Here is a 144179-nt window from a genome sequence, read left to right on the forward strand (position 1 = left end):
CTTGGAAAGATGGAGAAGAAGGGGAAACCACGACCTTCTCGGCCAGAATGGCGCTATTAATATCGCCTGAGGCCTCTCTGCAAGGATCTTCCGAAGGACTCTCACAATGAGAGGGACCGGAGGAAAGATGTACACGAACAGGTGTCTCCAACTGAAGGAAAAAGCGTCCAGCCGAGTGGGTTCCTCCCACCTGTTCAGAGAGCAAAACCTTGGCAGCTTTTTGTTCCTTCTGGACGCCATCAGGTCCCATGCTGGCAGACCCCATTTGGCCACTATTTGCTGGAATATGTCTTGATTCAGCTCCCATTCTGCCGGTTTGATCATCCTCCGACTCAAGCGATCCGCTTGAATATTGCAGCAGCCTTTGATATGCATGGCTCTCAATTCTAAAAGGTGGGACTCTGCCCAGGAGAAGATCTGCTTGCACAAGCCTAGGAGAACCGCATTCCTCGTCCCTCCTTGCTTGTTCAGATAAAATACCGCCGGGAGGTTGTCTGACCGCACAAGCACTGGTCTTCCCTTTGTCTCTGCTGCAAACTGGTGGAGAGCCAAGTGGACCGCTTTCAGCTCCCTGAAATTTGAAGATTGCTTCTTCATCTGTGGGGACCAGAGGCCTTGAACCCATCTGTCTTGGAGGTGTGCTCCCCAGCCTTGGCCAGATGCGTCTGTTGTGATTATGACCGGAGACATGAACTGGAAACTCTTCCCAGAGGAAAGATTCTTGGTCTGCAGCCACCAGTTTAGACTCTGAATTGTTGAAGGCTTCAATCTTACTTTTGCTTTCAGACTGTGGTGGGTGTGATGCCACGTCTGGAGCATATCCTGCTGTAAGTCCCTGGTATGGATCATGGCCCAGGGGACGGCATCCGCTGTCGCTGTCATATGTCCCAGCGTCTTCATGACTCTGCGCACTGAAGGACGATGTAAGGATAATAGGGTTCTTATCTCTCTCTTTAAAGTCCCAACCTTTACAGCTGGCAGGAAAAGTGTCATGCTGCGTGTGTCTATCCTGAATCCTAGGAAAGACTTGGAGGTAGTAGGAATGACTTCTGACTTCTTCCAATTTATTAGGAATCCTAGGGATTGAAGCAGTTTTATCGCTTTCTGGAGATGAATCTGCAGAAGGTGTTCGGATTGGGCGGCCAGAAGCCAGTCGTCCAGGTAAGGAAAGACTTGAATATTCTGGAGACGAAGAGTCACCGCTACTATAACTGCAATCTTGGTAAAGATTCTTGGTGAAGAGCAGAGGCCAAAAGGAAGAGCCTTGAACTGGAAGTGGAAGATACCTTCTCCCCTCCGCATAGCCAGTCTTAGAAACTTTCTGGACGACTCTTTTATGGGGATGTGTAGATACGCGTCCCTTAAATCTAAGGATACCATGTACTGATCCCTTGTGAGTACTGCTGTTATTGATCTTATAGTTTCCATTTTGAAATGAACTTTCTTCAGGTACTGATTTAAGTAACGCAGATCTATGATAAGACGGCTTCTTCCGTCTGACTTGGGTACATGGAATACTCTGGAGTATACCCCCTTTCCCCTCTGGTGGTAAGGAACGGATTCCAGTGCGCCTTTTTTTACAAATTCTTCCAGTAAACGAACTAGTAGAGGATCTCTTCCCCTGTTTGTCAGAAATCTGTCCCTTGGGAAGTGGTCGAACTCCAGTTCGTAACCTTCTCTGACGATCTGGAGACCCCAATTGTCTGAGGTAATCCGCAGCCATTCTGGATAGTAGTTTGACAGGCGGCCTCCCACTTCCTGACCTGTGGCGTCAGAACTCCATGTTTGGTTGCTTGGAGTCGTCTGGCTTTTTTCCTGGCTTTTCAGGAGCTGGTCTGAATCTACGGTCAGATCTTCCCCTGGTTGAGCGTCCTCTAAAACTTGACCTCCTATACTCCTGTCCTCTATAGGGACGAAAAAACTTCCGTTTGTCTCTACGTCTGGTCTGAGGAAAATTCAAAGTCTTCTCCTCCATATTAGCTTCCAGAAGCTTATCCAGCTGAGAGCCAAAAAGTCTTCCGGGCTCAAACGGCAAGGAGCAGAGATTACTTTTAGACGAAGGATCACCGGACCATAGCTTCAACCAGAAGGCTCTTCTAACGGAGTTTGATAGAGCCATATTTTTCGCCGTCAACCTCAACGTATCCAGAGGAAAATCACAAAGGAACTCCGCCGCCATTTTCAAAGATGGTAGCTGTTGAAGCAATTCCTCCCTTGGTACTCCATCCTCTATATCCCTACCCAGCTGGCTTAGCCATACCCTGAGAGCCCGAGCTACAGGGACTGTAGCCATAGCAGCCTTGCTTAGGGAGGCCAGGTAGGTGTGCAGTCTCTTTAAGAGCCCATCCGCCTTCTTCTCCATAGGCTCCTTGAGCAAGGAGGAGTCATCAGTAGGAAACAGAGATCTTTTAGCTAAACGGGTAACCGCCGGGTCTACTCTTGCTGGGACTTCCCAGCTGGTGGATTCAGCAGGATCTGTTTTGTACGCTGCTCTAAATCTGGATCCCAGATTTATCTTTCCCACTGGCTGTTCCCATTCTTTGCGCATAATGGAGCTCAAGACAGGGTGACTAGGAAACACAGAGGCTTTTTTCTTAGGAAAATAAAAAAGATTTTCTTCCTCTCGCTCTGATGTCTTTTCTTTTTTAGACTCCATGCTCCTCTTTACTTCCTTAATCAATTGGTTAACGTTACTTTTATTAAACAGAAAGTTATCCTCCAGAATCGGTGGCTCGGACTCAGAGTCTGAAGAGACTTCACCTTCAGAGCGTGAAGACTGCTCAGAAGACGACTCAGAAGATAACTGATCTCTCCTGTTACTCTTCTTCCTAGTTTTAGCAAGAAATTTCTTAAATAGAGACATCATTTTCCTGGTTTCTGCATCAGAAGCCTCATCTGAATGAGAACAACTCTTACATATATTGGTGGAGCAATTAGGAGGTAACGGCTGAATACAAGATATGCACAATGCTTGTTTGGATTTGCGTTTCTTAGCAGATCTAGATGGGGAGACCTTAGGAGGATTCCCACTACACTGCTCACAGCGATCCTCTGGATATTCATCAGGCAGAGGCTGATCACATGAATGGCACAACCTGTGCCTGCTCTTCCTGGACCTCTTCCCTGTTCTGCTTGAGGAGCTGGACATCTGTAACACATAATACAGGAACCAGTAAACAAGGGAAGCTTATAGGAGGATTTGCCTGACACAGGACAGGCAGGAATTACCTTTACAATACCAGAGCTCTGCTGCCAGGCACATGCGGCAGCGAGCACTACAGGCAGCTAGTTTAAATACTCACAGCTGTATCAGGTAGGCGGAGGCATGCAGGATGACGTCAGACGCCCAGCGCCTGCGTTCCACCAGGCGCTACTTGCGCTCCACAGAACCGGAAGACCGGAACCGGAATACTGCTGCCGCCGAAGGAGGCACACGGGGTGACGTCAGACGCCCAGTGCCTGCGTTCCACCAAGCGCTTCTTGCGCTCCACAAACCGGAAGTTCGGCTGACGAGGAGGAGGCATGTGAAAAGACGTCAGACGCCCCGCGTCTGACAGAAAAATACACCCGGTAGTTGGTGCGGTAAGCGCTGCCTCCAATGCAGAAAGCGCGTCCTGGAAAAACACAGGAGCAAACGCTAGGGGCCAGGAAACATACATGGCCAAAAAGAAAGAAAAGAAAAAGAAAAAGGTCAATCAGGCTACCTGATCCAGGTAACCAGCCGCTAGGTGGGCTTACTGAAGGACAATAAAAAAACACAAGGATGCATTCTGGTTGCCGCCCTATATTAGGGAGCTAATTAATTAATTAATTATTCTGATTTATCTAGGTGGGCGGTCCTACAATCTGAAGGGAATGGTATTAACCCGTGATGTGCTGCCGGAGTACGAAAAGGGAAATATATAATTCTCCTCTGTAGATCCAGTATATATATATAATTCTCCTCTGTAGTTCCAGTATATATATAATTCTCCTCTGTAGATCCAGTATATATATAATTCTCCTCTATAGATCCAGTATATATATATAATTCTCCTCTGTAGTTCCAGTATATATATAATTCTCTCCTGTAGATCCAGTATATATATAATTATCCTCTGTAGATCCAGTATATATAATTCTCCTCTGTAGATCCAGTATATATATATAATTCTCCTCTGTAGATCCAGTATATATATAATTCTCCTCTGTAGATCCAGTATATATATATATATAATTCTCCCCTGTAGATCCAGTATATATATATAATTCTCTCCTGTAGATCCAGTATATATATAATTCTCTCCTGTAGATCCAGTATATATATAATTCTCCTCTGTAGATCCAGTATATATATAATTCTCCTCTGTAGATCCAGTATATATAGATAATTCTCCTCTGTAGATCCAGTATATATATAATTCTCCCCTGTAGATCCAGTATATATATAATTCTCTCCTGTAGATCCAGTATATATATAATTCTCCTCTGTAGATCCAGTATATATATAATTCTCCCCTGTAGATCCAGTATATATAGATAATTCTCCTCTGTAGATCCAGTATATATATAATTCTCCCCTGTAGATCCAGTATATATATAATTCTCCCCTGTAGATCCAGTATATATATAATTCTCCTCTGTAGATCCAGTATATATATAATTCTCCTCTGTAGTTCCAGTATATATATAATTCTCTCCTGTAGATCCAGTATATATATATAATTCTCCTCTGTAGATCCAGTATATATATAATTTTCTCCTGTAGTTCCAGTATATATATAATTCTCCTCTGTAGATCCAGTATATATATAATTCTCCTCTGTAGATCCAGTATATATATAATTCTCCCCTGTAGATCCAGTATATATATAATTCTCCCCTGTAGATCCAGTATATATATATATAATTCTCCTCTGTAGATCCAGTATATATATAATTCTTCCCTGTAGATCCAGTATATATATAATTCTCCCCTGTAGATCCAGTATATATATATATATATATAATTCTCCTCTGTAGATCCAGTATATATATAATTCTCCCCTGTAGATCCAGTATATATATAATTCTCCCCTGTAGATCTAGTGTATATATATATATATATATATATATATATAATTCTCCTCTGTAGATCCAGTATATATATAATTCTCCTCTGTAGATCCAGTATATATATATAATTCTCCTCTGTAGATCCAGTATATATATAATTATCTCCTGTAGATCTAGTATATATATAATTCTCCCCTGTAGTTCCAGTATATATATAATTCTCCCCTGTAGTTCCAGTATATATATAATTCTCCTCTGTAGATCCAGTATATATATAATTCTCCCCTGTAGATCCAGTATATATATAATTCTCCTCTGTAGATCCAGTATATATATAATTCTCCTCTGTAGATCCAGTATATATAATTCTCCTCTGTAGTTCCAGTATATATATAATTCTCTCCTGTAGATCTAGTATATATATAATTCTCCTCTGTAGATCCAGTATATATATATAATTCTCTCCTGTAGATCCAGTATATATATAATTCTCCTCTGTAGATCCAGTATATATATAATTCTCCTCTGTAGATCCAGTATATATATAATTCTCTCCTGTAGATCCAGTATATATATAATTCCCCCCTATAGATCCAGTATATATATATATATATATATATATAATTCTCCTCTGTAGATCCAGTATATATATAATTCTCCTCTGTAGATCCAGTATATATATAATTCTCCCCTGTAGATCCAGTATATATATAATTCTCCTCTGTAGATCCAGTATATATATAATTCTCCCCTGTAGATCCAGTATATATATAATTCTCCTCTGTAGATCCAGTATGTATATAATTCTCCCCTGTAGATCCAGTATATATATATAATTCTCCTCTGTAGATCCAGTATATATATAATTCTCCTCTGTAGATCCAGTATATATATAATTCTCCCCTGTAGATCCAGTATATATATAATTCTCCCCTGTAGATCCAGTATATATATAATTCTCCTCTGTAGATCCAGTATATATATAATTCTCCTCTGTAGTTCCAGTATATATATAATTCTCTCCTGTAGATCCAGTATATATATATAATTCTCCTCTGTAGATCCAGTATATATATAATTCTCTCCTGTAGTTCCAGTATATATATAATTCTCCTCTGTAGTTCCAGTATATATATAATTCTCCCCTGTAGATCTAGTATATATATATATATATATATATATATATAATTCTCCTCTGTAGATCCAGTATATATATAATTCTCCCCTGTAGATCCAGTATATATATAATTCTCCCCTGTAGATCCAGTATATATATATATAATTCTCCTCTGTAGATCCAGTATATATATAATTCTTCCCTGTAGATCCAGTATATATATAATTCTCCCCTGTAGATCCAGTATATATATAATTCTCCCCTGTAGATCCAGTATATATATAATTCTCCTCTGTAGATCCAGTATATATATAATTCTCCTCTGTAGATCCAGTATATATATAATTCTCCTCTGTAGATCCAGTATATATATAATTCTCCCCTGTAGATCCAGTATATATCTAACACCAGACTGACCCTGTACCGTATACAGGGAGTGCAGAATTATTAGGCAAGTTGTATTTTTGAGGATTAATTTTATTATTGAACAACAACCATGTTCTCAATGAACCCAAAAAACTCATTAATATCAAAGCTGAATATTTTTGGAAGTAGTTTTTAGTTTGTTTTTAGTTTTAGCTATTTTAGGGGGATATCTGTGTGTGCAGGTGACTATTACTGTGCATAATTATTAGGCAACTTAACAAAAAACAAATATATACCCATTTCAATTGTTTATTTTTACCAGTGAAACCAATATAACATCTCAACATTCACAAATATACATTTCTGACATTCAAAAACAAAACAAAACAAATCAGTGACCAATATAGCCACCTTTCTTTGCAAGGACACTCAAAAGCCTGCCATCCATGGATTCTGTCAGTGTTTTTATCTGTTCACCATCAACATTGCGTGCAGCAGCAACCACAGCCTCCCAGACACTGTTCAGAGAGGTGTACTGTTTTCCCTCCTTGTAAATCTCACATTTGATGATGGACCACAGGTTCTCAATGGGGTTCAGATCAGGTGAACAAGGAGGCCATGTCATTAGATTTTCTTCTTTTATACCCTTTCTTGCCAGCCACGCTGTGGAGTACTTGGACACGTGTGATGGAGCATTGTCCTGCATGAAAATCATGTTTTTCTTGAAGGATGCAGACTTCTTCCTGTACCACTGCTTGAAGAAGGTGTCTTCCAGAAACTGGCAGTAGGACTGGGAGTTGAGCTTGACTCCATCCTCAACCCGAAAAGGCCCCACAAGCTCACCTTTGATGATACCAGCCCAAACCAGTACTCCACCTCCACCTTGCTGGCGTCTGAGTCGGACTGGAGCTCTCTGCCCTTTACCAATCCACCCACGGGCCCATCCATCTGGCCCATCAAGACTCACTCTCATTTCATCAGTCCATAAAACCTTAGAAAAATCAGTCTTGAGATATTTCTTGCCCCAGTCTTGACGTTTCAGCTTGTGTGTCTTGTTCAGTGGTGGTCGTCTTTCAGCCTTTCTTACCTTGGCCATGTCTCTGAGTATTGCACACCTTGTGTTTTTGGGCACTCCAGTGATGTTGCAGCTCTGAAATATGGCCAAACTGGTGGCAAGTGGCATCTTGGCAGCTGCACGCTTGACTTTTCTCAGTTCATGGGCAGTTATTTTGCGCCTTGGTTTTTCCACACGCTTCTTGCGACCCTGTTGACTATTTTGAATGAAACGCTTGATTGTTCGATGATCACGCTTCAGAAGCTTTGCAATTTTAAGAGTGCTGCATCCCTCTGCAAGATATCTCACTATTTTTGACTTTTCTGAGCCTGTCAAGTCCTTCTTTTGACCCATTTTGCCAAAGGAAAGGAAGTTGCCTAATAATTATGCACACCTGATATAGGGTGTTGATGTCATTAGACCACACCCCTTCTCATTACAGAGATGCACATCACCTAATATGCTTAATTGGTAGTAGGCTTTCGAGCCTATACAGCTTGGAGTAAGACAACATGCATAAAGAGGATGATGTGGTCAAAATACTCATTTGCCTAATAATTCTGCACGCAGTGTATATAATTCTCCCCTGTAGTTCCAGTATATATATATAATTCTCCCCTGTAGATCCAGTATATATATAATTCTCCTCTGTAGATCCAGTATATATATATAATTCTCCTCTGTAGATCCAGTATATATATAATTCTCCCCTGTAGATCCAGTATATATATAATTCTCCCCTGTAGATCCAGTATATATATAATTCTCCCCTGTAGATCCAGTATATATATATAATTCTCCCCTGTAGATCCAGTATATATATATAATTCTCTCCTGTAGATCCAGTATATATATAATTCTCCTCTGTAGATCCAGTATATATATAATTCTCCTCTGTAGATCCAGTATATATATAATTCTCCCCTGTAGTTCCAGTATATATATAATTCTCCTCTGTAGATCCAGTATATATATAATTCTCCTCTGTAGATCCAGTATATATATATAATTCTCCCCTGTAGATCCAGTATATATATAATTCTCTCATGTAGATCCAGTATATATATAATTATCCTCTGTAGATCCAGTATATATATAATTCTCCTCTGTAGATCCAGTATATATATATAATTCTCCTCTGTAGATCCAGTATATATATAATTCTCCTCTGTAGATCCAGTATATATATATAATTCTCCCCTGTAGATCCAGTATATATATATAATTCTCTCCTGTAGATCCAGTATATATATAATTCTCTCCTGTAGATCCAGTATATATATAATTCTCCTCTGTAGATCCAGTATATATATAATTCTCCTCTGTAGATCCAGTATATATAGATAATTCTCCTCTGTAGATCCAGTATATATATAATTCTCCCCTGTAGATCCAGTATATATATAATTCTCCCCTGTAGATCCAGTATATATATAATTCTCCTCTGTAGATCCAGTATATATATAATTCTCCCCTGTAGATCCAGTATATATATATAATTCTCTCCTGTAGATCCAGTATATATATAATTCTCTCCTGTAGATCCAGTAAATATATAATTCTCCTCTGTAGATCCAGTATATATATAATTCTCCCCTGTAGATCCAGTATATATATAATTCTCCTCTGTAGATCCAGTATATATATAATTCTCCTCTGTAGATCCAGTATATATATATAATTCTCCTCTGTAGATCCAGTATATATATAATTCTCTCCTGTAGATCCAGTATATATATAATTCTCCTCTGTAGATCCAGTATATATATAATTCTCCCCTGTAGTTCCAGTATATATATAATTCTCTCCTGTAGATCCAGTATATATATAATTCTCCCCTGTAGATCCAGTATATATATATAATTCTCCCCTGTAGATCCAGTATATATATATAATTCTCCCCTGTAGATCCAGTATATATATAATTCTCCTCTGTAGATCCAGTATATACACTGCTCAAAAAAATAAAGGGAACACAAAAAGAACACATCCTAGATCTGAATTAACTAAATATTCTTCTGAAATACTTTGTTCTTTACATAGTTGAATGTGCTGACAACAAAATCACACAAAAATAAAAAAATGGAAATCAAATTTTTCAACCCATGGAGGTCTGGATTTGGAGTCACACTCAAAATTAAAGTGGAAAAACACACTACAGGCTGATCCAACTTTGATGTAATGTCCTTAAAACAAGTCAAAATGAGGCTCAGTAGTGTGTGTGGCCTCCACGTGCCTGTATGACCTCCCTACAACGCCTGTGCATGCTCCTGATGAGGTGGCGGACGGTCTCCTGAGGGATCTCCTCCCAGACCTGGACTAAAGCATCTGCCAACTCCTGGACAGTCTGTGGTGCAACGTGACGTTGGTGGATAGAGCGAGACATGATGTCCCAGATGTGCTCAATTGGATTCAGGTCTGGGGAACGGGCGGGCCAGTCCATAGCATCAATGCCTTCATCTTGCAGGAACTGCTGACACACTCCAGCCACATGAGGTCTAGCATTGTCTTGCATTAGGAGGAACCCAGGGCCAACCGCACCAGCATATAGTCTCACAAGGGGTCTGAGGATCTCATCTCGGTACCTAATGGCAGTCAGGCTACCTCTGGCGAGCACATGGAGGGCTGTGCGGCCCTCCAAAGAAATGCCACCCCACACCATTACTGACCCAATGCCAAACCGGTCATGCTGGAGGATGTTGCAGGCAGCAGAACGTTCTCCACGGCGTCTCAAGACTCTGTCACGTCTGTCACATGTGCTCAGTGTGAACCTGCTTTCATCTGTGAAGAGCACAGGGCGCCAGTGGCGAATTTGTCAATCTTGGTGTTCTCTGGCAAATGCCAAACGTCCTGCACGGTGTTGGGCTGTAAGCACAGCCCCCACCTGTGGACGTTGGGCCCTCATATCACCCACATGGAGTCTGTTTCTGACCGTTTGAGCAGACACATGCACATTTGTGGCCTGCTGGAGGTCATTTTGCAGGGCTCTGGCAGTGCTCCTCCTGTTCCTCCTTGCACAAAGGCGGAGGTAGCGGTCCTGCTGCTGCGTTGTTGCCCTCCTACGGCCTCCTCCACGTCTCCTGATGTACTGGCCTGTCTCCTGGTAGCGCCTCCATGCTCTGGACACTACACTGACAGACACAGCAAACCTTCTTGCCACAGCTCGCATTGATGTGCCATCCTGGATAAGCTGCACTACCTGAGCCACTTGAGTGGGTTGTAGACTCCGTCTCATGCTACCACTAGAGTTAAAGCACCGCCAGCATTCAAAAGTGACCAAAACATCAGCCAGGAAGCATAGGAACTGAGAATTGGTCTGTGGTCACCACCTGCAGAACCACTCCTTTATTGGGGGTGTCTTGCTAATTGCCTATAATTTCCACCTGTTGTCTATCCCATTTGCACAACAGCATGTGAAATTGATTGTCACTCAGTGTTGCTTCCTAAGTGGACAGTTTGATTTCACAGAAGTGTGATTGACTTGGAGTTACATTGTGTTGTTAAAGTGTTCCCTTTATTTTTTTGAGCAGTGTATATATAATTCTCCTCTGTAGATCCAGTATATATATAATTCTCCCCTGTAGATCCAGTATATATATAATTCTCCCCTGTAGATCCAGTATATATATAATTCTCCCCTGTAGATCCAGTATATATATATAATTCTCCCCTGTAGATCCAGTATATATATATAATTCTCTCCTGTAGATCCAGTATATATATAATTCTCCTCTGTAGATCCAGTATATATATAATTCTCCTCTGTAGATCCAGTATATATATAATTCTCCCCTGTAGTTCCAGTATATATATAATTCTCCTCTGTAGATCCAGTATATATATATATAATTCTCCCCTGTAGATCCAGTATATATATAATTCTCTCCTGTAGATCCAGTATATATATAATTATCCTCTGTAGATCCAGTATATATAATTCTCCTCTGTAGATCCAGTATATATATATAATTCTCCTCTGTAGATCCAGTATATATATAATTCTCCTCTGTAGATCCAGTATATATATATAATTCTCCCCTGTAGATCCAGTATATATATATAATTCTCTCCTGTAGATCCAGTATATATATAATTCTCTCCTGTAGATCCAGTATATATATAATTCTCCTCTGTAGATCCAGTATATATATAATTCTCCTCTGTAGATCCAGTATATATAGATAATTCTCCTCTGTAGATCCAGTATATATATAATTCTCCCCTGTAGATCCAGTATATATATAATTCTCCCCTGTAGATCCAGTATATATATAATTCTCCTCTGTAGATCCAGTATATATATAATTCTCCCCTGTAGATCCAGTATATATATATAATTCTCTCCTGTAGATCCAGTATATATATAATTCTCTCCTGTAGATCCAGTATATATATAATTCTCCTCTGTAGATCCAGTATATATATAATTCTCCCCTGTAGATCCAGTATATATATAATTCTCCTCTGTAGATCCAGTATATATATAATTCTCCTCTGTAGATCCAGTATATATATATAATTCTCCTCTGTAGATCCAGTATATATATAATTCTCTCCTGTAGTTCCAGTATATATATAATTCTCCACTGTAGATCCAGTATATATATAATTCTCTCCTGTAGATCCAGTATATATATATATATAATTCTCCTCTGTAGATCCAGTATATATATATAATTCTCCCCTGTAGTTCCAGTATATATATATAATTCTCCTCTGTAGATCCAGTATATATATAATTCTCTCCTGTAGTTCCAGTATATATATAATTCTCCACTGTAGATCCAGTATATATATAATTCTCTCCTGTAGATCCAGTATATATATATATATAATTCTCCTCTGTAGATCCAGTATATATATATAATTCTCCCCTGTAGTTCCAGTATATATATATAATTCTCTCCTGTAGATCCAGTATATATATATATATAATTCTCCTCTGTAGATCCAGTATATATATATAATTCTCTCCTGTAGTTCCAGTATATATATAATTCTCCCCTGTAGTTCCAGTATATATATAATTCTCCCCTGTAGTTCCAGTATATATATATATAATTCTCCCCTGTAGATCCAGTATATATATAATTCTCCCCTGTAGATCCAGTATATATATAATTCTCCCCCGTAGATCCAGTATATATATAATTCTCCCCTGTAGATCCAGTATATATATAATTCTCTCCTGTAGTTCCAGTATATATATAATTCTCCTCTGTAGATCCAGTATATATATAATTCTCCCCTGTAGATCCAGTATATATATAATTCTCCCCTGTAGATCCAGTATATATATAATTCTCCCCTGTAGTTCCAGTATATATATAATTCTCCTCTGTAGATCCAGTATATATATAATTCTCCCCTGTAGATCCAGTATATATATAATTCTCCCCTGTAGATCCAGTATATATATAATTCTCCCCTGTAGTTCCAGTATATATATAATTCTCCCCTGTAGATCCAGTATATATATAATTCTCTCCTGTAGTTCCAGTATATATATAATTCTCCCCTGTAGATCCAGTATATATATAATTCTCCCCTGTAGATCCAGTATATATATAATTCTCCCCTGTAGTTCCAGTATATATATAATTCTCCTCTGTAGTTCCAGTATATATATAATTCTCTCCTGTAGATCCAGTATATATATAATTCTCCCCTGTAGATCCAGTATATATATAATTCTCCCCTGTAGATCCAGTATATATATAATTCTCCCCTGTAGATCCAGTATATATATAATTCTCCCCTGTAGTTCCAGTATATATATAATTCTCCCCTGTAGATCCAGTATATATATAATTCTCTCCTGTAGTTCCAGTATATATATAATTCTCCCCTGTAGATCCAGTATATATATAATTCTCCCCTGTAGATCCAGTATATATATAATTCTCCTCTGTAGTTCCAGTATATATATAATTCTCTCCTGTAGATCCAGTATATATATAATTCTCCCCTGTAGATCCAGTATATATATAATTCACCTCTGTAGTTCCAGTATATATATAATTCTCCTCTGTAGTTCCAGTATATATATAATTCTCCCCTGTAGTTCCAGTATATATATAATTCTCCCCTGTAGATCCAGTATATATATAATTCTCCCCTGTAGTTCCAGTATATATATATATATAATTCTCCTCTGTAGATCCAGTATATATATATAATTCTCCCCTGTAGTTCCAGTATATATATATAATTCTCCTCTGTAGATCCAGTATATATATAATTCTCTCCTGTAGTTCCAGTATATATATAATTCTCCCCTGTAGTTCCAGTATATATATATAATTCTCCTCTGTAGATCCAGTATATATATAATTCTCCCCTGTAGATCCAGTATATATATAATTCTCCCCTGTAGATCCAGTATATATATAATTCTCCTCTGTAGATCCAATATATATATAATTCTCCCCTGTAGTTCCAGTATATATATATATAATTCTCCCCTGTAGATCCAGTATATATATAATTCTCCCCTGTAGTTCCAGTATATATATAATTCTCTCCTGTAGTTCCAGTATATATATAATTCTCCTCTGTAGATCCAGTATATATATAATTCTCCTCTGTAGTTCCAGTATATATATAATTCTCCCCTGTAGTTCCAGTATATATATATATAATTCTCCCCTGTAGATCCAGTATATATATAATTCTCCTCTGTAGTTCCAGTATATATATAATTCTCCCCTGTAGTTCCAGTATATATATAATTCTCTCCTGTAGTTCCAGTATATATATAATTCTCCCCTGTAGATCCAGTATATATATAATTCTCTCCTGTAGATCCAGTATATATATAATTCTCCTATGTAGATCCTGTATATATATAATTCTCCTCTGTAGATCCAGTATATATATATAATTCTCCTCTGTAGATCCAGTATATATATAATTCTCCCCTGTAGATCCAGTATATATATATAATTCTCCTCTGTAGATCCAGTATATATATAATTCTCCTCTGTAGATCCAGTATATATATAATTCTCCCCTGTAGATCCAGTATATATATAATTCACTCTTGTAGATCCAGTATATATATAATTCTCTCCTGTAGATCCAGTATATATAATTCTCCCCTGTAGATCCAGTATATATATAATTCACTCTTGTAGATCCAGTATATATATAATTCTCCTATGTAGATCCAGTATATATATAATTCTCCTCTGTAGATCCAGTATATATATAAATATCCTCTGTAGATCCAGTATATATATATAATTCTCCTCTGTAGTTCCAGTATATATATAATTCTCCTCTGTAGATCCAGTATATATATATAATTCTCCTCTGTAGATCCAGTATATATATATATAATTCTCCTCTGTAGTTCCAGTATATATATAATTCTCCTCTGTAGATCCAGTATATATATATAATTCTCCTCTGTAGATACAGTATATATATAATTCTCTCCTGTAGATCCAGTATATATATAATTCTCCTCTGTAGATCCAGTATATATATAATTCTCCCCTGTAGATCCAGTATATATATAATTCTCCCCTGTAGATCCAGTATATATATATATAATTCTCCTCTGTAGTTCCAGTATATATATAATTCTCCTCTGTAGATCCAGTATATATATATAATTCTCCTCTGTAGTTCCAGTATATATATAATTCTCCTCTGTAGATCCAGTATATATATAATTCTCCCCTGTAGTTCCAGTATATATATAATTCTCCCCTGTAGTTCCAGTATATATATAATTCTCCTCTGTAGATCCAGTATATATATAATTCTCCTCTGTAGATCCAGTATATATATAATTCTCCCCTGTAGTTCCAGTATATATATAATTCTCCTCTGTAGATCCAGTATATATATAATTCTCCTCTGTAGATCCAGTATATATATAATTCTCCTCTGTAGTTCCAGTATATATATAATTCTCCTCTGTAGATCCAGTATATATATAATTCTCTCCTGTAGATCCAGTATATATATAATTCTCCCCAGTAGATCCAGTATATATATAATTCTCCTCTGTAGATCCAGTATATATATAATTCTCCCCTGTAGTTCCAGTATATATATAATTCTCCTCTGTAGATCCAGTATATATATAATTCTCCTCTGTAGATCCAGTATATATATATAATTCTCCTCTGTAGATCCAGTATATATATAATTCTCCCCTATAGATCCAGTATATATAATTCTCCCCTGTAGATCCAGTATATATATAATTCTCCCCTGTAGATCCAGTATATATATAATTCTCCCCTGTAGATCCAGTATATATATAATTCTCCTCTGTAGATCCAGTATATATATAATTCTCCCCTGTAGATCCAGTATATATATATAATTCTCTCCTGTAGATCCAGTATATATATAATTCTCTCCTGTAGATCCAGTATATATATAATTCTCCTCTGTAGATCCAGTATATATATAATTCTCCCCTGTAGATCCAGTATATATATAATTCTCCTCTGTAGATCCAGTATATATATAATTCTCCTCTGTAGATCCAGTATATATATATAATTCTCCTCTGTAGATCCAGTATATATATAATTCTCTCCTGTAGATCCAGTATATATATAATTCTCCTCTGTAGATCCAGTATATATATAATTCTCCTCTGTAGATCCAGTATATATATAATTCTCCTCTGTAGTTCCAGTATATATATAATTCTCCACTGTAGATCCAGTATATATATAATTCTCTCCTGTAGATCCAGTATATATATATATATAATTCTCCTCTGTAGATCCAGTATATATAATTCTCCTCTGTAGTTCCAGTATATATATAATTCTCTCCTGTAGATCTAGTGTATATATAATTCTCCTCTGTAGATCCAGTATATATATATAATTCTCCTCTGTAGATCCAGTATATATATAATTCTCCTCTGTAGATCCAGTATATATATATAATTCTCCCCTGTAGATCCAGTATATATATATAATTCTCTCCTGTAGATCCAGTATATATATAATTCTCTCCTGTAGATCCAGTATATATATAATTCTCCTCTGTAGATCCAGTATATATATAATTCTCCTCTGTAGATCCAGTATATATAGATAATTCTCCTCTGTAGATCCAGTATATATATAATTCTCCCCTGTAGATCCAGTATATATATAATTCTCCCCTGTAGATCCAGTATATATATAATTCTCCTCTGTAGATCCAGTATATATATAATTCTCCCCTGTAGATCCAGTATATATATATAATTCTCTCCTGTAGATCCAGTATATATATAATTCTCTCCTGTAGATCCAGTATATATATAATTCTCCTCTGTAGATCCAGTATATATATAATTCTCCCCTGTAGATCCAGTATATATATAATTCTCCTCTGTAGATCCAGTATATATATAATTCTCCTCTGTAGATCCAGTATATATATATAATTCTCCTCTGTAGATCCAGTATATATATAATTCTCTCCTGTAGTTCCAGTATATATATAATTCTCCACTGTAGATCCAGTATATATATAATTCTCTCCTGTAGATCCAGTATATATATATATATAATTCTCCTCTGTAGATCCAGTATATATATATAATTCTCCCCTGTAGTTCCAGTATATATATATAATTCTCCTCTGTAGATCCAGTATATATATAATTCTCTCCTGTAGTTCCAGTATATATATAATTCTCCACTGTAGATCCAGTATATATATAATTCTCTCCTGTAGATCCAGTATATATATATATATAATTCTCCTCTGTAGATCCAGTATATATATATAATTCTCCCCTGTAGTTCCAGTATATATATATAATTCTCTCCTGTAGATCCAGTATATATATATATATAATTCTCCTCTGTAGATCCAGTATATATATATAATTCTCTCCTGTAGTTCCAGTATATATATAATTCTCCCCTGTAGTTCCAGTATATATATAATTCTCCCCTGTAGTTCCAGTATATATATATATAATTCTCCCCTGTAGATCCAGTATATATATAATTCTCCCCTGTAGATCCAGTATATATATAATTCTCCCCCGTAGATCCAGTATATATATAATTCTCCCCTGTAGATCCAGTATATATATAATTCTCTCCTGTAGTTCCAGTATATATATAATTCTCCTCTGTAGATCCAGTATATATATAATTCTCCCCTGTAGATCCAGTATATATATAATTCTCCCCTGTAGATCCAGTATATATATAATTCTCCCCTGTAGTTCCAGTATATATATAATTCTCCTCTGTAGATCCAGTATATATATAATTCTCCCCTGTAGATCCAGTATATATATAATTCTCCCCTGTAGATCCAGTATATATATAATTCTCCCCTGTAGTTCCAGTATATATATAATTCTCCCCTGTAGATCCAGTATATATATAATTCTCTCCTGTAGTTCCAGTATATATATAATTCTCCCCTGTAGATCCAGTATATATATAATTCTCCCCTGTAGATCCAGTATATATATAATTCTCCCCTGTAGTTCCAGTATATATATAATTCTCCTCTGTAGTTCCAGTATATATATAATTCTCTCCTGTAGATCCAGTATATATATAATTCTCCCCTGTAGATCCAGTATATATATAATTCTCCCCTGTAGATCCAGTATATATATAATTCTCCCCTGTAGATCCAGTATATATATAATTCTCCCCTGTAGTTCCAGTATATATATAATTCTCCCCTGTAGATCCAGTATATATATAATTCTCTCCTGTAGTTCCAGTATATATATAATTCTCCCCTGTAGATCCAGTATATATATAATTCTCCCCTGTAGATCCAGTATATATATAATTCTCCTCTGTAGTTCCAGTATATATATAATTCTCTCCTGTAGATCCAGTATATATATAATTCTCCCCTGTAGATCCAGTATATATATAATTCACCTCTGTAGTTCCAGTATATATATAATTCTCCTCTGTAGTTCCAGTATATATATAATTCTCCCCTGTAGTTCCAGTATATATATAATTCTCCCCTGTAGATCCAGTATATATATAATTCTCCCCTGTAGTTCCAGTATATATATATATATAATTCTCCTCTGTAGATCCAGTATATATATATAATTCTCCCCTGTAGTTCCAGTATATATATATAATTCTCCTCTGTAGATCCAGTATATATATAATTCTCTCCTGTAGTTCCAGTATATATATAATTCTCCCCTGTAGTTCCAGTATATATATATAATTCTCCTCTGTAGATCCAGTATATATATAATTCTCCCCTGTAGATCCAGTATATATATAATTCTCCCCTGTAGATCCAGTATATATATAATTCTCCTCTGTAGATCCAATATATATATAATTCTCCCCTGTAGTTCCAGTATATATATATATAATTCTCCCCTGTAGATCCAGTATATATATAATTCTCCCCTGTAGTTCCAGTATATATATAATTCTCTCCTGTAGTTCCAGTATATATATAATTCTCCTCTGTAGATCCAGTATATATATAATTCTCCTCTGTAGTTCCAGTATATATATAATTCTCCCCTGTAGTTCCAGTATATATATATATAATTCTCCCCTGTAGATCCAGTATATATATAATTCTCCTCTGTAGTTCCAGTATATATATAATTCTCCCCTGTAGTTCCAGTATATATATAATTCTCTCCTGTAGTTCCAGTATATATATAATTCTCCCCTGTAGATCCAGTATATATATAATTCTCTCCTGTAGATCCAGTATATATATAATTCTCCTATGTAGATCCTGTATATATATAATTCTCCTCTGTAGATCCAGTATATATATATAATTCTCCTCTGTAGATCCAGTATATATATAATTCTCCCCTGTAGATCCAGTATATATATATAATTCTCCTCTGTAGATCCAGTATATATATAATTCTCCTCTGTAGATCCAGTATATATATAATTCTCCCCTGTAGATCCAGTATATATATAATTCACTCTTGTAGATCCAGTATATATATAATTCTCTCCTGTAGATCCAGTATATATATAATTCTCCCCTGTAGATCCAGTATATATATAATTCACTCTTGTAGATCCAGTATATATATAATTCTCCTATGTAGATCCAGTATATATATAATTCTCCTCTGTAGATCCAGTATATATATAAATATCCTCTGTAGATCCAGTATATATATATAATTCTCCTCTGTAGTTCCAGTATATATATAATTCTCCTCTGTAGATCCAGTATATATATATAATTCTCCTCTGTAGATCCAGTATATATATATATAATTCTCCTCTGTAGTTCCAGTATATATATAATTCTCCTCTGTAGATCCAGTATATATATATAATTCTCCTCTGTAGATACAGTATATATATAATTCTCTCCTGTAGATCCAGTATATATATAATTCTCCTCTGTAGATCCAGTATATATATAATTCTCCCCTGTAGATCCAGTATATATATAATTCTCCCCTGTAGATCCAGTATATATATATATAATTCTCCTCTGTAGTTCCAGTATATATATAATTCTCCTCTGTAGATCCAGTATATATATATAATTCTCCTCTGTAGTTCCAGTATATATATAATTCTCCTCTGTAGATCCAGTATATATATAAATCTCCCCTGTAGTTCCAGTATATATATAATTCTCCCCTGTAGTTCCAGTATATATATAATTCTCCTCTGTAGATCCAGTATATATATAATTCTCCTCTGTAGATCCAGTATATATATAATTCTCCCCTGTAGTTCCAGTATATATATAATTCTCCTCTGTAGATCCAGTATATATATAATTCTCCTCTGTAGATCCAGTATATATATAATTCTCCTCTGTAGTTCCAGTATATATATAATTCTCCTCTGTAGATCCAGTATATATATAATTCTCTCCTGTAGATCCAGTATATATATAATTCTCCCCAGTAGATCCAGTATATATATAATTCTCCTCTGTAGATCCAGTATATATATAATTCTCCCCTGTAGTTCCAGTATATATATAATTCTCCTCTGTAGATCCAGTATATATATAATTCTCCTCTGTAGATCCAGTATATATATATAATTCTCCTCTGTAGATCCAGTATATATATAATTCTCCCCTATAGATCCAGTATATATAATTCTCCCCTGTAGATCCAGTATATATATAATTCTCCCCTGTAGATCCAGTATATATATAATTCTCCCCTGTAGATCCAGTATATATATAATTCTCCTCTGTAGATCCAGTATATATATAATTCTCCCCTGTAGATCCAGTATATATATATAATTCTCTCCTGTAGATCCAGTATATATATAATTCTCTCCTGTAGATCCAGTATATATATAATTCTCCTCTGTAGATCCAGTATATATATAATTCTCCCCTGTAGATCCAGTATATATATAATTCTCCTCTGTAGATCCAGTATATATATAATTCTCCTCTGTAGATCCAGTATATATATATAATTCTCCTCTGTAGATCCAGTATATATATAATTCTCTCCTGTAGATCCAGTATATATATAATTCTCCTCTGTAGATCCAGTATATATATAATTCTCCTCTGTAGATCCAGTATATATATAATTCTCCTCTGTAGTTCCAGTATATATATAATTCTCCACTGTAGATCCAGTATATATATAATTCTCTCCTGTAGATCCAGTATATATATATATATAATTCTCCTCTGTAGATCCAGTATATATATATAATTCTCCCCTGTAGTTCCAGTATATATATATAATTCTCCTCTGTAGATCCAGTATATATATAATTCTCTCCTGTAGTTCCAGTATATATATAATTCTCCCCTGTAGTTCCAGTATATATATAATTCTCCCCTGTAGTTCCAGTATATATATATATAATTCTCCCCTGTAGATCCAGTATATATATAATTCTCCCCTGTAGATCCAGTATATATATAATTCTCCCCCGTAGATCCAGTATATATATAATTCTCCCCTGTAGATCCAGTATATATATAATTCTCTCCTGTAGTTCCAGTATATATATAATTCTCCTCTGTAGATCCAGTATATATATAATTCTCCCCTGTAGATCCAGTATATATATAATTCTCCCCTGTAGATCCAGTATATATATAATTCTCCCCTGTAGTTCCAGTATATATATAATTCTCCTCTGTAGATCCAGTATATATATAATTCTCCCCTGTAGATCCAGTATATATATAATTCTCCCCTGTAGATCCAGTATATATATAATTCTCCCCTGTAGTTCCAGTATATATATAATTCTCCCCTGTAGATCCAGTATATATATAATTCTCTCCTGTAGTTCCAGTATATATATAATTCTCCCCTGTAGATCCAGTATATATATAATTCTCCCCTGTAGATCCAGTATATATATAATTCTCCCCTGTAGTTCCAGTATATATATAATTCTCCTCTGTAGTTCCAGTATATATATAATTCTCTCCTGTAGATCCAGTATATATATAATTCTCCCCTGTAGATCCAGTATATATATAATTCACCTCTGTAGTTCCAGTATATATATAATTCTCCTCTGTAGTTCCAGTATATATATAATTCTCCCCTGTAGTTCCAGTATATATATAATTCTCCCCTGTAGATCCAGTATATATATAATTCTCCCCTGTAGTTCCAGTATATATATATATATAATTCTCCTCTGTAGATCCAGTATATATATATAATTCTCCCCTGTAGTTCCAGTATATATATATAATTCTCCTCTGTAGATCCAGTATATATATAATTCTCTCCTGTAGTTCCAGTATATATATAATTCTCCCCTGTAGTTCCAGTATATATATATAATTCTCCTCTGTAGATCCAGTATATATATAATTCTCCCCTGTAGATCCAGTATATATATAATTCTCCCCTGTAGATCCAGTATATATATAATTCTCCTCTGTAGATCCAATATATATATAATTCTCCCCTGTAGTTCCAGTATATATATATATAATTCTCCCCTGTAGATCCAGTATATATATAATTCTCCCCTGTAGTTCCAGTATATATATAATTCTCTCCTGTAGTTCCAGTATATATATAATTCTCCTCTGTAGATCCAGTATATATATAATTCTCCTCTGTAGTTCCAGTATATATATAATTCTCCCCTGTAGTTCCAGTATATATATATATAATTCTCCCCTGTAGATCCAGTATATATATAATTCTCCTCTGTAGTTCCAGTATATATATAATTCTCCCCTGTAGTTCCAGTATATATATAATTCTCTCCTGTAGTTCCAGTATATATATAATTCTCCCCTGTAGATCCAGTATATATATAATTCTCTCCTGTAGATCCAGTATATATATAATTCTCCTATGTAGATCCAGTATATATATAATTCTCCTCTGTAGATCCAGTATATATATATAATTCTCCTCTGTAGATCCAGTATATATATAATTCTCCCCTGTAGATCCAGTATATATATATAATTCTCCTCTGTAGATCCAGTATATATATAATTCTCCTCTGTAGATCCAGTATATATATAATTCTCCCCTGTAGATCCAGTATATATATAATTCACTCTTGTAGATCCAGTATATATATAATTCTCTCCTGTAGATCCAGTATATATATAATTCTCCCCTGTAGATCCAGTATATATATAATTCACTCTTGTAGATCCAGTATATATATAATTCTCCTATGTAGATCCAGTATATATATAATTCTCCTCTGTAGATCCAGTATATATATAATTCTCCTCTGTAGATCCAGTATATATATATAATTCTCCTCTGTAGATCCAGTATATATATAATTCTCCCCTGTAGATCCAGTATATATATATAATTCTCCTCTGTAGATCCAGTATATATATAATTCTCCTCTGTAGATCCAGTATATATATAATTCTCCCCTGTAGTTCCAGTATATATATAATTCACTCTTGTAGATCCAGTATATATATAATTCTCCTCTGTAGATCCAGTATATATATAATTCTCCCCAGTAGTTCCAGTATATATATATAATTCTCCCCTGTAGTTCCAGTATATATATAATTCTCCCCTGTAGATCCAGTATATATATAATTCTCCCCTGTAGATCCAGTATATATATAATTCTCCCCAGTAGTTCCAGTATATATATATAATTCTCCTCTGTAGATCCAGTATATATATATAATTCTCCTCTGTAGTTCCAGTATATATATAATTCTCCTCTGTAGATCCAGTATATATATAATTCTCTCCTGTAGATCCAGTATATATATATAATTCTCCCCAGTAGTTCCAGTATATATATAATTCTCCCCTGTAGATCCAGTATATATATAATTCTCTCCTGTAGATCCAGTATATATATAATTCTCCCCTGTAGATCCAGTATATATATAATTCTCCTCTGTAGATCCAGTATATATATAATTCTCCTCTGTAGTTACAGTATATATATAATTCTCCCCTGTAGATCCAGTATATATATAATTCTCCTCTGTAGATCCAGTATATATATAATTCTCCTCTGTAGATCCAGTATATATATAATTCTCCCCTGTAGATCCAGTATATATATATAATTCTCCTCTGTAGATCCAGTATATATATAATTCTCCTCTGTAGATCCAGTATATATATAATTCTCCCCTGTAGTTCCAGTATATATATAATTCACTCTTGTAGATCCAGTATATATATATAATTCTCCTCTGTAGATCCAGTATATATATAATTCTCCCCAGTAGTTCCAGTATATATATATAATTCTCCCCTGTAGTTCCAGTATATATATAATTCTCCCCTGTAGATCCAGTATATATATAATTCTCCCCTGTAGATCCAGTATATATATAATTCTCCCCAGTAGTTCCAGTATATATATATAATTCTCCTCTGTAGATCCAGTATATATATATAATTCTCCTCTGTAGTTCCAGTATATATATAATTCTCCTCTGTAGATCCAGTATATATATAATTCTCTCCTGTAGATCCAGTATATATATATAATTCTCCCCAGTAGTTCCAGTATATATATAATTCTCCCCTGTAGATCCAGTATATATATAATTCTCTCCTGTAGATCCAGTATATATATATATAATTCTCCTCTGTAGATCCAGTATATATATAATTCTCCTCTGTAGTTACAGTATATATATAATTCTCCCCTGTAGATCCAGTATATATATAATTCTCCTCTGTAGATCCAGTATATATATAATTCTCCCCTGTAGATCCAGTATATATATAATTCTCCCCTGTAGATCCAGTATATATATATAATTCTCCTCTGTAGTTCCAGTATATATATAATTCTCCCCAGTAGTTCCAGTATATATATATAATTCTCCTCTGTAGATCCAGTATATATATAATTCTCCCCTGTAGTTCCAGTATATATATAATTCTCCTCTGTAGTTCCAGTATATATATAATTCTCCTCTGTAGATCCAGTATATATATAATTCTCTCCTGTAGATCCAGTATATATATATAATTCTCCCCTGTAGTTCCAGTATATATATAATTCTCCTCTGTAGATCCAGTATATATATAATTCTCCCCTGTAGTTCCAGTATATATATAATTCTCCTCTGTAGATCCAGTATATATATAATTCTCCTCTGTAGATCCAGTATATATATAATTCTCCTCTGTAGTTCCAGTATATATATAATTCTCCTCTGTAGATCCAGTATATATATAATTCTCTCCTGTAGATCCAGTATATATATAATTCTCCCCAGTAGATCCAGTATATATATAATTCTCCTCTGTAGATCCAGTATATATATAATTCTCCCCTGTAGTTCCAGTATATATATAATTCTCCTCTGTAGATCCAGTATATATATAATTCTCCTCTGTAGATCCAGTATATATATATAATTCTCCTCTGTAGATCCAGTATATATATAATTCTCCCCTATAGATCCAGTATATATAATTCTCCCCTGTAGATCCAGTATATATATAATTCTCCTCTGTAGTTCCAGTATATATATAATTCTCTCCTGTAGATCCAGTATATATATAATTCTCTCCTGTAGTTCCAGTATATATATAATTCTCTCCTGTAGATCCATTATATATATAATTCTCCCCAGTAGTTCCAGTATATATATAATTCTCCTCTGTAGTTCCAGTATATATATAATTCTCCTCTGTAGATCCAGTATATATATAATTCTCCTCTGTAGATCCAGTATATATATAATTCTCCTCTGTAGTTCCAGTATATATATAATTCTCCCCTGTAGATCCAGTATATATATAATTCTCCTCTGTAGTTCCAGTATATATATATTTCTCCTCTGTAGATCCAGTATATATATATAATTCTCTCCTGTAGATCCAGTATATATATATAATTCTCCCCTGTAGATCCAGTATATATATATATAATTCTCCCCTATAGATCCAGTATATATATATATAATTCTCCTCTGTAGATCCAGTATATATATAATTCTCCTCTGTAGATCCAGTATATATATAATTCTCCTCTGTAGATCCAGTATATATATATAATTCTCCCCTGTAGATCCAGTATATATATAATTCTCTCCTGTAGATCCAGTATATATATAATTCTCCTCTGTAGTTCCAGTATATATATAATTCTCCCCTGTAGATCCAGTATATATATAATTCTCCTCTGTAGATCCAGTATATATATAATTCTCCTCTGTAGATCCAGTATATATATAATTCTCCTCTGTAGATCCAGTATATATATATAATTCTCCCCTGTAGATCCAGTATATATATAATTCTCTCCTGTAGATCCAGTATATATATAATTCTCCTCTGTAGTTCCAGTATATATATAATTCTCCCCTATAGATCCAGTATATATATAATTCTCCCCTGTAGATCCAGTATATATATAATTCTCCTCTGTAGTTCCAGTATATATATAATTCTCCCCTGTAGATCCAGTATATATATAATTCTCCTCTGTAGTTCCAGTATATATATAATTCTCTCCTGTAGATCCAGTATATATATAATTCTCTCCTGTAGATCCAGTATATATATAATTCTCCCCTGTAGTTCCAGTATATATATAATTCTCTCCTGTAGATCCAGTATATATATAATTCTCCCCTGTAGATCCAGTATATATATAATTCTCCCCTGTAGTTCCAGTATATATATAATTCTCCCCTGTAGATCCAGTATATATATATATATATATAATTCTCCCCTGTAGATCCAGTATATATATAATTCTCCTCTGTAGATCCAGTATATATATATAATTCTCCTCTGTAGATCCAGTATATATATAATTCTCCCCTATAGATCCAGTATATATAATTCTCCCCTGTAGATCCAGTATATATAATTCTCCCCTGTAGATCCAGTATATATAATTCTCCTCTGTAGATCCAGTATATATATAATTCTCCTCTGTAGTTCCAGTATATATATAATTCTCTCCTGTAGATCCAGTATATATATAATTCTCTCCTGTAGATCCAGTATATATATAATTCTCCCCTGTAGTTCCAGTATATATATAATTCTCTCCTGTAGATCCAGTATATATATAATTCTCCCCAGTAGTTCCAGTATATATATAATTCTCTCCTGTAGATCCAGTATATATATAATTCTCCCCTATAGATCCAGTATATATAATTCTCCCCTGTAGATCCAGTATATATAATTCTCCTCTGTAGATCCAGTATATATATAATTCTCCTCTGTAGTTCCAGTATATATATAATTCTCTCCTGTAGATCCAGTATATATATAATTCACCCCTGTAGATCCAGTATATATATATAATTCTCCCCTGTAGATCCAGTATATATATAATTCTCCTCTGTAGTTCCAGTATATATATAATTCTCCTCTGTAGATCCAGTATATATATAATTCTCTCCTGTAGATCCAGTATATATATAATTCTTCCCTGTAGTTCCAGTATATATATAATTCTCTCCTGTAGATCCAGTATATATATAATTCTCCCCAGTAGTTCCAGTATATATATAATTCTCTCCTGTAGATCCAGTATATATATAATTCTCCCCTGTAGTTCCAGTATATATATAATTCTCTCCTGTAGATCCAGTATATATATAATTCTCCCCAGTAGTTCCAGTATATATATAATTCTCCTCTGTAGATCCAGTATATATATAATTCTCCCCTGTAGATCCAGTATATATATAATTATCCCCTGTAGTTCCAGTATATATATAATTCTCCCCAGTAGTTCCAGTATATATATAATTCTCCTCTGTAGTTCCAGTATATATATAATTCTCCTCTGTAGTTCCAGTATATATATAATTCTCCTCTGTAGATCCAGTATATATATAATTCTCCTCTGTAGTTCCAGTATATATATAATTCTCCCCTGTAGTTCCAGTATATATATAATTCTCCCCTGTAGATCCAGTATATATATATAATTCTCCTCTGTAGATCCAGTATATATATAATTCTCCTCTGTAGTTCCAGTATATATATAATTCTCCCCTGTAGATCCAGTATATATATAATTCTCCTCTGTAGTTCCAGTATATATATAATTCTCCCCTGTAGTTCCAGTATATATATAATTCTCCCCTGTAGATCCAGTATATATATATAATTCTCCCCTGTAGATCCAGTATATATATAATTCTCCTCTGTAGATCCAGTATATATATAATTCTCCTCTGTAGATCCAGTATATATATATAATTCTCCCCTGTAGATCCAGTATATATATATAATTCTCCCCTGTAGATCCAGTATATATATATAATTCTCTCCTGTAGATCCAGTATATATATAATTCTCCCCTATAGATCCAGTATATATATAATTCTCCTCTGTAGATCCAGTATATATATAATTCTCCTCTGTAGATCCAGTATATATATATAATTCTCCCTTGTAGATCCAGTATATATATAATTCTCCCCTGTAGATCCAGTATATATATATAATTCTCCTCTGTAGATCCAGTATATATATAATTCTCCCCTGTAGATCCAGTATATATATATAATTCTCCTCTGTAGATCCAGTATATATATAATTCTCTCCTGTAGATCCAGTATATATATAATTCTCCCCTATAGATCCAGTATATATATAATTCTCCTCTGTAGATCCAGTATATATATAATTCTCCTCTGTAGATCCAGTATATATATAATTCTCCTCTGTAGATCCAGTATATATATATAATTCTCCCCTGTAGATCCAGTATATATATAATTCTCCCCTGTAGATCCAGTATATATATATAATTCTCCTCTGTAGATCCAGTATATATATAATTCTCCCCTGTAGATCCAGTATATATATATAATTCTCCTCTGTAGATCCAGTATATATATAATTCTCCCCTGTAGATCCAGTATATATATATAATTCTCCTCTGTAGATCCAGTATATATATAATTCTCCCCTATAGATCCAGTATATATATAATTCTCCTCTGTAGATCCAGTATATATATAATTCTCCTCTGTAGATCCAGTATATATATAATTCTCCTCTGTAGATCCAGTATATATATAATTCTCCCCTGTAGTTCCAGTATATATATAATTCTCCCCTGTAGTTCCAGTATATATATAATTCTCCCCTGTAGTTCCAGTATATATATAATTCTCCTCTGTAGTTCCAGTATATATATATAATTCTCCTCTGTAGATCCAGTATATATATATATAATTCTCCTCTGTAGATCCAGTATATATATAATTCTCCTCTGTAGATCCAGTATATATATAATTCTCCCCTGTAGTTCCAGTATATATATAATTCTCCCCTGTAGTTCCAGTATATATATAATTCTCCCCTGTAGTTCCAGTATATATATAATTCTCCTCTGTAGTTCCAGTATATATATATAATTCTCCTCTGTAGATCCAGTATATATATATATAATTCTCCTCTGTAGTTCCAGTATATATATAATTCTCCCCTGTAGTTCCAGTATATATATAATTCTCCCCTGTAGTTCCAGTATATATATAATTCTCCTCTGTAGATCCAGTATATATATATAATTCTCCCCTGTAGATCCAGTATATATATATAATTCTCCTCTGTAGTTCCAGTATATATATAATTCTCCTCTGTAGATCCAGTATATATATATAATTCTCCTCTGTAGATACAGTATATTCTCTCCTGTAGATCCAGTATATATATATATAATTCTCCTCTGTAGTTCCAGTATATATATATAATTCTCCTCTGTAGTTCCAGTATATATATAATTCTCCTCTGTAGATCCAGTATATATATAATTCTCCCCTGTAGATCCAGTATATATATAATTCTCCTCTGTAGATCCAGTATATATATAATTCTCCCCTGTAGATCCAGTATATATATAATTCTCCTCTGTAGATACAGTATATATATAATTCTCTCCTGTAGATCCAGTATATATATAATTCTCCTCTGTAGATCCAGTATATATATAATTCTCCCCTGTAGATCCAGTATATATATAATTCTCCCCTGTAGATCCAGTATATATATAATACTCTCCTGACTCGGGTCTTGTATGATGAGATGATCCGCGGAGGCGCTCCCTGCGCAGTTGGTTGCGGTGACGTCACTGCTACGTGCGCGCCCCCCATTCCTGGGTAGCAGGCCACATCAGGAGTGGGAAGGTAACGCTCACTGTATCGGCCCAGATTCAGAGGACATCATAGCAGGGGGTATAAGAGAGGACTACAACTCCCAGCATGTACAGCCCGTTATTATGTGATATTAAAGGACATTTACAGGCAGGGCCGACTCCAGCCTCTGGGCGGCCGTCGCTACTGCTGCCGGCCGCGCTGCCTGGAGGACGGAGGGAGTAGTGAGCACTGCACTGACTTACGTGCTCACTCCCTGCTCCGCCTCCTGGCTCGGCCGCTCCGCTGCTCTGGTCTCTGCTGTCTGCTCAGTCGGCGCTTACTGGCTGCGTACAGCGCGCACTTTCACCTGACGCGCTGTACGCAGTAAGGTCACATGTGCGCCCTCTGGAGACCAGGAGCAGCGCGGGCAGCAGCACAGCACTGTGTCACGACCCAGCCCAGGCCCCAGCAGGGATAGAGCGTGAGAGTCTGCCCTGAAGTGAAGTAAGATAGTTCTTAAATAAAGATAATATTCTTTCCCGTCTAATCTGAGGTCTGATGGGATTCTGGATGGGGCAGCTCAGCCTCTGTTGGTGGTGGACCTTGTCCCAGCCCTGTTTACAGGAGGAGGCAGAGGAGGAGAGGACTACAACTCCCAAGGTTCCTCACGCTCACCACTGCTGAGCTCCGCCCCCTGCTCACGTGATAATGACATCTTCAAAGGTCCTTTACCACCACAACACTAAACTGCTGAGCTCCGTCCCCTCCGTCACTGATCACATGACAATGACGTCATCACAGGTCCTGCAGCTCTTGCCTGTAGCAGACACTTTGCAGGTCCTGGTCACTGGCGCTGTTATCAGTACACAGGATACACACATATATATGACTGTGGCCCCCGGACTCCTCCCTCCGGCTCCAGTGTCAGGTAAGTACACAGGATACACACATATATATGACTGTGGCCCCCGGACTCCTCCCCCCGTCAGGTAAGTTCACAGGATACACACATATATATGACTGTGGCCCCCGGACTCCTCCCTCCGGCTCCAGTGTCAGGTAAGTACACAGGATACACACATATATATGACTGTGGCCCCCGGACTCCTCCCCCCGGCTCCAGTGTCAGGTAAGTACACAGGATACACACATATATATGACTGTGGCCCCCGGACTCCTCCCCCCTGCTCCAGTGTCAGGTAAGTACACAGGATACACACATATATATGACTGTGGCCCCCGGACTCCTCCCTCCGGCTCCAGTGTCAGGTAAGTACACAGGATACACACATATATATGACTGGGGCCCCCGGACTCCTCCCCCCGGCTCCAGTGTCAGGTAAGTACACAGGATACACACATATATATGACTGTGGCCCCCGGACTCCTCCCTCCGGCTCCAGTGTCAGGTAAGTACACAGGATACACACATATATATGACTGTGGCCCCCGGACTCCTCCCTCCGGCTCCAGTGTCAGGTAAGTACACAGGATACACACATATATATGACTGTGGCCCCCGGACTCCTCCCCCCGGCTCCAGTGTCAGGTAATTACACAGGATACACACATATATATGACTGTGGCCCCCGGACTCCTCCCCCCGGCTCCAGTGTCAGGTAATTACACAGGATACACACATATATATGACTGTGGCCCCCGGACTCCTCCCTCCGGCTCCAGTGTCAGGTAAGTACACAGGATACACACATATATATGACTGTGGCCCCCGGACTCCTCCCCCCGGCTCCAGTGTCAGGTAATTACACAGGATACACACATATATATGACTGTGGCCCCCGGACTCCTCCCCCCTGCTCCAGTGTCAGGTAAGTACACAGGATACACACATATATATGACTGTGGCCCCCGGACTCCTCCCTCCGGCTCCAGTGTCAGGTAAGTACACAGGATACACACATATATATGACTGTGGCCCCCGGACTCCTCCCCCCGGCTCCAGTGTCAGGTAAGTACACAGGATACACACATATATATGACTGTGGCCCCCGGACTCCTCCCTCCGGCTCCAGTGTCAGGTAAGTACACAGGATACACACATATATATGACTGTGGCCCCCGGACTCCTCCCCCCGTCAGGTAAGTACACAGGATACACACATATATATGACTGTGGCCCCCGGACTCCTCCCCCCGGCTCCAGTGTCAGGTAAGTACACAGGATACACACATATATATGACTGTGGTCCCCGGACTCCTCCCCCCGGCTCCAGTGTCAGGTAAGTACACAGGATACACACATATATATGACTGTGGCCTCCGGACTCCTCCCTCCGGCTCCAGTGTCAGGTAAGTACACAGGATACACACATATATATGACTGTGGCCCCCGGACTCCTCCGTCCGGCCCCAGTGTCAGGTAAGTACACAGGATACACACATATATATGACTGTGGCCCCCGGACTCCTCCCCCCGGCTCCAGTGTCAGGTAAGTACACAGGATACACACATATATATGACTGTGGCCCCCGGACTCCTCCCTCCGGCTCCAGTGTCAGGTAAGTACACAGGATACACACATATATATGACTGTGGCCCCCGGACTCCTCCCCCCGTCAGGTAAGTTCACAGGATACACACATATATATGACTGTGGCCCCCGGACTCCTCCCTCCGGCTCCAGTGTCAGGTAAGTACACAGGATACACACATATATATGACTGTGGCCCCCGGACTCCTCCCCCCGGCTCCAGTGTCAGGTAAGTACACAGGATACACACATATATATGACTGTGGCCCCCGGACTCCTCCCCCCTGCTCCAGTGTCAGGTAAGTACACAGGATACACACATATATATGACTGTGGCCCCCGGACTCCTCCCTCCGGCTCCAGTGTCAGGTAAGTACACAGGATACACACATATATATGACTGGGGCCCCCGGACTCCTCCCCCCGGCTCCAGTGTCAGGTAAGTACACAGGATACACACATATATATGACTGTGGCCCCCGGACTCCTCCCCCCGGCTCCAGTGTCAGGTAATTACACAGGATACACACATATATATGACTGTGGCCCCCGGACTCCTCCCCCCTGCTCCAGTGTCAGGTAAGTACACAGGATACACACATATATATGACTGTGGCCCCCGGACTCCTCCCTCCGGCTCCAGTGTCAGGTAAGTACACAGGATACACACATATATATGACTGTGGCCCCCGGACTCCTCCCCCCGGCTCCAGTGTCAGGTAAGTACACAGGATACACACATATATATGACTGTGGCCCCCGGACTCCTCCCCCCGGCTCCAGTGTCAGGTAAGTACACAGGATACACACATATATATGACTGTGGCCCCCGGACTCCTCCCTCCGGCTCCAGTGTCAGGTAAGTACACAGGATACACACATATATATGACTGTGGCCCCCGGACTCCTCCCCCCGTCAGGTAAGTACACAGGATACACACATATATATGACTGTGGCCCCCGGACTCCTCCCCCCGGCTCCAGTGTCAGGTAAGTACACAGGATACACACATATATATGACTGTGGTCCCCGGACTCCTCCCCCCGGCTCCAGTGTCAGGTAAGTACACAGGATACACACATATATATGACTGTGGCCTCCGGACTCCTCCCTCCGGCTCCAGTGTCAGGTAAGTACACAGGATACACACATATATATGACTGTGGCCCCCGGACTCCTCCGTCCGGCCCCAGTGTCAGGTAAGTACACAGGATACACACATATATATGACTGTGGCCCCCGGACTCCTCCCCCCGGCTCCAGTGTCAGGTAAGGCCTCTTTCACACTTGCGTTGTCCGGATCCGGCGTGTACTCCACTTGCCGGAATTACACTCCGGATCCGGAAAAACGCAAGTGTACTGAAAGCATTTGAAGACGGAACCGTCTTCCAAATGCTTTCAGTGTTACTATGGCACCCAGGACGCTATTAAAGTCCTGGTTGCCATAGTAGGAGCGGGGAGCGGGGGAGCGGTATACTTACAGTCCGTTAAGCTCCCGGGGCGCTCCAGAATGACGTCAGAGCGCCCCATGCGCATGGATGACGTGATCCATGCGATCACGTGATCCATGCGCTTGGGGCGCCCTGACGTCACTCTGGAGCGCCCGGGGAGCCGCACGGACGGTAAGTACACTGCTCCCCCGCTCCCCGCTACACTTTACCATGGCTGTCAGGACTTTAGCGTCCCGGCAGCCATGGTAACCACTCTGAAAAAGCTAAATGTCGGCTCCGGCAATGCGCCGAAACGACGTTTAGCTTAAGGCCGGATCCGGATCAATGCCTTCCAATGGGCATTAATTCCGGATCCGGCCTTGCGGCAAGTGTTCCGGATTTTTGGCCGGAGCAAAAAGCGCAGCATGCTGCGGTATTTTCTCCGGCCAACAAACGTTCCGTACCGGAACTGAAGACATCCTGATGCATCCTGAACGGATTTCTCTCCATTCAGAATGCATTAGGATAAAACTGATCAGGATTCTTCCGGCATAGAGCCCCGACGACGGAACTCTATGCCGGAAGACAAGAACGCAGGTGTGAAAGGGCCCTAAGTACACAGGATACACACATATATATGACTGTGGCCCCCGGACTCCTCCCCCCGTCAGGTAAGTACACAGGATACACACATATATATGACTGTGGCCCCCGGACTCCTCCCCCCGTCAGGTAAGTACACAGGATACACACATATATATGACTGTGGCCCCCGGACTCCTCCCCCCGCCTCCAGTGTCAGGTAAGTACACAGGATACACACATATATATGACTGTGGCCCCCGGACTCCTCCCCCCGCCTCCAGTGTCAGGTAAGTACACAGGATACACACATATATATGACTGTGGCCCCCGGACTCCTCCCTCCGGCTCCAGTGTCAGGTAAGTACACAGGATACACACATATATATGACTGTGGCCCCCGGACTCCTCCCTCCGGCTCCAGTGTCAGGTAACTACACAGGATACACACATATATCTGACTGTGGCCCCCGGACTCCTCCCTCCGGCTCCAGTGTCAGGTAAGTACACAGGATACACACATATATATGACTGTGGCCCCCGGACTCCTCCCTCCGGCTCCAGTGTCAGGTAAGTACACAGGATACACACATATATATGACTGTGGCCCCCGGACTCCTCCCTCCGGCTCCAGTGTCAGGTAAGTACACAGGATACACACATATATATGACTGTGGCCCCGGACTCCTCCCCTCCTCCCCCCGGCTCCAGTGTCAGGTAAGTACACAGGATACACACATATATATGACTGTGGCCCCCGGACTCCTCCCTCCGGCTCCAGTGTCAGGTAAGTACACAGGATACACACATATATATGACTGTGGCCCCCGGACTACAGTGTCAGGTAAGTACACAGGATACACACATATATATGACTGTGGCCCCCGGACTCCTCCCCCCGGCTCCAGTGTCAGGTAAGTACACAGGATACACACATATATATGACTGTGGCCCCCGGACTCCTCCCTCCGGCTCCAGTGTCAGGTAAGTACACAGGATACACACATATATATGACTGTGGCCCCCGGACTCCTCCCTCCGGCTCCAGTGTCAGGTAAGTACACAGGATACACACATATATATGACTGTGGCCCCCGGCCTCCTCCCTCCGGCTCCAGTGTCAGGTAAGTACACAGGATACACACATATATATGACTGTGGCCCCCGGACTCCTCCCTCCGGCTCCAGTGTCAGGTAAGTACACAGGATACACACATATATATGACTGTGGCCCCGGACTCCTCCCCCCGGCTCCAGTGTCAGGTAAGTACACAGGATACACACATATATATGACTGTGACCCCCGGACTCCTCCCCCCGGCTCCAGTGTCAGGTAAGTACACAGGATACACACATATATATGACTGTGGCCCCCGGACTCCTCCCTCTGGCTCCAGTGTCAGGTCTTACTGTCCTTAGATGGAAACTCTCCCCGATGTATCAGACGCTTCCACCAGTTTTCTCTTCGAGGTTCTCCTGACGTTTAGGTCTGTCAGATGTGGGGGCCCCGATCCTCGGCTGCTCCCACAGTGGGGGCCCCGATCCTCGGCTGCTCCCACAGTGGGGGCCCCGATCCTCGGCTGCTCCGGGCGGAGAGTGAGCAGAGCGGTTTCCCTACTGCTGATCTAATAAGAATGACGCTGCGGGAAAAAGTCTAAGTTTTGGTGAAGGACGGGCCCTACTTCTGACTGGAGGCTGACGGCTAGCGGAGAGTGGAGAGCCGCATGGTATCTCTCATCTCACGTGTGCAGAGCTCTCTCCAGGGCCAGGTGGGACCTCATCTCTCAGACATGAACGTCCATGTTAGGAATTCCTTTATTCCATGTGGTGGAGGCTCAGAAAGTGCGGTTGTGGAGGCCACTAATGATCTTGTCTCCGGATGATTCCAGAATCTTACCTCATAAAGGCGCCTGCAATATTCGAAGACTAGAGCTCCCTGTACTCATCTTCTCCTGAAAGACCCACCAAGAATGGGGAAGAACCAGAAGGAGATCTCCAGAAGAATATTAGACCTCACCTTGGAGATCATTTGCCTTTTGAGCGGAGAGGTAAAACCTTCTAGATTTCTATCATCTTTATTGTGTTGTTCAACAAGTGACCGAGTCCAGAGTCCTGTATGGCGGCTCCCAGGCCTTCCAACATTTATATCAGTTATGTATCATGGACACATAGAAAACAGCAGATATAAAGGTCTCCGTCGTGTCCTCCCTTTCTCCTCTTCTCTCATGTAACATATATAAAGGTCTCCGTCGTGTCCTCCCTTTCTCCTCTTCTCTCATGTAACATATATAAAGGTCTCCGTCGTGTCCTCCCTTTCTCTTCTTCTCTCATGTAACATATATAAAGATCTCCGTCGTGTCCTCCCTTTCTCTTCTTCTCTCATGTAACATATATAAAGGTCTCCGTCCTGTCCTCCCTTTCTCCTCTTCTCTCATGTAACATATATAAAGGTCTCCGTCCTGTCCTCCCTTTCTCCTCTTCTCTCATGTAACATATATAAAGGTCTCCGTCGTGTCCTCCCTTTCTCTTCTTCTCTCATGTAACATATATAAAGGTCTCCGTCGTGTCCTCCCTTTCTCCTCTTCTCTCATGTAACATATATAAAGGTCTCCGTCATGTCCTCCCTTTTCTTCTCAGATGTAACATATATAAAGGTCTCCGTCGTGTCCTCCCTTTCTCTTCTTCTCTCATGTAACATATATAAAGGTCTCCGTCCTGTCCTACCTTTCTCCTCTTCTCTCATGTAACATATATAAAGGTCTCCGTTGTGTCCTCCCTTTCTCTTCTTCTCTCATGTAACATATATAAAGGTCTCCATCTTGTCCTCCCTTTCTCTTCTTCTCTCATGTAACATATATATAATGGTCTCCGTCGTGTCCTCCCTTTCTCTTCTCTCATGTAACATATATAAAGGTCTCCATCTTGTCCTCCCTTTCTCTTCTTCTCTCATGTAACATATATAAAGGTCTCCGTCGTGTCCTCCCTTTCTCTTCTTCTCTCATGTAACATGTATAAAGGTCTCCGTCGTGTCCTCCCTTTCTCTTCTTCTCTCATGTAACATATATAAAGGTCTCCGTCGTGTCCTCCCTTTCTCTTCTTCTCTCATGTAACATATATAAAGGTCTCCGTCGTGTCCTCCCTTTCTCTTCTTCTCTCATGTAACATATATAAAGGTCTCCGTCGTGTCCTCCCCTTCTCTTCTCTCATGTAACATATATAAAGGTCTCCGTCGTGTCCTCCCTTTCTCTTCTTCTCTCATGTAACATATATAAAGGTCTCTGTCCTGTCCTCCCTTTCTCTTCTTCTCTCATGTAACATATATAAAGGTCTCCGTCGTGTCCTCCCTTTCTCTTCTTCTCTCATGTAACATATATAAAGGTCTCCGTCCTGTCCTCCCTTTCTCTTCTTCTCTAATGTAACATATATAAAGGTCTCCGTTGTGTCCTCCCTTTCTCTTCTTCTCTCATGTAACATATATAAAGGTCTCCGTCGTGTCCTCCCTTTCTCTTCTTCTCTCATGTAACAAATATAAAGGTCTCTGTCATGTCCTCCCTTTTCTTCTCACATGTAACATATATAAAGGTCTCTGTCGTGTCCTCCCTTTCTCTTCTTCTCTCATGTAACATATATAAAGGTCTCCGTCGTGTCCTCCCTTTCTCCTCTTCTCTCATGTAACATATATAAAGGTCTCCGTCGTGTTCTCCCTTTCTCTTCTTCTCTCATGTAACATATATAAAGGTCTCCGTCGTGTCCTCCCTTTCTCTTCTTCTCTCATGTAACATATATAAAGGTCTCCGTCGTGTCCTCCCTTTCTCCTCTTCTCTCATGTAACATATATAAAGGTCTCCGTCGTGTTCTCCCTTTCTCTTCTTCTCTCATGTAACATATATAAAGGTCTCCGTCGTGTCCTCCCTTTCTCCTCTTCTCTCATGTAACATATATAAAGGTCTCCGTCCTGTCCTCCCTTTCTCCTCTTCTCTCATGTAACATATATAAAGGTCTCCGTCCTGTTCTCCCTTTCTCTTCTTCTCTCATGTAACATATATAAAGGTCTCCGTCCTGTCCTCCCTTTCTCTTCTTCTCTCATGTAGCATATATAATGGTCTCCGTAGTGTCCTCCCTTTCTCCTCTTCTCTCATGTGACATATATAAAGGTCTCCGTCGTGTCCTCCCTTTCTCTTCTCTCATGTAACATATATAAAGGTCTCCGTCGTGTCCTCCCTTTCTCCTCTTCTCTTATGTAACATATATAAAGGTCTCCGTCGTGTCCTCCCTTTCTCTTCTCTCATGTAACATATATAAAGGTCTCCGTCGTGTCCTCCCTTTCTCTTCTTCTGTCATGTAACATATATAAAGGTCTCCGTCCTGTCCTCCCTTTCTCTTCTTCTCTCATGTAACATATATAAAGGTCTCCGTCGTGTCCTCCCTTTCTCTTCTTCTCTCATGTAACATATATAAAGGTCTCCGTCGTGTCCTCCCTTTCTCTTCTTCTGTCATGTAACATATATAAAGGTCTCCGTCGTGTCCTCCCTTTCTCTTCTTCTCTGATGTGACATATATAAAGGTCTCCGTCGTGTCCTCCCTTTCTCTTCTCTCATGTAACATATATAAAGGTCTCCGTCGTGTCCTCCCTTTCTCTTCTTCTCTCATGTAACATATATAAAGGTCTCCGTCGTGTCCTCCCCTTCTCTTCTCTCATGTAACATATATAAAGGTCTCCGTCGTGTCCTCCCTTTCTCTTCTTCTCTCATGTAACATATATAAAGGTCTCTGTCCTGTCCTCCCTTTCTCTTCTTCTCTCATGTAACATATATAAAGGTCTCCGTCGTGTCCTCCCTTTCTCTTCTTCTCTCATGTAACATATATAAAGGTCTCCGTCCTGTCCTCCCTTTCTCTTCTTCTCTCATGTAACATATATAAAGGTCTCCGTCGTGTCCTCTCTTCTTCTCTCATGTAACATATATAAAGGTCTCCGTCGTGTCCTCCCTTTCTCTTCTTCTCTCATGTAACATATATAAAGGTCTCCGTCCTGTCCTCCCTTTCTCTTCTTCTCTAATGTAACATATATAAAGGTCTCCGTCGTGTCCTCCCTTTCTCTTCTTCTCTCATGTAACATATATAAAGGTCTCCGTCGTGTCCTCCCTTTCTCTTCTCCCATGTAACATATATAAAGGTCTCTGTCGTGTCCTCCCTTTCTCTTCTTCTCTCATGTAACATATATAAAGGTCTCCGTCGTGTCCTCCCTTCTCCTCTTCTCTCATGTAACATATATAAAGGTCTCCATCCTGTCCTCCCTTTCTCCTCTTCCCTCATGTGACATATATAAAGGTCTCCGTCGTGTCCTCCCTTTCTCTTCTCTCATGTGACATATATAAAGGTCTCCGTCGTGTCCTCCCTTTCTCCTCTTCTCTTATGTAACATATATAAAGGTCTCCGTCGTGTCCTCCCTTTCTCTTCTCTCATGTAACATATACAGTCATGTGAAAAAATTAGGACACCCTTTGAAAGCATGTGGTTTTTTGTAACATTTTTAATAAATGGTTATTTCATCTCCGTTTCAACAATACAGAGAGATTAAAGTAATCCGACTAAACAAAGAAAACTGAAGAAAAGTCTTTTCAAGATCTTCTGTAAATGTCATTCTACAAAAATGCCTATTCTAACTGAGGAAAAAGATAGGACACCCTTGCCCCTAATAGCGAGTGTTACCTCCTTTGGCTGAAATAACTGCAGTGAGACGGTTCTTGTAGCCATCTACCAGTCTTCGACATCGGTCTGAGGAAATTTTACCCCACTCCTCAATGCAGAACTTTTTCAGCTGTGAGATGTTTGAGGGGTTTCTTGCACGTACAGCCCTTTTCAAGTCACCCCACAGCATCTCAATGGGATTCAAATCTGGACTTTGACTTGGCCATTCCAGGACTCTCCATTTCTTCTTTTTCAGCCAATCTTTGGTTGATTTACTAGTATGTTTTGGGTCATTGTCATGTTGCATGGTCCAGTTCCGCTTCAGCTTTAATTTTCTAACTGATGGTCTCACATGTTCTTCAAGCACCTTCTGATACACAGTAGAATTCATCGTGGATTCGATGATGGTGAGCTGACCAGGTCCTGCTGCAGCAAAGCAGCCCCAAACCATGACACTTCCACCTCCATGCTTCACAGTTGGTATGAGGTTCTTTTCTTGGAATGCTGTGTTTGGTTTACGCCAAACATGTCCTCTGCTGTTGTGTCCAAATAATTCAATTTTGGACTCATCTGTCCAAAGAACATTATTCCAGAAGTCCTGGTCTTTGTCAACTTTATCGCTGGCAAATGTCAGTCTGGCCTCGATGTTTCTCTTGGAAAGCAAAGGTTTCCTCCTTGCACACCTCCCATGCAAGTTAAACTTGTACAGTCTCTTTCTGATTGTAGAGGCATGTACTTCTACATCAACAGTAGCCAGAGCCTGCTGTAGTTCTCGAGATGACACTTTAGGGTTTTTGGATACCTCTTTTAGCATCTTGCGGTCTGCTCTTGGGGTGAACTTGCTGGGACGACCAGTCCTGGGCATGTTGGCAGTTGTTTTGAAAGCCCTCCACTTGTAGACTATCTTCCGGACAGTGGAATGGCTGATTTCATAATCTTTTGAGATCTTTTTAAATCCCTTCCCAGACTCATAGGCTGCTACAATCTTTTTTCTGAAGTCCTCTGACAGCTCTTTTGCTCTCACCATGGTGCTCACTCTCACTTCAACAGTCAGGAGCACACCAAACTAAATGTCTGAGGTTTAAATAGGGCAAGCCTCATTCAACATGCAGAGTAACGATCTACTAATTATGTGCACCTGGTGTGATATACCTGTGTGAGATCTGAGCCAATTTAAGAGGGAATACATGTGAGGGTGTCCTATCTTTTTCCTCAGTTAGAATAGGCATTTTTGTAGAATGACATTTACAGAAGATCTTGAAAAGACTTTTCTTCAGTTTTCTTTGTTTAGTTGGATTACTTTAATCTCTCTGTATTGTTGAAACGGAGATGAAATAACCATTTATTAAAAATGTTACAAAAAACCACATGCTTTCAAAGGGTGTCCTAATTTTTTCACATGACTGTATAAAGGTCTCCGTCGTGTCCTCCCTTTCTCTTCTTCTGTCATGTAACATATATAAAGGTCTCCGTCCTGTCCTCCCTTTCTCTTCTTCTCTCATGTAACATATATAAAGGTCTCCGTCGTGTCCTCCCTTTCTCTTCTTCTCTCATGTAACATATATAAAGGTCTCCGTCGTGTCCTCCCTTTCTCTTCTTCTGTCATGTAACATATATAAAGGTCTCCGTCCTGTCCTCCCTTTCCCCTCTTCTCTCATGTAACATATATAAAGGTCTCCGTCGTGTCCTCCCTTTCTCTTCTTCTCTCATGTAACATATATAAAGGTCTCCGTCGTGTCCTCCCTTTCTCTTCTCTCATGTAACATATATAAAGGTCTCCGTCGTGTCCTCCCTTTCTCTTCTTCTCTCATGTAACCTATATAAAGGTCTCCGTCGTGTCCTCCCTTTCTCTTCTTCTCTCATGTAACATATATAAAGGTCTCCGTCGTGTCCTCCCTTTCTCTTCTTTCATGTGTCGGGGATGTAAAGCAAATGCTTTATATAAAAAGAAAACTAATGGATTAAAAGAAAAATTATTCAAATGATATTGATCCGTGAGGTGGACATAAAGACACCTCAAAAAGAGTTTGATCGAGAACCTAATTATGCTGTGCAATCAGTATAAACAGGGTACAAGCGTCTATGCAAAAATGTAAATGATTTAAAATGCAATCAAAGATTAATCAATGTAAAGCTAATAATGCCCAATGAAATGCAGTACCCAACAGAACACATATTTTACCAACACAAGAATATCATGTAATACTGCTTTAAATTATGAGAGATTTATCAATCAATTAGGGTTGAGCGATACCGAACTGTAAAGCTCGGGTTCGTACCGAACTTTAGAGGTTTATTTTTGTACCCGAACCTGAACAGTTTGGTAAAAGTTCGGGTTCAAGATCGGTGTTCGGCGCTTTCTTGGCACTTCTTGAAAGCTTGCAGAGCAGCCAATCAACAAGCGTTTAACTGTGTGCCCTTAGAGGCCATCACAGCCATGCCTACTAATGGCAGGGCTGTGATTGGCTGGAGCTGCATGTGACCCGGCCTCTATATAAGCTGGAGTCACGTAGCGCCGCCCGTCACTCTGCTCGGATTAGTGTAGGGAGAGGACACTGCTGCTGTGAGGGAGAGAATAGGAAAGACTCTGATATCTGCATTTGGTGTGTAGTCAGCGATCTACAGGGTTTTTTTGTTTTGGGGGTTCAATGCTATGCACTGCATATGTGCCAGGGACAATCATTCAATCCTGTTCTTGTAGTTCGGTGGCCGACATATACCCATTTTTAAAGTGCACCTGCACTGCATATGTGCCAGGGGAAGGGAAAATAATACCGTCTGTGAGTTCAGGGACCCAGGGGGCGACATATCCCCATTTTTTTCTTGTGAAGTACCCCTGTGCTGCATTTCTGAGTGAAATATTATCAGTTAAATCCATCTGTTCCATTGTGTGTGAGAATAAAACCTTTTTTTTTGGCAATAAAGTACCTTTGCTGCCTGCACTGCATAGCAGACCGGGGAATACGTTTAAAAAACTCGTCTGTTCCATTGTTGGGTGACATTAACCCATTTTTCCCGTCCAAAACCCCCTGCTCTGCCTAGGTGACAGGGATCTAAATTTCTAAAATTCGTCTCTGTTCCATTGTTGGGTGACATAATTTAGTAAAAACGTCTGTTACTTCGGTGGGTGACCGCATTAAATGAGGAGAGCGTCCAAATAAGGCACGTGGCCCAGGTCGTGGTGCTGCTGGTGGAGCTCCTGTTGCAGGGAGAGGACGTGGTTGATCTGTGCCAGCTACACGCACAAGTGAAACCCCTTCCTCAGGTGCGAGTAGGCGACAGAACCTGCAGCGGTATTGGGTTGGCCCTAATGCGGCTCTACTATTGGTGAGGCCTGAACAAGTACAGGCGATAGTAGATTGGGTGGCTGACAGTGGATCCATTTCCTTCACATTGTCTCCCACCCAGTCTCCTGCTGAAAGACCACAGTTGGCACCTGCAGCCGATGTCCATCAGTCTTTCACCTCGCCCCCTTGCACATCAGCCAAGCAGTCTGAGCCCCAAGTCATGCAGCAGTCTCTTCTGATTTTTGATGACTCTGCTAGCAGGGTTTCCCAGGGCCGTCCACCTAGCCCTGCCCCAGAAGTGGAAGAGATTGAGTGCACCGATGGCCAACCACTTATCTTTCAGGATGAGTACATGGGAGGACCATCGCAGCACGTCTCGGATGATGACGAAACATAGGTGCCAACTGCTGGGGCTTTCTGCAGTGTCCAGACCGACAAGGAAGGCAGGGGTGAAGACTGGGTGGAAGATGATGTGGAGGACGATGAGGTCCTCGACCCCACATGGAATCAAGGTCATGCGAGTGACCTATGTAGTTCGGAGGAAGAGGCGGTGGTCGCACAGAGCCACCAGCACAGCAGAAGAGGGAGCAGGGTGCAAAAGCGGAGCGGCCGTCCTCTAGACAGTACGCCTGCTACTGCCCACCGCAGCAAGGGACCGAGCACACCAAAGCCAGCTCCAAGGAGTTCCCTGACGTGGCAGTTCTTCAGACAATGTGCTGACGAGAAGACACGAGTGGTTTGCACGCTGTGCAATCAGAGCCTGAAGCGAGGCATAAACGTTCTCAACCTGATCACAACCTGCATGACCAGGCATCTAAGTGCAAAGCATGAGCTGCAGTGGAGAAGACACCTCAAAAACCAAGAAAGGTCTCTGACTCCTCCTGCTTCCTCTTCTGCTGCAGTCGTGGCCTCTTCATCCACCTCTGGAGCTACAGTGCCACCTGCCACCCCGCAGAGGATCTGCAGGCAACACCACCACCTGGGTCACCAAGCATCTCCACAATGTCCCACGGAAGCGTTCAGCTCTCCATATCCCAAACGCTGGAGAGGAAGAGGAAGTACCCCCTACCCACCCGCCATCCCTGGCCCTGAATGCCAGCATTTCTAAATTACTGGCCTTTGAAATGCTGTCATTCCGTCTGGTGGAGACGGAGAGTTATAAAGGCCTTATGGCGGTGGCTGTCCCACAGTACGTCGTGCCCAGCCGCCACTACTTTTCCAGGAGAGACATCCCTTCCCTGCACAACCAAGTGGGGGACAAAATCAGGTGTGCACTGCGCAACGCCATCTGTGGCAAGGTGCACCTGACTACGGATACGTGGACCAGTAAGCACGGTCAGGGCCGTTATATCTCCATAACAGCACACTGGGTAAATGCAGTGGCGGCTGGGCCTGAGGCGGATAGCAGTTTGGCGCATGTCCTTCCACCACCGAGGATCGCAGGGCGCTTCAGTTTGCCTCCTGTTGCTTCCTCCTCCTACTCCGCTTCCTCATCCTCTACCGGCTCCTCATCCGGTCAGCGTAACCCCTTCACCACCAACTTCAGCACAGCCAGGGGGAAACGACAGCAGGCAGTTTTATAACGTATCTGTTTGGGGGACAAACCCCACACCGCGCAGGAGCTGTGGACGGGCCTTGAACAACAGACTGATGAGTGGTTGGTGCCAGTCAGCCTCAAGCCCGGCCTGGTGGTGTGCGATAATGGGCGAAATCTCGTAGCAACTCTGGGACTAGACGGTTTGACGCACATCTCTTGCCTGGCGCATGCGCTGAATTTAGTGGTGCAGAGATTCCTTAAAAATGAACCCGATATGTCAGAGCTGCTGCATAAAGTGCGGGCCGTCTGTGCGCGCTTCCGGCGTTCTCACCCTGCTGCTCGCCTGTCAGCGCTGCAGCGTAACTTCGGCCTTCCTGCTCACCGCCTCATATGCGACGTGCCCACCAGGTGGAACTCCACCTTGCACATGCTGGACAGACTGTGCGAGCAGCAGCAGGCCATAGTGGAGTTTCAGCTGCAGCACGCACGGGTCAGTCGCTCTGCAGAACAGCAACACTTCACCACCAATGACTGGGCCTCCATGCGAGACCTGTGTTCCTCGTTGCGCTGTTTCGAGTACTCCACCAACATGGCCAGTGCCGATAACGCTGTTCTCAGCGTTACTATCCCACTTCTATGCCTCCTTGAAAAAACGCTGCAGGCGATGATGGAAGAGGAGGTGGTACAGGAGGAGGAGGAGGAGGGATCATTTCCACGGTTTCCGGACAGTCATTCCCAAGTGGCTCCGAGGGTGGGTTCCTGCACCCACAAACCCAAGGTACACAATTGTCCAGCCAGGGCACAGTTCTGGAGGATGAGGAGGTGGAGGATGAGGATGATGAGGTGGAGGAGGAACCGTGTTCACAGCAGGGTGGCACCCAGACCAGCTCATGGCGATCACTGGTGCGTGGCTGGGTGGATACAGAGGACAGCTTGTCGTTGCCTCTGGGCAGCCTGGCACACATGAGCGATTACAGGGTCCACTCACCTGCAGGCTCACAACTCATGCTGCCTTGCTTTGAAGTAGTAGCCGTAGTTGTTTATCAGGCTCTCTCTCCGAAATCGAACAATGATTCCCTGTTACTGGTGATCACCATGGTAGGCGCATAAAAGAACAGTTGCTCGGGAAGATATGCAAATGGATGGTGGACTTCACAGGGACGTGCGATCAGGCAGAAGTTCTCTAGAGTCAACAAAGCGGCAGCAGGGCCTCTCCTGTATAACGTTTCCTCATCCAAAATGACCCAGTGACATTCCCTGTAATTTTTTATTACTCATTCCAATAACAGGGCATCTTAAGAGTCCTGTATTGTTCTTTATCGTCACTACCTCCCCGAGTCGGGAGTGGGTAATTGCCGCGCGCCTGTTGCCTTTCTTAGATTTTTCTGCTTTAATAACTTGTCCCACAATCTCCACCCAATCAGATTTCAGCCATTGACCTCCCTTGGATGTGGTCTCCCTCTCCGGCCTGGAACCCTGGACCCCCGTTACCCGTGATCACCAAGGTAGGCGCAGAAAAGAACATTGAAAGTTGATAGGGAAGATATCCAATTGGATGGTGGACGTCACGGGGATATGCGACATGGTGGAGCAGTAAGTGTGCATACGCCGACACGTATTGACTGATGGGTCTGCCGACTTCAACTTCTGGGTCTCCAAATTGGGCACATGGCCTGAGCTTGCCCTTTACCCCTTGGAGGTGCTGGCCTGCCCGGCGGCCAGCGTTTTGTCTGAACGTGTATTCAGCACGGCTGGAGGCGTCATCACAGACAAGCGCAGCCGCCTGTCCACCGCCAACGTGGACAAGCTTACGTCCATTAAAATGAACCAGGCCTGGATCCCACAGGACTTGTCCGTACCTTGTGCAGAATAGACATGTATACCGGCCTCACCCAGCCATTGTTGTACTGCATGGCACTTTCTCTTTGTTTTATTTTTTATATTTCCCAAATTTAAACAAAAATAAAATAAAAAAACAAAACCAAAAACCATTGTAGGCTACCTCCTCCTCCTCCACCGCCGCTTCCACCTGCTCCGCCACATCCACCGCCTCCTCAACCTCCTACTCCATGTGGACCTCATCCTCCTAGATCAAGATTATTTTATATTTTTACGTATTTTATGTTATTTGTAGTCATTTCCCTATCCACAGTTGTTTGCAGCGCACTTGCCATGCTCTTAACCACACTTTGCTGACATTTGCAGCCCTCTAGCCCTTTCCATTACTTTTTTAGAGCCATTTTAGTGCTCCAAAGTTCAGGTCCCCTTCGACTTCAATGTGGTTCGGGGTCAAGTTTCGGTCCCGAACTCGAACTTTTTTGCGAAGTTCGGCCGATCTCGAACTTCCAGGTGTCCGCTCAACTCTAGAATCAATTGATTATGCACAGAAATTCAATCAGGAAAATGACAGATACGAGCCCCTGCTCTGCTAACTGTCCAATCTCGGATAAAGGTAGTATTGCAATAAAACGTTATAATTTATCAGCTTGATATCAAACTAGGGAATATAAAGATTGCCAACAGAGAAGCTCTCTTGTTATCCATATCAGATCTTGTATTCAGTTATCCATATCAGATCTTGTATTCCTAACGTGCCGCAAGTCTATTAGATCTTCTCAGGCCTCTCACAGGGCAGGCCGTGACTGAACCCCCCCTTCTGCGGGTGACCTCCGGGCTCCCAGGACCAACCTTATCCGGGTGTGCCCTGTGAAAGGCCTTCACAAGGCGACTAGCATTGACATCGGTAGCCGGAACCCACATTCTTTCCTCAGTACCTTATCCCCTCCAATGTACAAGGTACTGAAGGGAGCCACGAAGAACACGCAAGTTGAGTATTCTGGAGATCTGAAACTACAGATTACCATCTACCAAGACAGGGGGAGGCGGCAAATGAGATGGTTCAGCAGGTTCCACATACTTCTTCAACAAAGGCCTGTGAAACATTATGGATCTTCCGGGCCTGCGGAAATTCCAGATGAAACGCAGCCGGATTAACAATGGCCGAGATTTTGTAAGGACCAATAAATCTTGGGCCCAACTTCCAACAGGGTACTTTCAACTTAATGATCTTAGTAGACAACCACACCAAATCACCCACACAAAGGTCCGGACTAGGCATACGTCTCTTGTCAGCCATCTGTTTATATCTTTCGCCCATCTTTTTCAAATTAATTTGAATCTTCCGCCAGATAGAAGACAACGAAGAAGAGAATCTCTCCTCTTCAGGTATACCAGAAGATTCAGTCCCAGAAAAAGTACCAAACTGAGATTGAAAACCATATGCGGCAAAAAATAGTGGCTTATCAGTGGACTCCTGTCTACGGTTATTCAAGGCAAACTCGGCCAAGGACAAAAACGAAGACTACTATTCCTGATTCTCTGAGACAAAACGCCTCAAATAAGTCTCCAGATTGTGGTTAGTGCGCTCAGTTTGTCCATTCAATATTAAATCGAATATAGCGGGCACCTGCTAATTACCTGGCGTTGCCCGGAAGGAGCGTGCTCCGCGTAGATCAATGAAAAATCCAGCAAGCCGCCAATATGTTGCGAATATTAATCTTCTTTATTGCTCAGTAGATTATTAATATTATTCTTCTTTATTGCTCAGTAGATTATTAATATTCTTCCCTTTATTGCTCAGTAGATTATTAATATTATTCTTCTTTATTGCTCAGTAGATTATTTCAAATTAACGCGTTTCGGTATATAGCCTTCATCAACAGATACAGGTCATGATTCACAGTGACTCTTATATATACACATCAATTAATCAAAGTGACATCACCCACCCCCCTTATGGACCAACCAATAGACCAACCAATTTCTTGGTTTCACTATAGTATGAGAACACACATAACAGAAGAGATTTCACAATATCGAAAATAGCAGATCAGCGAGTTGATAATGTCTACAATAAAGAAAAGAGAGAAATTACTTGAATCAAGCGATACGAAAACATACACATAATCTCATAACCTTGCAACCTCATAATCGCGATTTAGACCCTTGGGATACAATGTGTCAAGAGTATGTATCCAAAATGCCTCTCTAGGAAGTAAAAGCTTTTTTATATCGCCTCCTCTCCTTAGTCTCACAACTTGCTCCAAAACCTGAAACCTTAACTGAGATATGGAATCTTTACATCTATCAGAGTGGTAAGGCAACGCTAGTAATACATTCTTAGTCCTAACGCTGGGTTCACACCTGAGCGTTTTACAGCGCGTTCCTACGCGCTGTAAAACGCTCAACAAGGAGGAACCAATGCTTCCCTATCGGCATGGTTCTCACCTGGGCGTTTTACAGCGCGTACGATCGCGCTGTAAAATGCCCGACGCCCCAAGAAGTTCAGGAGCTTCTTTGGGGCGTCTTGTCCCGCATTCCCGTACATAGACTTCCGGGAACGCGCGACAATGGGCGTTCGCTTGTTCGGGAGCCGCGATTGTAAGCGCCCGCAATCGCGCATACAGAGCGTACGTTCAGTACGCTCTGGTGTGAACCCAGCATAATAGTGGACTTATGCTTGCATATCCTGTCCCTCACCGTTTGCATAGTTTCGCCCACATACGCAAGCTTGCATGGGCATTTGATCAAATAGATCACATTTTTTGACTCGCAGGTAAAAAAAAACTTCAATTTTGAAGGCCTTTCCTGTCCGAGGATGGTATTCCTCAGAACCCTTAATAATATGAGAACATTGAAGACAATGCAGGCACGGAAATGTGCCTTTTTTGATTGTCCTCAATGTGCTCTGTCTCAATGTTTCCTTTTTGCTCCCTAAATCTGCATGGACTCATTTATCTCTCAGGCTGGGGTTCTTTACATTACAAATCAGTGGTGGATTTTTAAATTCCTCCTAACCACACCATACTCCTAACCACACCTAACAGGGTACGCACTTGTAAAATGCTGTTCCTGTCCGTCTCTTTCCTGAACAAATCAGTTGAGAGACGGCCATACTCATCCTTCATTACCACAGTATCCAAAAAGCTCACCTTCTGCTTATTACAGGTAATAGTAAATCTAAGACCATGACAGACCCTGTTCAGGATCTCACGCGGCCCCGCTCACACGCAAAAAATATTGTCTATAAATCTTTTCCAAATAAGTACATTTTCTTGATAATGCGTATTACTATAGACAAAGGACTCCTCAAAGGCTGACATGAACGCATTTGCGTAGGGCGGGGCCACATTCGATCCCATCGCGGTTCCCTATCGCTGCAAATAATATGCATCTTCAAACAAAATAATTGTTATACAACCCCAAACGTAGCATGTACAGAAAAAAATCCTCTTGTATCAGTGGGTAGTCGCAAATGCGTTCATGTCAGCCTTTGAGGAGTCCTTTGTCTATAGTAATACGCATTATCAAGAAAATTTACTTATTTGGAAAAGATTTATTGACGATATTTTTTGCGTGTGAGCGGGGCCGCGTGAGATCCTGAACAGGGTCTCTGATGGTCTTAGATTTACTATTACCTGTGATAAGCAGAAGGTGAGATTTTTGGACACTGTGGTAATGAAGGATGAGTATGGCCGTCTCTCAACTGATTTGTTCAGGAAAGAGACGGACAGGAACAGCATTTTACATTTTACCAGTGCACACCCACCCTCGCTGAAGAAAGCAATACCTAAGTCACAGTTTCAGAGAATAAAAAGAATGCTTTCTGACCCACTTATGCGGGACCACAGATTCAGTGAAAGGGGGTACCCGAGGTCCATTTTAGAGAAAGTTAGAACGGTTTCCCCATCTCAGGATACTCGAGGTAGTGAACAACAACGTATAGCGTTTATACATAAATATCATCCCTATAATGCGAGTATAGATGGTGTGGTTAGGAAACATTGGAGTATTTTAACCAAAGCGTACCCTGATGTGGAGGAATTTAAAAATCCACCACTGATTTGTAATGTAAAGAACCCCAGCCTGAGAGATAAATGAGTCCATGCAGATTTAGGGAGCAAAAAGGAAACATTGAGACAGAGCACATTGAGGACAATCAAAAAAGGCACATTTCCGTGCCTGCATTGTCTTCAATGTTCTCATATTATTAAGGGTTCTGAGGTATACCATCCTCGGACAGGAAAGGCCTTCAAAATTGAAGTTTTTTTTTTACCTGCGAGTCAAAAAATGTGATCTATTTGATCAAATGCCCATGCAAGCTTGCGTATGTGGGCGAAACTATGCAAACGGTGAGGGACAGGATATGCAAGCATAAGTCCACTATTAGGACTAAGAATGTATTACTAGCGTTGCCTTACCACGCTGATAGATGTAAAGATTCCATATCTCAGTTAAGGTTTCAGGTTTTGGAGCAAGTTGTGAGACTAAGGAGAGGAGGTGATGTCACTTTGATTAATTGATGTGCATATATAAGAGTCACTGTGAATCATGACATGTATCTGTTGATGAAGGCTATATACCGAATTTGAAATAATCTACTGAGCAATAAAGAAGAATAATATTTGCAACATATTGGCGGCTTGCTGGATTTTTCATTGATCAGTTTGTCCATTTGACTGAGGATGGAAAGCCGAAGAGAAAGACAACTGAATTCCCAGACGAGTACAGAACGCCTTCCAAAACCTGGAGACAAATTGCGTCCCCCTATCAGACACCACAACAGAGGGGATTCCGTGTAATTTTACGATGTTATCGATAAACACCTGAGCGAGAGTTTTAGCATTGGGCAAACCCTATAATGGTATAAAGTGAGCCATCTTACTGAAGCAGTCCACCACCACCAAAATCACAGTTTTCCCAGAGGAACTTGGTAAATCAGTGATGAAGTCCATGGACAAATGCGTCCAAGGAGGAGATGGGATGGACAAAAGAAGAAGAGATCCTGAAGGCCGAGTGTGAGCCACCTTAGAACGTGCACAGGTCTCACAAGCTGTTACATAGCCCTTAACACATTTATGTAAACCTGGCCACCAGAATCTCTGGGAAATAAGATCCACAGTGGATCTACTCCCAGGGTGTCTCGCAAGGGCAGTATCATGATGTTCCTTAAACACCTTGTGTCGAAGTCCTAAAGGAACAAAACACTTCCCTGGAGGACAGTAATCGGGTGCCTCACCTTGAGCCACCAACACTTCCGTCTCCAGCTCGGGATTAAGAGCGGATACCACCACCCCAACAGCCAAAATCGGAGCGGGATCCTTCGAATTTCCCCCCCCTGGAAAAGCTACGCGACAAAACATCCGCTTTGACGTTTTTGGCCCCAGGGCGATAAGTGACCACAAAATTAAACCTGGTAAAGAACAATGACCATCTGACCTGCCTAGGGTTCAGACGCTTTGTTGATTGCAGGTAAGCCATATTTTTATGGTCAGTAATTACCGTAATCGGATGAATCGCTCCTTCTAGCCAATGACGCCATTCCTCAAAGGCCAATTTAATAGCCAGCAACTCTCTATTCCCAACATCATAATTTCTTTCGGCAGCAGAGAGTTTCTTTGAAAATAAAAGCACACGGGCGCCATTTGCCAGGAGAGGGACCCTGCGACAAAACTGCTCCGACTCCCACTTCTGACGCGTCAACCTCCACAATGAAGGGTTGAGACACATCGGGTTGCACCAGAATGGGAGCGGAAGCAAAACATTCCTTTATTGAAGAAAAAGCCTGTAATGCCTCTTCGGACCAGACTGAGAAGTCCACACCCTTCCTAGTCATATCGGTCAAAGGCTTGACAATAGTGGAATAATTCAGGATACATTTTCTGTAGTAATTAGTAAATCCCAAAAACCGCATCAGAGCTTTCTGATTTTCCGGTCGATCCCATTCCAGTACCGCACGGACCTTTTCGGGATCCATGCAAAAACCTGAGGCAGAAAGTAAGTAACTATTAGGAAAGTCCAGCAGAAGTGATATCGACTCGGGGTTGTTTTTGTATCCTTTGTATATCATTTAATTATCATATCAGTGTTTCTTTGTGCGTGTGTTTGTCTGCGTATTTTAACCACTAGGTGGACCCTGTACCTCCTGGCAACTTGTCACGAGGGCTTCTTACAGTGGACACCTCTATTTTTCTATTTTTTTTGTGCTAGTCATCCGTTGGGGGGCCACTTTGACATTAGTATCTCTCCACCTGTCACCTTATCAGGGCCAGACAGGAGATTGAGGCTAGGTACGAGGACAGGGAGTCCCCACCACTAGGAGACGTCCCTGGGCAGAGGACCAGAGCAGGGTAGCAGTGGTAGGGACATCCTCCCCACCACTCACCCAGTATGTCTTATTATGTCGTGGCCTACCAGATTGACTATGTAGAGGTTTATTTTTCTCATTAAATCTAGTCATCTAATCATTTAATAGGGTACAATTGCTAGAAAGTAAGTAACCCAAAAACTGCAGCTCCTGGACAGCAAACACACATTTTTCCAACTTAGCATGCAATTTATTCTCCCGAAGGATCAATAATAGTTCTTTTAAATGATCCTGATGAGTCTCCATATCGGGTGAGTAAATTAGTATGTCATCGAGGTAAATAACAACAAACCTCCCCACCAAATGATGAAAAATGTAATTGATAAAGTGCTGGAAGACCGCCGGGGCATTAGTCAAACCAAAGGTAATAACCAGGTTCTCGAAGTGAAATAAATGGGAGCGGTGGCTGCACATGCGCGGTTACACTTCCATTCACTTCTATGGGGAGCCGGCTTGGTGGTGGCCGGACTGGAGTCCTCCAGCCACCACCTTGCGGGGCTCCGTTCTCTATATAGGTGCGGGTCCCAGTGGTGGGACCTGCACCCATAAGTCAACGGGGGGAATATCCTAGCGATATGCCCCTATTGTCCATGAGGAGACAACCCCTTTGACACATATACTAATTAAAATGCAGACTTGGTGGTACCATTAGATATCTCTCAATCTGTCAAATTTATGGTACAGATAGGAATACAATCGGACACTTGCACTTTGTGTCTTCAAAGTTGGTAGTTAGAATAACATAGCTCTCTTCGGACAGAGACTCATCAACACAGTCTAATACTTAAAGATTCTTCCTATATTTTAGGGGTTGAAGCATTCTTAGTGAGAATTATATAAGATAATAGATGTATTCTATATCTTTTATAACATTTAACAACATACATAACAATACCATATATGCTATTGATTATCTTATACTTATAATTAAGGTTAATTACACGTGTATGTATATAATATAATATATATTTTCACAGATTCGTTTCTTATCTCATTCCTCTATTTACTCACCCCCTGCTTCATTAGCAGACAGCACGCTGGAGGGTGATTTGTACCAGATGTTTAGAGAACATACTAACTTCCTCATGCTTTATCTTTAAATATAAATCTTTTAAAAGACAAGGAGTACTCCCTCAAACCTTCACAATTATAGAGAAAAATATGAGAATACACTTTAGGAACGTGTGGCCTTTCCATGAACTCATGCAGCATGGTGGACATATCACAAGATGGCAGATGCCATACTATGAAACATAGCAATTCATGTTTGATTCATTTCAGGCCAATAATTATTACGACACATGTAATATATATAAAGGTCTCCGTCGTGTCCTCCCTTTCTCCTCTTCTCTCATGTAACATATATAAAGGTCTCCGTCGTGTCCTCCCTTTCTCCTCTTCTCTCATGTAACATATATAAAGGTCTCCGTCGTGTCCTCCCTTTCTCCTCTTCTCTCATGTAACATATATAAAGGTCTCCGTCGTGTCCTCCCTTTCTCTTCTTCTCCCATGTAACATACATAAAGGTCTCCGTCGTGTCCTCCCTTTCTCTTCTCTCATGTAACATATATAAAGGTCTCCGTCGTGTCCTCCCTTTCTCTTCTTCTCTCCTGTAACATATATAAAGGTCTCCGTCGTGTCCTCCCTTTCTCTTCTTCTCTCCTGTAACATATATAAAGGTCTCCGTCGTGTCCTCCCTTTCTCTTCTTCTCCCATGTAACATATATAAAGGTCTCCGTCGTGTCCTCCCTTTCTCTTCTGTCATGTAACATATATAAAGGTCTCCGTCGTGTCCTCCCTTTCTCTTCTTCTCTCCTGTAACATATATAAAGGTCTCCGTCCTGTCCTCCCTTTCTCCTCTTCTCTCATGTAACATATATAAAGGTCTCCGTCGTGTCCTCCCTTTCTCTTCTTCTCTCATGTAACATATATAAAGGTCTCCGTCGTGTCCTCCCTTTCTCCTCTTCTCTCATGTAACATATATAAAGGTCTCCGTCGTGTCCTCCCTTTCTCTTCTTCTCTCCTGTAACATATATAAAGGTCTCTGTCGTGTCCTCCCTTTCTCTTCTTCTCTCCTGTAACATATATAAAGGTCTCCGTCGTGTCCTCCCTTTCTCTTCTTCTCTCCTGTAACATATATAAAGGTCTCTGTCGTGTCCTCCCTTTCTCTTCTTCTCTCCTGTAACATATATAAAGGTCTCCGTCCTGTCCTCCTTTCTCCTCTTCTCTCATGTAACATATATAAAGGTCTCCGTCGTGTCCTCCCTTTCTCCTCTTCTCCCATGTAACATATATAAAGGTCTCAGTCGTGTCCTCCCTTTCTCTTCTTATCTCATGTAACATGTATAAAGGTCTCCGTCGTGTCCTCCCTTTCTCTTCTTCTCTGATGTAACATATATAAAGGTCTCCGTCCTGTCCTCCCTTTCTCCTCTTCTCTCATGTAACATATATAAAGGTCTCCGTTGTGTCCTCCCTTTCTCCTCTTCTCTCATGTAACATATATAAAGGTCTCCGTCCTGTCCTCCCTTTCTCCTCTTCTCCCATGTAACATATATAAAGGTCTCAGTCGTGTCCTCCCTTTCTCTTCTTATCTCATGTAACATGTATAAAGGTCTCCGTCGTGTCCTCCCTTTCTCCTCTTCTCTCATGTAACATATATAAAGGTCTCCGTCGTGTCCTCCCTTTCTCTTCTCTCATGTAACATATATAAAGGTCTCCGTCGTGTCCTCCCTTTCTCTTCTCTCATGTAACATATATAAAGGTCTCCGTCGTGTCCTCCCTTTCTCTTCTTCTCCCATGTAACATATATAAAGGTCTCCGTCGTGTCCTCCCTTTCTCTTCTTCTCTAATGTAACATATATAAAGGTCTCCGTCGTGTCCTCCCTTTCTCTTCTTCTCTCCTGTAACATATGTAAAAGTCTCCGTCGTGTCCTCCCTTTCTCTTCTTCTCTCATGTAACATATGTAAAGGTCTCCGTCGTGTTCTCCCTTTCTCCTCTTCTCTCATGTAACATATATAAATGTCTCCGTCCTGTCCTCCCTTTCTCTTCTCCGATGTAACATATATAAAGGTCTCCGTCCTGTCCTCCCTTTCTCTTCTTCTCTCCTGTAACATATGTAAAAGTCTCCGTCGTGTCCTTCCTTTCTCTACTTCTCTCATGTAACATATATATAAAGGTCTCCGTCCTGTCCTCCCTTTCTCTTCTTCTCTCATGTAACATATGTAAAGGTCTCCGTCGTGTTCTCCCTTTCTCCTCTTCTCTCATGTAACATATATAAAGGTCTCCGTCCTGTCCTCCCTTTCCCCTCTTCTCTCATGTAACATATATAAAGGTCTCCGTCGTGTCCTCCCTTTCTCTTCTTCTCTCATGTAACATATATAAAGGTCTCCGTCGTGTCCTCCCTTTCTCCTCTTCTCTCATGTAACTGAATGAACTTTTTTTGTGATATTTTTGTTGTGACGGAAAAGAAAGAATTGAAAAAGGGATCATATGCAGAGGAAAGAAAGTTTCTACTCCAAAATAGAAGTGGTTATTTTACTGTAAGAGCAGTGAGACTATGGGCTCTTTACTGTAAGAGCAGTGAGACTATGGACTCTTTACTGTAAGATCAGTGAGACTATGGACTCTATACTGTAAGAGCAGTGAGACTATGGACTCTACTGTAAGAGCAGTGAGACTATGGACTCTATACTGTAAGAGCAGTGAGACTATGGACTCTTTACTGTAAGAGCAGTGAGACTATGGACTCTTTACTGTAAGAGCAGTGAGACTATGGACTCTTTACTGTAAGAGCAGTGAGACTATGGACTCTTTACTGTAAGAGCAGTGAGACTATGGACTCTATACTGTAAGAGCAGTGAGACTATGGACTCTTTACTGTAAGAGCAGTGAGACTATGGACTCTTTACTGTAAGAGCAGTGAGACTATGGACTCTATACTGTAAGAGCAGTGAGACTATGGACTCTTTACTGTAAGAGCGGTGAGACTATGGACTCTTTACTGTAAGAGCGGTGAGACTATGGACTCTATACTGTAAGAGCGGTTAGACTATGGACTCTACTGTAAGAGCAGTGAGACTATGGACTCTATACTGTAAGAGCAGTGAGACTATGGACTCTTTACTGTAAGAGCAGTGAGACTATGGACTCTTTACTGTAAGAGCAGTGAGACTATGGACTCTATACTGTAAGAGCAGTGAGACTGTGGACTCTATACTGTAAGAGCAGTGAGACTATGGACTCTATACTGTAAGAGCAGTGAGACTATGGACTCTATACAGTAAGAGCAGTGAGACTATGGACTCTTTACTGTAAGAGCAGTGAGACTATGGACTCTTTACTGTAAGAGCAGTGAGACTATGGACTCTATACTGTAAGAGCAGTGAGACTATGGACTCTTTACTGTAAGAGCAGTGAGACTATGGACTCTATACTGTAAGAGCAGTCAGACTATGGACTCTATACTGTAAGAGCAGTCAGACTATGGACTCTATACTGTAAGAGCAGTCAGACTATGGACTCTATACTGTAAGAGCAGTGAGACTATGGACTCATTACTGTAAGAGCAGTGAGACTATGGACTCTATACTGTAAGAGCAGTGAGACTATGGACTCTATACTGTAAGAGCAGTGAGACTATGGACTCTTTACTGTAAGAGCAGTGAGACTATGGACTCTTTACTGTAAGAGCAGTGAGACTATGGACTCTATACTGTAAGAGCAGTGAGACTATGGACTCTTTACTGTAAGAGCAGTGAGACTATGGACTCTATACTGTAAGAGCAGTGAGACTATGGACTCTTTACTGTAAGAGCAGTGAGACTATGGACTCTATACTGTAAGAGCAGTGAGACTGTGGACTCTTTACTGTAAGAGCAGTGAGACTATGGACTCTATACAGTAAGAGCAGTGAGACTATGGACTCTTTACTGTAAGAGCGGTGAGACTATGGACTCTGTACTGTAAGAGCAGTGAGACTATGGACTCTTTACTGTAAGAGCAGTGAGACTATGGACTTTTTACTGTAAGAGCAGTGAGACTATGGACTCTTTACTGTAAGAGCAGTGAGACTTGTGTTTTTTGGCCAGTGGAGGTTTTCACGTGGAATTCAGTGTAAGATACAAGGAGTGGTCTGTATGTTTGGAGTGTAACATTATTATAACATTTATTGCAGATATCTGGAAAAGACTTGTTGCTCCAGTGAGTTTTTCTTCTTGTTGATCTGTAGTCGGAACATGATGCAATATGGCTTCTACATAGTGGGAATACTTTCTTTCCTGTGGACTGCAGGAGAATAGTCTGACCAGGATGGACGCACAGTAGGTCGTTATAAATGGTCTTACTCTGTCGGTCAGTTTAGAAGTCTGCAGGTTCGTGGCTCCACCGTCTTTGTGAATGTAGATTTTATGGAAGCTGTAAATTCCTTATTGGTAATCCAGGTTTTTCGGTTCATGTGGGCTAGATGATAGGAAGAGCTTACCATTGAGGATTTCTGAAGGATCGGTGGTGGTCCCTGTGGTCGCGCTCCATATGATGTGCTGTTTTCAGACTCCAGCCCCTTAAATATATAATATTTCTCATGTCTCTCCATCCACAGGATTACACCGTAGTGAAGAAGACATCAGGGGATTGTGTGACTCCCGTCATCCAGGAGTCAGAAGGGTGGAGCAGGTTCTCCATCACAGAGCCTCCCGCCTTGAATCTTGAGCAGAAGATCCTGGAACTCACCCAAAAGATTATGGAGCTGCTGACTGTAGAGGTGACACTGCTGGGAATACTGGGAGATTCTCCAGTTACAGCACTGGAGGGGTCTGGGTGATGACGGTGTCATTGTGTTGTCAGGTTCCTGTAAGGTGTCAGGATGTGGCGGTCTATTTCTCCATGGAGGAGAGGGAGTATATAGAAGGACACAAGGATCTGTACAAGGAGGCCATGATGGAGAATGACTTACCAGGGATGGATGAGGACAGAAGCCACATGGGTGCGAGAATATTGGATCTCACCCTAGAGACAATCGGCCTGATAACCGGAGAGGTGAGAGATTCACACCATATCCATCTGGTCACCATTAATAAAACTGGTAAAGTAAAGATGATGGATTGTTAGACTATATAGTGATCAGTGTCTCTCCGTCCACAGCATTGCATTGTAGTGAAGAAAGTGCCTGGAGATTGTGTGGCCCCCCGTGTGTCTGGAGGATGGAGTGGGAGCCAGGGCCCCATCACAGAGCCTCACCCCCTGATACTTGAGAAGATCCTGGAACTCACCCACAAGATGATGGAGCTGCTGACTGGAGAGGTGACCCTGCTGGGAATACTGGGAGGTTCTCCAGTAACAGCACTGGAGGGGTCTGGGTGATGACGGTGTCATTGTGTTGTCAGGTTCCTATAAGGTGTCAGGATGTGGTGGTCTATTTCTCCATGGAGGAGTGGGAGTATATAGAAGGACACGAGGATCTGTACATGGACGCCATGATGGAGGACCACCGGCCTCTTCTGTCACTGGGTAAGAGGAGCTCTGTCTCATTATAGGGGACCAGGTTTGAGGCTCACATAGACTCGCCCATCTTCTGATCATTACATATATATCATCTAGTCAGTCAGTGTGTGTGTTCCCTATAGATGGATCCAGTCAGAGAAATCCACCAGAGAGATGTCCCCATCCTCTATATTCCCAGGATTGTCTGGAGGAAAAGCAAAGTCTGGATGATCAGGTAGATGATGCAGAGATTTCTGTAAATCCTCTGTTGACTGATATCAGGAAGCTTTCTACTAAATGTCTCCAGCCGTGGAGATTCTGCTCTCTTCCTTGTGTTGTTGGCTGTGCTATTATCTAGAAATAGTTTCTGGTTTCATAAAAGATTGGGTAGAACTTCCACCTGTTTAGATGTCCACTTGACAATTGAAGTTCAGTGTAGATGAATGTAAGGCACTGCAGTATAAACCATAGACCAAATAATAGCACAATGTCAATCAGCTGCTTGTAAGGCTGACAGAATATAGTCTTGTGACTCAGAGTTTATCTAGAATATACAGTCCAGTCCTGGGCTCCAGAGTCATCTAAGGAGGACATGAATTGTACAGATCATTAGTGCAGCCTCATCTAGAATATACAGTCCAGTCCTGGACTTCAGAGTCATCTAAGGAGGACATGAATTGTACAGATCATTAGTGCAGCCTCATCTAGAATATACAGTCCAGTCCTGGGCTCCAGAGTCATCTAAGGAGGACATGAATTGTACAGATCATTAGTGCAGCCTCATCTAGAATATACAGTCCAGTCCTGGGCTCCAGAGTCATCTAAGGAGGACATGAATTGTACAGGTCATTAGTGCAGCCTCATCTAGAATATACCGTCCAGTCCTGGGCTCCAGAGTCATCTAAGGAGGACATGAATTGTACAGATCATTAGTGCAGCCTCATCTAGAATATACAGTCCAGTCCTGAGCTCCAGAGTCATCTAAGGAGGACATGAATTGTACAGATCATTAGTGCAGCCTCATCTAGAATATACAGTCCAGTCCTGAGCTCCAGAGTCATCTAAGGAGGACATGAATTGTACAGATCATTAGTGCAGCCTCATCTAGAATATACAGTCCAGTCCTGGGCTCGAGAGTCATCTAAGGAGGACATGAATTGTACGGATCATTAGTGCAGCCTCATCTAGAATATACAGTCCAGTCCTGGGCTCGAGAGTCATCTAAGGAGGACATGAATTGTACAGATCATTAGTGCAGCCTCATCTAGAATATACCGTCCAGTCCTGGGCTCCAGAGTCATCTAAGGAGGACATGAATTGTACAGATCATTAGTGCAGCCTCATCTAGAATATACCGTCCAGTCCTGGACTTCAGAGTCATCTAAGGAGGACATGAATTGTACAGATCATTAGTGCAGCCTCATCTAGAATATACAGTCCAGTCCTGGGCTCCAGAGTCATCTAAGGAGGACATGAATTGTACAGATCATTAGTGCAGCCTCATCTAGAATATACCGTCCAGTACTGAGCTCCAGAGTCATCTAAGGAGGACATGAATTGTACAGATCATTAGTGCAGCCTCATCTAGAATATACAGTCCAGTCCTGGACACCAGAGTCATCTAAGGAGGACATGAATTGTACAGATCATTAGTGCAGCCTCATCTAGAATATACAGTCCAGTCCTGAGCTCCAGAGTCATCTAAGGAGGACATGAATTGTACAGGTCATTAGTGCATCCTTATCTAGAATATACAGTCCAGTCCTGGGCTCCAGAGTCATCTAAGGAGGACATGAATTGTACGGATCATTAGTGCAGCCTCATCTAGAATATACAGTCCAGTCCTGAGCTCCAGAGTCATCTATGGAGGACATGAATTGTACAGGTCATTAGTGCAGCCTCATCTAGAATATACAGTCCAGTCCTGAGCTCCAGAGTCATCTAAGGAGGACATGAATTGTACAGATCATTAGTGCAGCCTCATCTAGAATATACAGTCCAGTCCTGAGCTCCAGAGTCATCTAAGGAGGACATGAATTGTACAGATCATTAGTGCAGCCTCATCTAGAATATACAGTCCAGTCCTGAGCTCCAGAGTCATCTAAGGAGGACATGAATTGTACAGATCATTAGTGCAGCCTCATCTAGAATATACAGTCCAGTCCTGGGCTCCAGAGTCATCTAAGGAGGACCTGAATTGTACAGATCATTAGTGCAGCCTCATCTAGAATATACAGTCCAGTTCTGGGCTCCAGAGTCATCTAAGGAGGACATGAATTGTACAGATCATTAGTGCAGCCTCATCTAGAATATACAGTCCAGTCCTGAGCTCCAGAGTCATCTAAGGAGGACATGAATTGTACAGATCATTACTGCAGCCTCATCTAGAATATACAGTCCAGTCCTGAGCTCCAGAGTCATCTAAGGAGGACATGAATTGTACAGATCATTACTGCAGCCTCATCTAGAATATACAGTCCAGTCCTGGGCACCAGAGTCATCTAAGGAGGACATGAATTGTACAGATCAATAGTGCAGCCTCATCTAGAATATACAGTCCAGTCCTGAGCTCCAGAGTCATCTAAGGAGGACATGAATTGTACAGATCATTAGTGCAGCCTCATCTAGAATATACAGTCCAGTCCTGGGCTCCAGAGTCATCTAAGGAGGACATGAATTGTACACATCATTAGTGCAGCCTCATCTAGAATATACCGTCCAGTCCTGGGCTCCAGAGTCATCTAAGGAGGACATGAATTGTACAGATCATTAGTGCAGCCTCATCTAGAATATACAGTCCAGTCCTGAGCTCCAGAGTCATCTAAGGAGGACATGAATTGTACAGATCATTAGTGCAGCCTCATCTAGAATATACAGTCCAGTCCTGAGCTCCAGAGTCATCTAAGGAGGACATGAATTGTACAGATCATTAGTGCAGCCTCATCTAGAATATACAGTCCAGTCCTGGGCTCCAGAGTCATCTAAGGAGGACATGAATTGTACAGATCATTAGTGCAGCCTCATCTAGAATATACAGTCCAGTCCTGAGCTCCAGAGTCATCTAAGGAGGACATGAATTGTACAGATCATTAGTGCAGCCTCATCTAGAATATACAGTCCAGTCCTGGGCTCCAGAGTCATCTAAGGAGGACATGAATTGTACAGGTCATTAGTGCAGCCTCATCTAGAATATACAGTCCAGTCCTGGGCTCCAGAGTCATCTAAGGAGGACATGAATTGTACAGGTCATTAGTGCAGCCTCATCTAGAATATACAGTCCAGTCCTGAGCTCCAGAGTCATCTAAGGAGGACATGAATTGTACAGATCATTAGTGCAGCCTCATCTAGAATATACAGTCCAGTCCTGAGCTCCAGAGTCATCTAAGGAGGACATGAATTGTACACATCATTAGTGCAGCCTCATCTAGAATATACCGTCCAGTCCTGGGCTTCAGAGTCATCTAAGGAGGACATGAATTGTACAGATCATTAGTGCAGCTTCATCTAGAATATACAGTCCAGTCCTGGGCTCCAGAGTCATCTAAGGAGGACATGAATTGTACACATCATTAGTGCAGCCTCATCTAGAATATACCGTCCAGTCCTGGGCTCCAGAGTCATCTAAGGAGGACATGAATTGTACAGATCAATAGTGCAGCCTCATCTAGAATATACAGTCCAGTCCTGGACATCAGAGTCATCTAAGGAGGACATGAATTGTACAGATCATTAGTGCAGCCTCATCTAGAATATACAGTCCAGTCCTGGGCTCCAGAGTCATCTAAGGAGGACATGAATTGTACAGATCATTAGTGCAGCCTCATCTAGAATACACAGTCCAGTCCTGGGCTCCAGAGTCATCTAAGGAGGACATGAATTGTACAGATCATTAGTGCAGCCTCATCTAGAATATACCGTCCAGTCCTGGGCTCCAGAGTCATCTAAGGAGGACATGAATTGTACAGATCATTAGTGCAGCCTCATCTAGAATATACAGTCCAGTCCTGGGCTCCAGAGTCATCTAAGGAGGACATGAATTGTACAGATCATTAGTGCAGCCTCATCTAGAATATACAGTCCAGTCCTGGGCTCCAGAGTCATCTAAGGAGGACATGAATTGTACAGATCATTAGTGCAGCCTCATCTAGAATATACAGTCCAGTCCTGGACATCAGAGTCATCTAAGGAGGACATGAATTGTACAGATCATTAGTGCAGCATCATCTAGAATATACAGTCCAGTCCTGGGCTCCAGAGTCATCTAAGGAGGACATGAATTGTACAGGTCATTACTGCAGCCTCATCTAGAATATACAGTCCAGTCCTGGGCTCCAGAGTCATCTAAGGAGGACATGAATTGTACAGATCATTAGTGCAGCCTCATTTAGAATATACAGTCCAGTCCTGGGCTCCAGAGTCATCTAAGGAGGACAGGAATTGTACAGATCATTAGTGCAGCCTCATCTAGAATATACAGTCCAGTCCTGGGCTCCAGAGTCATCTAAGGAGGACCTGAATTGTACAGATCATTAGTGCAGCCTCATCTAGAATATACAGTCCAGTCCTGAGCTCCAGAGTCATCTAAGGAGGACATGAATTGTACAGATCATTAGTGCAGCCTCATCTAGAATATACAGTCCAGTCCTGGGCTCCAGAGTCATCTAAGGAGGACATGAATTGTACAGGTCATTAGTGCAGCCTCATCTAGAATATACAGTCCAGTCCTGGACACCAGAGTCATCTAAGGAGGACATGAATTGTACAGATCATTAGTGCAGCCTCATCTAGAATATACAGTCCAGTCCTGGACACCAGAGTCATCTAAGGAGGACATGAATTGTACAGATCATTAGTGCAGCCTCATCTAGAATACACAGTCCAGTCCTGAGCTCCAGAGTCATCTAAGGAGGACATGAATTGTACAGATCATTAGTGCAGCCTCATCTAGAATATACAGTCCAGTCCTGGGCTCCAGAGTCATCTAAGGAGGACATGAATTGTACAGATCAATAGTGCAGCCTCATCTAGAATATACAGTCCAGTCCTGGGCTCCAGAGTCATCTAAGGAGGACATGAATTGTACAGATCATTAGTGCAGCCTCATCTAGAATATACAGTCCAGTCCTGGGCTCCAGAGTCATCTAAGGAGGACATGAATTGTACACATCATTAGTGCAGCCTCATCTAGAATATACAGTCCAGTCCTCGGCTCCAGAGTCATCTAAGGAGGACATGAATTGTACAGATCATTACTGCAGCCTCATCTAGAATATACAGTCCAGTCCTGGGCTCCAGAGTCATCTAAGGAGGACATGAATTGTACAGGTCATTACTGCAGCCTCATCTACAATATACAGTCCAGTCCTGAGCTCCAGAGTCATCTAAGGAGGACATGAATTGTACAGATCATTAGTGCCGCCTCATCTAGAATATACAGTCCAGTCCTGAGCTCCAGAGTCATCTAAGGAGGACATGAATTGTACAGATCATTAGTGCAGCCTCATCTAGAATATACAGTCCAGTCTTGGGCTCCAGAGTCATCTAAGGAGGACATGAATTGTACAGATCATTAGTGCAGCCTCATCTAGAATATACAGTCCAGTCCTGAGCTCCAGAGTCATCTAAGGAGGACATGAATTGTACAGGTCATTAGTGCAGCCTCATCTAGAATATACAGTCCAGTCCTGGGCTCCAGAGTCATCTAAGGAGGACATGAATTGTACAGGTCATTAGTGCTGCCTCATCTAGAATATACAGTCCAGTCCTGAGCTCCAGAGTCATCTAAGGAGGACATGAATTGTACAGATCATTAGTGCAGCCTCATCTAGAATATACAGTCCAGTCCTGGGCTTCAGAGTCATCTAAGGAGGACATGAATTGTACAGGTCATTAGTGCAGCCTCATCTAGAATATACAGTCCAGTCCTGGGCTCCAGAGTCATCTAAGGAGGACATGAATTGTACAGATCATTAGTGCAGCCTCATCTAGAATATACAGTCCAGTCCTGGTCTCCAGAGTCATCTAAGGAGGACATGAATTGTACAGATCATTAGTGCAGCCTCATCTAGAATATACATTCCAGTCCTAGGCTCCAGAGTCATCTAAGGAGGACATGAATTGTACAGATCATTAGTGCAGCCTCATCTAGAATATACAGTCCAGTCCTGGGCTCCAGAGTCATCTAAGGAGGACAGGAATTGTACAGATCATTAGTGCAGCCTCATCTAGAATATACAGTCCAGTCCTGGGCACCAGAGTCATCTAAGGAGGACATGAATTGTACAGATCATTAGTGCAGCCTCATCTAGAATATACAGTCCAGTCCTGGGCTCCAGAGTCATCTAAGGAGGACATGAATTGTACAGATCATTAGTGCAGCCTCATCTAGAATATACAGTCCAGTCCTGGGCTCCAGAGTCATCTAAGGAGGACATGAATTGTACAGATCATTAGTGCAGCCTCATCTAGAATATACAGTCCAGTCCTGGGCTCCAGAGTCATCTAAGGAGGACATGAATTGTACAGATCATTAGTGCAGCCTCATCTAGAATATACAGTCCAGTCCTGGGCTCCGGAATCATCTAAGGAGGACATGAATTGTACAGATCATTAGTGCAGCCTCATCTAGAATATACAGTCCAGTCCTGGGCTTCAGAGTCATCTAAGGAGGACATGAATTGTACAGATCATTAGTGCAGCCTCATCTAGAATATACAGTCCAGTCCTGGGCTCCAGAGTCATCTAAGGAGGACATGAATTGTACAGATCATTAGTGCAGCCTCATCTAGAATATACAGTCCAGTCCTGAGCACCAGAGTCATCTAAGGAGGACATGAATTGTACAGATCATTAGTGCAGCTTCATCTAGAATATACAGTCCAGTCCTGAGCTCCAGAGTCATCTAAGGAGGACATGAATTGTACAGATCATTAGTGCAGCCTCATCTAGAATATACAGTCCAGTCCTGAGCTCCAGAGTCATCTAAGGAGGACATGAATTGTACAGATCAATAGTGCAGCCTCATCTAGAATATACAGTCCAGTCCTGAGCTCCAGAGTCATCTAAGGAGGACATGAATTGTACAGATCATTAGTGCAGCCTCATCTAGAATATACAGTCCAGTCCTGGGCTCCAGAGTCATCTAAGGAGGACATGAATTGTACAGATCATTAGTGCAGCCTCATCTAGAATATACAGTCCAGTCCTGAGCTTCAGAGTCATCTAAGGAGGACATGAATTGTACAGATCATTAGTGCAGCCTCATCTAGAATATACAGTCCAGTCCTGGGCTCCAGAGTCATCTAAGGAGGACCTGAATTGTACAGGTCATTAGTGCAGCCTCATCTAGAATATACAGTCCAGTCCTGGGCTCCAGAGTCATCTAAGGAGGACCTGAATTGTACAGATCATTAGTGCAGCCTCATCTAGAATATACAGTCCAGTCCTGAGCTCCAGAGTCATCTAAGGAGGACATGAATTGTACAGATCATTAGTGCATCCTCATCTAGAATATACAGTCCAGTCCTGAGCTTCAGAGTCATCTAAGTAGGACATGAATTGTACAGATCATTAGTGCAGCCTCATCTAGAATATACAGTCCAGTCCTGGGCTCCAGAGTCATCTAAGGAGGACATGAATTGTACAGATCATTAGTGCAGCCTCATCTAGAATATACAGTCCAGTCCTGGGCTCCAGAGTCATCTAAGGAGGACATGAATTGTACAGATCATTAGTGCAGCCTCATCTAGAATATACAGTCCAGTCCTGGGCTCCAGAGTCATCTAAGGAGGACATGAATTGTACACATCATTAGTGTAGCCTCATCTAGAATATACCGTCCAGTCCTGGGCTCCAGAGTCATCTAAGGAGGACATGAATTGTACAGATCATTAGTGCAGCCTCATCTAGAATATACAGTCCAGTCCTGAGCTCCAGAGTCATCTAAGGAGGACATGAATTGTACAGATCATTAGTGCAGCCTCATCTAGAATATACCGTCCAGTCCTGAGCTCCAGAGTCATCTAAGGAGGACATGAATTGTACAGATCATTAGTGCAGCCTCATCTAGAATATACAGTCCAGTCCTGAGCTCCAGAGTCATCTAAGGAGGACATGAATTGTACAGATCATTAGTGCAGCCTCATCTAGAATATACAGTCCAGTCCTGAGCTCCAGAGTCATCTAAGGAGGACATGAATTGTACAGATCATTAGTGCAGCCTCATCTAGAATATACAGTCCAGTCCTGGGCTCCAGAGTCATCTAAGGAGGACATGAATTGTACAGATCATTAGTGCAGCCTCATCTAGAATATACAGTCCAGTCCTGAGCTCCAGAGTCATCTAAGGAGGACATGAATTGTACAGATCATTACTGCAGCCTCATCTAGAATATACAGTCCAGTCCTGGGCTCCAGAGTCATCTAAGGAGGACATGAATTGTACAGATCATTACTGCAGCCTCATCTAGAATATACAGTCCAGTCCTGAGCTCCAGAGTCATCTAAGGAGGACATGAATTGTACAGATCATTAGTGCTGCCTCATCTAGAATATACGGTCCAGTCCTGAGCTCCAGAGTCATCTAAGGAGGACATGAATTGTACAGGTCATTAGTGCAGCCTCATCTAGAATATACAGTCCAGTCCTGAGCTCCAGAGTCATCTAAGGAGGACATGAATTGTACAGATCATTAGTGCAGCCTCATCTAGAATATACAGTCCAGTCCTGAGCTCCAGAGTCATCTAAGGAGGACATGAATTGTACAGATCATTAGTGCTGCCTCATCTAGAATATACGGTCCAGTCCTGAGCTCCAGAGTCATCTAAGGAGGACATGAATTGTACAGGTCATTAGTGCAGCCTCATCTAGAATATACAGTCCAGTCCTGAGCTCCAGAGTCATCTAAGGAGGACATGAATTGTACAGATCATTAGTGCAGCCTCATCTAGAATATACAGTCCAGTCCTGAGCTCCAGAGTCATCTAAGGAGGACATGAATTGTACAGATCATTAGTGCAGCCTCATCTAGAATATACAGTCCAGTCCTGAGCTCCAGAGTCATCTAAGGAGGACATGAATTGTACAGATCATTAGTGCAGCCTCATCTAGAATATACAGTCCAGTCCTGAGCTCCAGAGTCATCTAAGGAGGACATGAATTGTACAGATCATTACTGCAGCCTCATCTAGAATATACAACCCTAGCCCTAAGTACTTTTGTGTTTAATAAGACATGAGTATTCTAGCAGTGCTGCCTTTATTAGATAACCCAAAAAATTTCTAACGAACAAAAACCTGGTTAGTAACTGTGTATCCTGCTGTGAGCGCTGCAGCTTTCCTGTGAATTGGGTCCCGTTCACACAAAGTTCAAAAACACTGAGAAAACCGCGCTGCGCTGATTCAGCAGGAGCAGATTGGAGCGGTCCAGAGCAGATGGAGAGTCTCCTGACGTGGTCAATCACTGGTTTACAGGTGTGGCCTCCAAAGCACCGCACATATTTACAGATCCCAGCATTTATAGAGTGTGAGCTCTTACGCAGGGTCCTCTCCCCCTCTGACCCGCCTTTCTTGTTTCCTGTATTTTTATGTTAGTGTAACCCCGGCTGGATGGACGTGGAATTAATGGCGCTCTAATACATAATAATTTATTGTATAACAGTCTCCTTTATACCGCTCCGGGGATTATCCCGCGTACTCATTATCTACAGAAACCGTTTTTTACTTTCTATTGGACATAATTAAAATCTTTTATCCGATAACAAAATACAAATCATTAAATAGTAAAAACCATTAATTTAATACTGAAAAAAAACCAATATTCGGATTCAGACCATTCGAAAGCCAAACCAATCGGCTGTGACTACTATCCTGCCTCGCCTACGGACTCCTGAGAGAGGCGGGATACTAGTAGCAGCTGATTGGTGGTTATATAACATGTGACTACGGACTCCTGAGAGAGGCGGGATACTAGTAACAGCTGATTGGTGCAGATATAACATGTGACTACGGACTCCTGAGAGAGGCGGGACACTAGTAACAGCTGATTGGTGGTTATATAACATGTGACTACGGACTCCTGAGAGAGGCGGGATACTAGTAGCAGCTGATTGGTGCCTATATAACATGTGACTACGGACTCCTGAGAGAGGCGGGATACTAGTAGCAGCTGATTGGTGCCTATATAACATGTGACTACGGACTCCTGAGAGAGGCGGGATACTAGTAACAGCTGATTGGTGCAGATATATCATGTGACTACGGACTCCTGAGAGAGGCGGGATACTAGTAGCAGCTGATAGGTGCCTATATAACATGTGACTACGGACTCCTGAGAGAGGCGGGATACTAGTAGCAGCTGATTGGTGCCTATATAACATGTGACTACGGACTCCTGAGAGAGGCGGGATACTAGTAACAGCTGATTGGTGGTTATATAACATGTGACTACGGACTCCTGAGAGAGGCGGGATACTAGTAGCAGCTGATTGGTGCAGATATAACATCTGACTACGGACTCCTGAGAGAGGCGGGATACTAGTAGCAGCTGATTGGTTATATAACATGTGACTACGGACTCCTGAGAGAGGCGGGATACTAGTAGCAGCTGATTGGTGCCTATATAACATGTGACTACGGACTCCTGAGAGAGGCGGGATACTAGTAGCAGCTGATTGGTGCAGATATAACATGTGACTACGGACTCCTGAGAGAGGCGGGATACTAGTAGCAGCTGATTGGTGCTTATATAACATGTGACTACGGACTCCTGAGAGAGGCGGGATACTAGTAGCAGCTGATTGGTGCCTGTATAACATGTGACTACGGACTCCTGAGAGAGGCGGGATACTAGTAGCAGCTGATTGGTGCCTATATAACATGTGACTACGGACTCCTGAGAGAGGCGGGATACTAGTAGCAGCTGATTGGTGCGTATATAACATGTGACTACGGACTCCTGAGAGAGGCGGGATACTAGTAGCAGCTGATTGGTGCGTATATAACATGTGACTACGGACTCCTGAGAGAGGCGGGATACTAGTAGCAGCTGATTGGTGCCTATATAACATGTGACTACGGACTCCTGAGAGAGGCGGGATACTAGTAGCAGCTGATTGGTGCAGATATAACATGTGACTACGGACTCCTGAGAGAGACAGGATACTAGTAGCAGCTGATTGGTGCCTATATAACATGTGACTACGGACTCCTGAGAGAGGCGGGATACAAGTAGCAGCTGATTGGTGCCTATATAACATGTGACTACGGACTCCTGAGAGAGGCAGGATACTAGTAGCAGCTGATTGGTGTGTATATAACATGTGACTACGGACTCCTGAGAGAGGCGGGATACTAGTAGCAGCTGATTGGTGCCTATATAACATGTGACTACGGACTCCTGAGTGAGGCGGGATACTAGTAGCAGCTGATTGGTGCAGATATAACATGTGACTACGGACTCCTGAGAGAGGCGGGATACTAGTAGCAGCTGATTGGTGCCTATATAACATGTGAGTACGGACGCCTGAGAGAGGCTGGATACTAGTAGCAGCTGATTGGTGGTTATATAACATGTGACTACGGACTCCTGAGAGAGGCGGGATACTAGTAGCAGCTGATTGGTGGGTATATAACATGTGACTACGGACTCCTGATAGAGGCGGGATACTAGTAGCAGCTGATTGGTTATATAACATGTGACTACGGACTCCTGAGAGAGGCGGGATACTAGTAGCAGCTGATTGGTGCCTGTATAACATGTGACTACGGACTCCTGAGAGAGGCGGGATACTAGTAGCAGCTGATTGGTGCAGATATAACATGTGACTACGGACTCCTGAGAGAGGCGGGATACTAGTAGCAGCTGATTGGTGCGTATATAACATGTGACTACGGACTCCTGAGAGAGGCGGGATACTAGTAGCAGCTGATTGGTGCCTATATAACATGTGACTACGGACTCCTGAGGGAGGCGGGATACTAGTAGCAGCTGATTGGTGCCTATATAACATGTGACTACGGACTCCTGAGAGAGACGGGATACTAGTAGCAGCTGATTGGTGCCTATATAACATGTGAGTACGGACGCCTGAGAGAGGCTGGATACTAGTAGCAGCTGATTGGTGCCTGTATAACATGTGACTACGGACTCCTGAGAGAGGCGGGATACTAGTAGCAGCTGATTGGTGCCTGTATAACATGTGAGTACGGACTCCTGAGAGAGGCGGGATACTAGTAGCAGCTGATTGGTGCCTGTATAACATGTGACTACGGACTCCTGAGAGAGGCGGGATACTATTAGCAGCTGATTGGTGCCTGTATAACATGTGACTACGGACTCCTGAGAGAGGCGGGATTCTAGTAGCAGCTGATTGGTGCCTATATAACATGTGACTACGGACGCCTGAGAGAGGCGGGATACTAGTAGCAGCTGATTGGTGGTTATATAACATGTGACTACGGACTCCTGAGAGAGGCGGGATACTAGTAGCAGCTGATTGGTGCGTATATAACATGTGACTACGGACTCCTGAGAGAGGCGGGATACTAGTAGCAGCTGATTGGTGCCTATATAACATGTGACTACGGACTCCTGAGAGAGGCGGGATACTAGTAGCAGCTGATTGGTGTGTATATAACATGTGACTACGGACTCCTGAGAGAGGCTGCATACTAGTAGCAGCTGATTGGTGCCTATATTACATGTGAGTACGGACGCCTGAGAGAGGCGGGATACTAGTAGCAGCTGATTGGTGGGTATATAACATGTGACTACGGACTCCTGATAGAGGCGGGATACTAGTAGCAGCTGATTGGTGGTTATATAACATGTGACTACGGACTCCTGAGAGAGGCGGGATACTAGTAGCAGCTGATTGGTGGGTATATAACATGTGACTACGGACTCCTGATAGAGGCGGGATACTAGTAGCCTCTGATTGGTGCCTATATAACATGTGACTACGGACTCCTGAGAGAGGCAGGATACTAGTAGCCTCTGATTGGTGCGTATATAACATGTGACTACGGACTCCTGAGAGAGGCGGGATACTAGTAGCAGCTGATTGGTGCAGATATAACATGTGACTACGGACTCCTGAGAGAGGCGGGATACTAGTAGCAGCTGATTGGTGCAGATATAACATGTGACTACGGACTCCTGAGAGAGGCAGGATACTAGTAGCAGCTGATTGGTGGTTATATAACATGTGACTACAGACTCCTGAGAGAGGCGGGATACTAGTAGCTGCTGATTGGTGCCTATATAACATGTGACTACGGACTACTGAGAGAGGCGGGATACTAGTAGCAGCTGATTGGTGGTTATATAACATGTGACTACAGACTCCTGAGAGAGGCGGGATACTAGTAGCTGCTGATTGGTGCCTATATAACATGTGACTACGGACTACTGAGAGAGGCGGGATACTAGTAGCAGCTGATTGGTGCCTATATAACATGTGACTACGGACTCCTGAGAGAGGCGGGATACTAGTAGCAGCTGATTGGTGGTTATATAACATGTGACTACGGACTCCTGAGAGAGGCGGGATACTAGTAACAGCTGATTGGTGCAGATATAACATGTGACTACGGACTCCTGAGAGAGGCGGGACACTAGTAACAGCTGATTGGTGGTTATATAACATGTGACTACGGACTCCTGAGAGAGGCGGGATACTAGTAGCAGCTGATTGGTGCCTATATAACATGTGACTACGGACTCCTGAGAGAGGCGGGATACTAGTAGCAGCTGATTGGTGCCTATATAACATGTGACTACGGACTCCTGAGAGAGGCGGGATACTAGTAACAGCTGATTGGTGCAGATATATCATGTGACTACGGACTCCTGAGAGAGGCGGGATACTAGTAGCAGCTGATAGGTGCCTATATAACATGTGACTACGGACTCCTGAGAGAGGCGGGATACTAGTAGCAGCTGATTGGTGCCTATATAACATGTGACTACGGACTCCTGAGAGAGGCGGGATACTAGTAACAGCTGATTGGTGGTTATATAACATGTGACTACGGACTCCTGAGAGAGGCGGGATACTAGTAGCAGCTGATTGGTGCAGATATAACATCTGACTACGGACTCCTGAGAGAGGCGGGATACTAGTAGCAGCTGATTGGTTATATAACATGTGACTACGGACTCCTGAGAGAGGCGGGATACTAGTAGCAGCTGATTGGTGCCTATATAACATGTGACTACGGACTCCTGAGAGAGGCGGGATACTAGTAGCAGCTGATTGGTGCAGATATAACATGTGACTACGGACTCCTGAGAGAGGCGGGATACTAGTAGCAGCTGATTGGTGCTTATATAACATGTGACTACGGACTCCTGAGAGAGGCGGGATACTAGTAGCAGCTGATTGGTGCCTGTATAACATGTGACTACGGACTCCTGAGAGAGGCGGGATACTAGTAGCAGCTGATTGGTGCCTATATAACATGTGACTACGGACTCCTGAGAGAGGCGGGATACTAGTAGGAGCTGATTGGTGCGTATATAACATGTGACTACGGACTCCTGAGAGAGGCGGGATACTAGTAGCAGCTGATTGGTGCGTATATAACATGTGACTACGGACTCCTGAGAGAGGCGGGATACTAGTAGCAGCTGATTGGTGCCTATATAACATGTGACTACGGACTCCTGAGAGAGGCGGGATACTAGTAGCAGCTGATTGGTGCGTATATAACATGTGACTACGGACTCCTGAGAGAGGCGGGATACTAGTAGCAGCTGATTGGTGCCTATATAACATGTGACTACGGACTCCTGAGAGAGGCGGGATACTAGTAGCAGCTGATTGGTGCAGATATAACATGTGACTACGGACTCCTGAGAGAGACAGGATACTAGTAGCAGCTGATTGGTGCCTATATAACATGTGACTACGGACTCCTGAGAGAGGCGGGATACAAGTAGCAGCTGATTGGTGCCTATATAACATGTGACTACGGACTCCTGAGAGAGGCAGGATACTAGTAGCAGCTGATTGGTGTGTATATAACATGTGACTACGGACTCCTGAGAGAGGCGGGATACTAGTAGCAGCTGATTGGTGCCTATATAACATGTGACTACGGACTCCTGAGTGAGGCGGGATACTAGTAGCAGCTGATTGGTGCAGATATAACATGTGACTACGGACTCCTGAGAGAGGCGGGATACTAGTAGCAGCTGATTGGTGCCTATATAACATGTGAGTACGGACGCCTGAGAGAGGCTGGATACTAGTAGCAGCTGATTGGTGGTTATATAACATGTGACTACGGACTCCTGAGAGAGGCGGGATACTAGTAGCAGCTGATTGGTGGGTATATAACATGTGACTACGGACTCCTGATAGAGGCGGGATACTAGTAGCAGCTGATTGGTTATATAACATGTGACTACGGACTCCTGAGAGAGGCGGGATACTAGTAGCAGCTGATTGGTGCCTGTATAACATGTGACTACGGACTCCTGAGAGAGGCGGGATACTAGTAGCAGCTGATTGGTGCAGATATAACATGTGACTACGGACTCCTGAGAGAGGCGGGATACTAGTAGCAGCTGATTGGTGCGTATATAACATGTGACTACGGACTCCTGAGAGAGGCGGGATACTAGTAGCAGCTGATTGGTGCCTATATAACATGTGACTACGGACTCCTGAGGGAGGCGGGATACTAGTAGCAGCTGATTGGTGCCTATATAACATGTGACTACGGACTCCTGAGAGAGACGGGATACTAGTAGCAGCTGATTGGTGCCTATATAACATGTGAGTACGGACGCCTGAGAGAGGCTGGATACTAGTAGCAGCTGATTGGTGCCTGTATAACATGTGACTACGGACTCCTGAGAGAGGCGGGATACTAGTAGCAGCTGATTGGTGCCTGTATAACATGTGAGTACGGACTCCTGAGAGAGGCGGGATACTAGTAGCAGCTGATTGGTGCCTGTATAACATGTGACTACGGACTCCTGAGAGAGGCGGGATACTATTAGCAGCTGATTGGTGCCTGTATAACATGTGACTACGGACTCCTGAGAGAGGCGGGATTCTAGTAGCAGCTGATTGGTGCCTATATAACATGTGACTACGGACGCCTGAGAGAGGCGGGATACTAGTAGCAGCTGATTGGTGGTTATATAACATGTGACTACGGACTCCTGAGAGAGGCGGGATACTAGTAGCAGCTGATTGGTGCGTATATAACATGTGACTACGGACTCCTGAGAGAGGCGGGATACTAGTAGCAGCTGATTGGTGCCTATATAACATGTGACTACGGACTCCTGAGAGAGGCGGGATACTAGTAGCAGCTGATTGGTGTGTATATAACATGTGACTACGGACTCCTGAGAGAGGCTGCATACTAGTAGCAGCTGATTGGTGCCTATATTACATGTGAGTACGGACGCCTGAGAGAGGCGGGATACTAGTAGCAGCTGATTGGTGGGTATATAACATGTGACTACGGACTCCTGATAGAGGCGGGATACTAGTAGCAGCTGATTGGTGGTTATATAACATGTGACTACGGACTCCTGAGAGAGGCGGGATACTAGTAGCAGCTGATTGGTGGGTATATAACATGTGACTACGGACTCCTGATAGAGGCGGGATACTAGTAGCCTCTGATTGGTGCGTATATAACATGTGACTACGGACTCCTGAGAGAGGCGGGATACTAGTAGCAGCTGATTGGTGCAGATATAACATGTGACTACGGACTCCTGAGAGAGGCGGGATACTAGTAGCAGCTGATTGGTGCAGATATAACATGTGACTACGGACTCCTGAGAGAGGCAGGATACTAGTAGCAGCTGATTGGTGGTTATATAACATGTGACTACAGACTCCTGAGAGAGGCGGGATACTAGTAGCTGCTGATTGGTGCCTATATAACATGTGACTACGGACTACTGAGAGAGGCGGGATACTAGTAGCAGCTGATTGGTGGTTATATAACATGTGACTACAGACTCCTGAGAGAGGCGGGATACTAGTAGCTGCTGATTGGTGCCTATATAACATGTGACTACGGACTACTGAGAGAGGCGGGATACTAGTAGCAGCTGATTGGTGCAGATATAACATGTGACTACGGACTCCTGAGAGAGGCGGGATACTAGTAGCAGCTGATTGGTGGTTATATAACATGTGACTACAGACTCCTGAGAGAGGCGGGATACTAGTAGCTGCTGATTGGTGCCTATATAACATGTGACTACGGACTACTGAGAGAGGCGGGATACTAGTAGCAGCTGATTGGTGCAGATATAACATGTGACTACGGACTCCTGAGAGAGGCGGGATACTAGTAGCAGCTGATTGGTGTGTATATAACATGTGACTACGGACTCCTGAGAGAGGCGGGATACTAGTAGCAGCTGATTGGTTTGGCTTTAGATTCGCCGAAATCTGAATTTTGGCTTTTTCTCAATATTAAATGAATGTTTTTTACTATTTAATGATTTGTATTTTGTTATCGGATAAAAGATTTCAGTTATGTCTAATAGAAAGAGAAAAAAGTTTTTTGTAGATAATGACTCTGCAGGATAATCCCCGGAGCGGTATAAAGGAGACGCCCCTGATGAAGCAGAGGTGGAACCCGGGTCAGGCACATGACTGGACACGTTCCGTTATACAATAAATTATTATTATGTATTAGAGCGCCATTAATTCCACGTCCATCCAGCCGGGGTTACACGAACATAAAAATACAGGAAACAAGAAAGGCGGGTCAGAGGGGGAGAGGACCCTGCGCAAGAGCTCACACTCTATCAATGCTGGGAATCTGTAAATATTTGCGGTGCGTTGGAGGCCACACCTGTAAACTAGTGATTGACTACGTCAGGAGACTCTCCATCTACTCTGGACCGCTCCAATCTGCTCCTGCTGAATCAGCGCAGCGCGGTTTTCTCAGTGTTTTTAAAAAAAACAATTCCGTTTGCAGCTTTAAGACCTCAGAGGCTCCTTCATCAGGCAGATTCCAAAGGGATAATGTGAGAAAAGGCACAAGACTTAAAAGATGTTCCAGACATTTGTACATGAGGTGAAACATCATAAACCTGCGCCTATTGTTGAAGGGCAGGCAATGGAAGCCATCCCATCTCAGGTATGCTGGACCCCCTGGCGGTTTATGGTAGACCGATGTCTGTATGGTCTTGTTCCCCAAATTCCATAAGTTCTGGCCTCACAACCTCGCCAACGTCTTGAAGGTTAAACCTAACCTGAGAGTCGGCCCCACGAGGCCAGAACCCAGTCAATGCCCTTCTGAAAGTCCATATTCAATATATCTAGGCCCATAGGGTTCAAATGGACGCCATCCTGTCTTTTTAAGGAATTACCACCACTCTCAATCTCCTGATGTCTAATGGAAAAACGCTGAGACTGCCGTATTCCGTTTTTTACGGCACCTCTCCAAGGCAAATGGTTTTTAGCCGCAGGCCAGGTAGATCTGGAAACTATTTCCGACCAAACCAGCGAAACGCCATTAACTAGGGCACAACATCTGGCTACATCTGCTTTTATGGTGTGTATAAATTGGACATTCTTCTGAGAGCCCAGGTCCTTTTCCCCGGCATGTACACTGAGAATGAAGGGGGAAGGACAGAGATTCCGTATGTGGGTGACTTCTGGGTAAATCTGGGACCAACGCAGTCCCCTGATGCCCCTCCATCTCACCTCTACTTGAGACACAGGGAATCCTAAGTTGTGGCCGTTTGCTGGCCCAGTACATGAAAGAATGTCCCACGATCCACACCAGAACCGGCGGGGTTCCTAAAATTGGATTGAAGATAGGATTTGTATCGGTTAGATTTCCAACCACCTAATTCTCTCTCTACTTCAGACAGACCGTATAGAAAAGGCGCGGTGGCAGCTCCTATCCGAAAAGAATGTGTAGTGAGCAGGCATTTGACAGCCCTGCCCGGGTACAACCGGCTGCCAGGATATAGGGAAAGAGCCGAGGCGGCCCGGTGAATAAGTAGTGAGCCTTTTGTTGGGGGTCTGATACTTCGATATTGACGGAGGTCGTGAACAAGGCAGTAGCCGCCTCCAATAGCCTATAACGGGACAATGCGGCCATTTCCCTGCTGGAATCAGAAAGTAGGAGGACATCATCTTTCTGTAAACCACCTTGTGAAGCGTTCCGTTGTGATCTTAATTCGCTAATGAGAAAAGCCCCAAAATACGAAACGGTAAATCCAGAACGAAAGAGGAGTGTTTCAGAAGAATCGGCGCACACCTGGGAGAGCGAGGAGTGGTTGATTCAGAATGGCAGTGGAAATTGGTCGGCGTTTGTCTGTTTTTGTGCTGGAGGATTTTTTCCAACCCGGAACAATTTTCTTAACCATGAAATGAAAATCTTCTGCCTCCCATTCCATTAACTGACACGGATAGGCTAGAGCGGCTGCCGCACTAGGGGCTCCATGAGACCGCAGGGCCTCCAATAGACCTAGAGTGGCGATGACTCTGCCATGATGATCCCGTATTCCCTGTTACTTGTTTGCGACATTGAGCCTTTGGAGCCAGGTACGGTAATAGGATCGGAAGGTGGTAGGAGCCATGGATTGCTTCACCAGAAGCACTGCAGTCTACAGAGCCGTACTGCGAAACGTGGTCATTTGGAAGCGGGACTGAGAGTCTGCAAAATCATTGCGTACCCCGGGAACATGTTCGGCCTTAAACCAGAGATTTAGCTCTAGGCAACGAAGGATAAAATGGGAGAGAGGGTGAGGTAGACCTATTCAGGACGTCTACCACGCTAATATTGTCTGTCTCGAATACTATGCGTCTATTTCTCATCTCCTCTCCCCAAACCTCGACCGCTGCAGCTATGGGATAGAGCTCCAGACATGTCCGATTACGGAGCAATGGTGACCCTTGCCTGTAGCAAACCATTTAACCTGAAAGTAGCCTCCCATTCCTGTGCTGCCCGCTGCAACTGTAAGGAATTCTAAAAGGGATATTTGGGATGTCAGGCTCCTGCCAGCAAGAGGCGCCAGTAAATTACATACTACATAGTATAGAAGGCCGAAAAAAGATCTCTGTCCATCCAGTTCGGCCTGTTATCCTGCAAGTCGATGCAGAGGAAGGCAAAAAAAAAAAAAACTGAGGTCGAAGGCGATTTTCCCCACTTAAGGGGAAAAAAAAATCCTTCCTGATTCCAATCAGGCATCAGAATAACTCCCTGGATCAACGGCCCCTCTCTAGTAGCCATAGCCTGTAATATACGACATCCATTGATTCGCCGCTGTCAAGTCTAGAACTTACCTCCTCATAGAAACTGATTAAATTAGTCTGACATGACCGATCCCTCATGAAGCCATGCTGATATGGCGGTATTTTCATTGAGATCCTCCAAGATAGCAGATGTTACACTTACCGGCCTATAGTTTCCAGGCTCTGTTTTTGGACCCTTTTTGAATATTGGCACCACATTTGCCATGCGCCAATCCTGTGGGACATTCCCGGTCAGTATAGAGTCCGCAAATATCAGAAATAAGGGTCTGGCTATGACATTACTTAATTCCCTTAGGGGATTTGTCTATTTTAATCTTTTTAAGTCGCTGATGTACTTCTTCCTGGGTCAGACAGGACACTTTTAATGGGGAATTTGCTTTTGCATTCTGCATTTCATCTGACAGTTTATTTTCCTCAGTGAATACATTGGAGAAAAAAATATTTAACAGCTTTGCTTTCTCCTCGTCGCTCTCTGCGACTCCCCCCTCATCACTCTATAGAGGGCCGACACCTTCAGATTTATACTTTTCACCATTTATATATTTGAAAAACATTTTAGGGTTAGTTTTGCTCTTTGGCGATTAATCTCTCGGTCTCTAGTTTGGCCGCTTTTATTTGTTTTTTTACATGGTCTATTTTTTTCCTTATAGTTTTTCAGTGCTTCCGTGCCACCCTCCTGTTTTAGTGTTTTATATGCTTTCTTTTTGTCATTTTTTGCTTTCTTTACAGTTCTGTTTATCCACATTGGTTTCTTCTTGTTCCTTAACCATTTATGCCTATAAGGTCGGTACCCCATTTACTTCATATGGGCCGAATCTAATTATTACCTTACCGTTACCCATGCATTGATTATAATATAGCGGGCCAACTCTATATGGGCTGACTTTAAATACTCTTTACCGCTATCCACATATTCAGTACAGCAGGCTGATAGTGCCTAAAAGACATCAGAACACTGGTGGATAAAGATCCCCTCCTATACTCTACAAGTTTATGTGTTCAAAGGGGAGTTATATGCATTCAGCGTGAACTTCTGTATTCAGCATAGATTGGATGTATTCAGCGTGAACTTCTGTATTCAGCATAGATTGGATGCATTCAGCGTGAACTTCTGTATTCAGCATAGATTGGATGTATTCAGCGTGAACTTCTGTATTCAGCATAGATTGGATGCATTCAGCGTGAACTTCTGTATTCAGCATAGATTGGATGCATTCAGCGGGAACTTCTGTATTCAGCATAGATTGGATGCATTCAGAGTGAACTTCTGTATTCAGCATAGATTGGATGTATTCAGCGTGAACTTCTGTATTCAGCATAGATTGGAAGCATTCAGCGTGAACTTCTGTATTCAGCATAGATTGGATGCATTCAGCGTGAACTTCTGTATTCAGCATAGATTGGATGTATTCAGCGTGAACTTCTGTATTCAGCATAGATTGGATGCATTCAGCATGAACTTCTGTATTCAGCATAGATTGGATGTATTCAGCGTGAACTTCTGTATTCAGCATAGATTGGAAGCATTCAGCGTGAACTTCTGTATTCAGCATAGATTGGAAGCATTCAGCGTGAACTTCTGTATTCAGCATAGATTGGATGCATTCAGCCTGAACTTCTGTATTCAGCATAGATTGGATGCATTCAGCGTGAACTTCTGTATTCAGCATAGATTGGATGTATTCAGCGTGAACTTCTGTATTCAGCATAGATTGGATGCATTCAGCATGAACTTCTGTATTCAGCATAGATTGGATGTATTCAGCGTGAACTTCTGTATTCAGCATAGATTGGAAGCATTCAGCGTGAACTTCTGTATTCAGCATAGATTGGATGTATTCAGCGGGAACTTCTGTATTCAGCATAGATTGGATGCATTCAGCGTGAACTTCTGTATTCAGCATAGATTGGATGTATTCAGCGTGAACTTCTGTATTCAGCATAGATTGGATGCATTCGGCGTAAACTTCTGTATTCAGCATAGATTGGATGCATTCGGCGTGAACTTCTGTATTCAGCATAGATTGGATGCATTCGGCGTGAACTTCTGTATTCAGCATAGATTGGATGTATTCAGCGTGAACTTCTGTATTCAGCATAGATTGGATGTATTCAGCGTGAACTTCTGTATTCAGCATAGATTGGATGCATTCAGCGTGAATTTCTGTATTCAGCATAGATTGGAAGCATTCAGCGTGAACTTCTGTATTCAGCATAGATTGGATGTATTCAGCGTGAACTTCTGTATTCAGCATAGATTGGATGTATTCAGCGTGAACTTCTGTATTCAGCATAGATTGGATGCATTCAGCGTGAACTTCTGTATTCAGCATAGATTGGATGCATTCAGCGGGAACTTCTGTATTCAGCATAGATTGGATGCATTCAGCGGGAACTTCTGTATTCAGCATAGATTGGATGCATTCAGCGTGAACTTCTGTATTCAGCATAGATTGGATGTATTCAGCGTGAACTTCTGTATTCAGCATAGATTGGATGTATTCGGCGTGAACTTCTGTATCTAAATTTATGTATTCAGCAAAAACCTGATATATTCAGTAAACACCTGATGTACGCAGCCGATTAATACGGAAAAAAAACTTTTTTTTTTTCTCTGCAAAAGCAGTTTATCAGCAGGATTTTCTGATTTATATTTATGACATTTAGTTTTTTAATCATATATTTTTTATCTTATCTTTTCTATCTTTATGCATTCTGTCTGCATCTCTCTCCGTGAGTACTGAGCTTTATTAAAAGTTATACCCTTACAGAATCCTTATAGATCACGGATGGCGATAAAGACGGGGACACCATTTTCTCTTTATTTTTAGTGTTTCAATAGTTCGGTCATTTTTATCTGAATAAGTTAATATTTTCCTACTTTGATAAAACACCAGATATCTGAGTGCCTTCCTTTCTATATAATTCACAGTTGTAATGATGGTTCTGCTGAGCACATGCCTCATTAGTTGTAAGGTTGGTTCTGCTGGGCGCCGTTTTGTCCACACATAGCAGTCTAGTTGAGAATTTTATATATTTAGTTCTTTATTTGGCATTAATGGCAGCCAAGCTCATCCCAGAGTAGGGTTGCACCGGGTATTGAATTATCGATACCCAATCCATACTTTTGTACCAATATTGATTCGATACCGGGATTTGCCTTTTACCGATACTAGGCTGCGCTACTGCAGGGAGGAGGGGAGGGTCTATGGCCACCAATGAGGGGGAGGGGCTGTGACCACTGCACCATCAATGAAGAGAACGCGCCCATTAATTCAAATACAGGAGGCGGGTGCGGCACCTGAAGGGTTAACTGCCGCTGATCACAGCTCCCTGTCATAGAGGCCGGGTGATGGCTATGTGATTCTGCCGCCGCACACGCCTCCTGTATCTGTGTTAAACGTTAGTTATCTTCATTGGTGACGCCCCCCAGTATTAAATCATTGGTGACAGTGTCCTCAAGGTCCCATCCCCCTCGGTGGCAGTTCTGATCGGAGCCCCAGCAGTGTAATCGCGGGGCTCCGATCGGTTACCATTTCAGCCAGGGCGCTACTGAAGCCGTCCATGGTCCGCTCCCTGCTGCTGTGTGCACTGTGCCCAGGGCAGCAGGGACCGTGTGAAGTCCTATTCACCCTGATAGAGATCTATCAGACTCTACTGAAGCCGTCCATGGTCCGCTCCCTGCTGCTGTGTGCACTGTGCCCAGGGCAGCAGGGACCGTGTGAAGTCCTATTCACCCTGATAGATCTCTATCAGACACTACTGAAGCCGTCCATGGTCCGCTCCCTGCTGCTATGTGCACTGTGCCCAGGGCAGCAGGGACCGTGTGAGGTCCTATTCACCCTAATAGAGATCTATCAGACTCTACTGAAGCCGTCCATGGTCCGCTCCCTGCTGCTGTGTGCACTGTGCCCAGGGCAGCAGGGACCGTGTGAAGTCCTATTCACCCTGATAGATCTCTATCAGACACTACTGAAGCCGTCCATGGTCCGCTCCCTGCTGCTGTGTGCACTGTGCCCAGGGCAGCAGGGACCGTGTGAAGTCCTATTCACCCTGATAGAGATCTATCAGACTCTACTGAAGCCGTCCATGGTCCGCTCCCTGCTGCTGTGTGCACTGTGCCCAGGGCAGCAGGGACCGTGTGAAGTCCTATTCACCATAATAGAGATCTATCAGACTCTACTGAAGCCGTCCATGGTCCGCTCCCTGCTGCTGTGTGCACTGTGCCCAGGGCAGCAGGGACCGTGTGAGGTCCTATTCACCCTAATAGAGATCTATCAGACTCTACTGAAGCCGTCCATGGTCCGCTCCCTGCTGCTGTGTGCACTGTGCCCAGGGCAGCAGGGACCGTGTGAGGTCCTATTCACCCTAATAGAGATCTATCAGACTCTACTGAAGCCGTCCATGGTCCGCTCCCTGCTGCTGTGTGCACTGTGCCCAGGGCAGCAGGGACCGTGTGAGGTCCTATTCACCCTAATAGAGATCTATCAGACTCTACTGAAGCCGTCCATGGTCCGCTCCCTGCTGCTGTGTGCACTGTGCCCAGGGCAGCAGGGACCGTGTGAAGTCCTATTCACCCTGATAGAGATCTATCAGACTCTACTGAAGCCGTCCATGGTCCGCTCCCTGCTGCTGTGTGCACTGTGCCCAGGGCAGCAGGGACCGTGTGAAGTCCTATTCACCCTGATAGAGATCTATCAGACTCTACTGAAGCCGTCCATGGTCCGCTCCCTGCTGCTGTGTGCACTGTGCCCAGGGCAGCAGGGACCGTGTGAGGTCCTATTCACCCTGATAGATCTCTATCAGACACTACTGAAGCCGTCCATGGTCCGCTCCCTGCTGCTGTGTGCACTGTGCCCAGGGCAGCAGGGACCGTGTGAGGTCCTATTCACCCTAATAGAGATCTATCAGACTCTACTGAAGCCGTCCATGGTCCGCTCCCTGCTGTTGTGTGTACTGTGCCCAGGGCAGCAGGGACCGTGTGAAGTCCTATTCACCCTGATAGATCTCTATCAGACACTACTGAAGCCGTCCATGGTCCGCTCCCTGCTGCTGTGTGCACTGTGCCCAGGGCAGCAGGGACCGTGTGAAGTCCTATTCACCCTGATAGAGATCTATCAGACTCTACTGAAGCCGTCCATGGTCCGCTCCCTGCTGCTGTGTGCACTGTGCCCAGGGCAGCAGGGACCGTGTGAAGTCCTATTCACCCTGATAGAGATCTATCAGACTCTACTGAAGCCGTCCATGGTCCGCTCCCTGCTGCTCTGTGCACTGTGCCCAGGGCAGCAGTGACCGTGTGAGGTCCTATTCACCCTAATAGAGATCTATCAGACTCTACTGAAGCCGTCCATGGTCCGCTCCCTGCTGCTGTGTGCACTGTGCCCAGGGCAGCAGGGACCGTGTGAAGTCCTATTCACCCTGATAGAGATCTATCAGACTCTACTGAAGCCGTCCATGGTCCGCTCCCTGCTGCTGTGTGCACTGTGCCCAGGGCAGCAGGGACCGTGTGAGGTCCTATTCACCCTGATAGAGATCTATCAGACTCTACTGAAGCCGTCCATGGTCCACTCCCTGCTGCTATGTGCACTGTGCCCAGGGCAGCAGGGACCGTGTGAGGTCCTATTCACCATAATAGAGATCTATCAGACTCTACTGAAGCCGTCCATGGTCCGCTCCCTGCTGCTGTGTGCACTGTGCCCAGGGCAGCAGGGACCGTGTGAAGTCCTATTCACCCTGATAGAGATCTATCAGACTCTACTGAAGCCGTCCATGGTCCGCTCCCTGCTGCTATGTGCACTGTGCCCAGGGCAGCAGGGACCGTGTGAGGTCCTATTCACCCTGATAGAGATCTATCAGACTCTACTGAAGCCGTCCATGGTCAGCTCCCTGCTGCTGTGTGCACTGTGCCCAGGGCAGCAGGGACCGTGTGAAGTCCTATTCACCCTGATAGAGATCTATCAGACTCTACTGAAGCCGTCCATGGTCCGCTCCCTGCTGCTGTGTGCACTGTGCCCAGGGCAGCAGGGACCGTGTGAAGTCCTATTCACCCTGATAGAGATCTATCAGACTCTACTGAAGCCGTCCATGGTCCGCTCCCTGCTGCTATGTGCACTGTGCCCAGGGCAGCAGGGACAGTGTGAAGTCCTATTCACCCTAATAGAGATCTATCAGACTCTACTGAAGCCGTCCATGGTCCGCTCCCTGCTGCTGTGTGCACTGTGCCCAGGGCAGCAGGGACCGTGTGAGGTCCTATTCACCCTGATAGAGCTCTATCAGACTCTACTGAAGCCGTCCATGGTCCGCTCCCTGCTGCTATGTGCACTGTGCCCAGGGCAGCAGGGACCGTGTGAGGTCCTATTCACCCTGATAGAGCTCTATCAGACTCTACTGAAGCCGTCCATGGTCCGCTCCCTGCTGCTGTGTGCACTGTGCCCAGGGCAGCAGGGACCGTGTGAGGTCCTATTCACCCTGATAGAGCTCTATCAGACTCTACTGAAGCCGTCCATGGTCCGCTCCCTGCTGCTATGTGCATTGTGCCCAGGGCAGCAGGGACCGTGTGAGGTCCTATTCACCCTGATAGAGATCTATCAGACTCTACTGAAGCCGTCCATGGTCCGCTCCCTGCTGCTGTGTGCACTGTGCCCAGGGCAGCAGTGACCGTGGGAAGTCCTATTCACCCTAATAGAGATCTATCAGACTCTACTGAAGCCGTCCATGGTCCGCTCCCTGCTGCTGTGTGCACTGTGCCCAGGGCAGCAGGGACCGTGTGAAGTCCTATTCACCATCATAGAGATCTATCAGAATCTACTGAAGCCGTCCATGGTCCGCTCCCTGCTGCTGTGTGCACTGTGCCCAGGGCAGCAGGGACCGTGTGAGGTCCTATTCACCCTGATAGAGATCTATCAGACTCTACTGAAGCCGTCCATGGTCCGCTCCCTGCTGCTGTGTGCACTGTGCCCAGGGCAGCAGGGACCGTGTGAAGTCCTATTCACCCTGATAGAGATCTATCAGACTCTACTGAAGCCGTCCATGGTCCGCTCCCTGCTGCTGTGTGCACTGTGCCCAGGGCAGCAGGGACCGTGTGAAGTCCTATTCACCCTGATAGAGATCTATCAGACTCTACTGAAGCCGTCCATGGTCCGCTCCCTGCTGCTATGTGCACTGTGCCCAGGGCAGCAGGGACCGTGTGAGGTCCTATTCACCCTGATAGAGATCTATCAGACTCTACTGAAGCCGTCCATGGTCCGCTCCCTGCTGCTTTGTGCACTGTGCCCAGGGCAGCAGGGACCGTGTGAAGTCCTATTCACCCTGATAGAGATCTATCAGACTCTACTGAAGCCGTCCATGGTCCGCTCCCTGCTGCTGTGTGCACTGTGCCCAGGGCAGCAGGGACCGTGTGAAGTCCTATTCACCCTAATAGAGATCTATCAGAATCTACTGAAGCCGTCCATGGTCCGCTCCCTGCTGCTGTGTGCACTGTGCCCAGGGCAGCAGGGACCGTGTGAAGTCCTATTCACCCTGATAGAGATCTATCAGACTCTACTGAAGCCGTCCATGGTCCGCTCCCTGCTGCTGTGTGCACTGTGCCCAGGGCAGCAGGGACCGTGTGAAGTCCTATTCACCCTAATAGAGATCTATCAGAATCTACTGAAGCCGTCCATGGTCCGCTCCCTGCTGCTGTGTGCACTGTGCCCAGGGCAGCAGGGACCGTGTGAGGTCCTATTCACCCTGATAGAGATCTATCAGACTCTACTGAAGCCGTCCATGGTCCGCTCCCTGCTGCTGTGTGCACTGTGCCCAGGGCAGCAGTGACCGTGTGAAGTCCTATTCACCCTGATAGAGATCTATCAGACTCTACTGAAGCCGTCCATGGTCCGCTCCCTGCTGCTGTGTGCACTGTGCCCAGGGCAGCAGGGACCGTGTGAAGTCCTATTCACCCTGATAGAGATCTATCAGACTCTACTGAAGCCGTCCATGGTCCGCTCCCTGCTGCTGTGTGCACTGTGCCCAGGGCAGCAGGGACCGTGTGAAGTCCTATTCACCCTGATAGAGATCTATCAGACTCTACTGAAGCCGTCCATGGTCCGCTCCCTGCTGCTATGTGCACTGTGCCCAGGGCAGCAGGGACCGTGTGAGGTCCTATTCACCCTGATAGAGATCTATCAGACTCTACTGAAGCCGTCCATGGTCCGCTCCCTGCTGCTGTGTGCACTGTGCCCAGGGCAGCAGGGACCGTGTGAAGTCCTATTCACCCTGATAGAGATTTATCACGATGAATAGGACAAGGGATTAAAAGATCCCAGGGGGCTAATGAGGATTTATTAAATAAAAAAGTCAAAACAAAAAGCACCTAAATATTAAGTATAAATCGCCCCTTTCCCAATTTTTCATATAAAATATATAAACAAGAAATAAATTAACATATTACATATTGCCACATGCAAAAAGTCTAAAAAAATTAAATATAAAAGAATAGCTCCTATGCGTTGAACGCCGTAACATGAAAAAATAAAATAAAAAATGTGCGATTCACCATTTTTTGGTCACCTTGTCTCCCCCCCCCTTCCCCCCCAAAAAAATAGGATCAGACTTTTCGATTATGAGTCAGACGTTCCATAAAATGCGGAATGCACGCGGCTTTTTGGGTGTTTTATTTTTTTCGCGTGGTATCGAGTATTGCAATACTTTTTTTATGGTATCGAAATCGAATCAAAATTTTGGTTTCGTGAAAACCCTAGTCCAGAGAGGGGTTCACCCAGCTTTCACTCTCCCTGCCTCTTCCTTCGCAACTGTCTCTGCCTTTGTCCCTTGTCCCTTTCTCAGCCTCAGATCTGCCCCCCACCTCCATCAGCCTCAGATCAGACCCTCCCCAGCCTTAGATCACACCCCCATCAGACCTCCCAACCTCAGATCTGCCCCCCACCTCCATCAGCCTCAGATCAGACCCTCATCAGACCCTCCCCAGCCTTAGATCACACCCCCATCAGACCTCCCAACCTCAGATCTGCCCCCCACCTCCATCAGCCTCAGATCAGACCCTCATCAGACCCTCCCCAGCCTTAGATCACACCCCCATCAGACCTCTCAACCTCTGATCTGCTTCCCACCTCCATCAGCCTCAGATCAGACCCTCATCAGACCCTCCCCAGACTTAGATCACACGCCCATCAGACCTCCCAACCTCAGATCAGCCCAACCCCGCCCCGGGCCTCAGATCACAACGTTCCTTCCTGACAATCGCCTGCTCGTCAGCGGAGGAGACACATTTACATGCAGCGATCTCCTCCGCAGTATGGGGGAGCAGTGATCACTAATGCCATTGGTTGTCTCCGTGCAGAATCATTATTGGCCAGCAGCAGATGTATGATCTGCCCGCCTGGTGTAATGCTGCCCTCGGTCCTTCTGTAACAATAAGCACAGTTTGCTTTCTTATCTTGATGCTTCACCTCATGTAGAAATGTCTGGAACATCTTTTCAGTCTTGTGCCTTTTCTCACATCATTCATTTGTAATCTGCAGCTTTCAGAGGCTCCTTCATCAGGCGCAGAGAATTGTCTTTGGTTACGTCACGTAGATTTCTCTGGCTGAACCTCGCTATTTGAACTATACATCATGTCAATGTGTACAATACTTAGATTGATGGGTAGATTGGTTTCTTCTGTCTCTGGATATTGGATGGACTATGGCTCCTTTTTCTGTGTTCTCATGTCCTTTATGTGTGATCCTTGTAGACAAAGTCCGGTGGAACGATGAGTAGACTCGGAAAACCCAAAGTCGTGTCAGCAAATGGTAAGAGCCTCTCATAAATCCTGTGTTTTATTCTGCTATTAGATTGTTTTTTTTTATTCTAAGGGTAATTTCACACTAGCGTTTTTTTCGATTCCGGCAGGCAGTTCCGTGTACAAACGGAAAGCTTTTTTTTCCGGATCCGTTAGACGGTTCCGGTGAAATACCAGATCCTTCTCATCCTATATCATCTGGAATAACCGATCCGGTATTTAATTTTTTTTAAAGATCAAAAGCCTGGCGCATGCGCAGACCGGAAAACCGGATCCGGCCATACGGCAATTTCCAGAACACTTGGTACCGGATCCAGCATTAAAGGGTTTCTGTCATCAGAAAAATGGGTATTAACCTGGCCGGGTAAATCTCGCGCCGTCCCGTTATGTATTCGGCGCAGGCGCAGTGAGGGAAGGACGTTCGCCGGCAGCCGGCTTCCACACTGTGACGTATTCAGCGCAGGCGCACTGACGAAGCCGGCTGTCGGCAAACGTCCTTCCCTCACTGCACCGAATACTGAACGGGGCGGCGCATGCGCGAGATTTTCCCGGCAGACAGGAGACCAACGCTGGCCTGGCCCTGTCAATCAAGTGTAGAAGGGCGTGGAAAGAGGTGAGCGAACGGAGCATCTAGGAGCAGGTGCAACGCCCCCCATGCTCCTACAGGCTCATTTGCATATTATAAAAGTTGTTTTTTCTAAATAACGGCGGCACATAGTGAGATGGCAATAATATAGTTATGTTCAGCTGACATTAGCACATCGCTAACGTCAGCCAGGTTAACACCCTTTAATACATCTCTATGGAAATTAATGCCGGATCCGGCAAGTGCGGTATTGTTCTGGGATTTTGGCCGGAAAAAATACCACAGCATGCTGCGGTATTTTGTCCTATCAAATACCGTACAAGGGGCGGAACGGAAGACATCCTGATGCCTGTTCAACAGATTGCTTTCCATTCAGAAAGCATAAGGACAAAACTGATGCGTTTTTTTTCCGGTATTGAGACCCTTTACCAGATTTCATGATAGATAATCAGTTCTCACCTCTCCCGTGTTCTCTCCTGTCCTTATACTATAAATTGTGATAAGCAGGGTGTTCTAGTGATCGTAATAAGTTCTCACCTCTACTGTGTTTTTCCCTGTCCTTATACTATAAATTGTGATAAGCAGGATGTTCTATTGATAATAGATAATCAGTTCTCACCTCTCCTGTGTTCTTCCCTGTCCTTATACTATAAACTGTGATAAGCAGGGTGTTCTATTGATAATAGATAATCAGTTCTCACCTCTCCTGTCCTTATACTATAAATTGTGATAAGCAGGGTGTTCTATTGATAATAGTTAATCAGTTCTCACCTCGATTGTGTTCTCTCCTGTCCTTATACAATTTACAGTGATCAGCAGGGTGTTATTATGGTCATAAATAATCAGTTCTCCCCTCCCCTGTGTTCTCTTCTGTCGTTATACCATAAACAGTGATAAGCAGGGTGTTCTAGTGATGATAATAATCAATCCTCACGTCTCCTCTGTTCTCCTGTCCTTATACTATAAACAGTGATATGCTGGGTGTTCTAGTGGTAATAGATAATCAGTTATCACCTCTTCTGTCCGTTATACAGTAAGCAGTGATAAGCAGGGTGTTCTAGTGATCATAATCGGTTCTCACCTCCCCTGTTTTCTCTCCTGTCCTTATACCATAAACAGTGATAAGCAGGGTGTTCTAGTGATAATAGGTAATCAGTTCTCACCTCTCCTGTTTTCTCCCCTGTCCTTATACAATTTACAGTGATAAGCAGGCTGTTCTAGTGGTGATAGATAATCAGTTCTCGCCTCTCCTGGGTTCTCCCTGTCCTTATACTATAAACAGTGATGAGCAGGGTGTTCTAGTGATTATAGGGTTTTCAGTTCTCACCTCTCCTGTCCCTTATATTGTAAGCAGTGATAAGCTAGGTATCCTAGTGATGATAATCCATTCTAACCTTTCCTGTTTTGTCTCCTGTCCTTATACAGTGAAGGAGTTTAAGCATGCATGGGATAGGCATAAGGCCATCCTTCATATAAGATAGACCCAGGAGCTATTCATAGTGTTCAGTATATTGGGCAGACAAGATGGGCCAAATGGTTCTTATCTGCCGACATATTCTATGTTTCTATACTATAAACGGTGATAAGCAGTGTGTTCTAGTGATAATAATCAGTTGTCACCTCTCCTGTGTTCTCTCCTACCCTTATACTATAAACAGTGATAAGCAGGGTGTTCTAGTGATGATAGATAATCAGTTCTCATCTCTCCTGGGTTCTCCTTGTCCTTATACTATAGACAGTGATAAGCAGGGTATTCTAGTGGTAATAGATAATCAGTTCTCACCTCTCCTGTCCTTATTCTATAAACAGTGATACACAGGATGTTCTAGTGATAATAGATAATCAGTTCTCACCTCTCCTGTCCTTATACTATAAGCAGTGATAAGCAGGGTATTCTAGTGATTTATAATCAGTCCTCACGTCTCCTCTGTTCTCCTGTCCTTATGCTATAAATGGTGATACGCTGGGTTCTCTAGTGGTAATAGATAATCAGTTCTCACCTCTCCTGTCCTTATACTATAAGCAGTGATAAGCAGGGTATTCTAGTGATTTATAATCAGTTCTCACCTCTCCTGTGTTCTCCTTGTCCTTATACTATAGACAGTGATAAGCAGGGTATTCTAGTGGTAATAGATAATCAGTTCTCACCTCTCCTATCCCTTATACTGTAAGCAGTGATAAGCAGGATGATCTAGTGCTTATAGTATAAGGACATGAGAGGTGAGAACTGATTATTATCACTAGAACATCCTGCGTATCTCTGTTTATAGTATGAGGACAGGAGAGGTGAGAACTGATTATCTATAAACAGTGATACGCAGGATGTTCTAGTGATAATAATCAGTTCTCACCTCTCCTGAGTTCTCCCCTGTCCTTATACTATAAACAGTGATGAGCAGGGTGTTCTAGTGATGATAGATATCAAAGGTCAGCGACTAAAAAGCTGTTTGATTATTTTCATCTAATTTCCATGTATTTAGGTGTACTGGAAAAAAAAATAGACGTCATAATTTGCCACAAAATGCTAAATTGTCTTCAAATTTATCACTTTTTTTAAATTTTTGGTATTTTTTTTATATTATGGGTTTTTAACCAAATTTAAAGTCCAAATTTCTGTTAATTAATTCACTTACGGTAAGTAAATTTAAGATATAAAATGCCCAAAAAACTTAAAGGGGTCGTCCGAGTTATGTAAAATAGAATATAGCACTGTAAATCTGATGTACTGAGCGCGCCCAAGCTCTCTTAAGCTGCTCCACATCTTGTCTCAGAATTTTGATCATTCAAATACAGAGGAATCCTATTCATCATCTCTCTAGAAACAAGTACAGCCCATCAGAAATTGTGAATGACTTTGGATGGCTGAGGTTTAAGCTGGATTCAAATTGGACATGGACTGATCATCCTTAGCCTGCTAGGAGCTGACCTCAGACCTTGAAATTCTTCAACTTTCTTCAACCTTCAGCTCCTGGTCGTTTCTGCTTCAATTATCCCATTAAAATCCCTTGGGATTCTAAAGAAAACAAGACGAGGAAAGAGAGGAAAACGAGCAGGCACTCATAATGGTGTTACAAAGGCAAAGCAGTCTTCATATATCACCAAAACAACATCAATTACAGCTATATCCGTAAAGGACCCAGACCTCTCGAACACTCTATAATGCAGGCCCCAGCCGGCTAGGAACACAGGCTTCAAAGTTAAGGCAATCTACATTAAAGCAGTACTCTGCAATGCCAGATCTATTAACAACAAAATCGCTGTTATTCACGACCTAATAGAATCCTCAGATCTAGATTTAATTACGGAGACGTGGCTGGATCAGAACTCGGGACCCACTCTGGAAGCTGCTGTGCCAGCCAACTACTCGGTGTTACACTGCGAGAGGCAAGACCGCAAGGGAGGAGGAGTAGCTCTGTGCTTCAGATCCAGTTTGAACATTAAACCCCTCGCAGTAACCCCCACCCACTCTTTTGAATGTCTGGCAGCCCAACTTTCAGCCGAGAGAAACATAAACATACTGCTTGTCTACCGGCCGCCTGGTGATGGCTCAGCCTTTCTTAAGGATTAACAGAACTTGTATCTTGCATAACACTGAAACACTCTAGGTAGATAATTCTAGGAGACTGTAATGCATTGGTGGATACACATTCCTCTCAGTTAGGAAGAGAGCTACTTCTTTCTATGAATGAACTGGGCTTCTCTCAAGCCATCAACCTTCCCATCCACAAAAAAGGCCACACTTTGGACCTCATATTCCATTCAGAACTTTTAATATCCAATGTGGAAATTGACCGTTAGGAACATATTGAGGAAATGGAAGACCACGGGCTCAGTTCAAGTTAAGGCTCGAAGTGGCAGACCAAGAAAAATCTCGGATAGACAGAAGCGACGAATGGTGAGAACAGTCTGAGTCAACCCACAGACCAGCACCAAAGACCTACAACATCATCTTGCTGCAGATGGAGTCACTGTGCATCGTTCAACCATTCGGAGCACTTTATACAAGGAGATGCTGGATGCGAGAGTGATGCAGAGGAAGCCTTTTCTCCACTTGAGGTGGGCTAAAGCACATTTGGACAAGCCAGCTTCATTTTGGAATAAGGTGCTGTGGACTGATGAAACTAAAATTTAGTTATTTGGCCATAACAAGGGGCGTTATGCATGGAGGAAAAAGAACACAGCATTCCAAGAAAAACACCTGCTACCTACAGTAAAATATGGTGGTGGTTCCATCATGCTGTGGGGCTGTGGGGCCAGTGCAGGGACTGGGAATCTTGTCAAAGTTGAGGGACGCATGGATTCCACTCAGTATCAGTAGATTCTGGAGACCAATGTCCAGGAATCAGTGACAAAGCTGAAGCTGCGCCGGGGCTGGATCTTTCAACAAGACAACGACCCTAAACACTGCTCAAAATCCACTAAGGCATTTATGCAGAGGAACAAGTACAACGTTCTAGAATGGCCATCTCAGTCCCCAGAACTGAAGATAAAGAGCTGTCCATGCTCGGAAGCCATCAAACCTGAATGAACTAAAGATGTTTTGTAAAGAGGAATGGTCCAAAATACCTTCAACCAGAATCCAGACTCTCATTGGAACCTACAGGAAGCGTTTAGAGGCTGTGATTTCTGCAAAAGGAGGATCTACTAAATATTGATTTCATTTCTTTTTTGTGGTGCCCAAATGTATGCACCGGCCTAATTCTGTATAAACAGTTCTAGCACTTTCTGTAAATCCAATAAACTTCATTTCACTTCTCAGATATCACTGTGTGTGTCTCCTATATGATATATTTATCTGACATTTTTTATCGTAACAACCAACGATTTATACAGGAAAATCATGACTATTAACAAGGTTGCCCAAACTTTCGCATCCCACTGTATACATAAGCTAAGCAAGTTTTAGGGGAAAAAAAATGTATTTCCTAATTTCCCTAGTTCTCTTCTTGACCCTTTGTTGTTATTTGCAGGTAAACAATCACTGCCCCTCCCCCCCTGCAAAGGGGGTGAATACAAGTGCTGCTCTGAGTGACATGTCTGACTACTAGGATACTCAGCAGCATGCTGTATGTGTAAGCCTCAGCCCTGAGTCTGTGCTTCTAATGGTAGAAGGGGTTAATCTTTCCTGAAGAATCCAGTGGGAGGGAGACACAGGGCAGATAGCAGCAGCTCCGGTCAGTGCAGTGGCCAGCACTGTGACATCTCGTGTACAGACACAGAGCTGCTCTCTTCTGCAGTCCACACTTGTGCACTAATCATCTTCAGGTTCTTGGTTCTAGGCTGTTCACACTTTTTCACCGCAGTTCATGTTAGCTCGTCATTCTTCAACCGTTATGTTATGGCTCCGCGAAAGTGTATTAATTCGCCAGACAGTTTCTGTTTCATCTGTGGTGAATATACAGAGTTGAAGCAGCAGCAGAATATTACAGACTTTGTGAAAAAAGTATATTTCGCATACTTTGGAAAAAAAAATTGGAGATCAAGATAAAGTTTGGGCGCCTCATAAAGTGTGCAAACGGTGTGTTGAGGACCTCCAAAACTGGTTCAAGGGTAATAAAAAATCTTTCCGTTATGGGTTTTCTATGGTTTGGCGAGAGCAAAAGAACCATAGTGACAACTGTTACTTTTGTTCATGCGATCTGAAAGGGTTTAATTCCAAATGGAAGCATTCCATTTCATACCCAAATCTTCACTCAGCAATTCGTCCCATCCCTCATGGCACAGATATACCAGTACCCAAGCCCCCTGCTACCTTGGTAGAGATACCTAGCTCCGATGAAGGGGAAGTCATACCTGAATCAGATGATGAATCAAGTTCTGACTTTGAAGATGCTTCAAGACCAAAATTGTTTTCTCAGGAGGAGATGAATGATTTGGTAAGAGACTTGAATCTTCCCAAAGATGTCGCTGAGTTACTCGGATCAAGGCTTAATAGCAGGAATTTATTGTTGCCAGGAGTGTCATCTTCATGGTTCAGTCATCGTGAAAAGGAGTTCGTTCCTTACTTCGCCCAGGAAGACAAGTTGGTTTATTGCATCGATGTAGAAGGTCTGATGGGTCAATTTCAAATCCAATATGATTCAGAGCAAGAATCTTTTTATAGATTCTTCAAAAAGAAGTCTCAAAGCAGTTTTACTCCACAACAGTGTTTTTTACCCTTCCATACCTGTAGGTCATTCCTTACACTTGAAGAAAACCTATGAGAACTGGTTCTTCGTAAACTTAAATATGAAGACTGTGGTTGGCAAGTGTGTGAGGACTTGAAGGTCTTGTGCATGCTGCTCAGGCAACAAGCTGGGTATACCAAATACCTTTGTTTTCTGTGTCTATGGGACAGTCGAGACCTACAAAATCACTGGACCAAGAAGAGCTGGCAGCCGAGGGTGCTAACAGTCGGTGAAAAAAATGTCCTCCGAGAAACTTTGGTACCTTCCCATAAAGTTCTTCTACCACCTCTCTGCATAAAATTGGGATTAATGAAGCAATTCATAAAATCACTTCCAAGAGATGGAGAATGCTTCAAAAACTTGGTCACCAAGTTTCCAGGCCTGTAGGAGGCTAAATTGAAGGAAGGTGTGTTCGTCGGACCAGACATTAAAAGGCCTATAGTTGATCAAGAGTTTGTCAATACCATGACGGATCCTCGAAAAAAAGAGGGTGGATTACATTTAAAGAAGTTGTGCAGACATTTTTAGGCAATAACAAAGATCCTCAATACAAAAAGATCATCGGACAAATGGTGAAAGCATTAGGTGGCCTGATGAGTTTGAAAGTGCATTTCCTCCAGTCCCACCTTGACTACTTTCCTAAAAATTTGGGAGCTGTGAGTGAGGAACAAGGTGAACGATTCCACCAAGACATAGTGCTCCAGAAAAATTCCTAGTATCCATTGGCTCCTGAACTGAAAAATTTAGGAGCCAAATTAAATTTTTAGTCGCCAAATCAAAACAGAATCAAAATTTTGGTATCGTGACAACGCTACGCCGACCAAAGTTTTGATTCGCTTTCGTCACCATAAAAAAGTATTGCGATACTCAATACCGTGCAAAAAAAATAAACACCAAAAAAAGCCGCGTGCATTTCGCATTTTATGAAACGTTCGGCCCATAATAGAACAGTCCTATCCTATCCATATGTTTATTATACTGGGGGGGCCGCACTCAATGTTTATTATACTGGGGGGGCCGCACTCAATGTTTATTATACTGGAGGGGCCGCACTCAATGTTTATTATACTGGGGGGGCCGCACTCAATGTTTATTATACTGGGGGGGGGCCGCACTCAATGTTTATTATACTGGGGTGTTGGGGAGGGGGGGGCGCACTCAATGTTTATTATACTGGGGTGGGCCGCACTCAATGTTTATTATACTGGGGTGTTGGGCCGCACTCAATGTTTATTATACTGGGGGGGGGGCCGCACTCAATGTTTATTATACTGGGGTGTTGGGGAGGGGGGGGCGCACTCAATGTTTATTAAACTGGGTGGGGCCGCACTCAATGTTTATTATATTGGGGTGTTGGGCCGCACTCAATGTTTATTATACTGGGGGGAAGGCCGCACTCAATGTTTATTATACTGGGGGGGGCTCGCACTCAATGTTTATTATACTGGGGTGTTGGGGAGGGGGTGCGCACTGCGCCACCAATGAAGATAACTGACCTGTTAACACAAATACAGGAGGCGGGTGCCGGAATCAAATAGCCGGCACCCGACCTCTATGACAGGGAGCTGCGATCAGCGGCAGTTAACCCCTCAGGTGCCGCTCCCAGTGTCATAGAGGTCGGGTGCCGCTATTTGATTCCGGCACCCGCCTCCTGTATTTGTATTAACAGGTCAGTTATCTTCATTGGTGGCGCAGTGGCCACAGCCCCTCCCCCTGTCCCTCTTCTTATTGGCCGCGGCGGCAGCAGCACAGGGGGAGGGAGAGACTCTTCCACTGCACTGCTGAGAAGAACATGATAGTTCAGCTCCTGTGCCCGCTGCTGTATTCAGAGCTGCGGCGCGGCTCTAGTCGCAAATGGCGACAAGACTAAAAAGTCTTGTCGCCATTTGTAAATTCTAAGTCGCATTGGCGACCATTTTGGTCGCCATCTGGAGCCTTGAGACGTTAAAGAGATGGAAAGGAGATACTAGTGAAAATGGAACATTACAATGATGGCAGACTACTGATGGATGCTTCAGAGAGACGTTCCAGATGCTACTCACAAGCGTAAATGCACCAAGAGGAGCCTCACAGGGAAGAAGAATCGAGTTTAGTGTGTGTAGGTGAGCTCATTTCAGTTCAAAAAAGGATTTTCATAAAAAAATTGGAATAAAACTAATTTTATAAGTCTATTTCTATTTATTTTGAGGTATTGCCTTATTTAACATAGTTACCTAAATTGTCAGGAAACGTGATGTCCTATGACAAAATGGAGGTCATTTTCGGATTCAGCGCACCAAAAAAAATAAAGATTACGTGGAATAACCAAAACAGCTCTTGAAAATATTTTTTTTGCAGAACTGTGAATCAGTTCTAACTTCTCCTGTTTTGTCTCCTGTCCTTATACTATACACAGTGATAAGCAGTGTTCCAGTGATGATAGATAATCAGTTCTCACCTCTCCTGTGTTCTCTCCTGTCCTTATACTATACACAGTGATAAGCAGAGTGTTCCAGTGATAATAGATAATCAGTTCTCACCTCTCCTGTGTTCTCTCCTGTCCTTATACTATATACAGTGATAAGCAGGGTGTTCTAGTGATGATAATCAGTTCTCACCTCTCCTTTGTTCTCACCTGTCCTATTACTATACACAGTGATAAGCAGGGTGTTCTAGTGATGATAGATAATCAGTTCTCATCTCTCCTGTCCTTATACTATACACAGTGATAAGCAGAGTGTTCCAGTGATAATAGATAATCAGTTCTCACCTCTCCTGTGTTCTCTTCTGTCCTTATACTATATACAGTGATAAGCAGGGTGTTCTAGTGATAATAATCAGTTCTCACCTCTCCTTTGTTCTCACCTGTCCTATTACTATACACAGTGATAAGCAGGGTGTTCTAGTGATGATAGATAATCAGTTCTCATCTCTCCTGTCCTTATACTATACACAGTGATAAGCAGGGTGTTCTAGTGATGATAGATAATCGGTTCTCACCTCTCCTGTCCTTATACTTTATTCAGTTATAAGCAGGCTGTTTTAGTGATGATAGATAATCAGTTCTCACCTCTCCTGTGTTCTCTCCTTTCCTTATACTATACACAGTGATAAGCGGGGTGTTCTAGTGATGATAATCAGTTCTCACCTCTCCTGTATTTTCTCCTGTCCTTATACTATAAATAGTGATAAGCAGGATGTTCTAGTGATAATAGATAATCAGTTCTCACCTCTCCTGTATTTTCTCCTGTCCTTATACTATAAACAGTGATAAGCAGGGTGTTCTAGTGGTGATTATAATCAGTTCTCATCTCTCCTGGGTTCTCACCTGTCCTTATACTATACACAGTGATAAGCGACGTGTTCTAGTGATGATAATCGGTTCTCACCTCTCCTGTGTTCTCTCCTTTCCTTATACTATACACAGTGATAAGCGGGGTGGTCTAGTGATGATAATCAGTTCTCACCTCTCCTGTATTTTCTCCTGTCCTTATACTATAAACAGTGATAAGTGGAATGGGGCCTGACGGAGCATGGAGTGAGTCGCACATACAGAAGCTCCTGCTGCGATCCTGTAGGTTTTCCTGAATAAACTGCCACAAACGCAGCTGGCTTTCCCCTACCACCGCATGCACACTGATAGTACCTCAAGCTATGCACGACTATCGTAATGCCGAAAAAAGGCAAAAACCCGCTGAAACCAGAACGAGAGGCGTGGATCCAACATGGCTCTGCAGAGGAGGAGGACGAAAGCGAGCTGGCTGCTGCACGCCAGGATATAGCAGAGCGATTAGAAAAGTTTGCACACAAGCCTCCAGCCTGGGGGGAGGGGGTTCAGAGGATGCCCAGTCCGCCTCAGATGGCAATAATAAATATGTCCTCTGATGAGGAGCAGCCAGACCATGTGCTGCAGCTATCCCCAGACAGCATAGTTACCAACGTCATAAGAAAAAGGGTCAGGAGGACACTACTGCAGAGCCTACTCTAAAATATGCAATGACAGCAATAGCAAGCTGTAACTCCACACTCAAGAGTCTGAGTATTCAAATTGGGAGCCTTATAGAGGACCTTTCTATAATACACATCATGACCTGCATAAAGTGGCAGAATGCTCTACAGAGGTGGAACGCCGGGTGTCAGAGTTGGAAGGTAGGGCTAAGCCTCTTGAGATGGCAGCTAAAGTTACAGCAAGAAATATCGCTGCATTGTGTGCTAAAACAGACGACTTATTATTTCAACAAGTGCGATTTTCTATCAGGCTTGTCGGTGTTCCAGAAAAAGCGGACGGAATGATCGCCACTGATTTCATTGAAAAGTGGCTCGCTGTAAAGTTTCAAGATAAAGGGCTCTCCTCCCTGTATGCAGTTGAATGGGCTCAGAGTCCTCACCAGACCGTCGCACCCCCCTGGCCCGTATCCTCCCAAAATTCTAATTCTATTCTCCCAAAAGTAATCTTGCGATCAACCAGAGCTTACGATCAATGGAGTCAAGATCTCTATTGTCCCAGATTACTCGACCGAAGTACAAATAAAAAGAGCCCGCTTTATAGACCAACCTCGCCACTGGGTGCTGGAGAAGCCTGGTTGCCAGCCTCTTGCCCCAGGATTATGGGCCCTCTCATCAGCCCATGCTAAACTTAAACCCCATGGCGATTTGACTGTGTTTGTGGCATCTGAGCGCTGTTCGGATCTATTGAGCGCTCAGATCTGGGGATAGGTTAAATGTCTATGTTTTATGCAATAGCTGCACAGTTAAATATTCTTATGTCTTTTATTGTCTTTTGCTACCATGTGGCTAATGGAGTTTTGCCTCTGCCCTTGGAGATAAATTGGATTACTTTCCAATTGTCTCCAGGACAGAAGACATTGTGTAAAACTGTGATAATTACATTACCCCATTGTGTAAGGTAATTGTATCACAGGCAGAGGGGAGGATTTTGTGTGGGAGTGTCTGAGTGTATTGTACGTGTTTACTGGTTGTTTTACAAAACCCTGTGGATGGTACTAATGTGTAAGAATGTTATATAAGAACACTAAACACACAGCTCTGGGTGACCACTGCTTGACCCTCAACACGGAGTCTCGTCTCGTTCTTGGGGGGAGTCACTGTATGCTGTTAGAGACTGATTGCTAGGAGTGTAAGCCGCTTGGGTGCGTTTCCTATTCGTCTGCTAGCAGCTATTCGTGAGGTTCCGTTCGGGAGTTTGGGGCATTCCCTTGTATGCTGTTCGGGAGTTTGGTGTACTGTAAGTAGCTGTGCCTGTAGCTCTGGAAGGGGAAGATCGCCTAAACGGTTTTAACCAGGGCTGTGGAGTCGGAGTCGAGGAGTCTGAGTCGGAGGCAATTTTGGGTTCCTGGAGTCGGCAAAAAAGGAACCGACTCTGACTCCTACTAGATTTAAATTGAAATTAAAAAAAATAAGACACATCTAGGTTTTTGAGGAGGAAAATAAGAAAAAAAATATTTTTAACCAAAAGGTGTGCTTTTGGTGGGTTTTGAACTAATAGTGATCTGTGAGTGGCACTGTTAGGGGGGCATCTGTGGGGGGCATCTGTGGGTGGCACTGTTAGGGGGGATCATTGTGGGGGCGTCTGTGGATGACACATATATAGCATCTTATCTTATCTTATGTGTCATCCACAGATCCCCCCCCCCCCCCCCATAACAGTGTCCCTGTGTAGTGAATGGGGGCCGGCATCTGTTTCTGTAATGACAGCGAGGCCCGGTGCCTGCTTCATTCATCCGAGCGCCCGCCCGGCCTCCTGATGCCAAGCAGTTAGTAGTAAGTAGTACAGCGCTAGATTTAAGATGATTGGACTTCAACTTTTTACTGTGCATTCAATTACCCCTTAATTCCACATTTTGGTTCCCTGTACTGCCTACTTTTACCTGTGCTTAAAATAGGGTTGCTAGGCATGGTCGTCTATCTGTTGCTATGCAGGTCCGTCTGTCTGTTGAAGGACGGAGAAGCAGGCAGCGTGCAGGGTCACATTACTGACAGCCAGGGACTGTAAGTAAATGACTAAAGCCAGGTCCTCCCCAGCAGCCGATAACAGTGCCTGGGCTGTGTGCACTTCTCCCTGTCCCTGCGCTTGGCAGACGCTCCCTCACTCAGCAGAGCTGGAGAATGCAGAGTTGGAGCAGCGCAGACCAGGGAAGGGAGATCTGCCGTCTGCTCAGTGTATAAATGAAAGCAACATGTGGTAAGAGGACCTGTGGCAAACACCGCCACTTACAGAATGTCTTTCTTGTCTGTACCTCTTCCCCTCCCCCTTTTCCTGTCCCATTGTTTCCCCAGCAGGGTGTTGTCTCAGCCCTTGCTATTGTCTGACCTCCCCTTTTCCTTGTACCATAGTAATCTATGTATTGTATGTAAATGAGGCTGTTGGCAGTTTGAATCCAGGTGCGCCATGCCGAGTAAAGTCAGTGACTGCCAAACTGTGTGTCGTCCAGTCACTGGGGAAATTGTCTCTTGGTTATTGACCTGCTTCTTCAGCTACAAGGGGATTTAAATGAAGATATTGAGGGTATACCGTGAAGTTCCGCAACAATTGGTGGCAGCGGCGGGATACAAGCCTTGCAGCACAGCAAAGCAGCAGTTTGTTAAAACAGCCATTTGGATATACCGGAGTTCGAGAATATGTGCAGTCATTCGAACGAACGGTGAATGGAGACGAATTATGCAACATTGAAACGAACTACGTTAAAGGAATTATTGGAAGCAAGGGGAAGAAAAGCCAGCAACAAAACCAAAGCTACTCTGGTGGCCGAACTCATGGAGGGGGACAGAGCGACCACTGCGGCAGCTCCACAGGAGACAGAGCCAACAGAATTTACAATAGAGCTCAATAGCAGGTTAGCTTTTTACCCAAACACCCCCTCCGTGGAGACACTAGAAAGACTGATAGCAGATGTACACGAGTACATTGTGGCTAAGCAAAACGCTATTCAGCGAGTCGGGGAAGGAGCTCCAGCGCCCACCAGCACTACCCAGGGAAAAGCTAAGATTCCCTACCAAGCTTTTAAAAATTACACAGAAGGAGAAAGTGATATTGACGAATACCTACAGGATTTCGAAAGGTTGTGCCAGCTACACGACATCAGCCCAGCCGACCAAGTACCCCTGCTGGCAGGTAGATTGTCAGGAATTATCCCAAAGTCAAACAAGCCATCCTAGCACGGTATACCATTACCTCTGAGGCATACCGACTCAAATTCCGGGACATCAAGAAACAAACAAAAGACTCACACACTAAATGGGCACACCGACTACAGCGAGCCGCCAAGGGGTGGATGGAAGCGGCACGGGTCACCACTATGGAAGAGATGTTCCAGTTAATAGTAATGGAGCAGTTTTTTAATGGACTAACCGCAGAACTTCAAAATTGGGTACGAGATCGCAAACCCCATACCCTACCAGAGGCAGCCAAGCTAGCTGACGAGTTCCAAGACACCAGGCGAGATCAACGCACACCACACTGGACCACGTATGGATCTACCACCCCTCTGCCAGCAGTGACTACCTTGGCTCACCCATGACCAGCCGCGAGCCACAACCAGTACCCTCGTAGGTACAATGCCCGACCACCGATCCGCTGCCACACCTGCAACCAACAGGGGCACATCCAGAGAGACTGCCCACGTAACCGACCTCGCCAGAAGTGGTTCCAGTCCTCCTCCCCCCAATCGGGCTGCAGTACACTGCTGCCAAAGAGAATCTGTGCTCCCAACATCCACAGTCACCTCAATAGAAGAGCCTCTGGGGATCCTACACGAGGTAAGCCCCATACAAGCCGCCTCCGACAACCGCCAGGGGCACCGCCAGGTGGTACACATGGAGGGGAAGAGTATACAAGGATTACGTGACTCTGGGGCCACGTTAACCCTGGTCCGAAATCATTTGGTGCCTAAGCACACCCTCACCGGAGACTGTGTAGCTGTACGGGTGGCAGGGGGAGCAATTTACAAAGTTCCCACTGCCAAGGTGCATTTGAATTGGGGGGCAGGGCATGGAAACGTGGAGGTGGGAATTATGCAGGATTTGCCCGCTGATGTTATTTTGGGCAACGACTTGGGGGAGCTCACCTCTGCTTTTGTCCCTCAACCAACTATCCAAGAGGCCTACCCGGTTGTTACCCGGCAGCAAGCACGCACCACGGCTCCATCCGATCACACTGAGGCTCAGGTAAACAATATGCCACACACCCCTCCTATTCTCCCCTGGGATGCCCCCCTGGAATTTGGCAGTGAGGTTGCCCTAGATCCCTCCCTGCAGGTATATAAAGATAGGATAAACAAGGACCAAGGAGGGTTGGAGGGAGAGAGATATGCTTGGGACAAAGGTCTCATATACCGCTATGCAGAGAAGGTAGTAGCAGGGTCCATACCCGTGCCCACTAAGCAGTTAGTGGTACCCCGAAAGTATAGACAAGAGTTGCTGCGCATCGTGCACGATATACCATTATCAGGGCATTTAGAAATCAGCCGAACGAAACATCGGCTGACGCAGAACTTCTTCTGGCCAGGTATCTCAAAGGATATTAGACAATACTGTCAAACGTGCGATACCTGCCAGAGGGTAGGGAAGAGAGGGGATCGCTATAAAGCCAAACTCAGATCCCTGCCCATAATTGAAGAACCCTTCAGTCGAGTAGCTGTAGACATAATAGGACCCCTAGCGAAACCCAGTCCCTCCGGCAAGAAATACATCTTGACCGTAGTGGACTACGCCACTAGATACCCAGAGGCAGTGGTGTTGACCAATGTACATGCAGAGACTATAGCCGATGCCCTTATGCGAATATTCTCCCGTAGGGGATTTCCCCAGGAGATTATTTCGGATAGGGGCAGCCAGTTCACTGCAGAGGTCACCCACCAACTCTGGAAAGTGTGTGGGGTGAAACCGATCTTAAACTCCGCCTACCACCCCCAATCCAACGGGCTCTGTGAACGGTTTAACGGAACACTTAAACAGATGATCCGCACGTTCATAGACACTCAAAAAGACTGGGAACGGTTTTTGCCCCACTTGCTCTTTGCCTATAGGGAAGTACCCCAAGAATCCACGGGATTCTCCCCTTTTGAATTATTGTTCGGGAGGAGAGTGAGGGGCCCCTTAGACCTTATCAGAGAACACTGGGAGGGAGGGGTAACTACGAATGGTACCCCTATTGTCCCATACGTGCTGGAGTTTAGGGAACGCTTGGAGGCTCTGACCCAGACGGTACGTACTAACCTCCAAGCGGCCCAACAACGACAGCGCAGATGGTACGATAAGGGGGCCAGGGACCGCAGCTTTCAGGTCGGGCAGAAGGTGTTAATCCTACGGCCAGTCCCTAATGACAAGCTGCAGGCCTCCTGTTATAGAGCAGGAGGAGCTGAGCAGATTATATATACAGAGAACCTGTCAACGTGTAATCTGCAGGCAGCATGTTATAGAGCAGGAGGAGCTGAGCAGATTATATATACAGAGAACCTGTCACCGTGTAATCTGCAGGCAGTGTGTTATAGAGCAGGAGGATCTGAGCAGATTATATATAAAGAGAACCTGTCACCGTGTAATCTGCAGGCAGCGTGTTATAGAGCAGGAGGAGCTGAGCAGATTATATATAAAGAGAACCTGGTACCATGTAATCTGCAGGCAGTGTGTTATAGAGCAGGAGGAGCTGAGCAGATTATATATAAAGAGAACCTGTCACCATGTAATCTGCAGGCAGAGTGTTATAGAGCAGGAGGAGCTGAGCAGATTATATATAAAGAGAACCTGTCACCATGTAATCTGCAGGCAGCGTGTTATAGAGCAGGAGGAGCTGAGCAGATTATATATATATATATATAAAGAGAACCTGTCACCATGTAATCTGCAGGCAGCGTGTTATAGAGCAGGAGGAGCTGAGCAGATTATATATATATATATATAAAGAGAACCTGTCACCATGTAATCTGCAGGCAGAGTGTTATAGAGCAGGAGGAGCTGAGCAGATTATATATAAAGAGAACCTGTCACCATGTAATCTGCAGGCAGAGTGTTATAGAGCAGGAGGAGCTGAGCAGATTATATATAAAGAGAACCTGTCACCATGTAATCTGCAGGCAGCGTGTGTTAGAAGGTGAGGAGATGAGCAGATTTTTGTATCATTTTGTGGGAAAGTCACCAAAACTTGTAATCTATTTATTTAAAACAATTTTTTTTTTTAACTTAAAGGGGTTGTGCAGTATTGATGAGAACTCCTTAAGATAGGTCATTCCAGCACCCCATAATCAGCTTTTTGAAAAAGTAGCATCTGCTTCAAAATTCCCTGCTCATCGTCCCGCTTTTATTCGCGGCACAGTGTAACTACAACTGCTCGTTCCATTCACTTAAAGGAATCAATCACTGATCGTACCTCCTCTGTGTACAACTAGCAGTGACTGACGGCTGTCTCGGTATTCCACAGGGAATGCTGCCTGATTTCCTGGTGACTGATTAATTCTTCAAGTTTAACCATTGTATTTGTCCATTTTTCTCGTAGAAATGATAGACTATAATATTTTTTTTCTTTTTTTTTTTTAGGTGAGGACTATTCACCTTGTTATGAAGTTGACGTTAATCATTCACAGATCGTGAAAAAAAGAACTGCACATAAACGGGGTACACTTTTTACATGTTCCGAATATGGGAAACATTTAAAAAATAAATTTAATCTTTCAATGCGCAGAAAAATTCACACAGCTAAAAGGCGATATTCATGTTCAGACTGTGGGAAATCATTTACTAGGAAACTCACTCTTGTTGGACATCAAAGAATTCACACAGGAGAGAAGCCATTCTCCTGCCTGGAATGTGGGAAGAGTTTTAAGCTTAAAAGTTATCTTGAGAGACATAAGCGGATTCACACAGGAGTGAAGCAATATTCATGTTTAGTCTGTGGAAGTTGTTTTAGTCTTAAATCGAGTCTAACAAAGCATCAGAGGTGTCACACAGGAGAGAAGCCATATTCATGTTCAGAATGTGGACAATGTTTCAGTCAGAGATCAATCCTTGTTAAACATCAGAAGATTCATACAGGGGAGAAGCCGTATTTATGCTCAGAATGTGGAAAATGTTTTACACATAAGTCAAATCTTGTTGACCATCTGACAACTCACAGGGAGAAGTCATTTTCATGTCCAAAATGTGGGAAATGTTTTCGACAAAAATCAAGTCTTGTGGGACATCTTAATATTCATTCAGAGGAGAAGTCATATTCATGCTCTCAATGTGGAAAGTGTTTTAAGCAGATATTAGCTCTTATGAAACATCGCAGCACTCACAAAGGGGAGAAGTCTTATTCATGTACACATTGTGGGAAATGCTTTCTCCAGAAATCAAGTCTTGTTAGACATCAGAGAATTCACACTGGGGAGAGGCCTTATTCTTGTTCAGAATGTGGGAAGTGTTTTAAGGAGAAATTAGCTCTTATCAAACATCGCAGCACTCACAAAGGGGAGAAGCCTTATTCATGTACACATTGTGGGAAATGCTTTGTCCAGAAATCAAGTCTTGTTAGACATCAGAAAATTCACACTGGGGAGAGGCCTTATTCTTGTTCAGAATGTGGGAAGTGTTTTAACCAGAGATCTATCCTTGTTAAACATCAGAATATTCACACCGAGGAGAAGCCGTATTCATGCTCCGAATGTGGAAGGTGTTTTAAACAGAAATCAACTCTTCTTAATCATCAGAATGTTCACACAGGGAAGAAGTCATATTCATGCTCAGAATGTGGGAAATGTTTTAGAAGGAAAGCGAGTCTTGTTATACATCTGAGAATTCACACAGGGGAGAAGCCATTTTTGTGTATAGAATGTGGGAAATGTTTTAACCAGAGATCAAGCCTCGTTGCTCATCAGAATACTCATTCTACGGAGAAGTCGTATTCATGTTCAAAATGTGGGAAATGTTATATACATAAATCAAGTCTTGTTCTACATTATCGGATTCACACAGGGGAGAATCCGTATTCATGCCCTGAATGTGGAAAGTGTTTTAAACAGAAATCATCTCTTGTTAAACATGAGAATGTTCACACAGGAGAGAAGTCATATCCATGCTCAGAATGTGGGAAATGTTTTAGCACGAAAGCGAGTCTTGTTATACATCTGAGAATTCACACAGGGGAGAGGCCATATTTGTGTATAGAATGTGGGAAATGTTTTAACCAGAGATCAATCCTCGTTACTCATCAGAAAACTCATGCTACGGAGAAGCCGTTTTCATGTTCAGAATGTGGGAAATGTTTTAACCACAGATCAAGCCTGTTTACTCATCAGAAAATTCACACCAGAGAGAAGCCGTATTCATGCTCAGAATGTGGGATATGTTTTACCCTTAAAGAAGATCTTGTTGACCATCTCAAAAGTCACTCTGAAGTGAAGCAGTTTTTGTGTCTTGAATGTGGGAAATGTTTTCATCAGAAGTCGAGTCTTGTGGAACATCTAAATGTTCACTTGGAGAAGACATATTCATGTCTAGAATGTGGGAAATGTTTTATATATGAATCAAGTCTTGTTATACATCAGAGAATTCACACCAAAGGGGAGAAGACATTGTAACGCTGTAGGAAATATGGCTGATGTGAGCTCCCTGTTGGACCTGCTGCCTCCGGATAACCATTACTGCTTAACACAGCAAGATTTCTGGTGGGATCCTAGTGATCGATGTTGTATGTACATGGCCTGAACCAGCATCCATAACCGTCCACAAAACTCTTGGATTGAGAATATCACAGTCTTATTAATGAGAACAATTTCCCCAGTAAACTGTTACGAATAAAATATATTTATTGAAGGATCATACAGTAGATACCATTAACTACCCTGAGCAAAAATATAAACACAACACTTTTGGTTTTGCTCCCATTTTGCATGAGCTGAACTCAAAGATCTGAAACATTTTCTACAGACACAAAAGACCCATTACTCTCAAATATTGTTCACATATCTGTCTAGATCTGTGTTAGTGAGCGCTTCTCCTTTGCCGAGATAATCCATCCCACCTCACAGGTGTGGCATATCAAGGTGCTGATTAGAAGCATGAATATTGCACAGGTGTGCCTTAGACTGCCCACAATAAAAGGCCACTCTGAAATGTGCAGTTTGATCACACAGCACAATGCCACAGATGTCGCAACGTTTGAGGGAGCGTGCAATTGGCATGCTGACTGCGGCAATGTCTACCGGAGCTGTTGCCCGTGCTATGAATGTTCATTTTTCTACCATAAGCCATCTCCAAAGGCGTTTCAGAGATTTTGGCAGTACATCCAACCGGCCTCACAACTGCAGACCATGTGTAACCACACCAGCCCAGGACCTCCACATCCAGCATGTTCACCTCCATGATCGTCTGAGACCTTCCACCCGGATGGCTGCAGCAACAATCTGCATAACCAAAGAATTTCTGCACAAACTGTCAGAACCGTCTCAGGGAAGCTTATCTGCATGCTCGTCGTCCTCATCGGGGTCTGGACCTGACTGCTGTTCATCGTCGTAACCGACTTGAGTGGGCAAATGCTCACATTTGATGGCGTCTGGCACGTTGGAGAGGCGTTCTGTTCACGGATGAGTCCCGGTTTTCACTGTTTAGGGCAGATGGCAGACAGCGTGTATGGCGTTGTGTGGGCGAGCGGATTGCTGATGTCAATGTTTTGGATTGAGTGGCCCATGGTGGCGGTGGGGTTATGGTATGGGCAGGCGTATGTTATGGACAACGAACACAGGTTGGCATTTTGAATGCACAAAGATACCGTGACGAGATCCTGAGGCCCATTGTTGTGCCGTTATCCATGACCATCACCTCATGGTGCAGCATGATGATGCACGGCCCTATATTGCAGGGATCTGGACACAGTTCCTGGAAGCTGAAAACATCCCAGTTCTTGCATGGCAGCATACTCACCGGACATGTCACCCATTGAGCATGTTTGGGATGCTCTGGATCGGCGTATACGACAGCGTGTTCCTGCCAATATTCTGCAACTTCACACGGCTATTGAAGAGGAGTTGACAACATTCCACAGGCCACAATCAACAACCTGATCAACTCTATGCCACGGAGATGTGCTCCACTGCGTGAGGCAAATGGTGGCCACACCAGATACTGACTGGTTTTCTGACTTCCTCCTTCCCCCAGTAAGGCAAAACTGTGCACTATTCATGCTGTCTAATCAGCACCTTGATATGCCACACCTGTGAGGTGGGATGGATTATCTCGGCAGAGGAGAAGCGCTCACTAACGCAAATCTAGACAGATTTGTGAACAATATTTGAGAGTAATGGGTCTTCTGTGTCTGTAGAAAATGTTTCACATCTTTGAGTTCAGCTCATGCAAAATGGGAGCAAAACCGAAAGGGTTGCATTTATATTTTTGCTCAGTGTGTTGCTGCCGGCAGAATTTTATTTTTTCTTGGCAGAACTGCTTTAGTTCAGAGAAATCAATGGCGAAATCAGCGGTTTACAGTCTTGTAGTTTTAGGTACGCCTGGTGTGCTCAGCCTGGAATGGTTTAGTGCTCCATATTTTATGCATAAGATTTTGTAGAACAATTCTACAGTGGGATGCGAAAGATTCGGCAACCTTGTTAATCGTCATGATTTTCCTGTATAAATCGTTGGTGGTTACGATAAAAAATGTCAGTTAATTATATCATATAGGAGACACACACAGTGATATTTGAGAAGTGAAATGAAGTTTATTGGATTTACAGAAAGTGCTATAATTGTTTATACAGAATTAGGCCGGTGCATACATTTGGGCACTGTTGTCATTTTATTGATTCCAAAACCTTTAGAACTAATTATTGGAACTCACATTGGCTTGGTAAGCTTAGTGACCCCTGACCTACATACACAGGTGAATCCAAATATGAGAAAGAGTATTTAAGGGGGTCAATTGTAAGTTTCCCTCCTCTTTTAATTTTCTCTGAAGAGCAGCAACATGGGGGTCTCAAAACAACTCTCAAATGACCTGAAGACAAAGATTGTTCCCCATCATGGTTTAGGGGAAGGATACAGAAAGCTGTCTCAGAGATTTCAGCTTCTGTTTCCACAGTTAGGAACATATTGAGGAAATGGAAGACCACAGGCTCAGTTCAAGTTAAGGCTCGAAGTGGCAGACCAAGAAAAATCTCGGATAGACAGAAGCGACGAATGGTGAGAACAGTCAGAGTCAACCCACAGACCAGCACCAAAGACCTACAACATCATCTTGCTGCAGATGGAGTCACTGTGCATTGTCCAACCATTGGGCGCACTTTACACAAGGAGATGCTGTATGCAAGAGTGATGCAGAGGAAGCCTTTTCTCCGCTTGAGGTGGGCTAAAGCACATTTGGACAAGCCAGCTTCATTGTGGAATAAGGTGCTGTGGACTGATGAAACTAAAATGTAGTTATTTGGCCATAACAAGGGGCGTTCTGCATGGAGGAAAAAGAACACAGCATTCCAAGAAAAACACCTGCTACCTACAGTACAATATGGTGGTGGTTCCATCATGCTGTGTGGCCAGTGCAGGGACTGGGAATCTTGTCAAAGTTGAGGGACGCATGGATTCCACTCAGTATCAGCAGATTCTGAAGACCAATGTCCAGGAATCGGTGACAAAGCTGAAGCTGCGCCGGGGCTGGATCTTTCAACAAGACAACGACCCTAAACACTGCTCAAAATCCACTAAGGCATTTATGGAGAGGAACAAGTACAACGTTCTGGAATGGCCATCTCAGTCCCCAGACCTGGATATAATAGAAAATCTGTGGTGTGACTTAGAGAGAGCTGTCCATGTTCGGAAGCCATCAAACCTGAATGAACTAAAGAGGTTTTGTAAAGAGGAAAGGTCCAAAATACCTTCAACCAGAATCCAGACTCTCATTGGAACCTACAGGAAGCGTTTAGAGGCTGTCATTTCTGCAAAAGGAGGATCTACTAAATATTGATTTCATTTCTTTTTTGTGGTGCCCAAATTTATGCACCTGCCTAATTTTGTTTAAACAATTATAGCACTTTCTGTAAATCCAATAAACTTCATTTCACTTCTCAGATATCACTGTGTGTGTCTCCTATATGATATATTTAACTGACATTTTTTATCGTAACAACCAACGATTTATACAGGAAAATCATGACGATTAACAAGGTTGCCCAAACTTTCGCATCCCACTGTATATACTACCTGGACCTAGCCTGGGTCAGCTTTCACTAAGGGGAGACTAGTCCAAGAGGTAGACGTTTGGTGGTTTCTCTGCAACAGAGACCAGATTCCTCTATAGGGGTGAAAGGTTTAAGACTTGGAGGGCACTTAGATAGTGGCTATAAGAGCAACCCAAAGCTGTCAGTCCTCCACTGATCATAAAGGGAGGACATATACTAGGATACCCCATCTCTTTACAAGGTGGGAATACCCCTTTATTGATAGCTGTGTGTGAGGCAAGAAGCATCTGAAAGGGGTATGCCTATCACATACAATGGGGGCATATTGCTAGGATAGGTCCCCATAGTCTGATAGGTGCGGGTCCCACCTCTGGGACCAGCACCTACAAGGAGGAAATAGGGGGGGAACCTGTGGCTGGAGGACCCCTGGTTTTCCGGGGTCCGTCCACCACCAAGCGCTGCCTCTATACAAGTGAATGGGAGCGCACCGCGCACATGCGGCCCCTGCTCCTATTCATTTCTATGGGGCAAACGGAAATAGTCGAGCCACCGCTCGACTATTTTCAGCAGCCCCATTGAAATGAATGTAGGGCGCATGGGCAGTGTGTACGCATTCCGGCTGAACAGAAACCGCTGCATGCTGCGGTTTGTGTCCGGCCGATCCTCTGCTTGTCTGCCGGAACGGCCATGACAGGGTTTCACATCAGAGGTGTGAAAGTAGCCTAACTAAAATAGCTGGAGATTCCTGATGCTGTGCACCCAGCAGTGGTCATCGTGTTGTCTCCATCAGTGATGAGATAATCCTTCTGGGATATATGGAGCCATCATTCCATGTCATTCATTGTGTGTCTGCTCTCCATGTCATGTAAGTCTTGTGGTCAGGTTCATTAAATATGGATGTTTGCTGATATCTGGTGAAATTGTATGGTGGCTGAAAAGGCCGCCATCTGTCACAGTGGACTACGAAAGCTAGCCATCCCATCAGGTGGCATTGGCTTCTGAAAGACCTTTAGCTTGTCTAGCTTCATCCCACATACAGTTGGACTCGGGTCAGGTTATGATGTGATGCCAGATTATATATATATATATATATATTTATTTATTCAAGGGCAAGTAGCCAGGTAGGTCCATGGGAGGAAGGTCTTCTGTGGGGCCTTTTTCTGATGGGGTACTGGCAGAACAATGGGGATGTTGTGCATCTTGGCAAGCAGAGCAGAAGACTATGTCTAGATAAGTCTAGGAACAGAGGCCGCATAACCTGTACTGGGTGCTCATTACAGATATATGTCTCTATGCACTAGCGTAAAATAAGAAGAGAGCACCTGGTTAATTAAATGCAATTCATTTTTGGTCCTTGCCAGAGCAGGAGTGAGGACATTTCATATGCTCTCCCATGACAGTTGCTGGCCACTGCAGCAGTGACACGTGCACAGATGGATCACCCAGTGGTCTCGTGCTATTTATGCTCCCTTCACCTCTGAGGCAGTTGCCGACATGGAGTGCATAGGGAATGCCTTCATATCTGTTACCACGGGAATAGAAGAGTCCTGTTCTCGTTTTTGTTGTTTTAATACCTTTGCTGGTGCAGTGCTTGTGTGTTGTTTTTTTGTTGTGTTTTTTTTTTATATTTATTTTATGGACAAACCCTTTAGACATACAGGGTGTGTTCTGCACCTGCTGGCTTGCTCATAAACCTAAAGGGCATCTCTCAGCAGTTTTATGTCATTTCTGAGTGCAGCATGAACTACTGACAGATCCCCTGAGACAAACGTGTGTCTGATATTCATGATCTCCCGGCTCACTCTGCCACTGACTGCAGTAGGAAGAAAAAGATGTCAACTAGTGACAGATGCAGGGCTAGCTGCACAATCCTGGATTTTAGGACTTCCAGGCAGGTTCTTCCAGTGCTCGGCTTGTGCTGGAGCTGTTTAATACAAGTTGTAGCAAAATGGCCAGGTTGTTTCAAGTAAACGATGCAGAAATTTACTCGGGATCTGTCTCCAGTTTACGCTCTGTGAAGGTTCTCATTTATCCAGGTCACGGTATATCTGTAAAGAAAAAATCAAGGCAACTGGACTTACTGTAGTTTTCTTGAAAACGTTTCACTCGTTCTTCCAACGAGCTTTCTCAATTCTGAGTGACTGTACAAGAATTCTCTGGGAATAAATATGTAACTGAATCAACATTTGGTAATTATACCCAGCATGGGGTCAGAGGTCATTATACCCAGCATGGGGTCAAAGGTGTTGATTCCATTATCCTAATTAGAGTCAGTAGGTGATAAAGACATCCCAGAAAAAGGTGTCAAGACAGCATTGTATGTGGCAGACAATAGATGTCTAACCCCCCCCCCCCCCCGCCTCGCCTCTATTTAAGCTTGGCTTCTCCATTTCACGTAGATGGCCTCCTTCACACCTCGTTTGTACCAATCGGCCTCCTTATCCAAAACACGTACTTGACTGTCTTCAAAGGTGCGACCTTTTTCTTTTAGATGTAAGTACACGGCTGAATCTTGACCAGAGGTTTTGGCTCTTCTATACTGAGACATACGCTGATGTAGTTGTTGTTTCGCCGATATACAGTTCTGAGCATTCCTCATTGCGTACACAATGTTGTCCATCTTGTGGTTAGGCGTTGGGTCTTTGGGGTGAACCAGTTGTTGCCTCAGTGTGTTGCTGGGTTTAAAGCAGACAGGGATGTGATGTTTATTAAAAATCCTTTTGAGTTTCTCAGACACCCCAGCTACATATGGGATAACCATATTCTTGCATCTGTCATGCTTCTCGCCCTCACTGGTCGTCTTGGTGCTCTTTCTTCTCCTTCCTTCTGTTTTGACAAAGGCCCAATCTGGATACCCACAAGTTTTAAGTGTCCCTCTGAGGTGTTTGAATTCCCTCGCATTGGCCTCTGTGCTAGTGGGGATTTTCTCTGCCCGGTGGTGTAGAGTCTGGATGACTCCCAGTTTGTGGTCTAGAGGATGGTGGGAATCAAATAGCAGGTACTGGTCTGTGTGTGTTGTTTTTTGATAGACCTCTATTCCCAGCTTCCTTCCCTCTTCCACTGTTATAAGACAGTCCAGAAACGCCAGTTTGTTGTTCTGCATATCTTCCCGCGTGAAATTGATGTTATGATCCACTGAGTTGATGTGGCCGGTGAAAGCCTGTAACTCTTGTTTATGAATTTTAACCCAAATATCATCCACATATCTGAACCAATGACTCGGTGTAATTCCCTTGAAAGATTATCAAAATTAGGGTTATTCACTTTAGAAAAAAAGACGACTGAGGGAAGATCTAATTACTATGTATAAATATATCAGGGGTCAGTACAGAGATCTATCCCATCATCTATTTATCCCCAGGACTGTGACGAGGGGACATCCTCTGCGTCTGGAGGAAAGAAGGTTTGTACACAAACATAGAAGAGGATTCTTTACGGTAAGAGCAGTGAGACTATGGACTCTTTACGGTAAGAGCAGTGAGACTATGGACTCTATACTGTAAGATCAGTGAGACTATGGACTCTTTACTGTAAGAGCAGTGAGACTGTGGACTCTTTACTGTAAGAGCAGTGAGACTATGGACTCTTTACGGTAAGAGCAGTGAGACTATGGACTCTATACTGTAAGATCAGTGAGACTATGGACTCTTTACTGTAAGAGCAGTGAGACTATGGACTCTTTACTGTAAGAGCAGTGAGACTATGGACTCTTTACTGTAAGAGCAGTGAGACTATGGACTCTTTACTGTAAGAGCAGTGAGACTATGGACTCTTTACTGTAAGAGCAGTGAGACTATGGACTCTATACTGTAAGAGCAGTGAGACTATGGACTCTATACTGTAAGAGCAGTGAGACTATGGACTCTTTACTGTAAGAGCAGTGAGACTATGGACTCTATACTGTAAGAGCAGTGAGACTATGGACTCTATACTGTAAGAGCAGTGAGACTATGGACTGTATACTTTAAGATCAGTGAGACTGTGGACTCTTTACTGTAAGAGCAGTGAGACTATGGACTCTATACTGTAAGAGCAGTGAGACTATGGACTCATTACTGTAAGAGCAGTGAGACTATGGACTCTTTACTGTAAGAGCAGTGAGACTATGGACTCTTTACTGTAAGAGCAGCGAGACTATGTACTCTATACTGTAAGAGCAGTGAGACTATGGACTCTATACTGTAAGAGCAGTGAGACTATGGACTCTTTACTGTAAGAGCAGTGAGACTATGGACTCTATACTTTAAGATCAGTGAGACTGTGGACTCTTTACTGTAAGAGCAGTGAGACTATGGACTCTATACTGTAAGAGCAGTGAGACTATGGACTCTTTACTGTAAGAGCAGTGAGACTATGGACTCTTTACTGTAAGAGCAGTGAGACTGTGGACTCTATACTGTAAGAGCAGTGAGACTATGGACTCTTCACTGTAAGAGCAGTGAGACTATGGACTCTATACTGTAAGAGAAGTGAGACTATGGACTCTTTACTGTAAGAGCAGTGAGACTATGGACTCTTTACTGTAAGAGCAGTGAGACTATGGACTCTATACTGTAAGAGCAGTGAGACTATGGACTCATTACTGTAAGAGCAGTGAGACTATGGACTCTTTACTGTAAGAGCAGTGAGACTATGGACTCTATACTGTAAGAGCAGCGAGACTATGGACTCTTTACTGTAAGAGCAGTGAGACTATGGACTCTTTACTGTAAGAGCAGTGAGACTATGGACTCTGTACTGTAAGAGCAGTGAGACTATGGACTCTTTACGGTAAGAGCGGTGAGACTATGGACTCTTTACAGTAAGAGCAGTGAGACTATGGAACTCTGTGCCTGAGGAGGTGGTGAAGGTGAGTACAATAAAGGAATTCAAGGAGGGGCCTGGAGTGTAATAATATTACAGGCTATGGCTACTAGAGAGGGGTCGTTGATCCAGGGAGTTATTCTGATTGGAGTCGGGAAGGAATTTTTTATTCCCCTAAAGTGAGGAAAATTGGCTTCTACCTCACAGGTTTTTTTTTTGCCTTCCTCTGGATCAACTTGCAGGATAACAGGCCGAACTGGATGGACAAATGTCTTTTTTCGGCCTTATGTACTATGTTATGTTACTATGTTAAAGTAGTCAGGGCTTTCCTTTCTACTTCCTCCATATACAAGTTCGCTACAATAGGTGAGACATGCGATCCCATAGCACAGCCATGTTTTTGCTTGTAGAACTTGTCCTTATACTTGAAGTAGGTGGCACTCAGACAAAGGTCCAGAAAGGCACACACTTGGTCTGGGCTAAGTTCTGTAGCCTAAGGTGTTGTCTAGTAGCAACTGTTTCCTGACTGTTTCAATTGCCTCTGTAGTGGGTATGCAGGTGAAGAGGGATGTAACATCATAGGAGACCATTGTTTCTTCTGTGCACAATACAAAGTTCTCGATTTTGGTGGTGAAATCCTGAGAGTTCTTTATGTGATGCTGTGTGTTTCCAACCAAGGGCGCTAGGATTCTGGCTAGTATTTTGCCACATTGTAGGTCACAGAGTTGATGCTGCTGACATTTGGCCTGAGAGGGGTCCCGTCCTTATGTATCTTAGGAAGTCCATAAATACATGGAGGGGCTTTCCCAGGGTAGAGGCGATGATACATGGCCCGATCAATGATTTTGTCCTTTTCTAGTTGTTGTAGTAGTTCTATAACCTTCTTTTTGTAGCCACTGGTTGGGTCTCGTCTTAGGGCCTCATATGTGTTGTTATCATCCAGGAGTGTGGTCAACCTGGCATCGTAGTCAGATGTATTAAGTACAACCGTGCATCTTCCTTTATCCGCAGGGAGGGTGGTGATGTTTGTGTCTTTCTTCAGGGATGTAACCGCCCTCCTTTCTTCTCTAGTCAAGTTCTCTATGTCCAGTTGCCTTGATTTATTCTTTAAAGATATACCATGACCTGGATAAATGAGAACCTTCACAGACATATTGCAACACATTTTGGGGGGAAAACCCTTAAACTTGTACGAGAATATTAAAAGACAGCAAGAAAACTGTCAGACTATAGAAACCACCTGCGTTTCAACCTCAGATGCCGAAAACAGGGGCTGGTACCATGCAGGATCAGTTTGGACTCCACGGTGAAGGGTCACAGAGCTGAGATGATTCTACAAAAGCCCAGAAGCAACTACTAAATGAACGGGTATGACAGACCCATTTCACAGTTGAAGCCTTGAAACTATCAGTCAGCTGGAAGTGGACCTGACTTTGCAGCTACCCGCTGAAACGTGGAGGAAAGTAGCAGATTTCACAGTACATGAACAGCTAGCTCAGCACACTAAGAGCAAGGAGAGGCAGAAGAACAAGTTCTGCATTTTATTATTCCGAACTGCAAACAGCCATACCAGTGAGGAAAAGACATGGAGGCGAAAGGAGGAAACAAGGACAGTGCAAAACAAAGAGAAATGGGCGCAGAATCTTTCAGACCGGGTTCTCACCCAGCCTGAGATGGATGTCCTTTGGGTTGAATTTCGCAATCACACCAAGTACCATACCAATAGTTGATATTATTTCAGCCACTGAAGCCTCAATCCACAGCAACAAAGTACCACAGGGTGAGGCTGAACAACTTCGCCTTAAAGTGTCTGCAGCTCTGGCCAGTGCCAAACCACCTCCTTCAAACTTGACTAGAGAAGAAAGGAGGGCGGTTACATCCCTGAAGAAAGACGCAAACATCACCACCCTCCCTGCGGATAAAGGAAGATGCACGGCTGTACTTAATACATCTGACTACGATGCCAAGGTGACCACACTCCTGGATGATAACAACACATATGAGGCCCTAAGACGAGACCCAACCAGTGGCTACAAGAAGAAGGTTATAGAACTACTACAACAACTAGAAAAGGACAAAATCATTGATCGGGCCATGTATCATCGCCTCTACCCTGGGGAAACCCCTCCATGTATTTATGGACTTCCTAAGATACATAAAGACGGGACCCCTCTCAGGCCAATTGTCAGCAGTATCAACTCTGTGACCTACAATGTGGCAAAATACTTAGCCAGAATCCTAGCGCCCTTGATTGGAAACACACAGCATCACAGAACTCAGGATTTCACCACCAAAATCCAGAACTTTGTATTGGGCACAGAAGAAACAATGGTCTCCTATGATGTTACATCCCTCTTCATCTGCATACCCACTACAGAGGCAATTGAAACGGTCAGGAAACAGTTGCTACTAGACAACACCTTTGGCTACAGAACAGAACTTAGCCCAGACCAAGTGTGTGCCTTACTGGACCTTCATCTGAGTGCCACCTACTTCAAGTATAAGGACAAGTTCTACAAGCAAAAACATGACTATGGGATCGCCAGTCTCACCTATTGTAGCGAACCTGTATATGGAGGAAGTAGAAAGGAAAGCCCTGACTACTTTCAAGGGAATTACACCGAGTCATTGGTTCAGATATGTGGATGACACTTGGGTTAAAATTCATAAACAAGAGTTACAGGCTTTCACCGGCCACATCAACTCAGTGGATCATAACATCAATTTCACGCGGGAAGATATGCAGAACAACAAACTGTCTTATAACAGTGGAAGAGGGAAGGAAGCTGGGAATAGAGGTCTATCGAAAACCAACACACACAGACCAGTACCTGCTATTTGATTCCCACCATCCTCTAGACCACAAACTGGGAGTCATCCAGACTCTACACCACCGGGCAGAGAAAATCCCCACCAGCACAGAGGCCAAGGCAAAGGAATTCAAACACCTCAGAGGGGCACTTAAAACTTGTGGGTATCCAGATTTTGCCCTTGTCACAACAGAAGGAAGGAGAATAAAGAGCACCAAGACGACCAGTGAGGGCGAGAAGCATGACAGACGCAAGAATATGGTTATCCCATATGTAGCTGGGGTGTCTGAGAAACTCAAAAGGATTTTTAATAAACATCACATCCCTGTCTGCTTTAAACCCAGCAACACACTGAGGCAACAACTGGTTCACCCCAAAGACCCAACACCTAAACACAAGATGGACAACATTGTGTACGCAGTTCAGTGCAATGAGGAATGCTCAGAACTGTATATCGGCGAAACAACAACTACATCAGCGTATGTCTCAGTATAGAAGAGCCAAAACCTCTGGTCAGGATTCAGCCGTGTACTTACATCTAAAAGAGACAGGTCACACCTTTTGAAGACAGTCAAGTACGTGTTTTGGATAAGGGGGCCGATTGGTACAAACGAGGTGTGAAGGAGGACATCTACAGAAAAAGGAAGAAGCCAAGCTTAAATAGAGGCGGGGGGGGGGGGGGGGGGGTTAGACATCTATTGTCTGCCACATACAATGCTGTCTTGACACCTTTTTCTGGGATGTCTTTATCACCTACTGACTCCAATTAGGATAATGGAATCAACACCTTTGACCCCATGCTGGGTATAATGACCTCTGACCCCATGCTGGGTATAATTACCAAATGTTGATTCAGTTACATATTTATTCCCAGAGAATTCTTGTACAGTCACTCAGAATGGAGAAAGCTTGTTGGAAGAACGAGTGAAACGTTTTCAAGAAATCTACAGTACGTCCAGTTGCCTTGATTTATTCTTTACAGATATGCCCTCAAGTAGGACATAAAACTGGTAACAGATAAATACTAAAGTCAGCATTCTTCAAATCCCTCCTGAAGATTGGACAGGCTGATGGCAGGTCCTTCCAGGACTGGCTTCATTGTCCTCAAATCCCTAGTGTGGCTGCAGGAAGAGTATAACGTGCAGGGGGTGTGGAGCCACTGTACCAGCTAACTGATTTCACTTTTTACCCTTTAACAGTTCTTATTGCAGGAGACCCATCGGGCTTCTACCTCTTGAAATAGTACCGGTGTTATTGGTAGCTGACCCACGGGAGTCAGAGACACAGGTATTAAGCACCAAGGGGTCAGTAAACAGGCAGAGGTCAAGGCAGTAAGAGTTCGTACATTTATGTGACTATCCAGGGTCAGGCAGCAAAAGGCCAGTATTGTAGACAGGCTAAGGTCAGGGCAGGTATCAGAGTCAGTAAACAGGCAGACAATAAGAACAGCTCACATTCACTTTTTAACCCCTTCAGGACACAGCCATTTTTCACCCTCTTGACAAAATCCTATTTTTGCAAATCTGACATGTGTATGCGGTAATAACTTTGAAATGCTTTCACTTATCCAAGCCATTCTGAGATTTTCTCTGGATACATTGTACTTCATGACAGTTTTAAATTTACAGAAAATTTGGAAAAATTCACTATTTTCCAAATTTGAATTTCTCTGCTTATAGGATGGATAGTGATACCTCATAAAGTAGTTATTAATTAACATTTACCATATGTCCACTTTATGTTTGCGTAATCTTGTGAATGCCATTTTAGAAGCAAATTTTTAAAGGGAACCTCTCACCGGGATTTTGTGTATAGAGCTGAGGACATGGGTTGCTAGATGGCCACTAGCACATCCGCAATACCCAGTCCCCATAGCTCTGTGTGCTTTTATTGTGTAAAAAAAAACGATTTGATACATATGCTAATTAACCTGAGATGAGTCCTGTCCCTGACTCATCTCACGTATAGGACTCATCTCAGGGACAGGACTCATCTCACGTACAGGACTCATCTCACGTACAGGACTCATCTCAGGGACAGGACTCCTCTCAGGGACAGGACTCATCTCACGTACAGGACTCATCTCAGGGACAGGACTCATCTCACGTACAGGACTCATCTCAGGGACAGGACTCCTCTCAGGGACAGGACTCCTCTCAGGGACAGGACTCATCTCAGGGACAGGACTCATCTCAGGGACAGGACTCATCTCAGGGACAGGACTCATCTCAGGGACAGGACTCCTCTCAGGGACAGGACTCATCTCACGTACAGGACTCATCTCAGGGACAGGACTCATCTCAGGGACAGGACTCATCTCAGGGACAGGACTCATCTCAGGGACAGGACTCATCTCAGGGACAGGACTCATCTCAGGGACAGGACTCCTCTCAGGGACAGGACTCCTCTCAGGGACAGGACTCCTCTCAGGGACAGGACTCCTCTCAGGGACAGGACTCATCTCAGGGACAGGACTCATCTCACGTACAGGACTCATCCCAGGGACAGGACTCATCTCACGTACAGGACTCATCCCAGGGACAGGACTCATCTCAGGGACAGGACTCATCTCATGTACAGGACTCATCCCAGGGACAGGACTCATCTCAGGTTAATTTACATATGTATCAAATCATTTTTTTGACACAATAAAAGCACACAGAGCTGTGGGGACTGGGTATTGCGGATGTGCTAGTGGCCATCTAGCAGCCCATGTCCTCAGCTCTATACACAAAATCCTGGTGACAGGTTCCCTTTAACCCTTTAAGGACACAGCCTTTTTACACCTTAGGACCAGGCCATTTTTTGAAAATCTGACCAGAGTCCCTTTAAGTGCTGATAACTTTAAAACGGTTTGACTTATCCAGGCCGTTCTGAGATTGTTTTTTCGTCACATATTGTACTTCATGACACTGGTAAAATGGAGTCAAAAAAAAAAATTTTTTTGCACCAAAAAATACCTAATTTAACAAAAATTTGAAAAGTTTCAGTTTCTCTACTTCTGTAATACATAGTAATACCCCCAGAAATTGTGATTACTTTACATTCCCCATATGTCTACTTCATGTTTGAATTGTTTTGGGAATGATATTTTATTTTTTGGGGATGTTATAAGGCTTAGAAGTTTAGAAGCAAATCTTGAAATTTTTCCGAAATTTACAAAAACTCAATTTCTAGGGACCAGTTCAGGTCTCAAGTCACTTTGCGAGGCTTACATTATAGAAACCACCCAAAAATGACCCCATCTAAGAAACTACACCCCTCAAGGTATTCAAAACTGATTTTGCATACGTTGTTAACCCTTTAGGTGTTGCACAAGAGTTATTGGCAAATAGGGAGGAAATTTGAGAATTTCATTTTTTTGTCTAATTTTTCATTTTAACCCATTTTTTCCACTAACAAACCAAGGGTTAACAGCCAAACCAGACTGTATCTTTATTGCCCTGACTCTGCCATTTACAGAAACACCCAATATGTGGCCATAAACTACTGTACGGCCACACAGCGGGGCGTAGAGTGAAAGGTGCGCCGTTTGGTTTTTGGAAGGCTGATTTTTATGGACTGGTTTATTTACACCATGTCCCATTTGAAGCCCCCTGATGCACCCCTAGAGGAGAAACTCCCTAAAAGTGACCCCATCTAAGAAACTACACCCCTCAAGGTATTCAAAACTGATTTTACATACGTCGTTAACCCTTTAGGTGTTGCACAAGAGTTATTGGCAAATGGCGATGAAATTTGAGAATTTCATTTTTTTGCCTAATTTTCCATTTTAACCCATTTTTTCCACTAACAAAGCAAGGGTTAACAGCCAAACAAGACTGTATCTTTATTGCCCTGACTCTGCTGTTTACAGAAACACCCCATATGTGGCCGTAAACTACTGTACGGGCACACAGCGGGGCGTAGAGTGAAAGGTGCGCCGTTTGGTTTTTGGAGGGCTGATTTTGCTGGACTGTTTTTTTGGCACCATGTCCCATTTGAAGCCCCCCTGATGCACCCCTAGATTATAAACTCCATAAAAGTGACCCCATCTAAGAAACTGCACCCCTCAAGGTATTCAAAACTGATTTTACAAACTTTGTTAACCCTTTAGGTGTTGCACAAGATTTAATGGAAAATAGAGATACAATTTCAAAATTTCACTTTTTTGGCAGATTTTCCATTTTAATATTTTTTTTCCAGTTACAAAGCAAGGGTTAACAGCCAAACAAAACTCAATATTTATGGCCCTAATTCTGTAGTTTACAGAAACACCCCATATGTGGTCGTAAACAGCTGTACGGGCACACGGCAGGGCGCAGAAGGAAAGGAACACCATATGGTTTTTGGAAGGCATATTTTGCTGGACTGGTTTTTTTGACACCATGTCCCATTTGAAGCCCCCCTGATGCACCCCTAGAGTAGAAACTCCAAAAAAGTGACCCCATTTTAGAAACTACGGGATAGGGTGGCAGTTTTGTTGGTACTAGTTTAGGGTACATATGATTTTTGGTTGCTCTATATTACACTTTTTGTGCGGCAAGGTAACAAGAAATAGCTTTTTTGGCACCGTTTTTTTTTTTGTTATTTACAACATTCATCTGACAGGTTAGATCATGTGGTATTTTATAGAGCAGGTTGTCACGGACGTGGAGATACCTAATATGTATACAATTTTTTTTATTTATGTAAGTTTTACACAATGATTTCATTTTTAAAACCAAAAAAATGTTTTAGTGTCTCCATAGTCTAAGAGCCATAGTTTTTTCAGTTTTTGGGCGATTATCTTAAGTAGGGTCTCATTTTTTGCGGGATGAGATGACGGTTTGATTGGCATCTATTTTGGGGTGCATATGACTTTTTGATTGCTTGCTATTACACTTTTTGTGACGTAAGATGACAAAAAATGGCTTTTTTTACACCGTTTTTATTTTTATTTTTTTACGGTGGTCATCTGAGGGGTTAGATCATGTGATATTTTTATAGAGCCGGGCGATACGGACGCGGCGATACCTAATATGTATACTTTTTTTTTTATTTATGTAAGTTTTACACAATGATTTCTTTTTTGAAACAAAAAAAATCATGTTTTAGTGTTTCCATAGTCTAAGAGCCATAGTTTTTTCAGTTTTTGGGCGATTATCTTGGGTAGGGTATGATTTTTGCGGGATGAGATGACGGTTTGATTGTTACAATTTTGGCGTACATGCGACTTTTTTGATCACTTTTATTACCTTTTTTGGGAAGTAAGGTGGGCAAAAATTTTATTTCATCATAGTTTTTTATTTTTTATTTTTATGGTGTTCACCATTCGGGTAAAGTAACATGACCGTTTTATAGATCAGGTCGTTACGGACGCGGCGATACCAAACATGTGTAGGGAATTTTATTTTTTTCCTTTTTTATCAGTGATAAATTTGTTTTCTGATTTTTACTTTTTTTTCACTTTTATTCACTTTTTTTTGACCCAGACCCACTTGGTTCTTGAAGATCCAGTGGGTCTGATGTCTGTATAATACAGTACAGTACAATATATATTGTTCTGTACTGTATTTTACTTACACTGAACAGATCTATGCCTTTCAGCACAGATCTGTTCAGCACCATGGACAGCAGGACGCCTGAGAGGCGTCCTGTTGCCATGGGAACCTTCCCCGTCTGCTCAGTACTGCTCAGAACTTCGCAGACGGGGAAGGGTAAGGAGGGGATCTCTCGGGGGGCTCTCTGGGGGCTCTCTCCCTCCCCATCGGGGGGCTGCAAAGGCACAGCAGCCCCCCGATGGGAGAGGGAGGGAGCTCCCTGCGCTGTTAACCTTTTCCATACAGCGGTCCGTACGGACCGCTATATGGAAAGGGTTAAACGGCTGACATCGCATCGCAGATGTCAGCCGTTTATACCAGGGTGCCAGCAATGTGCTGGCACCCTGGTATCCCCACTAGACACCAACGATTATACAAGGGGAGGCGGGCGGGGGATCGCGATCCCGCCTGCCGCACTGCCCGCCTCCCGCACCGCCCACACCCCTCCCCCTGCACCTCCCGCCACCATAAAAATCATTCGGGGGTGCAGGGGGGGGTGAATAAAACTTTTTTTTTAGGCATATAAAGTTTCTGATCCCCGCGGTCAGGGACCGCGGGGACCAGAAACTTCAGAAATCGCAGCAAACCGCAGGTCTGAATTGACCTGTGGTTTGCCGCGATCGCCGACATGGGGGGGTCACGGGACCCCCCCGCGCATTTAGCCTAGGTGCCTGCTCAATGATTTGAGCAGGCACCGGGTTCCGATCACTGCCAGCCGCACGGCAGTGATCGAAAATACACAGGGCGTACATGTACGCCCTGTGTCCTTAAGTACCAGGGCACAAGGGCGTACCTGTACGCCCTATGTCCTTAAGAGGTTAAGGAAATTTCCAAAATCCACATTTTTGAAGTCACTTTGTGGGGGCTAGAAACCACCCATAAATGACCCCATTTTAGAAACAACACCCCTCTAGTTATTCAAAACTGAGTTTAACAAATGTGGTTAACCCTTTATATGTTTCACAAGATTTCAAGGAAAATGGAGGCAAAATGTATCTTTTTATTTTATTTTACATTTTAATCATTTTTTTTTCCCTGTAAGGCAGAAAGGGTTAACAGGCAAACAAACCTCAATATTTATTACCCTGATTCTGCAGTTTACAGAAACCCCCCATGTGTGGTAATAAACTGTGCCCTGCCGTGTGCCCATACAGCAGAAGGGGAGTGCCATATGGTTTTTGGAGGCAGATTTTGCTGCATGGCTTTTGGGTGCCATGTTACATTTGAAGGCTCACTGATGTACTCCCACAGTAGAATCCCCCAAAAAGTTACACCGTTTTGGAAACTCAAGGAATTTTATTGAGGGGTGTGCTGACTACTTTGACATTTCATAGAATTTATAAACACTTGGCTGTGAAAATGAACATTTTAATTTCTTCCAATAAAATGTTGCATTTTCTTCTGAATACGGCAACGCCCTATATCTGGTTGTAAATTTCTGTTTGGGCACATGGCAGGAATCGGAAGAGAGGGAGCGCCATATGGGTTTTGGAGGGCAGATTTTGGTGGCATGGTTTATGGGCGCTATGTTGCCATTGATCAGCCTCTGGATACCAGTGAATTTTTCTCTCAACGGAGCTTTATCATTGGTTCTATTATCGGGTACTTGCAACTTTTTGATTGCTTTATTTAGCTATTTGGGAAGCAGGATAAAGATAAGGCACCAACTCTGCCTTTGCTTTTTGGGATTTGCGAGAAAATGGCACATTATCTTTATTCTGCTGGTCAGGATGATTACAGAGATACCAATTTTATATATATATATATATATATATATATATATATATATAATTTTTTTTTTTTTTTACATTTTACTACTTTTGCACAAAGCCATATATATATATATTTTCTGTCGATCATCTAGTGTGTAGTTTCCTTTTTTTTCATCGGTACCATTTTGGGGTACATAGTATTTTTTGACTGCACGCTATTATGCTTTTTGTAAGGCAAGGTGATAAAAAATTGCTCCGTACATTCCTAGCTCAGCACTAACCGCAGCATACAGAGGGTTAAAGTGCCGGCATCGGTGTATTGATACCGATACCAACGTACACAGCAGGGGCACGGCTATCAGTAGCAGCCGGGCCCCTGCCGCTGATTGGGCGGGCACAGCTCCTGCACCCACCTGATCAGCATGCGGTACCTGTATGGTGGCTGTTAGGAAGAGGTTAAACTAATAAACGAGGAACCTGAGCTCAGGCAAGGAGTCGGAGGGCAGCCCAGCATTTATAGCAGAAGCTGTTTCAAAATTAGAAGCAGCCATGCAAATGCACCTAAAGAGGAGAGGAGTGGTGGTGATGGCACAAGTGGGAGTAGTAGTAGTTCAGTGAATAATTTGGGAGTACAGCCTGAGACCTCATGCACACGGGCCTGTGATGTGGTGGATTAAGCTATAATCTGACGATCTTGGAGGGGTTTTGCTTGGATTATATAAAAATGAACCGATTAGAAAATGTGTTAAAGGGCTTTTCTCCCTGTCATGACCCCTGATCAGTGATCATATGACGAGGCACGGAGTCCCTAATGATCCACCCTAGACATTCTATGTGACGGAGACCCTTGCAATTCTAGCCCTGCAGACACCAGGCACCATCATGGATTTACACTAATGCGTTTCACAATACGCTGCTCAATTTAGGTTTTTACAAATTGAATCTTTAGTAATCCCATGAGGACTTAACAAGGGCGGTCAGAGGTCACCCCCACAGTCTGTAAGCCATAAGCCTGTTCTCTCGAGGTTGCTGTGTGTAAGAGTGGATTTTGTGCGTATTTCTAGCGCTATTATCTTGGCTCATGTGTACCCTATTGAATGGGGGGTAAAATGAGCAGTTCAGCCATTGTTTTTTGGATTGTGTTTTTCTGGTCATCAGTGTGCGGTGTAAATGACAGGAGAACTTATTCTACAGCTCATCCCGATTTAGAGCTCTCTTACCGACATTTTGCCTCTGTCTCTGCTTTCCAAGACCCTTTAATCACTTTATTTTTTCTGATTGACCTTCTGGCAGCAGAGGAACGGTTGAGTTTCTCTTGTGTTTCATTGGACAGAAGAGAAAAGGACAATTAGCATTTCTATTACTAATATTACTAATATGCGGACCCTGAAACCCCCTGACCCAGAGAACCATGTCCTCACCCCATCTTATACTTGGTATTATGGGAGTGTTACTTGTTACCAGAGTGGTCTCTGTTAGGGTCATGGTTACACCTCCCGTGCTGCTCTCTGGCGTTCTAGATTCTTTACCTGGTATTCTGTGGATATGTGAAGGGTTTTCAGCGTCCAGTTCTCCCAGTTCTGATGAATTTCCTCTTCCCTCTACATGTGCTCTTCTCCTTTTCTTGGATGACTCCTGCTTCCTACACACATGTGGGGTCAGATCTTGGGGTCTTCTTCAGGTGCTAATATCGAGCCATACGTGCACTATGCTGGGCAACAGAATGCTGAGTCAAGGTCTTATGTATTTAGGGCATATGTCTCTAGTAGGGCTTGGATGTCTTGGCTTCTCATTTGGTTCCTTTACAGTGGTTTGATCTTGTAGTAATGGCTGTTTTTCTGTTACCTAAACTACCAGTCACGTTGAGAGTAGGAAGAGAAAGTCTAGCCATAGAAACTGTCTAAAATGCCACCAGCCACTCCATGGGGAATTATCTGGGGAGATCTGTGATACCTGGATATCAAGAAAGCATTATATACCATCCTGTTCACAGGCTGATGCATTTCGGTCTAGGCTGAAGTTTTTGTTTGGAGTCAGAAGAGTCACTAAGTGTGTCCAAAGGTAAAATGACTTTAGAGGACCCTGAATCTGGTTTCTGGAGGTGTAGAGATAACTCGGTCAAACCTGATAAACTTAGGATGTATTAGTGAAAAGGCAGATCAGATCCACGTTTTTTCTTCTCACCACACTTGTAGCATTTCTCTGGAACCAATCCATTTATTTTCATCCATTTGCAAATAACTTCAGTCAGTATATACGCTGAGGTGTAATGTAGCGTGGAGGAGGCGACCAGCCGTGTATATACCGACTGAAGTTAGATGTAAATTGATGAAAATAAATGGGTTGATTCCAAAGAAATGCTGCAAGTGTGGTGAGTATATCTCTAATCAGAGAACTATGGACCTGACCTGCCTTTTCACCGATGTGTGGAGCTTTAAGATAATATACGACATATATGATATTACTTAAGTGATTGTGCTGATGAGAATGACAAAACTACAGAGGATTGTTCAATAAGAAAGTCAGTTTGATACTGATAGTCTACCCTACACCGGAGAAAAAGGCCATATTTAAATGTGTGTAGAGTTTGTCCTAAGGCTTTCAACTGCCTTCGAAACTGAACCTGTCTTGGTGCTAAGTGGCCTCTATTTGTAAAGTCTCTATGGCTTCTGTTCTCATCACAATCTTTGAATTTGGCTTGTACAATAACTGAAGACCTTCAGGAAGGGATGTCTTGTAATGAAATGTTTAGGGTCTGTTCTAGAAAAATCCTGCTGAATTCACCTCTTCCAGAATGGGGGGAGACATTTCCTCCAAAAAAACAAAACATTTTTGTGCTCTCCTATTCCACTCCTTTACTTTGTTTGATCCTCAGCTGCTTGAGCCTCTAAAGTCGGGACGCTTTCCTTCCTACTAATTGTCTACTTGTCAGTGGAGATGAAGGGCTGCATGTTCCCCTCTAGGTACACACAATGAATAGGCTACTAATCTATGTAATGCACAATCAAGTGGATATAGATTTAGCAGAAAAAGCAATAATACCAAATATCATCAAGGAATATGAAAAAAAATACTCCTTCCCTCACCACAAAACCTGTTGGAGTCTATAAACTGTGCAGAGTACTCTGACCTATTCATTGAAAAATTCCAAATCAAATAAAAATCATGAGTCTCCGTAAGTAATGAGACATGTATACGTAGCTTAAGTGAAAAGTAAGGCAACTGAGGAGTGGCAGGAAGGGGACGAGCGTGTCACCCTCCACAGTGTCCCGTGTCTTATGAGTGGAATTTTGGGCAAGTTCCGTGTGTCATCAGGAAGGTCCAAAACCCCCGAGTTCTGTCAAGCCATCCAATGCCAGACTCGCAATGGCATCCCGCTCGCAGTTCTGCATCTGCCCCACAATATTCCCAGAATTCAGGTGCAAATATGAGATGGCCCACGCTCAAAGATCCCTATAGCTAAGACTAGTTAAAGGGGATGGCCACCTCGCAGTGTTTTTCTGTTACGGAACAATAGTCTCTGCTCCTGATATGTTCAGTAACTTCCATCCGTATTCTGTTTTTCTGCTTACAAATGGTTGTGTTGCCTCCCCGTCCAGCTGGCATTGTGCACTCCCATCCTTTCTTCTTCTGCGCAGAGTTCACAAGAAGCTTTCAGCTTCTGCGCAATATTAATAATTCTTCTCTGCTTCCATTGTCCTTTATGCACAGCTGCCAGGTGAAGCAAGCGCGCACACTGCGAAAGCCCTCATTCATCCACAGGTGCAGAATAACCACAGGCACTGAATACAGGAGCAGAATGTGGATTGAAGTTACTGATTTAGGAGCAGTGACTGTCATACTGTGAGGAACAGAAAACCATTGGAAAGTGGCCATCCCCTTTAAGTATAAAACCTGGAAAAGGATTGCCAGGGGAGACAATAGGGGGGCTCCCAACTCCACTTGGGGTATCAACCCAATCAGGCTCATTTAGGATCCACTTGGACAGCTCCATAAGAGAGGGCTGAGCATTGCCGAACCTGTGGGGCCCACTATGATGACCAGTGAGGTGTGAAAACTGTGCAGTTTATGAAGAGGTCAGCTTACACCCCAATCCTATATGAGGAGGAGAATGTTCATGTGCCAAGCATATTAGCTCAGAAGATGGCAAACACTGTGAGTTAATTGAACCCCAAGCTGTCACAATTGGTGGAGGCACAAAATGGCCAGAAGCCCAATTAAAGAGACTGATCTCTGCTATGCAAAAGAGACTGAATTGAGAAACTGTGTTCTCTGAAGACATGTTGAGACTCTTCTCTGCTGATTAAAAGAGACTGCTGTGCTGGTTTCATACAAGTCTGTTGCTACGGGACTTGCAGAGGAAAATGTTAAATGGTTGTTGCAGATAAAGTGCCAGGAAGACCTTGCCACCAGAAGGGTCAGCCAACTGAGGCTATGTGAGTCCAAGCGATGCCATGTTTCCAAGAGGCCTTGTGTTCAAGGAAGGTCATTGCCAAGTCCTAAAGAGGCGGGGTTTGCCGAGGTGTTTGGCTATCACTTCTGTGCAATGGAAGGGACCATGGTAGAGGTGCATAAAAGCAGTTGGATGTGCGCTTGATTTCCCTCTGGTCAGGAGGCCAGGGAAACTATAGAAGGAATCATGTCAATTGTTGGTGGGTTGAAACCCATTAGTAGTAGATCTGTATTGTTCCAAGAAGGTCTCAAGAGTTCCCCCAAACATTCCACCATTTCTGTAGAGCCGACCAGAGACTTTTGAGGCTGTTTTAATTACTCTTGAAAGTTTTATTTTATGGTACAAATTCTAAATAATACCCATCTCTCCTGCAAGTTTGATTTTATGGTACATATTCCTGTCTGTTTTCCCAAATGATCTGATGTTATCTCTGAAACTTTTGCAAAACCTGTGATCCTTTAGTGATTTTTTTTTTTGTCCAACCAGGCCTGCAGTATATCCTCTTTTGTGTTATGTTTAATTATTAGGTTCTTGAGCTAAGTTACCCCTAGATGTAAGTTCACACTTCCCTATAAATCTAGACATGGTGTAAGGGGGAGGCACTCATTCTGGGGTTAGCACAAGTCAAAGCGCCATCTTGTTTAGGTGCGCTGCAGTTAATCATGGCATGTAGACAGGGCAGCAGAAAGGGATGCCATGTGAGCCACACAAAGCTGTTCAAGTTATGCTGCAGGATTCTCACCTTGTTCACTGCTTCTGTCCTTATTGTTGCTGCAATTAACCTGCAGACTCATTCACAACTTCCACCCTTTGTTCCTTCTACTCACGTCAGTCCTTCTCTCGTTCCCTTACTTATGTACAGTACACATACCCTTTTTATTTTCTTACATCACCTTGACTCCTCTTTTTCCATGGTGCAGCAAAAGAAAAAAACACATCACTCAGCCATCTGTTGTCTCTTTCTATTCTCCTGCTGTTTGCTGTAGGCGACATCTCACCAAATCCTGGTCCACCATCTTCTGAAGTCATTTAGAAACCCTGAAAACCTGATTAATATTCGCTGTACATCTTCACCTGTCTCTTTTAAAGGGTTTCTATCACTTCGTTTCACATATTTAGGTGTCAGACACTAGCGATCCGCTAGTATCTGCTCTGCCAAACCATCCTAATATAATTGCTTTTGGGGCAGCCGTTTCGCTAAAAAAAAGAACTTTTATTAATATGCTAATGAGCCTCTAGGTGCTATGGGGGCGTCATTAGCCCCTAGAGGCTCCGTCTACCTTCACAAACTGCCGCCGCCCAGCGCGTCCCTCCAGCCCGCCCATCTCCTCCTGAATGCGATCCTCCCTGTGAGCGTATGTATTCGGCGCATGCACAGTGAATGTCTGACCGCTTCCCTGCTCAAACATCTCCACTGCGCCTGTTCCTCGGAGCACTATGACGTCATCGTGCAGGCGCAGTGGAGATGTCTGAGCAGGGAAGCGGTCAGACATTCACTGCGCATGCGCCGAATACATACGCTTACAGGGAGGATCGCATTCCGGAGGAGATGGGCGGGCTGGAGGGACGCGCTGGGCGGCGGCAGTTTGTGAAGGTAGACGGAGCCTCTAGGTGCTAATGACGCCCCCATAGCACCTAGAGGCTCATTAGCATATAGATATAAGTTCTTTTTTTAGCAAAACGGCTGCCCCAAAAGCAACTATATTAGGATGGTTTGGCAGAGCAGACACTAGCAGATCGCTAGTGTCTGAAAGCTAATTATGTGAAAACGAAGTGATAGAAACCCTTTAACTGTGCTCTCTGGAACTCTCGGTCAGTGTGCGACAAACTTTCTACTATCCATGATGTCTTTCTTTCAAAGTCTCTTAACTTGCTGCCTCTCACAGAAATGTTGGCTTCAACATTCTGACACCGCTTACCATGCTGCTCTATCCTATGGTTGACTATACTTTTCCCATTCGCTCAGACCTGATGACGGGCATGGTGGAGTCATACTACTTTCTCCACAGTGCACCTTTCAGGTCATTCCCCCTGTACCCTCTCTAACATTCTACTCTTTTGAGGTCAACACCACCAGACTCTTCTGCCCATTCTCCCTGCAAGGTGCTTTTGTCTATCATCCCTAGTCTCCCCCACCAGTTCCTTGATCAGTTTGCTGCTTGTCTTCCTTATTTCCTATTGTGCGAATTACCAACCCTTATTATGGGTGATTTTAGCATCCCCCTATTATCCTTTCACTTTCTTTTTATAACCTCCTATCTCGGCCTCTCGCAGCTTACTTCCTCTGCCACATATAAAGATGGCAGTACATTTGATCTGGCCACTGCTCAGTTTCTTACTTTATCACCTCATTCTTTCCACTGTCTGACTACATTCTTCTTTCCTTTTATTATAAAGATCTCCCACTCCTCTCTTGATATTTCTACCTTTCCCACATACAGAAACCTAAACTTCATTAACTTTCAGGAACTTATCAACACTACAGTTGTCTCTGGCCCCAATCTATTCACTCCTTCCCTAATGCTCTGGCTGCCAATCATTACTTCTGTACCCTCAAAACCACCCTGGATGAATAAACTCCCCTTACCCTCCGAACTTCCCGACACAGACCATGGCAACCTTGGCCCATGCCTAAAACACATTTTTCATCAGTAGCTCTCTAGATGTGCCGAACGCTTATGGAAAAAATCCTGTACATCAGCAGATGTTCTGTATTATACATTTATGTTTAAAACCTATAACCCTAAACTTTACCAAACAAACCTATTTCACCTCTTGCATCTCCTCACTTTCAAATAACTCCACACGATACTTTTCACTCACTTCTCAGCCTGAGCTGACGATCTGGACACTTACTTTAAAGATGAGATTGAGAACACCCAGCAGGAAATAATCTCCCAGTTCTCAACCAGGATCGATCATCTCCATCCCACTTTCTTCATGCTTCCCTCTTCATCTCGATTGACTTCCTGCAGTAGTGATCCTATTCTCTCACATCTCCTCCCATCCCTCTCCCCGGCTGCCATTAGTCACCTGAGAAAAAAAGCTCACCTTCTCCCTGGCTGTGACGCTCTCCGCTGGATCGTGGCACAGCCAAGGAGAAGGAGAAGCCCATTGAGAAACCCTGGCATCTCCACCCTTTGAAAAAAACAGGCAGGGTGGCAGCATTAGTGGGGGGTACCCTGCAAGGAAAGGTATTTATCTAAACTAAAAAAGAACCATGAAAGGTCCTCTTTAACCTCTGTCTCTTTCTTCTTGTATCTCAACATCTCTTGACCCAACCTGTGCTGCTAACTACTGACCTGTCTCTAACCTCCCCTTTATCTCTAAGCTCCTGGAACGTCTTGTCTACTCTCCTCTAATAAAGTACCTCTCTGGTAACTCTCTTTTCGACCTCATAATTTGGCTTTTGCCCTCTACAATCTACAGAAACTGCCCCTTACCAAAGTGTCTAACAATTTTCTGACAGTGAAAAGGAATGGCAACTGCTCTCTGATTCTTTTGAAATCTCCGCAGCATTCAACACTGTAGACCATAAACTTCTGCTTTATCCTCTCATTGGTGGGAGGGCCCTCATTCCTCTTCTTCTAATTATTGACTTGTCCATTGCTATGTACTGTTTGTACATGAACCCGTGAATTGTAAAGCGCTGCGGAATATGTTGGCGCTATATAAATAAAGATTATTATTACTAATATATTATACTCCACTCCATTGGCCTCAAGGACACGCTCTCATTGTGTCCTCTCTCTAAGGCTACATGTACACGAACGTTGCTTGTTTCCGTGTCCGTTAGTTTTTTTTTTTGCGGATAGGATGCAGACCCATTCATTTCACTGTGTGCTGTCTGCATCAGTATGTCCGTTCCGTTGCTCCGCAAAAAAAATAGTGCATGTCCTATTTTTTTCTAGTTTGCGGACAAGGATAGGCATTATTACAAAGGATCCGGGGGAAAAAACGGACCGCAAAACACATATGGTCATGTGCATGTAGCCTAACTGAAACTTCTTGTCTTTCCTCCATCTACTAACCCGCCTAAACCTGATATTTCAATTTCAGTCTGTGGCACTATCATAACTCCTGGGCAGCACACCTGCTGTGTTGGGATCATGTTTGATTCAAAACCTTCCTTTGCTTCCCATATTCGGTCAATTGCATGCTCTTGTCATCTGCACCTCAAAAACACCTCCAGAATCCGCCCTTTTCTCACGGTGGAAACGGCCAAAACTTTTCTTGTTGCTTTGATTTATTCTCGTCTTGAATACTGTAATTCATTACTGTCATGGTTTGAATCTCTCTGTGACAATGGCCACACCCATCTGCCTCCCAGCCAAGCTCTTGAACTAATCCCTGATTACCTCATTTGCATAGCACATCAGAGGGGGTTTTACAATTTATCAATTGAAAGAGGTGTTCCAACTGTCAATATAAATAGATGTGGGGCATTCAATAAAGAATTTAGTCAGTTTGAACTCGCATACAGCCTGACTGGTGTCAGTTCTGTGAGAATTAAAACGACAAGAGCGGTCGTTTGAGGCCGGATCATCAACGGCGGAACCAGCAGATATTGTGGTCACATCAGGGAGTGCCGTGAGAGCAGAATAGAGCGAGCAGGGGCTCGTTACATGGAACCAGCAGATATTGTGGTCACATCAGGGAGTGCCGTGAGAGCAGAATAGAGCGAGCAGGGGCTCGTTACATTGAACCAGCAGATATTGTGGTCACATCAGGGAGTGCCGTGAGAGCAGAACAGAGCGAGCAGGGGCTCGTTACATGGAACCAGCAGATATTGTGGTCACATCAGGGAGTGTCGTGAGAGCAGAATAGAGCGAGCAGGGGCTCGTTACATGGAACCAGCAGATATTGTGGTCACATCAGGGAGTGCCGTGAGAGCAGAATAGAGCGAGCAGGGGCTCGTTACATGGAACCAGCAGATATTGTGGTCACATCAGGGAGTGCCGTGAGAGCAGAATAGAGCGAGCAGGGGCTCGTTACATGGAACCAGCAGATATTTTGGTCACATCAGGGAGTGCCGTGAGAGCAGAATAGAGCGAGCAGGGGCTCGTTACATTGGTGGCAGCTGTGGGATTGGCTCTCCAGTTACTGGGACACTCCAAATCACAACTAGGAATGACCAGCTACGCAGCCTGCAGGAGAGACACGCTGAAAGATTTACTTGAGAGCCGAGGAGGGATCGCTGGGACAAAGAACAAGGCCACCTTGATCAGTGAGTTAGCTGAGATGGATCAGAGGGATGGTGATGCTGGACCTTGGTCCGTGGAAGACTTGTTTCAGCAACGAGTTAGAGAGCGGTTGGCATTATATGGTGCCAACCCATCCGAGACCACCAAACAGAATGCCATCAGAGACATCCAGCTGCATGATATGCGGCAAGAGAGAGAACTAGAGCAACAAGAGAGAGAATTGGATCGACAACATGAGTGGAGAATGGCAGAAATACGGCGATCAGAGACAACACCTAAAGATACAGCACCTGTCCGTAAGTTGCCCTTTCGCACATTGAAATTTTGAAATTATTTAAGGAAGGAGAGGAGGAAATAGAAGAGTTCCTCCAGGACTTTGAGAGACTGTGCCAGATACATAAAGTGCCATCCCAAGATCAGGTCGCCTTACTGGCGAGTAACCTAACTGGCAAAGCTGCGGATGAGTATCGGGCCATGGAGGATGAGGACGCCATGGATTATGACCGGGTAAAAGAAGCTGCCCCTAGACCCTTAGCCCGATCAAAACCTTCTACCAGGCCTAAGTGCTATACATGTAATCAGACAGGTCATCTGCAGCGTTATTGCCCTAACCGATCACCGAGGTACCAAGAGACTGCCCAGTCATCCAGGTCGACGACTTATTGCCTCCAGAACGAGGCCAACCCTCTAGATGTTCAGGAAAGGTTTGGTGAACTGTTCGAGGCTGATCCTGTCCAGGCCGCAGCTGAAGATAATCGGCAGCACCATCGTCAGGCGGTATGGGTTAATGGGCAGCCGGCCCAGGGACTTTGTGATTCCGTGGCTACGATTACCCTTATTCAGCCTTACATGGTTTCTCAGTCGGCCCGAACCAGCCAGACTGTGGCTGTCAGGGTAGCAGGGGGCAAGGTGCTGCGTTTATCCACCGCCAGAGTTCACCTGGATTGGGGCTCAGGGAAGCGACAAGTGCGAGTAGGGATAGTCCGTGAGTTACCCACGGAAGTACTTTTGGGAACGACTTGCACCAGAGTCTGCCATGGCTGTGACCACCCGACAACAAAGCCACCTACAAGGCAACTCCACTCCTATGGGGACCCAGGTAAGACCAAATCCTTCCACGTTACCCCGACTTGACAACCCCATGTCCTGGGATTCTCCTTCTGACGTTAGGCAAGAAACCCGGAGAGACCCTACTTTAGCGTGCTATCGGGACAGGGCGGGCAGGGAACCAGGGGGGTTAGGGGAAGACAGAATAGAGTGGGAGGGAAGGCTTCTTTATCGTTTCACTTAAGGGGTGTGCAATGGGAAGCGCGAGGGCCCCCACAAACAGATAGTTGTACCCCAGAAGTACAGACAGGAGCTATTGAGGCTGGCTCACGATATCCCCTTGGCCGGACATTTAGGGATAGCTAAGACCCAGAGTCGGTTGTCTCGTGCTTTCTTCTGCCGGACCTGTGAGACTTGCCAGAGGGTAGGAAAGGCGGGGGATCATCCAAAAGCCTCTCTGCACCCCATGCCGATAATTAGGGAACCCTATAGCCGGATAGCAGTAGACATTATTGGCCAACTGGCCCGCTCCAGTTCCACTGGGAAGAAGTATATTCTTACCTGCCGATGCTGGAGCTTCCCGCAATCAGTAACCGTTCTAGGGGGGTGGAAGTTGTTCAGTTAGGAGATGGGTTAGGACCCCAGGAACAAGAACAGGTCAGGGAATTACTCCAGGACCGGAAAGAGATGTTCTCAACACTCCCTGGATACACTCACTTGGCAGTGCACAAGGTGGAGACCCTCGGGCAGAAGCCCCTGAGACAATCAGCCTATAGGATTCCCGGAGCTGGGCAAGAAGCGATGAGAGCAGAGATTAGGGAGATGCTTGAGTTAGGGGTGATCGAACCATCAGCAAGCCCCCTGGGCTTCCCCTGTAGTATTAGTCCCAAAACGGGATGGCACGACCCGATTTTGTGTGGTCTATTGGCGACTGAATGACTGTACTGTGACAGACGCCTTCCCCATGCCCCGAGTGGACAAATTACATAGTAACATAGTAGTAACATAGTACATAAGGCCGAAAAAAGACATTTGTCCATCCAGTTCGGCCTGTCATCCTACAAGTTGATCCAGAGGAAGGCAAAAAAAAAACCCTGTGAGGTAGAAGCCAATTTTCCTCACTTTAGGGGAATAAAAAATTCCTTCCCGACTCCAATCAGGCAATCAGAATAACTCCCTGGATCAACGACCCCTCTCTAGTAGCTATAGCCTGTAATATTATTACACTCCAGAAATACATCCAGGCCCCTCTTGAATTCCTTTATTGTACTCACCATCACCACCTCCTCAGGCAGAGAGTTCCATAGTCTCACTGCTCTTACCGTAAAGAACCCTTTTCTATGTTTGTGTACAAACCTTCTTTCCTCCAAACGCAGAGGATGTCCCCTCGTCACAGTCACAGTCCTGGGGATAAATAGATGATGGGATAGATCTCTGTACTGCCCCCTGATATATTTATACATAGTAATTAGATCTCCCCTCAGTCGTCTTTTTTCTAACGTGAATAACCCTAATTTTGATAATCTTTCAGGGTACTGTAGTTGCCCCATTTGTTGGACAAAATAGCTCAGGGACATTATCTGACGACTATTGACCTGTGTAAGGGCTACTGGCAGCTTCCCCTGGAGGCGGACGCCATTCCCAAGTTGGCCTTCATCACACCGTTTGGCCTTTGCCAGTTCCGGGTAATGCCATTCGGGATGAAAAATGCTCCGGCTACCTTCCAACAAATGATAAATCAACTCCTCGGTGGTCTGCAGGATTTTACATTCGCATATCTTGATGACATCGCAATCTATAGCCAGACATGGGAGGAGCATCTCAGACACCTGGGCATAGTTCTAGACAGAATCAGAGTTGCAGGCCTGACCCTGAAGCCAGACAAGTGTAATATCGGGATGTCTGAGGTACAATATCTGGGACATAGAGTGGGATGTGGGAAGCAGAGGCCGGAGCCTGCAAAAATCGAGGCCATCCTAAACTGGTCGGTTCCCAGAACCAAGGCCCAGGTACTTGCATTTTTAGGGACAGCCGGGTACTACAGAAAGTTTGTACCCCACTATAGTGACATAGCCAAACCACTGACGGACCTGACCAAAAAGAATCTCCCTAGACAGGTCCTGTGGTCCCCGGATTGCGAAACAGTATTTCAACAGTTGAAAACCACCCTAACACAAGCTCCCATACAGGTGGCACCCGATCCTAACAAACGCTTTGTCGTACATACAGACGCCTCCATGTTCGGACTAGGAGCCGGGAAGGAGCACCCGGTGGCGTATCTCAGCCGCAAGTTGTTACCCCGTGAAGTTGGATATGCTGCCGTGGAAAAAGAATGTTTGGCTTTAGTCTGGGCTTTAAAGAAAAAGCAGCCCTACGTGTATAGACGCTCTTTTACCGTCATGAAGGACCACAATCCCTTGATATGGCTAAACCGGGTGGCGGGAGAGAATGGCCGATTACTAAGGTGGAGCCTGGCTTTGCAACCCTACAATTTCACCGTACAATATCGGCCAGGGCCTCAAAACGGGAATGCGGATGGATTATCCCGGCAGACGGACCTGGAATCTTAAGACTACTTTTCCAACATCCTCGAGTTGACCCGGTGAGGGTCCCACTGTGGCTGTTGGACTGTTTCCCGGGAGGGGGGGGGGTAATGTCATGGTTTGAATCTCTCTGTGACCATGGCCACACCCATCTGCCTCCCAGCCAAGCTCTTGAACTAATCCCTGCTTACTTAATTTGCATAGCCAATCAGAGGGGGTTTTACAATTTACCAATTGAAAGAGGTGTTCCAACTGTCAATATAAATATGTGTGGGGCATTCAATAAAGAATTTAGTCAGTTTGAACTCGCATACAGCCTGACTGGTGTTAGTTCTGTGAGAATTAAAACGACACGAGCGGTCGTTTGAAGCCGGATCATCAACGGCGGAACCAGCAGATATTGTGGTCACATCAGGGAGTGCCGTGAGAGCAGAATAGAGCGAGCAGGGGCTCGTTACATGGAACCAGCAGATATTGTGGTCACATCAGGGAGTGCCGTGAGAGCAGAATAGAGCGAGCAGGGGCTCGTTACATGGAACCAGCAGATATTGTGGTCACATCAGGGAGTGCCGTGAGAGCAGAATAGAGCGAGCAGGGGCTCGTTACATGGAACCAGCAGATATTGGGGTCACATCAGGGAGTGCCGTGAGAGCAGAATAGAGCGAGCAGAGGCTCGTTACATGGAACCAGCAGATATTGTGGTCACATCAGGGAGTGCCGTGAGAGCAGAATAGAGCGAGCAGGGGCTCGTTACATGGAACCAGCAGATATTGTGGTCACATCAGGGAGTGCCGTGAGAGCAGAATAGAGCGAGCAGGGGCTCGTTACATGGAACCAGCAGATATTGTGGTCACATCAGGGAGTGCCGTGAGAGCAGAATAGAGCGAGCAGGGGCTCGTTACATGGAACCAGCAGATATTGGGGTCACATCAGGGAGTGCCGTGAGAGCAGAATAGAGCGAGCAGAGGCTCGTTACATGGAACCAGCAGATATTGTGGTCACATCAGGGAGTGCCGTGAGAGCAGAATAGAGCGAGCAGGGGCTCGTTACATGGAACCAGCAGATATTGTGGTTACATCAGGGAGTGCCGTGAGAGCAGAATAGAGCGAGCAGGGGCTCGTTACATGGAACCAGCAGATATTGTGGTCACATCAGGGAGTGCCGTGAGAGCAGAATAGAGCGAGCAGGGGCTCGTTACATGGAACCAGCAGATATTGTGGTCACATCAGGGAGTGCCGTGAGAGCAGAATAGAGCGAGCAGGGGCTCGTTACATGGAACCAGCAGATATTGTGGTCACATCAGGGAGTGCCGTGAGAGCAGAATAGAGCGAGCAGGGGCTCGTTACATGGAACCAGCAGATATTGTGGTCACATCAGGGAGTGCCGTGAGAGCAGAATAGAGCGAGCAGGGGCTCGTTACATGGAACCAGCAGATATTGTGGTCACATCAGGGAGTGTCGTGAGAGCAGAATAAAGCGAGCAGGGGCTCGTTACATGGAACCAGCAGATATTGTGGTCACATCAGGGAGTGCCGTGAGAGCAGAATAGAGCGAGCAGGGGCTCGTTACATGGAACCAGCAGATATTGTGGTCACATCAGGGAGTGTCGTGAGAGCAGAATAGAGCGAGCAGGGGCTCGTTACATGGAACCAGCAGATATTGTGGTCACATCAGGGAGTGCCGTGAGAGCAGAATAGAGCGAGCAGGGGCTCGTTACATGGAACCAGCAGATATTGTGGTCACATCAGGGAGTGCCGTGAGAGCAGAATAGAGCGAGCAAGGGCTCGTTACATGGAACCAGCAGATATTGTGGTCACATCAGGGAGTGCCGTGAGAGCAGAATAGAGCGAGCAAGGGCTCGTTACATGGAACCAGCAGATATTGTGGTCACATCAGGGAGTGCCGTGAGAGCAGAATAGAGCGAGCAGGGGCTCGTTACATGGAACCAGCGGATATTGTGGTCACATCAGGGAGTGCCGTGAGAGCAGAATAGAGCGAGCAGGGGCTCGTTACATGGAACCAGCAGATATTGTGGTCACATCAGGGAGTGCCGTGAGAGCAGAATAGAGCTAGCAGGGGCTCGTTACATGGAACCAGCAGATATTGTGGTCACATCAGGGAGTGCCGTGAGAGCAGAATAGAGCGAGCAGGGGCTCGTTACATGGAACCAGCAGATATTGTGGTCACATCAGGGAGTGCCGTGAGAGCAGAATAGAGCGAGCAGGGGCTCGTTACATGGAACCAGCAGATATTGTGGTCACATCAGGGAGTGCCGTGAGAGCAGAATAGAGCGAGCAAGGGCTCGTTACATGGAACCAGCAGATATTGTGGTCACATCAGGGAGTGCCGTGAGAGCAGAATAGAGCGAGCAGGGGCTCGTAACATGGAACCAGCAGATATTGTGGTCACATCAGAGAGTGCCGTGAGAGCAGAATAGAGCGAGCAGGGGCTCGTTACATGGAACCAGCAGATATTGTGGTCACATCAGGGAGTGCCGTGAGAGCAGAATAGAGCGAGCAGGGGCTCGTTACATGGAACCAGCAGATATTGTGGTCACATCAGGGAGTGCCGTGAGAGCAGAATAGAGCGAGCAGGGGCTCGTTACATGGAACCAGCAGATATTGTGGTCGCATCAGGGAGGGTCGTGAGAGCAGAATAGAGCGAGCAGGGGCTCGTTACATGGAACCAGCAGATATTGTGGTCACATCAGGGAGTGCCGTGAGAGCAGAATAGAGCGAGCAGGGGCTCGTTACATGGAACCAGCAGATATTGTGGTCACATCAGGGAGTGTCGTGAGAGCAGAATAGAGCGAGCAGGGGCTCGTTACATGGAACCAGCAGATATTGTGGTCACATCAGGGAGTGCGATGAGAGCAGAATAGAGCGAGCAGAGGCTCGTTACATGGAACCAGCAGATATTGTGGTCACATCAGGGAGTGCCGTGAGAGCAGAATAGAGCGAGCAGGGGCTCGTTTCATGGAACCAGCAGATATTGTGGTCACATCAGGGAGTGCCGTGAGAGCAGAATAGAGCGAGCAGGGGCTCGTTACATGGAACCAGCAGATATTGTGGTCACATCAGGGAGTGCCGTGAGAGCAGAATAGAGCAAGCAGGGGCTCGTTACATGGAACCAGCAGATATTGTGGTCACATCAGGGAGTGTCGTGAGAGCAGAATAGAGCGAGCAGGGGCTCGTTACAATTACTAATTGGTTTTTCTCTCACTAAACTCTCCCCCCTTCAGTCTGTCCTAAATACTGCAGCCAGGCTCATCAGTTTGTCCACCTACTATACTGATGCTTCTAGTCTGTGCCAGTCACTTCAATGGTTGCCCGTCCACTACAGAAT

At 43.7% G+C, this 144179-nt stretch overlaps 1 protein-coding gene and 1 pseudogene across 1 annotated transcript; both read left to right on the forward strand.

The window, feature by feature from the left end:
- The first annotated feature begins 30874 nt into the window (after positions 1-30874).
- On the forward strand, positions 30875-110217 carry LOC121001571 (zinc finger protein 260-like). Its single transcript, XM_040432716.1, has 10 exons — positions 30875-31008; positions 36475-36633; positions 58901-59062; positions 59146-59337; positions 59443-59601; positions 59685-59808; positions 59925-60016; positions 89766-89823; positions 107097-108522; positions 110148-110217. Exons 2-10 carry the CDS (start codon positions 36556-36558, stop codon positions 110215-110217), a joined length of 2361 nt encoding a protein of 786 aa, XP_040288650.1. The 5' UTR covers positions 30875-31008; positions 36475-36555.
- An 8408-nt stretch (positions 110218-118625) lies between these two features.
- On the forward strand, positions 118626-121553 carry LOC121001573 (annotated as a pseudogene).
- The last annotated feature ends 22626 nt before the right edge of the window (positions 121554-144179 follow it).

This window comes from Bufo bufo, chromosome 5, assembly GCF_905171765.1.
Source record: "Bufo bufo chromosome 5, aBufBuf1.1, whole genome shotgun sequence".
Classification (NCBI taxonomy): Eukaryota; Metazoa; Chordata; class Amphibia; order Anura; family Bufonidae; genus Bufo; species Bufo bufo.

Bases quoted from the DNA above. Each gene is read 5' to 3' on its own strand.
- LOC121001571 (XM_040432716.1), top strand. From the start codon at position 36,556: ATGGGGAAGAACCAGAAGGAGATCTCCAGAAGAATATTAGACCTCACC. The intron at 59,602-59,684 runs GTGACCCTGCTG...TTGTGTTGTCAG, and splicing joins TGGAGCTGCTGACTGGAGAG to GTTCCTATAAGGTGTCAGGA. The intron at 60,017-89,765 runs GTAGATGATGCA...TGATCCTTGTAG, and splicing joins AGCAAAGTCTGGATGATCAG to ACAAAGTCCGGTGGAACGAT.